Source organism: Aquarana catesbeiana, linkage group LG02, assembly GCF_042186555.1.
Source record: "Aquarana catesbeiana isolate 2022-GZ linkage group LG02, ASM4218655v1, whole genome shotgun sequence".
NCBI classification, from domain to species: domain Eukaryota; kingdom Metazoa; phylum Chordata; class Amphibia; order Anura; family Ranidae; genus Aquarana; species Aquarana catesbeiana.
Genome location: NC_133325.1, coordinates 30,176,266 through 30,311,247, shown reverse-complemented (window position 1 = coordinate 30,311,247; position 134,982 = coordinate 30,176,266). Strand labels below are relative to the sequence as shown.

The 134,982-nt window shown below is 44.3% G+C and overlaps 5 protein-coding genes across 5 annotated transcripts; 2 read left to right on the top strand and 3 right to left on the bottom strand.

The window, feature by feature from the left end:
- The first annotated feature begins 5,737 nt into the window (after positions 1–5,737).
- Positions 5,738–6,148, top strand: LOC141126461 (histone H3). Its single transcript, XM_073612403.1, has one exon. The coding sequence runs from the start codon at positions 5,738–5,740 to the stop codon at positions 6,146–6,148; it is 411 nt and encodes a 136-aa protein (XP_073468504.1).
- A 1,207-nt stretch (positions 6,149–7,355) lies between these two features.
- On the bottom strand, positions 7,356–8,190 carry LOC141129677 (histone H1.5-like). Its single transcript, XM_073617771.1, has one exon. It carries the CDS (start codon positions 8,160–8,162, stop codon positions 7,494–7,496), a length of 669 nt encoding a protein of 222 aa, XP_073473872.1. The 5' UTR covers positions 8,163–8,190; the 3' UTR covers positions 7,356–7,493.
- A 64,250-nt stretch (positions 8,191–72,440) lies between these two features.
- Positions 72,441–72,851, top strand: LOC141126460 (histone H3). Its single transcript, XM_073612402.1, has one exon. It carries the CDS (start codon positions 72,441–72,443, stop codon positions 72,849–72,851), a length of 411 nt encoding a protein of 136 aa, XP_073468503.1.
- A 998-nt stretch (positions 72,852–73,849) lies between these two features.
- On the bottom strand, positions 73,850–74,685 carry LOC141129676 (histone H1.5-like). Its single transcript, XM_073617770.1, has one exon. The coding sequence runs from the start codon at positions 74,651–74,653 to the stop codon at positions 73,988–73,990; it is 666 nt and encodes a 221-aa protein (XP_073473871.1). The 5' UTR covers positions 74,654–74,685; the 3' UTR covers positions 73,850–73,987.
- A 13,598-nt stretch (positions 74,686–88,283) lies between these two features.
- On the bottom strand, positions 88,284–130,600 carry LOC141126754 (ecto-ADP-ribosyltransferase 5-like). Its single transcript, XM_073612729.1, has 5 exons — positions 130,371–130,600; positions 102,528–102,598; positions 100,768–101,458; positions 97,383–97,415; positions 88,284–96,443 (listed from the first exon to the last, which is right to left on the bottom strand). The coding sequence occupies exons 1-5, from the start codon at positions 130,480–130,482 to the stop codon at positions 96,352–96,354; spliced, it is 999 nt and encodes a 332-aa protein (XP_073468830.1). The 5' UTR covers positions 130,483–130,600; the 3' UTR covers positions 88,284–96,351.
- Positions 130,601–134,982: the final 4,382 nt, after the last annotated feature.

Here is a 134,982-nt window from a genome sequence, read left to right as displayed (position 1 = left end):
TTTCACACACAGCAAACATGTATCATTACAGGAGAAATCTATAGACAGCCCTTTGGATGAGAAGGTGGGTGGCCCTGAGAAGGGCCTTTGTGTAGATGAAGTGGGTAGTAGGGGGGTCTATGAGGGTTTAGCCTCCGAATCCGTAGAGAGTGCGGCCCTGGCGTTTGAGAGCATAGACGACATCCATGGCGGTGACGGTCTTCCTCTTGGCGTGCTCGGTGTAGGTGACGGCATCGCGGATGACATTCTCCAGGAAGACTTTGAGCACTCCGCGGGTCTCCTCATAGATGAGTCCGGAGATGCGCTTGACACCCCCTCTGCGGGCCAAACGTCGGATGGCGGGTTTGGTGATGCCCTGGATGTTGTCCCGGAGCACCTTCCTGTGCCGCTTAGCGCCTCCTTTCCCCAGACCCTTCCCTCCTTTACCGCGACCAGACATGACGACTCTTCTCTGTTACTAAGAAGAACTGAAATTGACTGATTGCCCGCCCTCCTTTTATAGAGACTGTGCGGACCTGATGGAAACCATCCTGAGAAAAGGCGGAGTCACACCCATTCATTACACAGAATAGATTTGTTTTTCCATTTGTAAGGCTCCTACACATTCTGCTGTTTTGAAAATGATGGCAAGAGAAATCCATCTAGAGATGTGAAATCTATTCTTGCTTCTTAATGATTTTCTAGGTATTCTTCAGAGATTATACCGAAAATATACATTTTCGGACTCCTGATAACAGAAACCACAATCACCAGATACTATTGTTAATAATAATGTCATATTTATAAAATAGTACTCTGAAAAGGAAAACTATATAAAGATAAGCCCTTGTTTTTCCCCCTGTTTTAAGCCTGAGCGGACCTGATAGGAGACTAATGGAAAAGGGGCGGGGCCACAGAACGTTGGTTTTCTGCAGAGAATTTCACATTCTTAGAACCTTGTAAATATGTGGCAGATTGCATGTTACCGAGGGGGAAACCGATCTGGTTCTTCAGACATGAAATATTTACTTTATTCATTCATTGTACATGTGTATCTGTGTCATGGTTACTAACATGAATTGCACATTTCTTTTTAGACATATCCAGGTTGTGATATGAGGACGATCTTAACTGATAAATGTCCAGAAAGAAATAAAAAAAAATAATATCAGTCAGTGACATGAACATCATATTCTGTGTGTAGCAGTGGTGAGATCCTGGGTTCTGAGAACATCTAGAAGTGTTTTCTCATGGTTCAGTAACAAACAGATTCCTTTCCTAATCATTCCGGACTAATGACATGACAGTGTTAATCATATTTCTCCGATAAATGTCTCATCCGATCATCTCCTCGGTGTCGGATTTGGCGGTAAAAGAGAGATGAATATATATCTGTAACGATCTACATAATTCCGGCGGGCAAAATTTGAAAACAGCTATTTTAAATCTGAACCAATCACAGCTGTGGGCGTTTCCTTCTTCATCCAGTAATACTGCCTTCTTTTGAGGACTCCAAAGAAATGTATTGCGAGATCTCTCTATGTTTTCAGCCCAGAAAATACTTGCACAGTAGACTTTCTATTGATCTCTATAGCAGGGCGGATTCTGTATTCTGAAGTAAAATCAAAGAACAAAACAATCTGAAATGAATATTTCCAACGTATTTCTTGGTTAATTAATTATTATTATTATTATTATTATTATACAGGATTTATATAGCGCCGACAGTTTACGCAGCGCTTTACAACATTAGGGCAGACAGTACAATTACAATACAATTCAATACAGGAGAAATCAGAGAGCCCTGCTCGTTAGAGCCTACAATCTAGGAGGGAGGGTCAACTTATACAAAAGGGTAATAGCTGTGGGGGATGAGCTAATGGAGAAAATAGTGCAGTTGTTAGATGGAGGCAGGATAGATTTCTCTGAAGAGGAAGGTTTTTAGGGATTGCCTAAAAGTGGATACATTTGGAGACAGTCTGACAGATTGGGGTAGGGAATTCCAGAGGATGGGCGAGGCTCATGAATTCATGAATTAATCCATGGATTGAATAAAGAAATGATGACAAAATTGCAGTATTTATTGTTCCCCTTTCAGTCATTCCTCCTGGTTATACATTTTAATAGGGGTGCCGCCACTGCACTTTTCTATTCCAGTTACTATATAACCCTTTCATGACTAAGCCTATTTTTGAAATTTGGTGTTTACAAGTTAAAATCCATATTTTTTGTTAGAAAATTACTTAGAACCCCCAAATATTATATATATATATATATATATATATATATATATATATATATATATATATATATATATATATATATATATTTTTAGCAGAGAATCTAGAGAATAAAATGGATATTGTTGCCATATTTTATATCACACGGTATTTGTGCAGCGGTGTTTTAAACGCAAATTTTTGGAAAAGGGACACTTCCATGAATTTTAAAAAATCCAAACAGTAAAGTTACCCCAATTTTTTTGTATAATGTGAAAGACTATGTTACGCCGAGTAAATAGATACCAAACATGTCACGCTTTATAATTGCGCGCACTCGTGGAATGGCGACAAACTATGGTAGCTATGAATTTCCATAGGCGACGCTTTAAATTTTTTTTTTACTGTTACCAGGTTAGAGTTACAGAGGAGGTCTAGGGCTAGAATTATTGCTCTCGCTCTGACGATCGCGGGGATACCTCACATGTGTGATTTGAACACTGTTTACATATGCGTGCGCAACTTTCATATGCGTTTTCTTCGCTGCACGAGCTCGCGGGGATGGGGGCACTTTAAATTTTCCGCCGGAGGCACCCGATTGGACACCGGGCCTCCCGATCGCACGGGAGGCCCGGTAAGAGCGGCGGGAGGCAGCAGGAGGGGGGATGTCCCCTCCCGCTCCTCCGGTATAACAGCCAAGCGGCTTTTAGCTGCATCGGTTGTTATATACGGATAGCCGATCGCCCGCTCGAAACAACGGTACCGCAGTTGCAGGCATCATCCCGGTATAACCCCGGAAAGCCGAGTACACATATCTGCGTACGGTCGGCGGGAAGGGGATAAAGTCCCCACAATGATGCTCCGGTGTGTGTTCCTTTAGGCCATACACTACACCGATGTATTGCAACATCTCTAATCTCCAATTATCTCTCAGCAGTAAAGTATCTCCGAGAGTCCCGGAACAGATTCCTTGTAATACGTTGTATCATTTCTCCACAATCCTCCCAGTGCAGAATGATGGCTCTCTGATCACCTTGTATCCCTTCTACACTGACCATGAGATAGTAGCAGGCACAGCTGCTGCATGTTATCATAGGGGCAAAAAGGCCATTCAGTCCTTCAGTGTACATCCATCCACACAAGGATTTCATGTCATCACTTGAACTGTATCCATTTCCGAACGCAATTTCTTGGGAAAAAAAAAAAAAAAAAAAACTTTGATTAATTAAAAAATGATAACATATACCCATTTTCTTGTTTTAAATATTTTTGATAAATGATGTTACACCCAGTAAATTAGGAAGTGGAATCAGGAGGGAAAACATTACGATCTTTCCAGATCTCCGTACAGAAGCAATGTGTCAGTGTTACACCTTCATCTGGACTAGTCTGATCACTTGGGGATAGTTTTTATTCCTTTGTATTGAAGATTGTCAACGATAACAGTAAATCTCCAGAGGGTCACTTCCAGGCATTGAGGTCCCTGGTATAAAACAACTTATTACAGGGTTTACAAAACAAATCTAAATGGTTCATGTATAGTGTTTGAATACAGTAAGTATGGAAAATTGAGCAACCACTCCAGTCCTCGAAAGGGCAAAGTTGGATGGGAAGTTCACAGCAACATGAACAGATAAGGAGGAATGGGCCTTGATTTTAGAGTATAGAGTATAGGGATCAACATGGTCGCAAATCAGTTGTATTGTATCCAGATATTTAGTTTGGAGACACATGGACCCTCTAGATCAGTGGTTCTCAACCTGGGGGTCAGGACCCCCTCAGGGGTCGAATGATAATTTGCCAGGGGTCACCGAATCCTGGGCTGTTCCTGAAGCCCACACTGCTCTCCCAGCCTTTTTGCGGCTACCCAGCTGGGCTGTCCCTGGAGCCCGTGGCCGCCCACTTAGCCTATTCGCAGCCGCTCATTCAGTTCACGGCATGGCTGGGGGACAGAGACTAGAGGCTAGAGGTCAGCTGACTGGTGAGGAATGTGAAGTAGGAGGGGCTGGAGGAGACCCTATCTCCTGATTTTGGCATAGGTGCCACTGTTACGAGACACCACAAAGTCAGAGACATAGTGAGTAACCTGTGATTATGGTTGCCATTAAAAGTGCCCCCTACAGTTCTCAGATCAGCAGATGAGCTTGATCAAGAGCACCTAAGTTGGCTGATCAGAACTCCCCACCAGCACTGCCACTCATCCCATTCCCCCCACTCCTCACCAAGGAGTAAGAGAAGGAATAAAAATAGAGAATACATGGAAGGGAGAGGAAAAGAGGGGGAGGAACAAAGAAAAAGGGAGGGAAAGAATAAGAGAAAAGATGGCTAGAGAGAGGAATGGGGAAAAAAAAATAAGAAATTAGGATGGAGAAAGAAAGGGAAACAAAGAGAAAGAGTGGCACATCCTAAAATGTACCATAAGGGGTTTCAATACTGTACGAATGGAAGGAACTCAGGGAGCGCTGAATGTCCATTAGGGGCGCAAATTACTTGTCTTGCCTTGGGTGCTGACCACCCACGCTACAAAAATAATTTTACTGTTGGGGTCCCCACAACTTGGGAAATTTTATCAAGGGGTCACAGCACTAGCAAGGTTGAGGACCACTGCTCTAGATCGACCTAGGTGTCTTCTAAGCAGTACCTATAGATATTTTAGCTGCCCAAAAACATAACATTTAGGATTCTGTGTATGTTTAGGGTTGCTGTCAACCGGTTTGTAAATTAGGAGACCTATTTGAGCTTTTTTTTTAGGGAATGTTAACCATTGTTACCGAGTACATTAAGGTGTGCACTCTCACCCAAAAGTCTTCCAGGTGAGAAACAACGTTCCCTCCCGGCCACAGCCTCGAAAGCACACGAGGGACACTTCAGGGGACTCCTCCATCCGCCTTTATTGTGTCATTTAGTCATCATAACATAGAGAGGATTTCAGTGACAGACATCCTATGGGCTCTATAGTGGAGCTGTCCACAGAAGACAGTGAAGGCGGAGATGTTCCCGGAATGACCTCTAGGTGGCAGAGTGGAACGATAGATGTGATGGAGTCCGGAGAGCCTCAGCCCCCCACAATCCCCCTGATCCCCATTACAGGGGACATGAAAAGTCTTCTTTATAAGTCAGATGTATACCGTGATCGGTGACCTATAAGAAGTGAGCATGGACGGATCCCCCTGATCCCTGTGCTGTGTATTTGGCAGAACAGACAACAGCTGCTCAGTGTGGAATCCCCGCTCACACTTTCTATTCTAATTAATAATCCACATTGAAGGAGTTCAGAGATCTCCGAGTATTGTGTGATGTGCGGAGATTTTACTTTGGATTTGGGAAAACAAAATAGCGATTTATTGCAAAAATAGAACGTGCAGATCTAGGCGGGCAATTTGAAAAAAAAAAAAAAAAAAAGAAAAAAAAAAGGCGCTTTTCAATGAGGAGGAGGGGTGTGCTCTCATTGTCCAATCAGAGGGCTGGAGATGTGTATAAATAGCGCTGCAGAGCGGCATAAGCTCACGTTCCTTGTATCAGCGAAGCACTGAGCAGTCATGGCGAGAACCAAGCAGACAGCCCGTAAGTCCACCGGAGGCAAAGCTCCCCGCAAGCAGCTGGCCACCAAAGCCGCCCGCAAGAGCGCCCCGGCCACCGGCGGAGTCAAGAAGCCTCACCGCTACAGGCCCGGCACCGTGGCTCTCCGAGAGATCCGCCGCTACCAGAAATCCACCGAGCTGCTCATCCGCAAGCTGCCCTTCCAGCGCCTCGTCCGAGAGATCGCCCAGGACTTCAAGACCGACCTGCGCTTCCAGAGCTCCGCCGTCATGGCTCTGCAGGAGGCCTCTGAGGCTTACCTCGTCGGACTCTTCGAGGACACCAACCTCTGCGCCATCCACGCCAAGAGGGTCACCATCATGCCCAAAGACATCCAGCTGGCACGCCGCATCCGCGGGGAGAGGGCGTAGAGAGACACACACTCCGAACTACTACTAATCCCAACACAAAGGCTCTTTTCAGAGCCACCATATCCTCCTATACAAAGAGATCTATATACTCCATCATCACACCGACTATATGACAGGGAAATCCCTACAAGACATCCACACATCTCCCCACCTCCTTCCTCAATAGACATCTACACCCACTACATACCGATTATGTTTTACACTACTCATTTTTTTTTTTTCTCTAATCTTTTCCTCTGGACTGCTCCATGCTGTGATAGAACTTAAGTCACTTGTACAATAATCCTGTCAGTCCAGCCAAGGCCCCCCCGGGACACTCCGCCCCCCTCTTTCCCTATCCATCACTTCTCATCTCTCCAGAGACCCGTCTGGAAATATGAAGGCTGACTAGGAAAAAAAACTGCCAAGTCCCTTTTCTCATTTTATTTCAACACTACCGCCTTATATCGGTGAACATTTCTTCTACTTTATGGTTTATCTGAAGGGATTATGAATGTTTGGCCGGGGGGACCATATTTGTACAATGGGGGCTCATGAGAATAAGAGAATTATCTTTGAGTGCGGTGTTAGATTGTCATTTATTGATACAATTATTTCCAACATCAATCCATCACAAATGGAGAGACTAGAAGGAACAATTCATCCAGTATTGTGTGAAAAAATCCGGGGAACTCCCTTTTTTGTTCCATTATTCTCTACCGCCCATGGATGGGGGGGGGGGGCTAATTGTTGCATAATGGAAAACTGTGAAATTATGGCGGGCAGTTTGAAAATTTCCAACTCCGCCAATCATAACAGCCTGTGCTTCCTCTGTCAACCAATGAGAGCGTTTATAGTATCCTACAATGAAATTTCTGACATGGAACCTGAAATGTATCCGTTTCCCTCCGAATGTGATATCGGGGCCGCTAGACCTGGGGATGGTAAATCTGTAACTGGATATTTATTTAGTAAAGAGTACATTGCCCACATAACACAATGATCTTGTCGCTGATCATTCTTATTCCACCTCCCTGGGGAGATCTCCCAGTGCGAAAATTGTCTCCAATCCGCACCACAGAAGTGTATATATATATTGGGGGGGGGGGGGGGGAGAATACCTGAAGCTATCCTTTGTATCAATGACGGATGTCATGTGAAGAGTCCTGTGATCGGATCTCCCGCTGTATTCTATATTATTCTATAGAGGGGATTTGGTAAGGTGGTCACATTGCTCTGTATGGAGGACTTCTAATGCGGCCCCCCCTGGTCGCTGTGTGTATGTAGAGCTCTGTCAGGAGGAGGTGGGTGGCTCTGAGAAGAGCCTTTGGGGGGTGTAGATGAAAGGAGGTCTCTCCGGTGGGGATTATTTCTTCTTTGGAGCGGCCTTCTTGGGCTTGGCTGCTGTCTTGGGTTTAGCCGCCTTCTTAGCCGGACTCTTGGCGACTTTTTTCGGCTTGGCTGCAGCTTTGGGCTTCTTGGGGCTCTTTGTCACCTTCTTGGCTTTAGCAGCTGCAGGCTTTTTTGCGGGTTTCTTGGCGGCCTTCTTGGGGCTCTTGGCTGCGGTGGGGGCTTTGGTGGTGGTCTTCTTCTTGGGGGACTTGGCTGGCTTCTTGGCGGCCGGCTTCTTGGGGGACTTGGCCGCAGCCGATGGCTTCTTGGTGCTTTTCTTGGCGCCTGCCGCCTTGTCCTCCTGCTTCTTGTTGATCTTGAAGGATCCGGAGGCTCCATGTCCTTTGACCTGGACGAGGGTCCCCTTAGTCACCAGCCCCCTGATGGCGATCTTGAGGCGGCTGTTGTTCTTGTCCACATCGTATCCTCCGGCGGACAGGACCTTCTTGAGGGCGGACAGGGAGACCCCGCTGCGCTCTTTGGAAGCGGCCACTGCTTTGACCAGGAGCTCGGACACGCTGGGACCGGACGGCTTCTTGCTGCCTTTCTTGGCTCCTCCGGCTGCCGCCTTCTTGGCCGGCTTCTTCTTGGCGGCGGGCTCCGCTGGAGGAGCGGCGGCTGGGGCGCTCTCAGTCTCCGTCATGATTCCTCTTCAAGAAGGTTTACAAAACGTTCATAATACGATGATCCGAGCGCTCTGCCTTTATACAGTACGATCGTCATTTCTATTGGTTGGTACACAACACGCTGTCTGCACTCCTATTGGTTACACATTAGACACGCCCACCCACTCTTACTTCAGTAATAGGGAATCTTCTCTCTCTTGTTGTGTTTTCCGGGCAGAGAGAAAAATGATTTTATTCTGGAATAGAACGATGTCCGATCTTCATCGGGGACCCGATCTGCTCACTGGACTGTCACTTATCGGGGGGTCACTTACAGCTGTCAGGAGCTGCTGAGGAGGCTGAACACAGGGGCTGCAAACACAGCCATCCTCCTGAGTGTGTGTCCCATTCTTCCTTCTATCTTGTTTTCTACACAAATTCTACCCAGAAAACAATCTTCTCACATCTCCCACTAGAATGATCTTCACATTAGATGAGTGAAGAGTGACCATCAGGAAACATTTCCCCCTAATACACAACTCTGCTCATCTATAGCTGAGTAGAAGGAGCCTGGAACAAAAACATCAGCCGGTGACATGAGATCCTTGTGTGATGTGATGGCAGATATTGTTATACATACAAATGTCTCAGCTGATTACACAATGTCATGTTTGATGTGCTATGTATCATTATCTGGTCATCATGATACATATATTGTTATCCAGATACTTTGAGTATGTTTATCGATCTCGTTTACTACACAGCTATATATCCTACGCGGGTGCAATGCTTGCTTTGAATCCTTCTATCAGTATCTAGAATATAAGTTTATTGTTTTGGTGATCAAAGAGTCAATCCATCAGCATTGGATCCCCCAAGAGATCATTTCAGTAACAAGAATTTTGCTGAAAATCCTAATATAGTGTAGCTTTAGGTGAATCTTGATAGTAAATATTGGCTATTTGTAGGTTAGTGAGGGGTGGATTTATTTCTAGGCTACTAAAATAAAAACATGCATACTGACCACAAAACGTATTTTATTCTGTTAACATTCTCCAGGACAAGATTTCAGGGTGTTCCCTTCCTCTCAGATCCAAAGAAAACTAAAAGTAAAGGGAATTCACCAAAAGAATTGAACTTAGGGATTTAAATATTAGACCCCCTTTACCCCATTATCATCTCCCCTCTGTATCCCAGTTAGGTCCGCTCCTCCTTTCCCTAGATAGCATCTCTTCTCTGTATCCTCAATATCTCCTCTCCTCTGTATCCCCCAGAGCCCCGATCTACTAGTGTGGATGAATTCCGGCTAATCCTGAAAATATACAGCGCTAAAAACTTTCACTGATCCAATGATCCCAATCACATGGAAAGTACATGTATCTCATAATACAATAAATCTCCAGAGACCAAGATATTAATTCTAAATAACTACTAGATTATTGTAAAGAAAGGAAGAAAGGAAAAAGATAGATAGATAGATAGATAGATAGATAGATAGATAGATAGATAGATAGATAGATAGATAGATCGATCCCCATAAACTTTACACATGATGTCCGCCTCCTCCCCCAACTTTATTCTGATTTATACTCAATATATAACACACCTCTCCTTCCTATCATTAATAGCACCGGACCACCGTATGTATAAAAGCATCGCTCCTCTATATCATGAATAGCACTTCTCCACTGTATCCTAATTAGCACGACTCCACCAATATCTCCATAAAGAGGACCTGTCACCTGACCAATACTATCACATAGGGGGGATGGGAGACACTGGGACTGAAAAGACCACCAATATATCCATAAAGAGGACCTGTCCATCCAACTGGGGCACCCCTTAGTTCAAATCCTGTAAGTTGTTTTATACCAGGGAGGGACCTGGAAGTGACCCTCTGGAGATTTACTCTGATCACTGACAATATTCAATAAAAAGGAATACAAAAAAATGGATCCCACTCTATTACAAATGAAGGTGCAACACTGACACCTGGCGGTGACAAGATACATGGCATCTGTACTGAGATCTGGGAAGAGATACAATGTGATTCGTTGTAATGTTTTCCTTCCTAATTCCCAAATTGTGTTTTACAATGTAGACTTTTGTAGCTAAACCAGAACAATGTCTGGGGATCTAGTGAATTGGAAACACAAGCGGCCATCTAGATACTTGACGTTTTTTGTTATTTGTTTTTTTTTTCCTTGGGGGGGGGGGGGGGGGGGGGGTAGATGTACCTGGCTAGCAAAGCCCATCGAATAATCCAGAATCATTTTGTACATGGTTAGAATGAAGTCACAGCTCTGATGTGTGGTATGTGGGTGGCTCATTTCCACTATACAACACATAAAGACATCCACCTCTCCATACAAAGAGCCCCACATACATTGTTATCGGGAGATCTGATTGTAAATATAGATAACAGAAAGTTTGATCTCTATGGGAGAACAATGTGATAATGACCACACACCTCTCCATTAGGGATGAGCCAAACACCCCCGTTTCGGTTCGCACCAGAACCTTCGGATGGACCGTAAATTTGCACGTTAGAACCCCATTGACGTCTATGGGACTCGAACGTTCAAAATCAAAAGTGCTAATTTGAAAGGCTAATTTGCACGGTATTGTCCTAAAAAGGGTTTGGGGACCCGGGTCCTGCCCCAGGGGACATGTATCAATGCAAAAAAAGTTTTAAAAACGGCCGTTTTTTCGGGAGCAGTGATTTTAATGATACTTAAAGTGGAAAAAAAAAGTGAACTATTCCTTTAAATATTGTACCTGGGGGGTGTCTATAGTATGCCTGTAAAGAGGCACATGTTTTCCGTGCTTAGAACAGTCCCTGCACAAAATGACATTTTTAAAGGAATAAAAGTCATTTAAAACTGCTTACGGCTTTAATGTAATGTCCGGTCCCGGTAATATGGATGAAAATCAGTGAGACAAACGACATGGGTACACCCCCCCCCCCCAGTCCATTACCAGGCCCTTGGGTTCTTGTATGGATATTAAGGGGAACCCCGCACCCAAATTAAAAAAAGGAAAGGCGTGGGGCCCCAGGCCTTCTGAACAGCAGCATGCAGGCGGTGCAAACAAGACAGGGACTGTAGGTTTGTTGTTAAGTAGAATCTGTTTGTAATTTTGAACTGGTACATTTTTAAAGTGTAGCTCCAGCCAAAAAAAATCTATTTTTAAACTTTTTGGTAAACATAGGGAAGGGTTATCACCCCTGTGACATTTGTTTTGCTGTCTGTGCACCTCTTCAGAAGATTTTACCTCACTTTCTGTCCCAATGACAAATGTTTTTTGACAATTTGGGGTTTTTAGTTAAAGAAGGATTGGTGATAAAGCATCAGTGGAGAGGAGACATGTTTTTCCCATATTAACTCTTACAGGAGAGAATTTCCTGTCCTAGGGGTAGATTTCATCTCACTTTCTGTTGTCTCCTTCCGTTTGCAAGTAGGAGTCGTTTGTAAGTTGGAAGTATGAAAGTAGGGGCCTGCCCTATATACTCTGCAGAAATTGCGGCCTTAGGTGTTGGTGTTGCCACAACACTGTAAGCCCTCACAGTTACTCTTGGTGGGCGCAGGAACGGGCTCTTCTGTGAAATATTAGATGAAGAATTGTAATTACATGCCCCTGTTGAACAGGGTCAGAAAAATTGGGCCTTTGGTGGCGGTGGTGCTGGTGTCACAATACTGTAAGTCCTCACAGTTACTCTTGGTGGGCGCAGAAATGGGCAGCTGCAAAATATTAAAAAATTAGCAGAAAAATTGGGCCGTAGGCACTGGTGCCACAACACTGCAACCCCTCACAGATACTCTAGGAATGAGCCCTCCTGTAAAATATTGCATCAACATTTGTAATTACAACCCTCTGTTAAACAGGGGATGAAAATTTGGCCCTTAGCCACTGGTGGCGGCGCCCAGAACCAAAAATATTCTTACAAGCTATCAGCATGATCATTGAGGAGGAAGAGGCACTGATGCTGGTGCCACAATACTGCAACCCCTCACAGATACTTTAGTTGGAGCACAGGAACGAGCCCTGCTGCAAAGTATTGCATCAAAAATTGTAATTACACGCCCCTGTTAAACGGGGGCTGAAAAATTGGGCCTTAGCCACTGGTGGCGGCGCCCAGAACCAAAAATATTCTTACAAGCTATCAGCATGATCATTGAGGAGGAAGAGGATAGTCACTCAGCATAACAGGATAGTCACTCAGCATCAGAATATGCAGTCTTGAAGGGATCTGACTAATAAAAAAAAAAAAATATATATATATATATATCTATATATTGGGTTACATCAGCATCAGGTGCTTGGTAGCTGGTGGTGATCCAAGACTGATTCATTTTTATGATGGTCAGTCGATTGACCTGGTCGGTGGACAGGCACACCCTGTGATCGGTTACAAAACCTCCAGCAGCACTGAATATGCGTACCGAAAGAACGCTGGATGCAGGACAGGCCGGTAGCTCAGTTGCATACTGTGCAAGCTCTGGCCAGTGATCCATCCTCAAGACCCAGTAACCCAGAGGATTTTTGGTGGAAAAAGTGTCCAAGTCAGATCTTGCCCCTAGATATTCCTGCACCATGTAAAACAGACGCTGGTGATGGTTGCTGGAACCGATCATACCTTGGGGCTGAGGACTAAAAAATTGTCTGAACGCATCGGTCAGATGGCCACCTTCTCCACCGCTCCTTCTTTGACTGACCGAAGCCTCAGCAACACGTTGTCCAGGAACAGGAGTTTGTAACCTCCCAGTCTCTGGGAACACGTTGCACAGACCTTTCTGCAAGGCCTCCCAAAGATGCTTCATCCTCTGCTCCCTCTGCAACGGCAAGATAAGGTCCGCAACCTTACCCTTGTAACGTGGATCAAGGAGGGTTGCCAGCCAGTATTGATACCTCTCCTTGATACCACAAATACGAGGATCCTTCCGCAGGCTTTGCAGGATCAGGGAGGCCATGCAGCGTAGGTTTGCTGAGGCATTCGGTCCGGAGTCCTCTGGGTCACTAAGGACGACATGATCCGCAGCCACCTCCTCCCAACCATGTACAATTCCATGGGTTTCTTGGGACTGTAAATGATCCCTTAAAGACTGCTGCTGATGCTAAGTGCCAGGCTCCACCCCCATGCTGACACAATCCATCTCTTCCTCCTCCTCCTCCTCTTCCTGTGTGATCGGCGGGCACGCAGGAACACTGTCTGGACAAAGGGGACCTTGAGAGATAAGAAAGTCCTCCTCTTCCTGCCTCTGTTCTGCCTCAAGTGCCCTGTCCATTATTCCATGCAGTGTGTACTCCAACAGGTGGACAAGGGGGACAGTGTCACTAATGCATGCACTGTCACTGCTCACCATCCTCGTGGCCTCCTCAAATGGTGACAGGACAGTGCATGCATCCCTGATCATGGCCCACTGGCATGGGAAAAAAAACAAAAAAAACAAGCTCCCCTGACCCTGTCCTGGTGCCATAGTCACACAGGTACTCATTGATGGCCCTCTGATGCGTGTGCAGCCGCTGCAACATGGCCAACGTTGAGTTCCACCTGGTGGGCATGTCACAGATTAGGCGGTTCTTGGGCAGGTTAAATTCCTTTTGGAGGTCAGCCAGCCGAGCACTGGCATTATACGACCTGCGGAAATGCACACAGACTTTCCTGGCCTGCCTCAGGACATCCTGTAAGCCCGGGTACCTGCCCAAGAACCGCTGTACCACCAAGTTAAGGACGTGAGCCAAACAGGGCACATGGGTCAGTTGTCCCTGTCGGAGGGCAGAGAGGAGGTTGGTGCCATTGTCGCAAACCACCATTCCTGGCTTAAGCTGGTGTGGCGTCAACCACCTCTGAACCTGCCCCTGCAGAGCTGACAGGATCTCTGCCACAGTGTGGCTCCTGTCCCCCAAGCACACCAGCTCAAGCACCGCATGGCATCTTTTGGCCTGCGTGCTTGCGTAGCCCCTTGAATGCCTACGGAGCACCGCTGGTTCCGAAGTCAAATCACAGGAAGATGCCATGTAGGAAGAAGAAGAGGTGGGAGTGGAGGAGAGAGGTGTGGCAGAATCACTACTAGTAGTATTTTGGAGGCGTGGTGGCAGAACAACCTCCAACACTACTGCACCCTGTCCTGCATCCTTCCCAGCTGCCAGAAGAGTCACCCAGTGCATGGTGAAAGATAGGTAACATCCCTGTCCATGCCTGCTGGACCATGCGTCAGCGGTAATATGCACCATACCGCTGACCGCCCTGTCCAGCGAGGCCAAGACATTGCCTTCCACATGCCGGTAGAGAGCTGGAATCACCTTCCGTGAGAAAAAGTGGTGTTTGGGAACCTGCCACTGAGGAACCGCACATTCCACAAACTCACGGAAGGGGGCAAAGTCTACCAACTGAAAAGGCAGCAGTTGAAGTGCTAGCAATTTAGCCAAGCTAGCATTCAACCGCTGGGCATGTGGATGGCTGGGAGCAAACTTCTTTCTGCGGTGCAGCAGCTGGGGCAGGGAAATTTGCCTGGTACAATCTGACGTTGGTGTACCAATAGCAGATTGCCCCCAAGTACTTGGCTGTGACACACCTAATTCTACACCTTCATTTCTCTCAGTGCAGGACTCAGAGAGGACTGAAGGTATAGTGGGGTTGGAGATCCCAGCTGATGAGGAGCAAGGAGAGGTACTCTTTGTTCTTTGGTGTGGGTCTTTTGGTACGCTTGCCAACAAAGTGCATGGCAGGTCAACATATGTCTGGTCAAGCATGTGGTGCCCAAGCGGGAAATGTTTTGGCCACGACAGATACGCTTGAGACATATGTTGCAAATAGCAGCGGTGGGATCTGATGCACTCGTCTCAAAAAAGGCCCACACCAAAGAACTTTTGGAATAACGCGCAGAGACAGCAGCGCCCTGCACATGTGGAGCTCTGCGGTGTGATGCAGTCAGTGTGCTGCCCTTAAGCTGGCCCCTGGAGGGCATCCTGCCTCGTTGGTGATGTGCTTGTGCTTCCTCCTCCTCCTCCTCCTCCTCCTCCTCTCTCCTATCAGCACCCATGTGGAGTCAGTGACCTCATCATCCCCTCCCTCCTCATTACTGGAGCAAAGCTGGCAGTATGCTGCAGCTGGGGGAACATGACTGGCAGATTGTTGTCCTTCTTGGGCACCCCCTCTCTCTGGGCTCACGTTACTGCCTTCCTCTAGCTGGGTACCATCATTGGAGCCTTCAAAATGCTGGGCATCCTCCTGGAGCATGTACCCAACACTGTGGTCAAACAGTTCGGGGGACTCCTCAGGAGGACATGGTGGGGCTAGAGAAGGAGTGACTGATGCCATTGAGCCAAGGGAAGAGGCCGCATTGGCAGCTGCTTTGCCAGACAAAGTACCCTGAGCCTGGGTGAGAGAGGATGAGGACAGCTTGGTCATCCACTTTACCAAGTCTTCCGCATGTTGCGGCTTAATACGGCCAGCTGCTGAAAAAAAGGACACGCATGTCCCACGGCCACGTGCTGATGAGGATGTACCGTGCATACCCCTAAGTCTGGAGGTACCTGAGCTCATATCCATATGGCAGCCAGATAATTTTCCTCTCAAGATTGAAATATGGACCACCCCTAGGTACTCACAACATCTACTACTGGAGGCTTCTTCGCCTCTCCTCCTCACGGGTACGTACTCTTTCTCTGAAATGTTTTAATATTTCCCTCTGGAGACGACTTTTCGGGGTGAGATATATGTTTGTTCTCAAGGGGGGGGTGTACTTATGTGACCGGAATTTGACGGCTCGGGTCCCCTCCCCGAAGGCTATTGAGATTGAACTGTCCGGCTGACATATTTCTCCTGGCAATCATAGAAGGGACTAAAAAGGGCCTTATTATTCTGTCTTGGAGAACTCAGGTCTTGAACTAACAACGGGAAAGACAGTCCCCCATGTCTGGCTGACGTAATACTTCAGGCCCTCTCTCCCCTTAAAGAGGAATTTGAAGGTTATAAATGAATAACAATGTGCCCGTGGCTGGTTCTGGTCGTGGGGGAGGGATGTAACTAAGAATGTGCCCTTAGCTTGTTCTAAGTGAAGCGGAGAAGGGATTATTATACTTAAGTTAAGTTGAATTGTGAGCAGTAGCTCTTTCTCTCCCTGTGGGTGGTTAGGTATGATTTATACATTTCTCATACTGTACCCTCTGCCAGCTATGGGTGAAATGGAGGGAACATATGGGTACTTAGGTTGGGTTGTGGTCCATGCCTCTTTCTCTCCCTGTAAATAGGGGTGAAGGATGTATTTGTAACTAAGATTGTGCCCTTAGACTGTCTAAAAGAAGCGGAAGATGATTTTGGTATGGGGATGGAGGGGTGGACCATAGCTCTCCATATGACCCTAGGTGACTGTGAACGATGTGTTTATATAGATTATTAAGAATGTGCCCCTAGATAGTTCTAAGTGAAATTGCCGCCGGGGACTCCTGGACGGATAATTCTGTGCGGGCTCCCTTGGTGGTAGTGGTCTTTATGACCGGTTCTGGGCGCGGCTCCCTAGCTCCGGCTGGGGCTCTAGGTCCTTGGTGCGCTTAGTATTACGCACCACCCCCCAAGGGAGATTTCTCCTAACTAATCTCCTGACCCCGCTAGGGACTCAACGCTGTCTAAATGGGCAGATGTGTACGGGCTGGTGGACATATGACGATGGAAGAATCCATCAGAACGCGCTTACACCTGCCACTCCTCTTCATACAACACCCTGTCCCATATTGATCTGATCTATGCTAGTAGCGCAATGCTCCCCAAGGTTATTGCAATCGAGATACTTCCACTGGGTATCTCGGATCATTCCCCCCTACTATGTACAATACAAACTCATACTCCCCAAGTGGATAGACTTTGGCGACTCTCTAGATTCTGGATTGAACATCCAACCATAGAAATAGAGGTGGCCAAAGAGATAAGAGGTTTTTAGCATTGAGTTCTATGCAGACAGGGAAGACTCCAGGGGAAGATGGGATCCCTCCTGAATTCTACAAACAGTACCTAGAGGACCTAACTATCAAAATGCACGACATGTTTACAAAATCCCTACAGACCAAAGACCTTCCACCATCCATGTCCCAGGCCATCATAGTGGTAATACCCAAACCTGGGAAAGACCCCCAGTTGTGCTCTTCATACCGGCCCATCTCCCTGCTCAACTCTGACGCCAAAGTGCTTACCAAAATTCTTGCCAGGCGACTAAATGAAGTTATACTTACCCTGATCCATGAGGATCAGTCAGGATTTATGCCTGGCAAGGGAACCAATATTAATCTGCCAAGGCTGTATGCAATCCTGGCCTCTGGAGGTGAGGGAGGGGCTGATGAAATGGTGGCCTCTCTTGACGCGGAGAAGGCCTTTGACTCCGTAGAGTGGGGCTATCTCTGGGAGGTCCTCCGTAAATTCGGATTTGCTCCATCCTTCATCTCCTGGGTTAGGTTGATATACAAGGCACCGAAGGCCAGGGTGCGTACCGGAACAGTCTTGTCCTCGCCCTTTGTTTTGGGCAGGGGAACATGGCAGGGGTGCCCCCTATCCCCGGGACTTTTTGCACTAGCAATTGAACCTATGGCAGCGCTTCTTTGGGCTTCAACACAAATTAAAGGGATTGTTAGAGGTCCACTGCAAGAAAAAGTGTCCTTATACGCAGATGACACCCTGCTATATCTGAGGGATGATGGGTGCTCACTACGGACGGCTCTGTCACTTATAGATAACTTTGGGCGATTCTCAGGAATCTGAGTGAATTGGGGGAAGTCAGTGATATTTCCCCTACATTCTGGGACGGGAAGCCAGCAGATGGACGGACAGCTGCAGAGGGTTCCCCAGTTTCGGTACCTAGGAGTTGAGATACATCGGGACTTAAGGCAGTTTATCCCTCTGAATCTCAATCCGGTGGTTCAGCGGATATCCCAGAGCTGTGCCAGATGGAGATCTCTCCCCCTGACACCGGTTGGAAGAGTTAACCTAATTAAAATGTTGATCCTTCCTAAGTTCACTTACCTTTTCCCACCAGACTCCTGTACCTATACCAAATAGTTTTTTTTTCAGAGGTTGGATAGCATTCTGGTATCTTTTGTCTGGAACGGGAGTGTTCCCAGGGTGGCCAAAGTAAAGCTGCAGCTGCCCACATCGCTTGATGGCCTGGCACTACCGTGCCTATTGAAATATTACTGGGCAGCAGTCCTGGTGACAGTCAAGTGGTGGCTGTCAGGGGAGCCGGCTAACCCTGCCTCTTCATTAGAGGCGGCGTTGCTGGGTTCATATGCGGAGCTTAGAAACTTGATCCATAGGGGCCCTAGGTCTAACTCTTGGGTCACCTTTCCTATGACTACGACCCTGAAGGTGTGGGAGTCGGTGGCCAGACAGGTGGGTGGATCTGGGATATGGTCCCCTGAGACCCCATTGTGGGGGAATCCTCGCTTACCACATTTCCGCTCCATCCCTGATCCTATTGTGTGGGCCAGGTATGGAGTTACAGCATTGAGGGACATAATGTCTCAGGGGCAGTTGATTACATTTGATGCACTAAAGCGCAACCGTGACCTCCCAAACCACATGTTTTTCAGGTTTATCCAATTACGACATGCCTATTGATCCCGATTCCCCTCCTCAATCTCACTGGAGATGTCACCGGTGGAGAGAATGCTTAGATCCCCTGATCAGACCAAAACGATGTCTACCTTATATAATATGTTTGTTACGCTAGATACCTCTGGGGTCTCCTCAGGACTTACCTCCAAACCGATCCGAATAACTAACGGAACAAGGCAAGGATGTCCCCTATCGCCCATTATTTTTACGCTCCTTATGGAACCATTGGCGGAAAGTTTCCGATCTCATCCCAACATTACAGGCATCACTATTGGCGATACTGAACATAAAATTAGCCTATTTGCGGATGATGTCCTGCTCATGCTCTCTAACCCCAAAACATCACTACATGAGACACAGAAATTGCTGGAAGAATTTAGTGCCATATCCTACTATAAATTAAACGCCACAAAGTCCCAAATTTTAGGTTTTAATGTTCCACTCTCCATGCAAATTTACCTAACTAATAGATTCCCTTTTGAGTGGTCCCCCCACTTTTTGACATTCTTAGGAATTCAATTAACTGCACACACCTCACAGCTATATGAACATAACTTTAAGCCCTTCTTGGAATCACTGCCTCGACAACTATCCCTTCTGAGGACTCAGGAACTTTCAATGGCTGGAAGAATAGCGACCTTAAAAATGCTGCTCTTACCAAAACTCCTTTATCTCTTTCGCACCTTAATATTCCCCTTACCACAAACTTTCCTTTCCGCCACCCAAAAGCTCTTCACTCAATTTATTTGGAACCACAAACCCCCAAGATGCTCCCTCAATATTATGTTAAGGCATAGAAAGAATGGTGGAATGGGAGTACCCAATATTATGGCGTATTATAAAGCATGCGTATTAGATCAACTTAGACACTGGTGGAACCCCCCTAAACATAAAACGTGGGCATTTATGGAATCCAACGCGCTTCCACATAAAAATTACCAATCGATTCTTATCGCTAGTAGAATGGGAGCTCCACTACCCATCTCTAATATCCCAACTGTACAAATCTCCATCAAATTATGGTCAGAAATTCCCCTCTTATCTTCACCCAAGGGATCACTTTTTAAAATCCCTACCCCACTCTCAGTGCTCCAACACTTTATAGCCTGCATTGATCTTAAACTCTGGAAAAATAAAGGCCTTCTTCTTTTGAGAGACCTATACCAGGATGCATCTCTCCACACATATGAAACCTTATCTACCCGCTTTGACCTTCCGCAACCCGCGCAATTTACCTATTTACAAGTACGCTCCTTCCTCCATAAACATCCTCTACCTCTACACTTAGAAATTCCAGTCTCCATGTATACTTTCTTCCTTGAACCAACATCCCCTCTAAGGGGTATTTCCCTCTTTTATAATATCTACAACACTCAAGATCCCTTCTCAAAGACCACTACCATGCTAAAATGGGAAGAGGCTTTGGGAAAAACCTTCACAGATACCTATTGGGTGAAAGCTCTATCTACCACTTATACCTCATCCAAGTGCATTAACCATTGGGAACATTACCAAAAGGTAATACATTCTTGGTACCTTACCCCATACAAACTTTCCAAATTCTACCCATCTCAATCGGTCTTGTGCTGGAGAAAATGTGGAGAATCTGGAACTCTATGCCATATATTATGGTCTTGTATATCACTACGGTCATACTGGAACAAGATTTTTTCCATAATGTCTGATATTTGTAGCCGACCCATTGTACCTCATCCAGAACTAGCCATCTTGCACCTGAACATTCACAAATTTCTTCCCAAGTTCCGAGTAGTAATCATACAATTTTTATTAGCAGCAAAAATAACTATTACAAGGAAGTGGAATACCATTGATCCACCTAATCCTAGTGATGCCATCCTCACCCTGAACCGCCAATGCGAGATGGAGAAATTACTGGCAATCACAAACCTCAGTCTCACAGTATTTAGCGATAAATGGGAACCCTGGTTATCAAACCCTAAATGCACAGTCAAAATTTGAAAGTCCTTATGTTATGGTGACTGGCCCGCCCTATCCCTAACCCCCTCCCCCCCCCCCCCCTTTTTTTTTTTTTTTTTTTTAATTTTATTCCCCTTTCCTTTTTCATCTTGGCAAGCTTATCTTGCCTACTCATATCAACATTTAAGTCATTTACCCTCTGTACAGGAAAACTGGTGCCTCCCATTACAGATTACACCAGTATGTGGATTGTGTACCAACCAATGTATCCAACTACCCTGTTTCCAGTCTTGATCCTGTACCACCTCAAGTTACTTCAATATCGTTGCGACACTGATCATAGTTGACGGTACTTCCACTCTTACCTGGACACAGTTTGTTCCCAGATGGGGTGCCCAGGATAGGTGGCAGTGCTTCAACTGTAAGATCAGTATTGTTGTTACCTCCACAGTTCAAGTTTATGTTACTTTATTTAGCATGGTATACTGTGTGTGATCTTTTCACAAAAGATGTACTGTACAGAGTGTATCACATTTGTATTTGTTTGTACCCTTCTCTATAAAAACTCAATAAAAACTATTGAAATAAAATCACTGCTCCCGAAAAAACGACAGTTTTTAAAACTTTTTTTGCATTGATCCATGTCCCCTTGGGCAGAACCCAGGTCCCCAAACACTTTTTATGACAATAACTTGCATATAAGCCTTTAAAATTAGCACTTTTGATTATTCATGTTCGAGTCCCATAAACTTTAACGGTGTTGGCGTGTTTGAACAAATTTTTTGCCTGCTTGCATGTTCTGGTGCGAACTGAACAGGGGGGTTTTTGACTCATCCCTACCCATCACATTCTGCAGCTGTTATCTCCCGGCCCACTCCCCAAAGCTCAGCTGTCTGGGCTTTTTTCAGCACATCTGCAGCAGATCACACTGTTGCTATCTGCAAACTGTGTCTCAGGCACATCAAACGTGGCAAAAACACCAACCATATGCATATCATTGCAATTTTTGTTGCCTTCATCAAGAGCACCTGTATAGGGTTACGGTGGGAAGATGCCCCCGACACCAAAGAGTATTTTTTCTGCACCTGTTTGACAGGTGCCTATCACTGTAATTTTTTAAAGCAAGGCCAATTCTTGCTTTCATCAAGAATACCTCTATAGGGTTATGGTGGGAAGGCACCACCCACCGACACACAAAAAACAATTTTTATGCACCCGTTACTTCTATACAAAGTCAAAGTGACACCAGAATGTATCCAAAAAAATCTTCAATCGTGTTCCCAGTGCACTATATTCTGGACTCATCATACACACTGGCTCCCCAGCTGTTGCTGAGCAAAATAAAGGCAGCTTGAGGGAAAATGTCATTTTTTGGGGGTTTATAAATGCAGTTATTGCTGCAGCAGATTCTAGACATGGTACATTTCTGCCACTTTACAAGTAGACTAAGTGGACCCCCCAGGCACTATTTTGGAAGGATTTTTTTTTTTTTTTTTCCATTTTTAGACTTTCACTTTAAAAAAAAAAAAAAAAAAAAAAAAAAAAAAAATCAATGCTCATTTACAAAATGATGTTTTTCACAAACTTTTTTTTTTTTTTTTTATTGATAAATATCCCCCAGGGCAGAACCCGGACCCCTATAACCACTGTATGCCCAAGGCAATTACTTGCATATAAGCCTTTAAAATGGGCACTTTTGATTTTTGACGTTAGGGTCCCATTGACTTTTTTAGGATTTGTTATTTGGGTTGAAACTTTCACGGTATTCGGAAGTTCTGTTGCAAACCGAACAGGGGTCTGTTCGGCCCATCCCTAGTTAAAGACCACCCCACAATCAGTAGCATGTGTGCAATATGCAGGAAACTCTTTACAGAGGGAAATATCTCCCCATCCCCCTTTACTTTCATTGGCAACCTGGCCTTTTAGCCAGGGGTAGAAGACCCACAGTTTAATCACTTCCTCCAAAAGGAGGTACCTGTTCATCCTATGATTGAAGTGGTTATACTGGGATGATGCCTGCATCTACAGGTATCATCCCGGTATCTTTTTTTTTTTTTGCAGCTAGCAATGGGCTTGAATATAAAAGAGACCTTAGTGTCTTCATGGGCTCTCCTGTCCTACTGAAATGAAGCTGCCGGTTCCGTTGGCTGACCATAGAGACAATCAATGACCAGAATGTCCCTGGTCATCTCTATGGCCTAAGAGACCAGAAGCACCAAGTATGTTGTAACTTCCAATTTCTAAAAAAACCCCCAGATGTCTCAGTAAAGAGAGATAGAGGGTTGACAGAGAAGATGTCACTGCCCATGCAATCACAAGGGATATTAATAATCCCTTGTGAGAGCAAAAAAAGAGATAGATAAATAAATAACAAAATAAGCCTCTACTGCCTTTACTGGTTGATCAACATCCCATGGCTCGAGAGGATGTTCCTTCCTAGTTGGGGCTTCCCTTCTTCCAAGAAAGTAAAGGCCATCCATTAATATCATGTTTCACAAAAAAGTTTCATATTTGTCTTGAGAGGATGGATTTAGTTCATCCGCCTAACTGATACCTTCTAGGTCAATGGCGGCTGGTGCTCAATATTTTTTTTTGGGGGGCGGCAAACAAACCTGCCCCCCTCACTCGCACATCTGCCATCACACACACACACACCCCCTCCCCCACCGCGGGAGACAGACGGGAAGGTGATGATCGGACAGGAAGGCGGCGATCAGTCCAAACAGGAGTTGCGTCTACTCCCGGCTGAACAGGAAGTGGGTCCTAAGACCTGATTGGTCCTCAGTCTCCCTGGCCAATAGGGTCTCAGTACCGGCTTCCTGATTGGCTGGGAGGAGAAACAGGAAGACATTAGCAAATATTAATTTGCTAATGTCACACAACTGAGTGGGCTCAGGTTGCAATGCTCTGTTCCTCAAGCCCACCTTTTTTTTAAGCCAGTTAGAACCTTAAGCCCGGGTTCACACCTATGCGAATTAGATGCGGCTTACACCGCATCTAATTTGCAGGACATTTTAAAATACATTCATATGAATGCATCTGGTTCACATATGTGCGTTGCATTCGCACTGCGATTTGCACAAAAAATGTGTGCGTTTTCTGGGCATTGCGGTGCAGATTCATTGCTTTCTGAACATGGATTTTCTACTTCTCCTCACTACACTTCCCTCTCCCCCTCTCTCTGTTCACTGATCCTGAGCTAAAACGCAGTGATTCCTTTGAACAGGAGATTTTTTTTTTTTTTCCATAAAGATTTTATTGTGTAGAAAAAATATAACACATACAGAAATCGTACAGAGAATCTTGCACAATTGTCACATAGCTTAAAAAACAAACAACATTGGATTCATACGTTTTCCAACAAAATGCTAGTAGGAGGTTGATCTGGAGAAAGATTTATGATAATGTTGGGAGCAAAAACATGAAACTTCTCAACAGGGTGTTATATTCCAGTGCAGAATTCCCCCCACTCACATCATCTTTCGGCGAGTATTAAGGGGAGAATTGAGCACCGGGCCAGTCCCGGGTAAGGGCCCAGGGGACGTCGAGACCCCTCCGGGCACAAATGTTGAGTGTCCCGAAGTTTCAAGATCGACAAGTGGGTGCCCTCATCTTGGGGCCTAATATATATGAGGCAACTGTACAAGGGTTGCAAACCAAGGAAAGGAAAATAGAGCAGTCTAAGAAGGAAGGAGAAGGGGGAAGGAGAAGAGAAAAGGGAAAAAGGAGGGTAGTGTTTGGAGGTAAGGCAAGTGGGAATAGAAAAGGATGGCTCCGGGGTGTAACCCAACCCGCCCCCCTCATAACCTGAAAGGGAGGCACCAACAGGGATGCCCTCTTGATTAAACGCGGTTATGTTTGTATGGAGGCCCATGGAAGATACTGGCGGTATCCCTTAGTGGACGTGAAGTGTATCCAACAGGACCATGTAGCCGTGAACTTCTGAGTCCTATCCTGAGAAACATGAATAAGCTCTTCCATGTCTTTTGTTTTGGAAATTCTTGCAAACCATTCACCGATTGATGGAACAGATGTCGATTGCCAATGTTTTGGGATGCATAGTCTAGCAGCATTCACCAGATGCATCGCTAGGGATTTGTAGTAATTTTGTTTGGATAATGAGGTATGGTGTAGGAGATATTGGGCTGGGGTAAAGTCAAGAGTAAATGTGGTAATTTGTGTTATTAATTTGTGAACCTCCTTCCAAAAAGGTTGGAGGATTGCGCAGTCCCACCATATATGGAGCATAGTACCCACTTCCACTCCGCATCGCCAGCAAGTGTTGGGGATAGAGGTTTTAAATTTGTGGAGTCTTGAGGGGGTTCTATACCATCTGGTAGCTATCTTATACCCGTTCTCTTGTGTAGTGACATTCAATGAACCCTTGTGTATGTATTCATGGACCCTATTCCATTCCTCACTAGTTAAGGGTGTCGAAAGGTCTCTGTTCCATGAACTCTGAGAAGGTGAGATAGTAAATGTCAAGGGGTCATTAAGCAAAGTGTATAGAAGAGAGATGAGGTGTCTTTGTGGGGTTTTACGGTGACACAGAGTTTCAAACTGAGTGAGTTGTTTAATCCCGTGGGTTTGATTGATGTGAGATTCCAGGAAATGTCTGATTTGCCTGTAAGTCCAGAAGGAAAATGCTGAGGTTTTGGATATTTCTATGAGTTTTTCATGGGGCATGATTTTCCCGTCTTGATAGAAGTGCATGATTAAAACGTCTTCATGTGGCCATTCTTTCTGCAGGAAATTGGTGTGGGAGCCTGGGGGGAAAGCAGGGTTTCCTCTTAACGAAGTTAAGGGGCCCGGGATTGAGGCTAAGTTCCCCTTAAGTGAAGCCTTTCTGAATGCTAATAGGGATGGATAGATTAGTGGATGTGTCATTATTGGTTGTGGCCAGTGCTTAGGGGATAACCATGGGAGTAAGTGTAAAGGAAGATGTGATATGGCATTTTCCAGGGGAATCCAGGATTTCTTGAGGGAGTGGATATTCCAATCCGCTATCCTCGTGAGGTGGCTTGCGCTATAGTATTTGCCCAGATCCGGCAATCCTATTCCGCCCCTGGATTTAGATAAGGTGAGTCTAGAAAATTTAATGCGGGGGGGAGAATCTCTCCATAAGAATGTTGAGCAGATTTTTTGGTATGTTGTAAAAAAGTTAGTTGGCAGGGCTATTGGTATTGTTTGTATGAGATATAGTAGGCGCGGCAAGATAAGCATTTTAATCAAAGCTGCTCGCCCAAACCAGGAGACATTTAACGTCTTCCATTCTTTGAGGAGATTTTGGGTTTTAAGAAGAGCTACCTGGAAATTCAATGCGTATAGGTTTGATAACAGGGGTGGGATTTGTACTCCTAGGTAGGTGAGGGCGTTCTTTTGCCATGGAAACGGAAAGGATTCTTGACAGCTTGTCACTTCTTGGGGGGGAAGCGAGATATTCAGGGCCTGTGATTTTGTGTGATTAATTTTTAAGTTGGATATTTTGCTAAAGAGATCAATTTCATGGAGAAGATTTGGGAGAGAGACACGGGGTGCTTGTAGTGAGAGCAAAATGTCGTCGGCGAATGCCGCTACCTTGTACTCTCTCCCTTTTACCATAATGCCCCGAATATCAGGATTGTTTCTTAATTTGTTGAGGAAGGGCTTGAACAGGAGATTTTTATCTCCCCAGTGAAACCTGAGCTTCAATTTTCACTGCACATGTGTGAAACCGGGCTTAGGCTCTAATCATGTGCTTAAAAAAAAATGAAATCCATGCGTGCGGCACCCTGCATGTGGATTAGGGGCCGGACGCATGGATTGGGGGGGAGGGTCCCTGCACCCTGCATCAGCGGCCACCACTGGTGAGGGGCTCTTCCACTTCAGGGCATGCAAGCTTTTGCTGCAATAAAGAGGTGACAAATGATTGATCTCTTATGTCTTCTCATAGGAATGTAGAAAAGGAAGAGAGACGGATCTTCCTGTGGTACATAGTCTGGCAATTGTTGAGAAATGGTCCTGACTTTTCACTAGAAGGAAAGCATTTTTAGACAGGTTCATAAATACAAGGAACATGGTAACCCTTTTGTGAATGACATCTCCAGAAATCAATCAAGGACATTGGGGTGATATTTGTGATTGTGAAGGGTGATATGGGGGATCCTATACCATCCTGTAAATATTTTGCAATTGTTCCCCTAGTATTTGGAGCAAATCAAGGATTTGGGAAAAGGATGTGAGACTTTTCTTAAATTGATCATAAATTGTTGGAGATCCTCTTCCTAGCAGTAAAGGAGCTCTGTATTCTTGTTGTGGGGATGAAAAAAAAAAAAAAATCAAATAGTAGATATAAGGACTGGAGAATAGGGTCAGGGTCAGAACATTATGTAGTTTCCCATAAAAAGATAATGGCTGTGAAAAGGTTCTTGGGGTTGGGAGAGAAGATGCTAGGGTTTGATTGTAAGATTGGATTTTGCAGATTTCATGCAGGGTTTGAGGAACTCATCACAAATCAAACATGGATATAATAGCTCATCCATGTGTATTATGACATTGATCCAATCCTATAGAACTTCAGTATATGTGCATTGTACATGCGTTTATATACACCTCTGCACTTTAAACCACAAGTTGCAATGCTTTCATAAATGAGATGGTTATAATCCTCATACAAGAGGGATTGTATCTGGTGGTGACCATGGTGCAGGGTAATTTTCAATGTCTTTCTCAGAGGATCTCTGAGAGCTCTTCATCAGGAATTAACAGGAAGGGCAATATTGATAAACACAATATGCTGTTGAGCTCAAATATAATTTCAGAAGTTGTCCTAAAAGAATCTAAGGGGCCACAGGGGAATGAAAGCAAACCAATTGGTTTAAGTGAAGGGATCAAATAATAAAAGAAAAACAAAGAAATGCAGACACATTTTATGATGGAGCAACTGATAGTGGAAAGGAGTTGTGGTTTTCACATGTCTGGTGGAGACTGTTCTAGTCTCAGCTGAAGGAGCTTATCAAGACCAAAGCACTATTTGACTTTCCAGCATATCAGGTCTGTGTGGTAAGCTGCTCTATGTAATTGTTAGTGGAGGAAATCAGATTGTAGAGTGTATGGGGTGCACACATTGTGGTTTGCAAGTTTACCACTGAATCCCCACACCTCTACAGAGAAAATTTGCACCCTAGAAACCCTCCATAAACAGTCCTTGACAACCCAATCCGCAACAAACCTTCTTGAGGCCAGAAAGAAACACAAGTAGATCTTAGAATCAAAAACTAAACTATTCCTTTTCTTTTGGAAAAATAATTTACTATGAACAGGGAGACAAGCCTGGCCACCTGCTGGCTAGGGCCCTAAAAACCACCATGGCCACACAGAACATTACAGGAAACCAGAACAAAGGGGGCAAAATTGACAGGCCAACTGACAAAATAGTGCAACATTTTCACAAGTGTTATACCAATCTCTACAATCTCCCAACTCAACACAGACCATCAGACTTACCAGACAATAGGTTCCAGGTGATACAAGAATTTCTGAGGGATTCAGGCCTCCCTTCCCTCAGGGCAAAGGATATTACTCAACTTGAAAGTCCCATCGATTCCTCTGAACTCATGCTGGCGATTAAAGACCTAAAAATGGGAAAAAGTTATTGGGCCTTGAGGATGGATCACTGGCCAGAGCTTGCAATGTATGCAATTGAGCTACTGGCCTTTCCTGCATCCAGCGTTCTATCTGAACGCACATTCAGTGCTGCTGGAGGCATTGTAACCGATCACAGAGTGTGCCTGTCCACAGACTTGGTTGATCGGCTCACCTTCATAAAAATGAATCAGTCTTGGATCACCAGCTACCAAGCACCTGATGCTCTATGTAATTGCTAGTGGAGGAAATCAGATTGCAGAGTGTATGGGGTGCACACATTGTGGTTTGCAAGTTTACCACTGAAGCCCCACACCTCTATATGGAATGTTTTGAAGTAGTAAAAGCCTGACAGAGGTTGTAACCTTTCCTCTTGGTAATACAAAACTTTAACCACTTACGGGCTGCCCGTCCTTGTTATACAGCGGCTGTTTGCTATTACAAGGGGTCTTTAAGGTAAAATAAATAATAAATAAATAAATAAAACATGCCCAGTCCCGATGAGCTTGCGTGCAAAAGCAAACTCATACATGAGTAGCACCCACATATAAAAACAGTGTTCAAACGACACATGTGAGGTATCTCCTCTTAAAACATGCAACCTGTAGAATTTTTTAAACATCACCTATGAAGATTTTTAAGGGTAAAAGTTTGTCGCCATTCCACGAGCGGGCACAATATTTAAGCATGACATGTTGGGTATCAATTTACTCACCGTAACATTATCTTTCACAATAAAAAAAAAAAAAAAAAATGGGCTAACTTTACTTTATTTTTTTCTTATTTTTTAATTAAAAAAAGTGTATTTTTTATTTTTAAAAAGTGCACTTGTAAGACCGCTGCACAAATACAGTGTGACAGAAAGTATTGCAATGGCCGCCATTTTATTCTCTAGGGAGTTAGAACCCCCAAACATTATACATTTTTTTCTAAGTAATTTTCTAGCAAACAAAAAATAAATTATGTTTTTAACTTGTAAACAACAAATCTCAAAAAGAGGCTTGGTCCTTAAGTGGTTAAAAAAAAACAAAAAACAAAAACAAAAAACAAACAAAAAAAAAAAAACGTTTGGGCTGAACATTCACTTTGATTGCAATATGCACATCTTGTTTTTTTTTTTTTTTTTTTTTACTCAATTGAACCTCTTTTTAACACTAACACTTTACGTTTTTAATCCCCCTAATGATGATAATACAATTATAAAAGCTTTCAGACAATGGGGGAATGATGGGAATAAAATGGTTTCCAGGATTGGCGATCATGTGTAAGTTCACCTATAAATGTGTAGATATTAGTAAAGGTGATAAAAATGTCCAATGCCCTAGGGACAATGTTCTACCTCTACTTGCTATAAAGGACTGTGTGCTGTCCGAGGTGATCTTGTCATCAGATTTGTATGTAGCTGATACTTTGTGTTTATTTGTGTCATTTACCTATCAGGCAGCTTAGGGCTTTATCTTTGTACATTGATCTGCTGTTGATGATTGAAATAGATACAAATAGACAAAGATTTGACTGGGCTGATAGAGTAGATACAATGTTTCGTTTTCTTGCTTCTTTCCTCCATTGTGTTGTGGTTTAAGAACACCACGATTTTTTTAACTTGTCTTTTCAGATAAAGTAACAATGTAAGGCGGGAGATTGTGGATCTTTGATTGTAACAATGTGTGAGTGCGGCATAAGTGTTTATTCAGCTCTGCCACCTTGTGGTGATTTCTGGTAGAACACTGGGGGGTGTGTGTGCAGTGCAAGGCGATGAATAGAAGAATGTATACAGCCAGAAAGTGGAGATGATCTCCGCAATCCATAGAGAATCAGGATGGGAATAGAAGGAAGGTTTCTTCATCCCCCTCCCAATCTGACCGACCTACTCCTCATCTAAAGATCCTTCTTATTAGGATTATTAAACTCCCACTGCTCTGATTGGCTCAGATTTCAAATTCCTGGTTTCAAATTTTCCCGCTTGAATAGTGAAGAACGTTACAGACAAATAATCAGCCCCTATTATACCGCCAAATCCGACACTGAGACCTGAGATCATCAGATGAGACATTTATCCGAGAAATATGATCAATGCTTTATGACTGAAATGAATACAAATGGATTCTGAAGATCACTGAATAATGTAAAACATTTCTATATGTTCTCTTCTATTTCAAGTCCTCCGAATGCAGAACATGATAGTGAGATGACTTCTCTCATAGATCTCTACCTTTCTATATGATGATGGGAAATCAAGTATTCCACGTTTCATCATTAGATCTGTATAGGATCATGGAACTGACCTCTATCAGATATGTACCAGTTACAGATCCCCCCCCCCCCCCCCCCCATATAGTAAAACTAGAATAATAAATAAAAAGGTGAAAGGACTGGCAGAAATCATGACATGGACATTTGTACAATGAATGAATAAAACAAATATTTCATGTCTGAAGAATCAGATCTGTCCCCTCTTAGAAACATGGATAACATTTTGCTGGTTTCTAGTTACAAAGTAAATGAAATTCTCTGCAGAGTATTGGATGGCCGAGGCTCCTTTCTATCAGTTTTCCTTACTACCAAATGATAAAATATTCACCAGAAATATATTATAAAATGAAAAGATCGGAAGTGTAGGTCAAAAATGATGTATACAAGACATTATATATGCGTAATCCTTGTATACAGAAAAGTCCACTTTCAGATTACGGTAAAAAGCTCCCATGTATTCTCTAAGGAGCAACACTGACACCTAGTGGTTATAAAACTGCATGTCTTCTGTACGGGGATGTGGGAAGATCTACAATGTGATTGGATGGTTTGTTCCCACTAGCCGACTAGAATGGATGGGTCTAAATGGAAATACGTGAAGAATTCTCAAATAAAGGGAATGTAATAAACTAGCTGATATTCGGATGGATTTATTCTCACTATAATACATCCTGAAATCAATAACTTGCCATCAGATTGTACAAACCTCATTGTATAGATAATCTGTTAATTCTTCATTGATAACGGGTTAAGAATTGTGAGAAAATGTGATGACAGCTCATTGATGGAAATGGTGGGTGGCTCTTAGAAGAGCCTTTGTGTCTTGTGTTGGGGTAATGATGATGATGATGGGGGGATTACTTGGCGCTGGTGTACTTGGTGACGGCCTTGGTGCCCTCGGAGACGGCGTGCTTGGCCAGCTCTCCGGGCAGGAGGAGGCGGACGGCGGTCTGGATCTCCCGGGAGGTGATGGTGCGGCGCTTGTTGTAATGAGCCAGGCGGGAAGCTTCGCCGGCGATGCGCTCGAAGATGTCATTGACGAAGGAGTTCATGATGCCCATGGCCTTGGACGAGATGCCGGTGTCGGGGTGCACCTGCTTGAGCACCTTGTACACGTAGATGGCATAACTCTCCTTCCTGCTCTTCCTCCGCTTCTTGCCGTCCTTCTTCTGGCTCTTGGTCACGGCTTTCTTGGAGCCCTTCTTGGGCGCCGGGGCTGACTTGGCTGGTTCAGGCATGATAAGGGTTAACGATATCTTCTCTGCTTTGTGAAGGGAAAATGTGCTGGAGCCGCCCTCATGTGCTGCTTATATAGGCGTCCTATGCAAATGAGCCTCATCCCTCTCCTCACTCTTCTATTGGAGGATTCAGTCATGTGATGGGAGGGACGTCATGCTTTCTTTCCTCCTTTACAGATTGGTTTAGAGACAAGTCAGGACACTATTGGCTGGATTCGAAGGTTACCAATCACAGCTTGTGACGTCAGAACACTGAGTGTATAAATGAAGGAGGGTGGCTATAGAGTACCATTCTTAAGTGAATATCCCGATCAACCAGTGACAATGTCAGGACGCGGCAAACAAGGAGGCAAGGTTCGGGCTAAGGCCAAGACCCGATCATCCCGGGCTGGTCTGCAGTTCCCAGTCGGTCGTGTTCACCGCCTGCTCAGGAAGGGCAACTATGCCGAGCGGGTCGGGGCCGGAGCTCCCGTCTATCTGGCCGCCGTGCTCGAGTATCTGACGGCTGAGATCCTGGAGCTGGCCGGCAACGCCGCCCGCGACAACAAGAAGACCCGCATCATCCCCCGACACCTCCAGCTGGCTGTCCGCAACGACGAGGAGCTCAACAAGCTGCTGGGCGGAGTCACCATCGCCCAGGGAGGAGTCCTGCCCAACATCCAGGCCGTGCTGCTGCCCAAGAAGACCGAGAGCCACAAGGCCGCCAAATCCAAGTAATCATCCCGACAATTCCTCCACCTCTATTACCCAACACAACGGCTCTTTTCAGAGCCACCCACCTCTCCATACAAAGAGCCCGACATACATTGTTTTGTTTCCTAGTCTCCAATGTGATTCATTGTTCACTCTAATAGCAAACACTTTGTATTCTTCTTCACACTTTTTACAGGTCAGTAGTAAAGTAGGAAGATTCAGCCGCATTATACCTCTCCATACAAAGACACACATACATTATCGGGGATCTGATTGTATGTTCTATTTGCAGTTATTTCATGGTAGTTTATAGAACAAAGTGATCTGATTACAGGGAAGGATCTTCATTGCTCTCCTTTAGTTCTGATGGATGATTCGATTTCATTCAATACCAAACAAGAATCCTTCCAACTGAAAAGGAACACAGATCTCCTCAACTCCTTCATCAGAGGAAGACAGACTTCTGAAGGAATCTGCAAGAACTGTGATTGGCTCAACTTTCTAATTTCTTCCTACAAATTGATCTCAGGAATTCAATAGACCGTTACAGTCATCTCTGATCCACTTAGCCGACCCTTCCGGGGACATTGATCAACGGCCCCCTTCATTTCAGGGGAATTATTTACCAGGAATAAAAAAATACGTTGGAAATTATACTTTCCAAATTGTGTTTTGGTTTGACATCCGAATACAGAATTCGCCCTGCTATAGAGATGAATGGAAAGTCTACTGAACAAGTGTTTTCTGGGCGGGAAACAGATCTCGGAATTCATTTCTTTGTAGTCCTCGTAAGAAGACTGTATTTTCTGGCTGGTGCAGGAACCGCCCACAGCTGTGATTGGCTCAGATTTCAAATTTGCCCGCCTGAATTGTGTAGATCGTTACAGATAAATATTCTAATCATGAAATCTTCATGTTACTGCCTGATATCTATATATTTTTTTTCTCTTTCAGACGTTTATCAGTGAAAGATGGTTCTCATATCACAACCAGAATATGTATACAAAGAAATGTGAAATAAATAGTAGTAACCATGACACAGCTAAATATGTACAATGAATGCAAAAAAAAGAGCCCTTTCCAACTATATCTAGCGCTTATGGATTGGTAAAATAGGAATCAGATATATCTTGGTCATTTATTGATTACTAATCATCTATTAGGTTAAAAAGCCGCTACTATATACAACTACCAAAGGTAGGTATTCTTAAACATATAATAAAATACACAAAAATACAGCGCTAAAAGTATCAAACAATATCAAATTGTGTGCATTGATGGAACCAATTATTATCCTAATTGTGCTATTGGTTGATGCTTTTTTGTGTGCTTTATTATATTTAATGAATAAAGTAAATATTTCACGTCTGAACTGAAGAGCCGGATCAATTTTCTCTTTGTAATACTCAATCTGCCAAAGGTTTAGAAGGTCCCAAGAATGTGAAATTCTCTGCCGAATACTAATATGTTGTGGCCCCGCCCCTTTCCAGTAGTCTCCTATCAGGTCCGCCAGGCTTAAAACAGGGAAGACGGCGTATTTCTATATATGCTTCTTTATCAGAGTAATATTTTATAAACATGACATTATTATTGACAAATTAGTATCTGGTGGTTGTGGTTTCTGCTAAGGAGGGTCAAAAATATATATATATTTTCGTTGTAATCTCCAAGGAATATCTAGAAAACTGTTGAGAAGCAAGAATATATTTGTCTTCTCTATTTTTCAGAACCGCAGAATGTTTAGGAGCCGACATGGAAAAACAAATCTATTCTGTGTAATGAATGGTTGTGACTCCGCCTTTTCTCGGGATGTTTTCCATCAGGTCCGCAAAGTCTCTATAAAAGGAGGGCGGGCAATCAGTCAATTTCAGTTCTTCTTAGTAACAGAGAAGAGTCGCCATGTCTGGTCGCGGTAAAGGAGGGAAGGGTCTGGGGAAAGGAGGCGCTAAGCGGCACAGGAAGGTGCTCCGGGACAACATCCAGGGCATCACCAAACCCGCCATCCGACGTTTGGCCCGCAGAGGGGGTGTCAAGCGCATCTCCGGACTCATCTATGAGGAGACCCGCGGAGTGCTCAAAGTCTTCCTGGAGAATGTCATCCGCGATGCCGTCACCTACACCGAGCACGCCAAGAGGAAGACCGTCACCGCCATGGATGTCGTCTATGCTCTCAAACGCCAGGGCCGCACTCTCTACGGATTCGGAGGCTAAACCCTCATAGACCCCCCTACTACCCACTTCATCTACACAAAGGCCCTTCTCAGGGCCACCCACCTTCTCATCCAAAGGGCTCTCATCGCGAATGTTTTGCATTTAATTATATCCATTTCTAGCATGTCGGAAAGGAAGTTCTTCAGCTGAGCATACACTATACAATCCGATTTTCATTAGATCTAAACCATATAAATGAAACATGCTCTTCCTTTACAATACCGTTACCGCCTTTTTGGTAATCTATTAAGTGTATGTATGTATATATATATATATACACACACACCGGCCACTTTATTAGGTACAGTTGTTCAATTGCTTATCAGCCAATCACATGACGGCAACTCAACCCACCTACTCCTTCTTTATATGTCATACAAAGGCACTTCTCGGGGACATCCACCTTCTCACATAAAGAGCTGTAAATGGTGCCCTCCAATCGGTGTAATATACTAGTCGGGTACATGTAATAAGTTCTCCAGAATTTCAACCCCTTCCGCACCCTCTACTCCCTGTTTCTTTACATTTCTAGTCATACTATTTCTTGCTCAAGAAACTTCCAGAACTGGGGTAGGCACAATATCAGTTTGAACGTTTACATTTCCCATCACGTTCCATCCAGAGAAGCAGAGCGATCATTGCACCGGATCTGAGCAGGAAATAGATGAATGGACGATTTCTATACAATCAAATGTGCACTGATCATTTCTCTTACTTGGGGAATTACAACGTCTCCTGTTATGTGTACGTCTTTCTCCATAGAATCCAAAACATTTAGTATTCTATAGCTCTATTACATCTGGAACTATAGTGACATTGAGGTCCAACATAATGTATATTAGAGATTTACTCCCGCAGACACTTGATTATATACTCGAAATTTGACATTCGAAGTACTGGCCACACACTGCAATCTCGTCTAAGCCTTTCAGTTCTATTTTTTGGAAAAAAAACAAAACAAATAACATTGTACAACCGGATTGTATACACGACTAAAAATAACTTTCTTTGCCACATTTATGCTAGAATCGTATAACTCCGGGAGAAACGTACAGATGATATAGACAGCCCTTTGGATGAGAAGGTGGGTGGCCCTGAGAAGGGCCTTTGTGTAGATGAAGTGGGTAGTAGGGGGTCTATGAGGGTTTAGCCTCCGAATCCGTAGAGAGTGCGGCCCTGGCGTTTGAGAGCATAGACGACATCCATGGCGGTGACGGTCTTCCTCTTGGCGTGCTCGGTGTAGGTGACGGCATCGCGGATGACATTCTCCAGGAAGACTTTGAGCACTCCGCGGGTCTCCTCATAGATGAGTCCGGAGATGCGCTTGACACCCCCTCTGCGGGCCAAACGTCGGATGGCGGGTTTGGTGATGCCCTGGATGTTGTCCCGGAGCACCTTCCTGTGCCGCTTAGCGCCTCCTTTCCCCAGACCCTTCCCTCCTTTACCGCGACCAGACATCTCTATGCTTCGCCGTCAGATACACGACCAGTAAAGAGCCGCCGCCCGGCCTCCTCCTTATATACAGCAGGGGGCGGGAACGGGAGGGGAGGTGTGTCTGCGAGGTCACAGAAGCCCCGCCCCATCAGTCTGACCTCACAGCCGTTGCTCACTTTGATTTTCCCGCCTAATGATGCTCTTTGTTCTCTAATCAGGAAAAGTCCAACAGGAAGAATAAACTGCCGTGTGTGTAGAGAATGTTCTAGAAGCCGATTTTATAGGAATAGATGTTCTGATCTATAATCCCTCATCTGTATTTGTTGGCGGAGCAGACAGATCCTATTCACTAAACAATGATAAAGGAGAAGGGAGATGGTGTGTGTGTGTGTGTGTGATGTCCATGAACTCCACTGTGATTATTCTATCATCTCCTATACAGAGAAGTGACATTATTTCTGATCACTGCCGGCTATAGAAAGGTCAGAGGATGGAAAGCATTAGAGGAGACTTTCTACTCCCTGTGATGACCATGGATGATCATTACTGGGGGGGATGAGTCCATGTCTCTGACGTCATCCGGTATGATCCAAATAGATATCTTTAGTAAAACTTACTCAGATATCGGGACATTCATAGTTGGGGGAAACGTGAACTCAACAAAATAGGACTTGAGCCAAAACATTTACCCCCCCCCCCCCCCCAAAAAAAAACAAAAAAAACAAAACAGTGATAATACCTTTCAATTCTTAGTTACAGACGAATACCTGGGATATGGGCACTCTGAAATGTCCATACAAACATCTACAGAGTATAGACATATAAAGTACTCTTTATCCTATTATCTTCCCTCCCACCTCATATATATCCTGGAATAAACAATTGTCTCTGTTCTCCCGGGAGAATTATCAGTTATTCAACATTACAGAGATGTAGCCTACCAAGTCTTATCAGAGATGTTTTCCTCCATCATTGACACTTGTTGCAGTATCTGATGTTCCCCTTTCAGTCATTCCTCCTGGGCATACATTATAATAGGGGTGCCGCCACTGTATCCTTTCACTGGTGACTTTTCTATCATGTCTACTATATAAAGTCCCCACAATGATGCTCCAATGTGTGATCCTTCAGGCCATACACTACACCATCTCTAATCTCCTATTATCTCTCCAGCAGTAAAGTATCTCCGAGAGTCCCGGAACAGATTCCTTGTAATACGTTGTATCATTTCTCCACAATCCTCCCAGTGCAGAATGACGGCTCTCTGATCACCTTGTATCCCTTCTACACTGACCATGAGATAGTAGCAGGCACAGCTGCTGCATGTTATCATAGGGGCAAAAAGGCCATTCAGTCCTTCAGTGTACATCCATCCACACAAGGATTTCATGTCATCACTTGAACTGTATCCACATGCTGACAAGGCCTTTTCTGACACGTGTTACTTAGTTGTGTACAAGTAAAAATCAGTATTTTTTGTTAGAAAATTACTTATAAGTGAACCCCCAAACATTATTTAACGATACATACACAATATAGAGAGAGAGAGAGAGAGAGAGAGAGAGAGAGAAAGAGGAGACAATACAGTTATTCTCTACGGTCTCTGCTATGGCAGTTGTAATTTTTTAATGTCACATGGTTTTTGTGCAGCGTTTTTTTAAACACCATTTTTTGGGAAAAATACACTTTGGTTAATTTAAAAGTCATAATAACGTATACCCTTTTTTTTTTTTTTTTCCTTTTAACTATTTATGAAAAAATTATGTTACGCCCAGTAAATTAGGAAGTGGAATCAGGAAGGCAAACTTTACGATCACATTAAATCTCTTCCCAGATCGCAGCAAGCAATGGGGTTTGATCAAAGAAATGGTGTTTGATTTACTAAGACTGGAGAATGCAAAATATGGGGCAGCTGTGCATTGTAGCCAATCAGCTTCTAACTTCAGCTTGTTCAAATAAACTTGGACAGAAAAAAAAAAAAAAAAAAAAAAAAACTAAAGCTGATTGGCTTCTATGCAAAGCTGCACCAGATTTTGCACTCTCCACTTTTAGTAAATCAACCCCAATGTGTCAGGGTTACATCTTCATCTGGAATAATTTGGGGACATTTTTTTAATGAAGATTGAAGCAGAGCCACTCCATACCTCTATGTCTCCAGCGGAGTCCATCCTTACATCTGTGTCCCAAGTGGAACCCCTCCTTACATCTGTGTCCCCAGTGGAGCCCCTCCTTACATCTGTGTCTCCAGCGGAGCCCCTCCTTACATCTGTGTCCCCAGCGGAGCCCCTCCTTACATCTGTGTCTCCAGCGGAGCTCCTCCTTACATCTGTGTCCCAGGCGCCCCATATGGAAGGGCCGCCACTGCTCAAGAATCTGCTTGACACTTTTATCCATCCCAAATTCCCAACTAAAGGACTTTGCATATCCAACTCTATAAACTGGTGGGTTTTGTTCTTTGGCTTAACCAGATGACCCCAAAACTACTTCACTTTCCCATATGCAGACCCTAGCCTTCTGATGTAAACTTTGCTGTTTTATGTGGCTCCAAGATGTCTGGGATAAATGCTGCATGTTAAATCTTTCTAAACCACTAACAAGATAAGAGAAGACTACCAAGATATCAGATAAACAGATCTACAGTATGGAGCTTGCTGGAAGGTGTAGTATAGACACACAGCTTTCTCTGTGTGTTCAGTGGAGGGGGGGGGGGCTCCCGTCTCCACTGAACACAAGGGGCTTAGTCCTCACGGAGGTAACCTTTTTATAGCCCGCCGGAAGTGACTTTGTTCCCACACTGAGAACAAAGCACCCGACTGGGCAGATGCTGCTGGGCACGATTGTTTGCACCAAAAAGCAGCTCCAAACCCCACCAATGAAGCACCGCGTCTGCAATATCGTGATTAAAGGACATTCTTTTCAACTTTTTTTTTTTTTCTTAAAGGGTCCGTTTTTTTTTTTTTTTTTAATTTATGTTTTGTTTTGGTGACTACAGGAGGGGGCATTGCCCGGGCGCCCCCTATGGATGGGCTGCCACTATTTTTTGATTGACCCAGAAAAAATTTCAGCAGTTCTACAGTGGCCCCGACCCATGGCTTTACCTCCTCTGCAGCTTTTTATTTGCTTTGCCAACTATTATCGGAAGTTTATTTGTAACTTCTCGTCTTTGGTCAAGCCCCTGACTGATATTACCAGAAAGGACGGTAACCCACAGAGTTGGTCTCCGGAGTCCATTAGGGCCTTTGAGAGTCTCAAGGCTGCTTTTTTTCTGCTCCTGTGTTGGCACATCCTGATCCTACGTTACCTTGTATCCTTGAAGTTGATGCTTCTGAGACTGGAGTTGACGCCCTTCTGTCTCAACTTCCTACCTCTGAGAGTGCTATGCATCCTTGTGGCTACTTTTCCAAGAAATTGCCACCTGCAGAGTGCAATTACAAGATTAGTGACAGAGCTGTTAGTGATCATTTTAGCCCTGAAAGAATGGAGAAATCTCCATGAAGGTACCACTGTGCCGGTTCTCATTCTTACTGACCATAAGAATCTCACATTCTTGTCTGAGGTTGAACGCCTCTTTCCCAGAAGGGCGCAATGGGCTCTTTTCTTGTCTAGTTTCAATTACATTGTCTCATTCTTACCCGCTACTAAGAATGTAAGGGCTGACGCTTTGTCACAACAATTTTCCTCCACTTCCAAAATGGAGTCGGTTCCAGTTCCTGTGATTTCTTTGTGATTGTATTCTGGCTACGGTTCGCACCAGTCTCACTTCTCCTTTGGGTGACAAAATTCTTGCTGCTCAGGTCCATGCTCCTCCTGAGAAACCTTGTGACCGCTGCTTTGTCCCAGAGAGTCTCTGTACTGCCGTGCTCTAGACTTACCATTCTCCCAAGGCTGCTGGCTACCCTGGGAAGAATCAACTCTTTTGGGCCATTTCATAACAATGCTGGTGGTCTAGTCTACGTGCTGATGCAATCCCCTTCGTAGCTGCCTGTTCCGTGTGTGCTTAGCGTAAGACTCCACGACACCTTCCAGTGGGCCTCCTACAACCCATACCCAATGGAGAGAGGAGTCAGGACCTGGACCCACATGTCTATGGATTTCATTGTGGCATTACCCAACTCCCAGGGAAACACAGTTATTCTTATGGTGGTTGACCGGTTCTCGAAAACGTCCCATTGTATTCCACTTAAGAAGTTGCCCACTTCTAAGGAACTGGCTTCCATTTTTGCTCGTGAGATTTTTCGCTTACATGGGCTACCCAAGGTGATTGTCTCAGACAGGGGTAGTCAGTTTGCTGTGGTAATTCAGCTTGCTTTCTCCTCTGCGTATCACCTGCAGTCTAATGAGGCCGCAGAATGAGCCAACCAGTCCTTGGAGCAATTCCTACGTTGCTATATTTCTGACCATCATAACAACTGGTCAGACCTCTTACCGTGGGCGGAGTTTGCTCACAATAGTGCCTTGAATTCTGCTTCCCGATTGTCAATGTTTATGGCAAACTATGGTTTCCAACCTTCCCTGTTGTCTGACTCACTTGTTCCGCAGAGTATTCCTGTGTTAGAGGAGCATCTCTGTGGTCTTTGTTCCACTTGGGCACAAGTCCAGGAGGCTTTGCAACATGCTAATGACAGGTAAAGACTCCATGCTGACCGCAGACAATTTCCAGTGCCTTCCTACCAGGTTAGGGACAGGGTCTGGCTGTCATCTCGCAACCTCCGACTTTGTGTTACCTCTCTGAAGTTCACATCTCGGTTTATTGGGCCTTTCCGTATTCTTCGCAGGATTAACCCAGTGGCTTATGCATTAGAACTTCCTTCTAATATGTGTATTTCAAATGTATTTCATGTCTCCTTATTCAAACCTTTGGTCTGCAACCACTTTACCACCTCTGTGCCTCGTCCTTGGCGTCCTTGCCCTGTACAGGTTGAGAACCATGAAGAGTATGAAGTACAGTCCATCATTGACTCCTGTAAGTTCTGTGGGCGCATACAGTACTTTGTGCATTGGAAAGGGTATGGTCCAGAGGAACGCTCTTGGGTCTAATCTTCGGACGTACATGCCCCCGTCCTCCTTCGTGATTTCCATAGACATTTTCCCCTCAAGCCTGGTGATCCTCCGAGGGGGAGAGGTCTTTGAGGAGAGGGTACTGTCAGGGCTGGGCTCAGCCCTTCCTTCTCAAAGCTGGCCGCTTGGCTGTCGGCTAATTACCAGCTCCTATCTCTCCACAGTGACTCACATGTTGATGATATCCTGCTCATCAGTCCTGCCTACTTAAGCTGTCCAGTCCAGATGATCTCTGCCTTTGCCTTGGTCACATCTCTAGAGACACTCCCCTGTGTTCCTGTTTAAGACTTGCTTGGCTGACATTCCTTCTGGCTCCAGATCCTGCTTGCTGTTCTACTACACTCATCTCTGACTCCCTGACATTTTGGTTTGTCTGACTATCCATTCCAGTTCCTGAACTCTGGCTATGTATTGACTACGTTTACCTTTTTTTTTTATTATTATTATTAAACAAGTGTGATTTAACTGTACTTCTGTCTCAGTCTTATTCATGGTTTCTTAAAAAATGGGGCGGGGGGGGCGTGGCTTGGCGCACGGTGGAGATGACAGCTTAGCTGAGGAGCTCCGTCAGACCCGTGGCCCGAAACCAGTCTTGCTGCTTAATAGAGACTGATGATGAACAAGCAGAACCGTCATCCACAGCACACTCGTTCCCGTTGCTCCAAAGCTGCCTCAGCAGGGAGAAATATCTCCGAGATCTTCAAGAACCAGGCGGTGGTACAGAAAGTCATGGTGGGAGGAAAGATGGCACGGGGCAACAAGAGGAAGACTTCAGCGAAGACTCCCAGTCTGCTACAGAGGACAACGGTAGGAGAAATGACCTTTCTGATCACCCTATTACCTACGAAGACATGTCAGGATTTGCAGCTGACATTAAAGCCTCTTTCTCTGCTGCTATCACGGACCTTAAAACCAACCTGCTGGTCCTTACAGAAAAGATGGCCACTGCTGAAGCAGCAGGGAAACACAGAGGCAAAGCCATTCACAGACTAGACAAAGTCACCTCCTCCCATGCTCTCCACTTTATTGAGATGAGACAACTAGAAGATCTTTACAATAGAGGGAGAAGGAATAATATTAGGGTGCGAGGTATTCCGGAATCAGTTAATGCAGAACAGATAACACCAGTTCTACAGAGGGTCTTTATTAGCCTCTTTGAAAGGCCTGAAGACTCAGAGATTGAATTTGTCAGAGCACACAGAGCCCTTAGAGCCAGAGGCCCGGATACATTACCCCCCCCCCCAAATCATTTGCTGCTTGCAAAATTTCTCTCTCAAAGAAGAGATCATGTACAAAGTCCATAAAAATGAACAAACAGTGTTTAATGGTGAGCACATAAAACTTTTTCAAGATCTTTCCCAGATTACGCTAAAAAAAAAAGGCAGGGCCTTGCGACCTTTGTTAGACGTGCTACGGGAAAAAGAACTTCGCTACACGTGATGTTTCTCCCTTGCCCTTCTGGTGACTCACAATAGCAGACAGCACATACTCCGCACCCCGAGTGATCTGCCGGAATTCTGCAGTGCCCTCCAACTAGGCCAGATAGACCTCCCGGAGTGGTATCAAGAGTTCACTCTCCCACCAAGGGAACAAAGTCCGCCACAGTATCCTTTGATGACACCAGAGAAACATCACTCCAAGAAACAGAAGCAGAATCGTCAAGATGGTCAAATGGCCGGCATTCCAGATAGCAGGGCACACTCTGCTAGAAATCTATCGGATGCCTGATCATTGAGACTCGGGACACTGCAAGTAAGATCATACACATTGACCAATTGTTAACACAGCTTTCTTACTGGTTTAACGGAGATCCTATCGCATCTAGTGTAGGGCCTCATCCTAAGGCTTGCACCTCCATATTTGCCTTCCACATTGGATACTAACTGCGGATGCTTCACCACGCTCACTCTAGCAGCAGAGTAAAAGCAGACTAGCAATAAGGATTTGGTACACACCCTAGTCATCTTCCAAGTCCCCCCCCCCCGCCAGAGGCGGCTCTAGGCTTTGTGAGGCCTTAGGCAAAACTTAGACATGAGGCCCCACTGATGCCCTTGAATTACGCAGCAGGCCTTCACAGATTGAGATCCTTGTGCGGTGGATGGGAAAAGTGACATGCGCGGACACAATATCACACCTCATTGGCTGACAGGCAGAACATCAGTAGTCTTAGGTTACGCGAGAAGTGAGTGTAACAGGGCTCTTAACATTGCCTGCACACAACGGCATTAAGATGTCTTGTCACCTCTAAAATAAAGTGCTGCAGATCAGATGTTCGGCATGCCTAAATGAGACAGGGCTCTTAACGCTGCGTGAGCACAGCAGTGTTGAGGTCCCCTGTCAATCAAAACTGGGGTAATGTGTGTCGCACTACCCCTGAAGGAGATGCTTGGTAATTTTGGGTTCTCTGTTCTGTGCCTCAACTCCAAGAACACCCTCAGCCCCTCTGACACACCTGGTTGATTGAATCACTACAGACACACATAGCGTATAGTACCTTTCACCTTACTGTAGGATATAGGCAATAAACAATTACACACGTGCTTAGTGGTAGACACTATTTGTCTAGAATGAAGAACTTGCATAAATGACAAAAAGTGCAGTTCACAAAGCAGAGTAGAACTGCCCTCAGGTAATAAAGGTAAACAAATATATCTATAAAAGCAGCTCTATATCAATAGCAAAAAAATCAATACGAGAATAGGTAAATCAATATTTAGCTACACAACAGTAATCCAAAGGTGTCTGAAAGGAATAGCAGTTTCCTAGTGGTTTTCGAGTGCACTCGAAAAAATGAGAGAAGGTGGGGTCCCACTTTAAATGGCAACAACAAACTGCGCAGGGCCGGTGCAAGGATTTTTCTTTACTTATCCCTGGTCCAAGAAGTGACGTCATACAGGGGAGGGCTGGAAGCCTGTCCAGTTAAGTGGCCCATTGAACCACCGAATCAGCTCATCCATGCCCACCTGGTTTTTCAATGCAGCTTCACCAGTGCCGCCTCATCAGTGCCCATCAATGCAGACTCACCAGTGTCCATAAATGCAGGCTCACCAGAGTTGTAGTTTCCTCTGCCCTGCTCGAGAGCTTGAGCGTGGACTACAACTCCCAGAATGCAACAGCGGCCGGCTGGGCCGCCGGCCCAACTTCCTACAGAAGAAAAAAAAAAAGGCAGTGGGCAGCGGCTTCTGGCTGTTTTCAACATAGGTTAGAGCAGCCTAGGGGGCAATTGCCACTATGCCCCCCTGGTCCAGCCTGCCCCTGACGTCATACATGTGTTAGGTTCAACTTTTAAATAAGTTGCTTATAGTTTATATTGCTTTGTCTAATTATTGCTTCATATAGGAATTAAGACACAGAGTCAGGTATGTCTGTATCAAAGTTCTGAGCATAATGGACTGCTGCCTTTTACTTCTTTCAAAGGCCTTTTATAGGCAATTATACAAACAATAGCATCAGCACAACCCCACAAAGGGCAAGGGTAAACAACAACAAGAGTCACCTGGGCTACGAACACAAGTTTCAACACCATGGCAATACAGTTACAAGAAAAAGCAGCTTCAATTGAGTTCAACAGCCAAAAAGTTACATTCATAACAGATTACACGTAGGCATTATATTAAGTGAGAACTCTAAATTAAATCCCTGACCTTATCAATTTCCCCCTTTGACATCATCCTCTCCTTCCCCCTGGGTCATCATGAATAAGTTCTAGTCAGTTTTTCCCCAGAGTCCTTTCCCTGACCGCGAGTTGTCAGAGGGGTAGAACCCATCCCCCTAGGTATTACCAACATCTTAAAATTCAAGAAGAGGAGTTTTATAGGAGTAGGGTGATGTCAATACACATTTATCGGTATGCCCTGTCTATTCTCCTAATTTTCCTATTTATTTTCCTGTATACACATATATTTGTGATTGTAAGTGATATTAATATTAGAATAATAATTACCATTGGACTTAACAACCAGTGAAAGGTATTGGTTGCTGTAGAAGACATTCCACTAAATATATCCCACCAATGTGGTGCAGTATCCTGTTGTATCTGTGAGGAAAGATGCACTAGTCTACCTTTGTCAATAATTGCGGATACAAGGTTATTCTGTAGGGTATGTTCTAGTGTTTCTATGTGTTGTCTTAACAACTCTGATTGTTCCAAAACCTGTTTCAGTGGGTCTAAAGAAATTATAAAGGGTGTAGTGTCAGTGAGATTATGTACCTCATAAACTGAAGAGAATACCTTATCGGCGTCTGGTTCAAAAAGGTAGGTATCGTTACCCCATTGTAATATTTTAATCTTTTTTATACATCCCGCAAACGGCGCCGATCTATTTAACGCTAACATGGTGCGGTTGTCATTAGTAATGATACAAATATGCTGGGGTCCTATTTCTATGAATCTCTTGTTCACATTTATTGGTGTTCTTTGCATTTTGCATATGCTAGTTTGGTATTTTAACAAGCAAGGTTCATATACTGGGGAACTTCTGCCACACACTATTCCCTTATTAGTTCCTTCACATAGAGTTAAATCATGGGTTCTGTTTCCTTTATCTACATATTTCCCATATATTTCTGGATACCAAAACTCGTCTTTAATTACTAGTGGCATGACCACTATTTTACACATTTCCATTACATCTGCTACCCGGTATGCTTCAAACCTTCCTACACACCATTTCTCCTCACATTCTATCTTATCCCCTTTTACTTGGAACCATACACCATCGTCAGTTAAACCCTTAAAATATTTCATCCAGGTATGATAATTTCCCAACTGTAGTTCAGTCCTGGCCCTATTTATTTGTATATGATAGGATAAGAGGTTAAAAGAGCACTGTGTGAAATTTACAAACTGTTGACTTTGATTCCACAGCTGGACTCTGCTCCTATAGTGTGATTTATTAACCCTCCCAAAAATTGTAATAGGGGTATTTCTTGCAGTTGGGTTTCAAAAGCGGTGGGTAACCATTTGCTTGTAATAGTCAAACTGTCAGCTATGTGTCTCCCTGCATGCTTCCATCTGTTGTTCATTTCTTCTATCTCGACCGAGTTTAAAACTCCCATCCCTGTACCTGTTAATCCCAATAGAGTATCATACCATTCCCGCTTATACCTACACTCTGGCATTGGGGGAAAGGTGATATTGAATTTTATTTTTGTTTTCTGTTGTGATGTCGATACATTTATGCAAGTGTTTGGTACGGGTGTTAATATGGAAGATTCAATTATTGGCGTTACTTCTTCCTCCATTTGTATGTGAAATCCATAGGCCTCTGCATTCCAATACCACCCATCATTTCTCTCTTCCCTCCACCAAGATGCACAGAGGAAAGTACTGGATTGATTAACGGTAATATTTGTCAGATTAAACATCCCTTCGGTTATATTCCCTCCTTCTGCCATGACTGTTAATATTTGGTACATTTGTCCCACTACCCGTTCCCGGGCTTGTTTCCATGTCTGTGAAAGGGATATTTTATGACACCTATGGTTCTCTTACTATTGTTAAAGGTGAAACCCATATTATCGTTCCACTGGAAAGTTACAGTTATTTCTGAGAGGGGGTCTGCCTGTATCCATGCTATACCTACATCTACATGAAACGGTCGCCTGTGTCCTTTAACAGTGTAATTACCTACATCATAATACTTATTCATCTCATATCCTGAATCATTTGCTACTTTAGGATCATCTATAACCCATTGAAAGTTTGCTGTTTCCTCTACCTCAATTACATTAATACCAGGAGTCCATGCATATATTTGTAAAACAACAATTTTCAACAGAAAATATGTAAGTAGATATTTCATCATGTTGTTTTCTCGGGTTGTTTCTTGCAGTGTGATGCGTGTATCCAGGTAGGTTTTCCTTCCAGCTTTACTGAAGTGGCTGTGGTCAGAAGCACTTGATAAGGACCTTCAAACCTTGGCTCCAATGTCTTTCTGGTGTGTTTCTTAACATATACATAATCTCCTGGTAGCAGTGTATGTGTACCTGCTATTGAATTAGGGTCTGGAAGAGAATAATACACACTTTTGTGGATCTTAGTTAGACGTTGTTGTAATTGTATCACATATGCAGTCAAACTATCACATTGCAATTGCATACTCTGTGGAAAGTATAAACCTAATCTAGGTGCATTCCCAAAAAGTATCTCATATGGGGATGATCCTGTCTTTCCTGTTGGAGTGTACCTTATAGAGAACAAAGGCAAAGGCAGACATTCAGGCCGTGGTTTGTTTAACTCTTGCATGGCTTTTTGTATTTTTAACTTTATTGTCCCATTTACTCTCTCCACTGATCCCGAACTCTGTGGGTGGTAAGGGGTGTGAAAACTTTGTTGAACCCCTAACATGGTCATCACATTCTGCATGATTTCTCCTGTAAAGTGTGTCCCCCTATCTGATTCTATGGTTTCAGGAAGACCAAACCTAGGTATTAACTCAGTGATCAGTTTCTTGGCTGTGGCTTTTGCTGTAGCCGATTTTATGGGATAACTTTCGGGGCAACCTGAGAATAAATCGATACACACGAGGACAAATTCAAAGGGGCCGCTCTTAGGCATTTGTATGTAATCAATTTGCAGTCTCTGGAAGGGGTATTGGGCCTGGACCTGGTGTTTTCGTGGGGTTTTTACTCTCTGTCCTGGGTTATTCAGGAGACAGATTTGGCAGGCTGCACAGTAGTTTCTTGCAGTGCTACTGAATCCAGGGGCGAGCCATCCTTGGTTCACAATCCTATACATGGAATTGGAACTGACATGTGTGGGTAGGTGAACTGCCGCTGCCATTGCTGGGTACAGAGAGGCAGGTAGGCATATTTTGCCCCCTTCCCTCCATACATTGTCAAGGTCTGGTGCTGCTCCCATTCTGACCCACTTATCTTTCTCGCTCTCCCCTGCTTGCTCCTGTAATTTACTCAGCTGCTGCCATGTTGGTTCTGGGATACTCACCTCTACCGCTGCTAAGGTCTCAGGGCTTCCTTCCCCTAGAGCTGCCTGTTTTGCAGTCAAATCTGCAAATGCATTTCCTTTTGCCTCAATTGTTTTTGCGCTCGTGTGTGCCGCTATCTTCATGATGGCCACTCGTTTAACCTTTTGAAGATTGTTCAGGACTCTCTTAATCCCTTCACCATGTTTTACAGGTGTACCTGCTGCTGTCAGATAACCTCTAGCCTTCCATATATGGCCATAATCATGCGCTACACCATAAGCGTAAATGGAGTCAGTGTAAATATTCCCTTCTCGTCCTTTTAAGTATTCTAGGGCTTGTTCTAGAGCTTTTAATTCTGCTTCTTGTGCCGACATGTGGGCTGGTAAGGGCTGTGCGTCAATCACCTGTGTATCAGTCACTACGGCATAACCTGTGTGATATTTACCCTTGTCATCAGCAAACCTGCTGCCATCTATGTACAAAGTGTGCTCAGCATTTAAAATCGGCGTATCTGTAACATGTGGGAATCCCATTGTCTCCTGTTCCATGAGCTGAAAACAATCGTGCTGATCTACTTCTTTAAACAAAAGAGTGTCAGGTACCTCATTTCCTTTCTCACTAGTACTATTAGTACTATCATTCCCCCTTGCCAAATCTGGTGACTGAAGAGGCAAAAAGGTGGCCAAATTTAAGGTTGTACAGCGCTGAAAAGTGACATTTGGAGGTAAAAGTAAAGTACACTGTAACCTTAATTGCCTGGCCATGGAAATGTGTTTGGGCTGTACCTGAGACAAGATTGCATGTATGTCATGTGTGGTATGCACTACAACTGGATTGTCTAGAACAATCTCTGATGACTTATCTATGATAATTGACACTGCAGCTACCGCCCGTACACAAGACGGTGAACCTCTAGATACTGCTTCTAATGCTGCTGAAAAGTAAGCGACTGGTCTTTGTTTTACATGTGCCTGTGTCAGAACACCTGTGGCGTGTCCAGTGATCTCAGCAATGTACAGATTAAATATCTTGGTGTAATCTGGAATACCAATAGCCGGGGCAGAAATCAACAACTTTTTCAAAGTGATAAACGACTCATATGCTACTTCTGTAAGCACATACGGTACAATTTTTCAAACAATCGTATAATGGCTGCATCAAAGCGCTAGCATGTGGCATCCACTGTCTACAATATGACACGATACCTAAAAACATACGCAATTGTTTGAAATTCCGTGGGGGTAACATTCCCTTTATCACTTGAACCCTCTCCTCAGTGAGATGTCTCGTACCCTGTGATATACAATGTCCCAAAAAGATAACTTTTTCCTGACACACTTGTAACTTTTTCTTATTAACCTTGCAACCTTTTTCTGCCAAAAATCGCAACAAATTAAGGGTGGTGTGCAAGCTTTCAGTCTTTCACTTATCTGTGGAATTAATCCTTCCATAAACTGTCTATTGAAGGCTCGGATCGTGACTGGCAGCTCTAAATCCATTCCCTCATCTGCCATCATACTTTCTATAGATAAGTAAAATTCTGATACAGTCTGTCCTGGCATTTGTTTCATGGGTGATATTGACCCCCCCTCTTGTTGTTTTGCCTGACAGAAAGCTTCTAATCTAGCAATAAAAGGAGCCCTTGAGTCTATATGTCTGACATGTCCTGTCTCCAGTATTGCCATCCCCCTCAGCTCAGTCTGCAGGTCAGTCATAAACTGGTTAAACAGGGTCAGAGTCATTTTATGTCTGCATAAATCCTCCCCATCCTGCCAGGTTGCTTCATGTGTATTCATTAACTGTGTCACAAATCTACAGAAAACAGCTGGCTTTACTATAATGCATGTATCAGTGCGTACGGGAGCTACAGTTTCTGAATGAAATTCTTATACTTCACAAACCTGAAAAAAAAAAAAAAAAAAACATTCTCTACCCTTAAGTACAGGATATATCTTGTGTGGTTTACGTTCTATGTCAGTATATGGGGGTGGGATGGTTGAACTAAGATTATTTAAAATTTCAACATTTTTTGTTCTTCTATCTTTCATATCCCAACCGTCACAGTCTGGATTATACTTCCACCCCTCTTCTTTTGCTCTATTTGAAACCTTAATTAAGCATTGAACCTGACGCATCCATTGCTTCTCTAACACCTCTCCTTGTCTGTCCCTTTTTATTTCACTCCATACATCCGGGTCTAAACCCGCTGCTCCTTTCACCTTAAATTTACGAAGGACATCCTTTAAGTCCTGTGCTTCGGTTTTCCCATAAATGTTCTTAATTATCTGTGGCACCGTATAGTGCGCCACAATTCCCTGACGGGGTTTTGTGTTCCTCTGGCCCATTCTAACAGTCCTGCCTAGGTAGCGTGTGGGACACTTAGTGTACAATATAATGCGGCTACAACATATACAAGAATGAATAATTACTTTATATGCTAGCCCAATAACAAACCAGCTAAGTTACACTAGTTCCTCGTTGCCTTCCTCCTAGGGTGCTAGAATACTAGAAACCTCTTCCGGAATGAGATTTCTGAAATCGAATTACTTTATATGCTAGCCCAACTAACAAATAATTACTTTATATGCTAGCCCAATAACAAACTAGAATGCGGCTACAACATATACAAAAATGCGGCTACAACATATACAAGCATTCCTTTAAGTGGCCAGGTATCCGACTAGATCTCCGGACTTTTGGAGATCTTATTCCCTCCCCGTATCTGGGAATCCCTCTCATACACTCTTATCCCTGCTTTATGGAGCAGACAGGGCTTATACTCTCAACCCGTCTATGGTTTATGAGTTAGATGTGAGGTTAAGCATAAGCGTCAGACCCCCAAGCTCACAAGCCCTCAGGTTCCCAATCATGTGAGGTAAGGCGCATTCGGTTGCTTAGTTCGGCAATCCCCTTCTAACTCATACCATCCTTGACAAGGCTCATTCACTTTCTCAACAAGACAGACAAGACAAACACAGATAACAAACAAACAAATAATTCCAGCAATATAAACTAAAATATGCAGTAATTCTAGACTCACCACTACAGAGGCTGGTGTTTTAAAACCAGGAGAACCGTAACTGACAGAACGGATAGGCACAAATCAGGGGAGCACAGAATATAAGAAAAATAAAGCTTTTTCTTACCTGCGCAGGTTTTTTGATCTGTGGTTCCCGGAATGCCTGTCCTTTCGTTCCGTCAGCGTAGCTCAGCCACCTCTTGTAGTATCATCGGTGAGTCCCTCGTCCGGGCGCCAAAATGTTAGGTTCAACTTTTAAATAAGTTGCTTATAGTTTATATTGCTTTGTCTAATTATTGCTTCATATAGGAATTAAGACACAGAGTCAGGTATGTCTGTATCAAAGTTCTGAGCATAATGGACTGCTGCCTTTTACTTCTTTCAAAGGCCTTTTATAGGCAATTATACAAACAATAGCATCAGCACAACCCCACAAAGGGCAAGGGTAAACAACAACAAGAGTCACCTGGGCTACGAACACAAGCTTCAACACCATGGCAATACAGTTACAAGAAAAAGCAGCTTCAATTGAGTTCAACAGCCAAAAAGTTACATTCATAACAGATTACACGTAGGCATTATATTAAGTGAGAACTCTAAATTAAATCCCTGACCTTATCACATGACACTTCCCGTTCTGTGTACAGGAGGGTGCAGAGTGGACAAAGGTCTGCTGAGCTACCGCTGCCCTTCCCAGTGCCACCCACCATGACAGCACCGGGCCCGCAGGTGGGACAGTGGTGCCTGGTAAACATGGTGAAGGGGGTGTCAGTGGTGAAAGTGATAGGCGGCTTCCCAGCCACTTGTAACACTTCCAGATGAAAGGCGACAGTCAGCTTTACTAAAGTACACACACTCCCAGCTGCTATAGGGGCTGGGAGTGTGTAAAAAAACAAAAACAAAAACATTCAGCACTGTAAAAATCAGAATCCCCAGCAAGTGGGAACCCGCAGTGGATTTGCAGGGATCTCGCATTGCACCAGTGTGAACCGAGCCTAAGTGTTGGTTCACACATGAGCGATGTGATCGCATGTCTCCCAGTGGCAGTTCACACTGCCCTATGCGAACTGCTGGGGGTGTCAATACAAAGTTAATGACACCCCCAAATCAGTTTGCATATCGCAGTGTGAACTGCAAATTCGGACAGGAATTGGATCACATGGGTGTGAACACCCATTCGTCCTGATTCTGCTGCAGATCAGAAAAGAGGTCCTGTGCGAGTTTGGTCCAAATGCAATTTGAATTCAGCCATACAATCTGTATGGCTGAAATTGCATTGCAGAGATTGCATGTGATTTGCACTGCAGTGTGGTACAAATCACATCCGATGTTGAACATCGCTGCAGTGTGAACTAGCACTATGTCCTAAATCTTCCTCTCTAATCGCTGGTGCAGGTTGCAGCTGTGAATAAGGCCTGCGGGCAGTATTAGGGCCAAAGAATAACAGGGTGGGCAGTTCCTATAGATGGCAGTAGATAATGGCCGACCAGCCCTCTTACCAGACCCAGGGATACAGCAACACAATGGTTCCTCTGATCAGGAGTTAGCTCATTCTGGGTTGCCTATGGCGACTCCGCTGGGTAGTGCCCAGATCTGTATTCTGGAAATAACTTCATGCCTTTTTTTTTTTTTTTTTCAGAAGGGATGGTGCTAGGCTGTGTGGATTTCTCTCTGGTGTGCAGAGTCCTGGGTGCACTTCCCCAAAATTCTCCCGGGCTTCTGGATCTCTCTCCCTCCTCTTCAGCTGGGCATGCTGGGGGCTCCAGTTTCTTCCCTTCGTGTTGCAATGTCCAGCCCTTGAGACTACATTTCCCACAATCCTCCTCTCTGCTTCATTTTAGTGTTTTTTTCCCCCCTGTCCAATAAGAAGGAGGGGGAAGAAACACGAGTACAGTGGTGAGAGGAGAAGAGGGGGGGGGGGGGAGCTCGCAGCAGCTTCTCTCTCTCCACACAGATACAGCCGCTCCTGCGATCTTCTTCTGCTCTGCTCAACTCTGGCAGGGGGAAGGAGGGGGAATGGGCAGGAAGCAGAGAGGGAGAGCCCTCCAGTCTTTTAGCGGTGCCTCCAGCAGGAGGGTGATGGAGGTCTCCTCAGACCCGCTCCTGTCATTTGCCGGTGGCCGGCGGGGAGAGCAAGCAGGATGGGGATCCACGGCACCTGCTTACACATATCAGGCAAATGCGGCAATGGCAAGGCCCCTGTGATCGTGAGGCCTAAGGCGATCGCCTAATTTGCCTAATTGGAGAGCCGCCTCTGCCCCCTGCCCTTTATACTATCTTTCTCTGACATAACTACTGCTGCCTGCAATTGCACTAGATTGGTGGAAACATCAGACACTAGACTACAATAGCTGATACAGACTCATTCCCTTCCCAAGCAAAAAAACTTTCTAACACCTGAAGGTTGGCTACCACATTGTAGTTTGATATACTCCTTTGATGGATAGGTCCTACTGGATGATGCCCAAAGTCCCTATACTACTCAATATTCCAGATTAATAATGCCAGTTTAGTTACAACTTACAATGTGTTTGATCTGTTTAGCAGATCTTTTGAACATTTGTTTTTGCCTTTCTAATCCATTTGTCTCCAAGAGACAGGGGAGAATGGGATGGAAGGTAATGTTGCTTTCCTCACCTCGATCCCAACATAATATCTGTTCTTTACATTTGCTATAGTTAATGCTTGTCCAATGTTGTCGGTCAAAGCTATATATCAATCGCCTAAATGGCAGTGAAGACTTTATGGCACTTATCATTATGTTTATTTGGGCCATGATTTGAATGTTCCATGAAATTTGATACGTTTTCCCCTGTCCACTTTTAGATTGGTGGGGGCTGTCATCTCTGTCGGGGGCCTCCCTTGTTCCTACAGTGTGTGACGGTCTGGAGATTTTAGACCCATTCCCGCACACTACAATCTGACCCTCTTGGACGGTATAGTTGTCTAGGAGGGTAGTTAACTCCTCTCTCCGCTCTTACCTCTGTCTACTTTTCATATTCCTGTTCCTCTGCTTTCTACACTCTGTCCATCATAGCTGTTGGTTTAAGTGATAAAAACCCATACTTGTACCTGAAATTTATCAGTGTCTCCTGAAGTTGTGGTTACAGGTAATAGTCTCTATCTCTCTCCGCTCCTGAACAATGGCCTACTCTGCACTTGGGCGACTCCCACAGTGGTTTCACAGAATGTCAAAGGCCTGAATATACCCGAGAAAAGATCCACTCTCCTGTGGGAGTTGAAAAAAAGTAGGCCTAAGTTTGTTTTTTTTTTTTTACAAGAAACACACTTCAAGACAAATCATATCGGGGGGCGTGTCCGGACGTTCAGCTGCAAAGACGTGCAGAGGCTCAGCTCCTCACACACTGCTCTAATCCAGAGCCATCCGCTGCATTAAACTGCAATATCACAGCCAAAAAACTATTTTTTCTGACCCCAGACCCCTGCTGCTCTAATCCCGGAGCTTATTTGGGTCTTACGGATTCCCTGAGACTCCCTCCAGAACGTCGAGGCCCGCCACCATCTTGGGGCCTACAGACGGACGGGTGATCCCGCAGCCTGAACTCATGACCCGGAAGGTGGACGGCCCATCTGTACCTACCGGACGGCCGATCCACCTCTGAAGAACACCCGGGATAGCCCAGCAGCACGGAGAAGACGTGGGAGTTCTTCTGACAGCCGCCCCCGGCATCCTGCGGCCTTCTACACAGTCGCGGCCTGCGGGCTTGATTACAGGCGTTCCCCAGGGACACAGTGAGTAACTTATAACATCCATCCGCCTGTGGTCGGGTCCCTGGAGGGTGTTAGATCACCCGGTTCCCCACTACAGCTTGTCCTGGAGAAATCCCAGGGCTCAAAGGCGGCCGAATCCCACTGCCTGGCGGCCGTCCACTAGGATACACCGCGGCTTCGGCCTACTCCTGGAAGCCGGCGGCCATCTTGGGACTCCATAATACACCTTACAGCTACCCCCCTTCTCCTCCAGCTACACGACCCCCCATAAGACATCTGGACTTGCAGAGACTGTTTTCCTCCTGCCCTGCTGATAGTGAGGGAAGGTTGAGTTGCAAACTGCTGTTTCTGTCAATCCAAATAAGACATTACCTTACCTATAAGATGAATAATGCCTAAATAAACCCAAAATCTCGAGGGGGGGCAGTAAGCAAGATGGCAAACGCGTAAAAGGATAGCTCCGATCCCCGTCTCTTTATTAGCGGCTCCTGCAAAAGCTAATTGACCTTCTTTAACCCCAGGAACGACACGACAACCTACCAGATACTCCCTGGCATTGCATGGGTAAAATTGGCTTCCAGAAAACGATCTATAGTGGCTTTATCCCACCTCCACCGTCACGGCCCTCTCACAATATGGAGCGCTTCCTACTCAAGCCGCAATCCCCGGCCTCGAATGAACAGCCCAGTCAGCCGGATACAGATGTCCCCCGCACCGCATTGGGAAACACATCCATGGAGGACAACAGATCCCAGCAAACCCAGCACCCCCACCCTCCCGAATACCCCACAGATGTCGTGACGGTGGCCGTCCTCGATGTGAAACTGAATTCTTTACTACATGACCTGACTCACAGCATTGCCAGAGAGGTCGGTAAAATAGCACACGAGTTACGAGGGGAAATTGACCAGTTAGGAGAACGTACCAATACTTTGGAGAATAAGTTTGACGAACTGACTCAATATGTACATGTTCTCGAAGAGGACAATGCCTCCATGAAACATACAGTCTCCCAACTCCAGTTACAACAGGAAGATTTGGAGAATCGTGAAAGACGCCAAAATCTGAGAATTAGAGGAATCCCTGAGGCAGTAAATGACAAGGAGCTACGTCCATACCTTTTGGGCCTGTTTGTTACTCTAGCGCCCCATATACCGGACATAGACTGGCGCCTGGACAGGGCACATAGATCCCTTGCCCCAAAACCCCCTCCTAATGCTAACCCCAGAGACGTTATCGTTCGTTTCCACTATTACGAAAGTAAAGAAGCTCTCACAGCCGCAACACGCAACAAGTCACGTATTGACTTTAAGCAAAATAAGATCCAGATATTCAACGATCTATCCCCGATAACTCTGGCCAAAAGGCGCAGCCTTCGATCTGTCACTACACACCTTCAGAACTATCAGGTCCCTTACCGCTGGGGGTTCCCCTTCCGCTTATCCGCCTCTAAAGATGGTGTCCAATATTCATTGAGAGATCTTTTCGAAAGTGAAACTTTCATCCGCAACTTGGGCCTCCCACCATTACCTGAAGAAGATCTCCCACCTCAAGCTCCGAATCCCAAGCCACTCACCGCTCCAGTCCAGATCTGGACCCCAGTACGACGAAAATCCCAGAAGGCCTTTTCCACACCGCAAAGATCCAACCCTAACAGATTTCCGACCTGAAGGTCTCCTTCTCATCACCATTCTTCTTGATTGTTACTCCATGACTGGATGACTTGTGTCATGGCCATACCGGTGATCTCCCTGAAGATAGGTTGCTTTCTCTCAGGACTTAATGAGATTTGCCCCTCATTGTTGTTTTTTTTTTCTTCTCTGGTTAAGCTCTTGGAAGACGTTTCTTCCCCCTTATCATATTACGTTCCTACATTTTATCTTCAGCTTCTCGTGAGCCAATTTCTGTTTTCCTTTTTTTTGAGCAGAGACGGAGAACCCCCCCCCTCCCCCCTCGTCAACACCTGTAGGCTATCATGCCCCCCACCATTACCCATGGCTTCTGCCTGGGTAGCCTGAAATTTTTTTTTTATTTTCAGGCCTTGCAAAAAAAAAAAGTATTTTCTTTTTTTGATCTGTTACATTTTTTTTTCTATTCATTTTTTTTTTTTTTTTTTATGTTTTTTCTTGATTTTTCAATTTACAGGTCTCCATTTCTTTCTGTGTATGACCTTTATATGGTACTCAATGATATATTCACAATTACGTGTCAACCCCGATTTATGTACAACTTTGTATGTTATAACCTAAAGATGTTCATTTACCTGCATGCATTTTATATAACGGTGGCTTTCCGTCTTCTGATTAGGCATGGCTCTTAAGATTTACTCATGCAATGTTAAAGGTCTAAACTCCATCGGGAAACGATGGCAAGCATTAAAGGAATTTAGGTCCTCTGGAGCGGAGGTGATTATGATTCAGGAGACTCATTTTAAGGCTGGAGGCTCCTTTAAATTTGCCTCCAGATACTTCCCTAGAGCCTATATGGCATCCGATCCTTCTGGAAAAGCAGGGGTAGCTATTCTTATTGGACGATCTTGCCCGGTTCGGATACTCTCCTCCTACCTAGACCCTCATGGCAGGTTTATACTCCTGAATTGTAGTCACCTCAACACTCAATTTTCTTTAGCTAACATCTATGCACCAAATGTGGGACAAATAGGTTTTCTCACAACCGTTTTTGAAAAGTTACAATCTCTCTCTCAGCCTTTTATGATACTAGGAGGCGACTTCGATGTGTGCATGTCCCCGACCAGAGATAGGAGATCCCTATTCCGAACTGCTCCACAACCAGCTTCCCAGAAATTATCTGCCTCTTTTCGTAAACTGACCAGATCTCACAATCTATTCGACACTTGGAGAGTAAAACATCCTACCCAAAAGAGTTACACATTCTACTCCCACTCTCACAAGTCGTACTCCAGACTAGATCATTTTCTGGTTACAGGCCCTCTACTTCCCTATGTAGTCTCTTCTGAGATCAATCCTATTACCTGGTCGGATCATGCACCCATTGAACTCAATATCTTGCTGACATCAACATATACTAAAACTTGCCACTGGCGTCTTAATGAATTATTGCTCAAAGACCCAATATCCCAAAACCAACTACAACAGAAACTAACTGAATTCTTTCAAATTAACGATGGATCGGTCTCGGAAATTTCCACCTTGTGGGAGGCCCACAAGGCTTTCTTTAGAGGTGAATGTATATCTGCGAGCTCCCGCTTAAAGAGAGACTCTGCAAAACTTAAAATTGACTTACTTACTCAGTTGCGGAATGCAGAAAAACGCCTGTTGGCGTCCCCCACGGTGGAAAAACTAAGAATTGTTACTGCTACCCGGGACCGAATCAAGTCGTTTGATCTGCACAAAATCTCTAAATCTATGCTATGGGCCAAACAGAAATTCTATGATTTTGCAAACAAGCCACATAAAATGCTAGTTAACAAATTGAAACCACGGCCCTTTCTAGCAATCCCCGATCATTTGACGCAGCCTGATGGTACTCCCACATATTGTCCCAAAACTATGTCGAAAGTCTTTGGGGATTTTTATACTAGATTGTATAACTGCTTAGGCCCTGACTCACATCCTCAATTCTCACAATCTCATTTTGACGATTTCATGTCTTCTCTAAAATTACCCAAACTCTCCGCTGAACATATCACATCTCTCAACTCCCCGATTACTGTAGAAGAGATAGGAGAAGTGATTAAAAATTTGCCTACACACAAATCCCCGGGACCTGACGGCCTTCCGTACACTTACTTTAAGACATTTTCACAGACCTTGATACCTTATCTCCAATCTTTATACTCCTCTCTGCTTAAGGGTACCATCCCACATTCACAGTTCCTACATGCTAACATAACGGTCATTCCCAAACCGGGTAAAGACCCTGCATTACCAGATAACTATCGCCCCATTGCTTTATTAAATTCGGACTATAAAATTTTTACTAAAATATTAGCTAACAGACTATCCCCTCTATTGCCGGCCCTGATTCATAAGGACCAGGTGGGATTTGTACCCACAAGACACGCTGGAGATAATACGAGAAGAACCATTGATTTGATTGATTTAATAACTAAAACTAAACGTCCCACTATAGTACTAAGCTTAGATGCACAAAAAGCATTTGATCGTCTGAGCTGGCCATTTATGTTTGCAGTCTTGACCAAATTTGGAATTTCAGGCCCCTTTATACAAGCCTTACGAACCCTCTATTCTCACCCCACATCTCAAGTCCAATTGTCCTCCCACACATCACAGAGATTTGCCCTTAGCAATGGCACTAGACAAGGGTGCCCTTTATCACCCTTACTGTTTATATTAAGTCTTGAACCACTAGCAGCAGCCATCAGATCCAACCCTGAAGTCCGGGGAATTTCTTTACGCCAACAAGACTACAAATTATCCCTTTTTGCAGACGACATTTTACTGACCATCACCCGTCCCGACACCTCCCTACCCATTTTACATGATATACTATCCTCCTTTGGAGCCTTGTCCGGTTTTAAGATTAACCAGACTAAAACAGAAGCCCTTCCCATCAATATTCCTCCAGACATGCTTAGCTTCCTGCAACATAGGTTTAAATACAGGTGGTGTCAGACTTCATTGAAATACTTAGGAATTCACCTTACCCCCTCATATAATTCACTCTACCAGGCCAACTTCCCTCCTATGTTTGCAGAAATCGCAAGACTTCTAAATCTCTGGACCCCCATCCCACTCTCTCTCCTGGGCAGAGTCAACGTCCTTAAAATGTCGATACTGCCCAAACTGCTGTACCTATTTGAAACATTACCAATCCCAGTCCCAATCTCGCAGCTGAAAAATCTCCAGAGAAAATGCCTTAATTTCATTTGGAATAATGCCTCTCATAGAATTGCCCAATCAGTAGTCTTTTCCCCCAAAATTAAAGGGGGGTTGGCCGCCCCTGACCTTATCAAGTACTACTACGCTTCCCACCTTAGGGTACTGACTACCTGGACCTCAAGGAAAGCTCCAAGTAGGTGGGCTGAGATTGAAATGGGGATTACGGCTCCAGTACATCCCTGTTATCTGTTATGGCCTTTCTCAAATAAATTCATGACCCAATTGAGATCTCTTTGTTTATCCCCGATGCTTTTTACTTTATCTATCTGGAAGAGATGTGCAGATAAGTTCTCTCTTTCCTCACCGTGTTCCCCGCTCCAGAACGTACTTTTTAACCCAGACATCCCAGATGGACTGTCTTTTATACGAACATCCCCATGGACTCAAGCGGGTATATTTCAATTGCGACATTTGGTACATCCGGTTACACGCATACTACTATCATTCCCAGACCTCCAAAAAAAACACGATCTCCCCGCCTCTATGGAATACTTTTATATACAAATTAAACATTTTTTCCATACTGTTTCACCTTCATTGTCCCTAGAAAAACCTACAGATTTCGAATTACTATGTGCAAACGGCCCATATGAAACTAAACTAATTTCAGCTATATATAAAATGCTCCACACAGTACCTCCTCTAACTGACATCTCACATAACTACATGGTTAAATGGTCTAAGATGTTAAATCGTCCAATTTCACTGTTAGACTGGGGGAAGATTTGGGAATCATCTTCAAAAGTCTCACGATGTGTAGCACATAAGGAAACCACTATCAAGTTAATATTTTTTTGGTACAGAACCCCTGATTTGCTACATGCCCAGAATTCCACCCTTTCTAATCTGTGCTGGAGATGCGGTCAGTCTGTTGGAACCCTCCTCCACATCTTTTGGGAATGTCACATTCTAGGCCCATACTGGAGCGAGATCCAAAGATTATTACAAACACTCCTTTCTGCAATCATTCCATTGAATCCCATACACTTTCTTCTGGGTCTTCCTTTCCCGGATATCCCCAAATCATCACAGAAACTTGCATCATTCATATTATTAGCAGCAAAAAGAGCCATTCCCAGGCTCTGGCTCTCTACCTCCACCCCCACTTTGCATCATACTCTCTCCATAGTAGCAGATATACGCAGGATGGAGCAAATGACGGCTAAGATTGAAGGTAACACCCTCCTATTCGACAGAATATGGAAGGCTTGGGATAATTCAATATTCTCTTCTGAACCTGTAGTTGTCACACCTTTTTGAAGTCTGCTAGAAACACCCTCTGACCATCCCTTACACCCGAATGTGCGGTTGACACAATTTATTTTATTTTATTCTTGACCTAAATCTAGATACGGTATAGACACTTTTTGTTGAGATGATCCATTGATGGAAGCCGCTGTCACTTGACTATACTGGTATCCCCACCATGATGTATTATATTATATTATTTTTATTTTGTCTATTGTTTTGATATATATATAACTTCTTCTTTGATGCTAATTTGACTTGATCTTTGTACCTTATGATACGATGTTTCATAATTGTTAAATCCTTTGAAAAATAAACAATTTAAAAAAAAAAAAAGACAAATCATATCCCTAGGCTTACCGATTCCTACTTCAGTGAGGCCCACCACGCTACTAACAACGTATCAAAGTCTAAGGGGTCTCAATTCTACTGAGTAAAGATGCCTTGTTTGAAATAACAGACAAATTAGTAGACCCAGGGGGAAGATTCCTTTTCATCAAAGGGTTGTGTGGCGGAGTTCCCACCGCCCTAGCCAATGTTTATTTGCCCAACACCTCCCACCTTTAATTCTGCCAAAAACTAGTGAAGGAGTTGGAAGGTTTCAGCTCGGGCCGTTTAATTCTGGGAGGGGATCTCAATATCCCTTTAAACCCGCTAATAGACACCTCGACAGGGAAGACTCTCGTCACCTTTAAGATACTAAAGAGAATTAAATTCCTTCCTCACTCGGTAGAACTGGTAGACACCTGGCGCTTTTTACATCCGGATGGCAGAGACTTCTCCTTTTATTCAATTCCACACAAGCGCCACTCAAGTATTGATTATATTTTCATTACACAAAGGGACCTTCACTTAGTCTTCAGAAGCCCATATATGGATCCAGACAATCTCTGACCATGCCCCAGTTTCCATTACTCTAAGCCCGGGTTCACACCTATGCGAATTAGATGCGGCTTACACCGCATCTAATTCGCAGGACATTTTAAAATACATTCATATGAATGCATCTGGTTCACATATGTGCGTTGCATTCACACTGCGCATTGCACAAAAAACGTGTGCGTTTTTTGGGCATTGCGGTGCGAACTACAAGCCTATTATCTCCTATGGGAACGCATCTGATTCGCAGATGCATTGCGTTCTGAACAAGGATTTTCTCTTTCTCCTCACTACACCTCCCCCTCCCTCCCCCTCTCCCTGCTCTCTAATCCTGAGCAAAAACGCAATGAATCCGTTGAACAGGAGATTGTTATCTCCCCAGTGAAACCTGAGCTTCAATTCCCACCGCACAAGTGTGAAACCAGGCTAAATCTTGCAGACCCCCCCCCCCCCAAAAAAAAAAAAAAAAAAAAAAAAAAAAACAGAAATGTGGAAACTAAATTCCTCTCTCTTAACAGATCCTGTCTTGCTCTCCAAACTGAACACAGCCTTAAATGACTTCTTTAGAATCAATGTGACCCCAGGTATGGACCGGCAGACAGTTTGGGAGGCTCACAAGTGCTCCGTCAGAGGTGAATTGATCAATTGGGGATCACAAAGAAAGAAAGTTCAGGACAGGGAAATTTCACACCTAACGGGGGAAAATTTGCACCCTAGAAACCCTCCATAAACAGTCCTTGACAACCCAATCCACAACAAACCTTCTTGAGGCCAGAAAGAAACTCAAGCAGATCTTAGAATCAAAAACTAAATGATTCCTTTTCTTTTGGAAAAGAATTTACTATGAACAGGGAGACAAGATTGGCCACTTGCTGGCTAGGGCCCTAAGAACCACCATGGCCACACAGAACATTACAGGAATCCAGAACAAAGGGGGGGGGGGGATTGACAGGACAACTGACAAAATAGCACATTTTCACAAGTTTTATACCAATCTCTACAATCTCCCAACTCAACACAGACCATCAGACTTATCAGACAATAGGCTCCAGGTGATGCAAACATTTCTGAGGGATTCAGGCCTCCCTTCCCTCAGAGCAAAGGATATTACTCAACTTGAAAGTCCCATAGATTCCTCTGAACTCATGCTGGCGATTAAAGACCTAAAAACGGGCAAACGTTACTGGGTCTTGAGAATGGATCACTGGCCAGAGCTTGCACAGTATGCAATTGAGCTACTGGCCTGTCCTGCATCCAGCGTTCTATCTGAACGCACATTTAGTGCTGCTAGAGGCTTTGTAACCGATCACAGAGTGTGCCTGTCCACAGACTCGGTTGATCGGCTCACCTTTATAAAAACAAATCAGTCTTGGATCACCAGCTACCAAGCACCTGATGCTCTATGTAATTGTTAGTGGAGGAAATCAGATTGCAGAATGTATGGGGTGCACACATTTTGGTTTGCAGGTTTACCACTGAAGCCCCGCAGCTCTATATGGAATGTTTTAAAGTAGTAAAAACCTGACAGAGGTTGTAACCTTTCCTCATGGTAATCCAAAACTTTAACCACTTACGGACCGCCCGCCCTCGTTATACGGCGGCTGTTTGAAGGAGGATATCTTTGTTATGGCAACAGCTAGCTGCCATAACCCCAGTATCCCCGTCTTCAGCGGGCCCTCCACTACAAGATAAAAGTGGTCTCTGCAGCAAATTCGCCACAAGATCACTTTTATCGGTGGTGGGAGAGGGGCCAAAACGTCACTTCTGCCCACAGCTCTTAAAGAGCCATTTTTTTTTAATATATATATTTTTTTAAATTAGATTTTGTTTTTTGTTTTTTTTTTTAATTGCATTTTAGTCTAAATAAAAGATCTGGGGTCTTTTTGACCCCAGATCTCATATTTAAGATGTCATGTCATGCTTTTTCTATTACTTTCAGTTAAAAAAAAAAAAAATAAAATAATGAATATTAATAATAAAAAAAAATATATAAAATGCCCCGTCCCGACGAGCTTGCGTGCAAAAGCAAACTCATACATGAGTAGCGCCTGTATATTAAAACAGTGTTCAAACCACAGATGTGAGGTATCTCCTCTGTAACTTAAAACATGCAACCTGTAAAATGTTTTAAACATCGCCTATGAAGATTTTTAAGGGTAAAAGTTTTTCGCCATTCCACGAGCGGGCGTAATGTTTAAGCATGACATGTTGGGTATCAATTTACTCAGCGTAACATTATCTTTCACATTAACTTTACTTTATTTCTTTCTTATTTTTTAATTCAAAAAAGTGTATTTTTATTTTTTAAAAGTGCACTTGTAAGACCGCTGTGCAAATACGGTGTGGCAGAAAGTATTGCAACAACGCCATATTATTATCTAGGGTGTTAGAAAAAATGTATAATGTTTGGGGGTTCTAAGTAATTTTCTAGAAAAAAAAAAAAAAAATGTTTTTAACTTGTAAATAAAAAATCTCAGAAAGCGGTTTGGTCCTTAAAATGGAGTTCCACCCAAAAATGGAACTTCCACTTTTTGGATTCCTTCCCCCCTCCGGTGTCACATTTGGCACCTTTCAGGAGGGAGGAGGGAGCAGATACCTGTCTAAAACAGGTATTTGCTCCCACTTCCTGGCATAGATCACTGTGGCGCTTGCGGTGACCTATGCCACTTCCGGTGCCTACCCCGTGGCGTCTCCAGCTTTCATATTTAGGGGGCGCACATGGGGGGAAAAGGACAAAAGTAGGGGGGCAACTATAGAATGCAAATATATTTAAAGGGCTTTTTTTCTCAAACAATAGGTGCTGGAACTTTAACCACGGCCCCACAAAAGCCCTCCCCCTACACACACCCTCCAAATCACATCAAATAGTGGGTATGTTCAGTCAAATTTCTCGAAAACAGTAGGAGGGTCTTAAAGGGGCATTAAATACCGGGATTGCATCACATACAGAGTGCAGAGCTGTCACTTGTAAACACAGAAACCAGACTTCTGTGTTTACAAGTGATTGTGGTGAGCAGGCAACAAAGGGTCTGAGCCAGAGGTGGTGGAACTGAGTTCCACCAAGTTCCCCCTGAAAAAAAGCCCTGTATATATATATCCTGGGGCCTTTTACTACAATCCCACAACGGCCCTTTCACATGTTCTGCAGTGAGCTCCCCTCCTACTTTATGCTGCCACCCCCAGAAAAGAAGAGGTATATGGCACCAGCATACAAAGAAAATATAAGGGTCCAAAGCAGTGGGAGAACTATCAGGGTTGCAAAGGTTGTCTTGCCACCGGGCCCTGGTGTTCTGCCACTGTAGGGTTCCCCAGCCTCCTCTTGCTGTCCTGCTATTGACAGCGCTGGTCTGGAATCTCTTCGAATTTAAAGGCTGGTTCTCCTGTCCTAAGGACGGGAGAAATCAGTCTGTTTTTTCAGTAACTGAGAGTCCTGGTGGAGTCCTTCCTGCCACTCGCTCTTCTCCCTGCCAATGAGGATGCAGGAGAAGGAGCAGATCGGGTGGCCGTAGTTGTGTGAGCGCTCGCATTATGCAGTGTCAGCGAGCGGAGGGAGGGGGTTGGAATCAGCCGCAGAGGCTGCCTGGGGATGCTCTCCCTCTTAGACATTGCCTTTTTGTAAAGAAAAAAAAAACAAAAAAAAAAAACAACATTAATGGGGGGGGGGCACATGGTGGGGCACAGCACAATGCCCCCCCTAGGGACGCCATTGCACCTACCCCATCCTCCCCGCTGTATTCTGTGAAATACAGAACACAGCAGGGACCTGAGAGGATGCGCAGTGTGACTTGCGCATGCGCAGTGTGGAACCAGGAAGTGAAGCCGCACGGCTTCACTTCCTTATTCCCTTATCGAGGATGGCAGTGGCAGCAGTCGAGAGCCGAAGGACAGATCGGCTTCGGCTGCCGACATTGCGGGCTCCCTGCACAGGTAAGTGTCCATATATTAAAAGTCAGCAGCTGCAGTATTTGTAGCTGCTGGCTTTTATTTTTTATTTTTTTTTTTTTTTTTTTTTTTTTCAGCGGACCTCTGCTTTAAGTGGTTAAAAAAAAAAAAAAAAATGTTTGGGCTGAACATTCACTTTGATTACAATATGCACATATTTTTTTTTTTTTTTTTTTTACTCAATTGAACCTCTTTTTAACACTTTACATTTTTAATCCCCTAATGATGATAATACAATTATAAAAGCTTTCAGACAATGGGGGAATGATGGGAATAAAATGGTTTCCAGGATTGGAGATCATGTGTAAGTTCACCTATAAATGTGTAGATATTAGTAAAGGTGATAAACATGTCCAATGCCCTAGGGACAATGTTCTACCTTTACCTTCTATAAAGGACTGTGTGCTGTCCGAGGTGATCTTGTCATCAGATTTGTATGTAGCTGATACTTTGTGTTTATTTGTGTCATTTACCTATCAGGCAGCTTAGGGCTTTATCTTTGTACATTGATCTGCTGTTGATGATTGAAATAGATACAAATAGACGAAGATTTGGCTGGGCTGATAGAGTAGATACAATGTTTCGTTTTCTTGCTCCATTGTGTTGTGGGTTAAGAACACCACGATCTTCTTAGCTTGTCTTTTCAGATAAAGTAACAATGTAAGGCGGGAGATTGTGGGAGATCTTTGATTGTAACAATGTGTGAGTGCGGCATAAGTGTTTATTCAGCTCTGCCACCTTGTGGTGATTTCTGGTAGATCACTGGGGTGTGTGTGTGCAGTACAAGGCGATGAATAGAGGAATGTATACAGCCAGAAAGTGGAGATGATCTCCGCAATCCATAGAGAATCAGGATGGGAATAGAAGGAAGGTTTATTCATCCCCCTCCCAATCTGACCGACCTACTCCTCATCTAAAGATCCTTCTTATTAGGATTATTAAACGCCCACTGCTCTGATTGGCTCAGAGTTCAAGTTCCTGGTTTCAAATTTTCCCCGCCTAAATAGTGAAGAACGTTACAGACAAATAATCAGCCCCTATTATACCGCCAAATCCGACACTAAGATCATCCAAAGAGACATTTATCCGAGAAATATTATCAATGCTTTATGTCTGAAATTATTAAAAATGGATTCTGAAGATCGCTGAATAATGTAAAACATTTCTATATGTTCTCTTCTATTTCAAGTCCTCAGAATGCAGAACATGATAGTGAGATGACTTCTCTCATAGATCTCTACCTTTCTATATGATGATGGGAAATCAAGTATTCCACGTTTCATCATTAGATCTGTATAGGATCATGGAACTGACCTCTATCAGATATGTACCAGTTACAGATCTCCCCCCATAGTAAAACTAGAATAAATTAATTTGGATGGATTTATTCTCACTATAATACATCCTCAAATCAATAACTTGCCATCAGATTGTACAAACCTCATTGTATAGATAATCTGTTATTTCTTCATTGATAACGGGTTAAGAATTGTGATAAAATGTGATGACAGCTCATTGATGGAAATGGTGGGTGGCTCTTAGAAGAGCCTTTGTGTCTTGTGTTGGGGTAATGATGATGATGGGGGGATTACTTGGCGCTGGTGTACTTGGTGACGGCCTTGGTGCCCTCGGAGACGGCGTGCTTGGCCAGCTCTCCGGGCAGGAGGAGGCGGACGGCGGTCTGGATCTCCCGGGAGGTGATGGTGCGGCGCTTGTTGTAATGAGCCAGGCGGGAAGCTTCGCCGGCGATGCGCTCGAAGATGTCATTGACGAAGGAGTTCATGATGCCCATGGCCTTGGACGAGATGCCGGTGTCGGGGTGCACCTGCTTGAGCACCTTGTACACGTAGATGGCATAACTCTCCTTCCTGCTCTTCCTCCGCTTCTTGCCGTCCTTCTTCTGGCTCTTGGTCACGGCTTTCTTGGAGCCCTTCTTGGGCGCCGGAGCTGACTTGGCTGGTTCAGGCATGATAAGGGTTAACGATATCTTCTCCGCTCTGTGAAGGGAAAATGTGCTGGAGCCGCCCTCATGTGCTGCTTATATAGGCGTCCTATGCAAATGAGCCTCATCCCTCCTCACTCTTCTATTGGAGGATTCAATCATGTGATGGGGAGTGACGTCGTGCTTTTTTTTCTCCTTTACAGATTGGTTTAGAGACAAGTCAGGACAGTATTGGCTGGATTGAAACAGGACCAATCACAGCGTGTGACGTCAGAGCACTGAGTGTATAAATGAAGAGGAGTGGCTGTGGGGTGACATTCTCTAGTCTCGATCATTCGGTGATAATGTCAGGACGCGGCAAACAAGGAGGCAAGGTTCGGGCTAAGGCCAAGACCCGATCATCCCGGGCTGGTCTGCAGTTCCCAGTCGGTCGTGTTCACCGCCTGCTCAGGAAGGGCAACTATGCCGAGCGGGTCGGGGCCGGAGCTCCCGTCTATCTGGCCGCCGTGCTCGAGTATCTGACGGCTGAGATCCTCGAGCTGGCCGGCAACGCCGCCCGCGACAACAAGAAGACCCGCATCATCCCCCGACACCTCCAGCTGGCCGTCCGCAACGACGAGGAGCTCAACAAGCTGCTGGGCGGAGTCACCATCGCCCAGGGAGGAGTCCTGCCCAACATCCAGGCCGTGCTGCTGCCCAAGAAGACCGAGAGCCACAAGGCCGCCAAATCCAAGTAATCATCCCGACAATTCCTCCACCTCTATTACCCAACACAACGGCTCTTTTCAGAGCCATCCACCTCTCCATACAAAGAGCCCGACATACATTGTTTTGTTTCCTAGTCTCCGATGTTATTAATGTGATTCATAGTTCACCCTAAAAGCAAACCCTTTGTATTCTTCTTACAGGTCAGTAGTAAAGTAGGAAGATTCGGCCCCATTATACTTCTCCATACAAAGACACATACATTGTTTTCATTTCTATTCTCCAAGTTTTTATATTCGTTATTTGATGTATATTGCACTCTAAAAGCGAACACTTTGTATTTATTCACACTTCTTACAGCTGAGTAGAGACTCAAAGTAGGAAGATTCAGTCGCATTATACCGCTAAACCCGACATTGTAGAAGTTCTATTCATAGATCTCATCTTCCAAATGACGTCACTTGTGTCGGTTTTCAAGTTCCAAATATTCCTTCCAAACCGGTAAAATCCCGGAAGATTGCTGCTACAATCCCGCCAAGTAAACCCAACCGATCTTATTTGGGGGATCTGATTGTCCTCCCACCCGGATCACATCTGTCCGTCCTAAACCGCAATTAATTGACCGATATTTCTTCTTCTCTTACATGTAGCGGTGACAGATTGTCCTCATATCACACCCCGAATCTGTCTATAGAGAAATGTCAGGTGACTGGCAGTAATCGGGACACCGCCAGATAAATATGTACAATCATTTCACAAAACTCGGTTTCCTGTTTAGGTTCCAAATATGTGAAATCCTCCCGGCCCCGCCCCTTCAAGGTGGCGGCTCTCTGACGACCTCCAAGGACTCCCCAAGTGACAAATGTAGAAAAGAGGAGAGCCACAGACCAAGAAAAGTGATGTTTATCGGTGGCTCAACAACCTACCTGAAAAACAAAAGTGAGATAACGATATTGTAAGCCAAAACTATATACGATCTATACACACTGGGTCGTTTAGATTTTTTTTAGAACATCTAAAGAAAATTTAGATGTCGGATTATATAGTGTATGTTCAGCTAATAAAAAAAAAAAAAAACACACTTGGCAAAAGTTTTTCATTACAGGAGAAATCTATAGACAGCCCTTTGGATGAGAAGGTGGGTGGCCTTGAGAAGGGCCTTTGTGTAGATGAAGTGGGTAGTAGGTGTCTATGAGGGTTTAGCCTCCGAATCCGTAGATCCATGGCGGTGACGGTCTTCCTCTTGGCGTGCTCGGTGTAGGTGACAGCATCGCGGATGACATTCTCCAGGAAGACTTTGAGCACTCCGCGGGTCTCCTCATAGATGAGTCCGGAGATGCGCTTGACACCCCCTCTGCGGGCCAAACGTCGGATGGCGGGTTTGGTGATGCCCTGGATGTTGTCCCGGAGAACCTTCCTGTGCCGCTTAGCGCCTCCTTTCCCCAGACCCTTCCCTCCTTTACCGCGACCAGACATAGCGCCTCTTCTGTGGTACTAAGAAGAACTGAAATTAGCTGATGGTCCGCCCACCCTCCTTTTATAGAGACTGTGCGGACCTGATGGGAAACCATCCTGTGAACAGGCGGAGTCATGTCCTCTCATTACACAGAAAATAATTTCATTAATTTGTAAGCTTTATAAACATTCTACTGGTTTCAGATTCATTGAAGCAACAACAATTCATCTTCCTTATCAATGGTTTTCTATTTATTTCTTCGAGAAAAAAAAATCATCTTTCATCTCTAGTAACAGCAATTGCTGATAATGATTTTATATTCATAAAAATGTTGCTTTGAAAAGGAAACAACAATAAAAATATTACCAACTTCTCGATCTCCCGTTCATAAGTCTATGCGGACCTGATGGGAGACTGACGGAAGGGGCGGGGTCACAACCATTCTGTCCTGTGCAGAGATTGACATCTATTCAGAGTCTTGTAAACATTTTTCTTAATTTTTAGTTACAAAGAAGAAATCGATTTGGTTCTTCAGGCATGAAATGTTTGCTTTAATCATTCATTGTATAGATTTATCTGGCAGTGTCACGATTACTACCTATTGTATTTCCCCATGTCTTTACATATTTCTTTTTAGGAATGTTCTGATTGTGAGAAGGACAAAATCTTTAACTGCTACATCTGTGAAAAGAGTGGCAAATACAGATCGCTCAGTGACATGATGGAGATCCGGTGATTAAATGCTCACTACTTTATTCCCATAGAAAGGTAGAGATCTAGAATAACAATCATTTCTCTATCATGTTCTGTACGCAGCAGAGGGATTATCCTGGATTCTGAGGACATGAAATAAAGGAGAAGATATGGAAGTATTTTATATGTTTTAGTAATAATCAAAATTCATTTGTGGTCATTCCTGACTAATCCAAAATCTGCTTGAAAATAAAGCTTTGCTTATATTTCTCCGTTAATCTCCCATCTGATCTCCTCGGATCTCGGGGTCGGATTTGGCGGTATAATAGGGATTATTATTTGTCTGTAGCGCTCTATATAATTCCGGCGAGAAAATTTGAAATATCTCGCTCCGTACTTGATCAGTAGATTAATCTCTATAGTGAACAATTTTATAGCAGGGCGGGTTCTGAAGTGTGAAATATAATCCAAGACCAAATTAATTTGATATTAAGAACGATTCTTAACTACTTGAAGTGTCGGAAATGACACTTCAAGCGGCGGTTGGAGGGCGGATTGTCTGGAACGTTTCTTGGAATTCCGGCGGGAAACTTGGAATGAAACCGTTTAAAAGTTGAACCAATCACAGCTACGGGGGTTTCTCCCAGATAGTAACTTTTCAATTTTGCGGAGGAGGATGAGGAAGGAGATGAGATGATTGTTTGGAATCTAAATGATCTCTGGAAGAAATGAATCAAAACTAAAAGGATGAAGGAAAATGAAGAGGAGTCCCTGTAATGAGATCACATTGTTCTATAAAACAGAATCTTTATTCAATACAATCAATGCCGGTAATATTTGTTGGTATGGAGGTGTGTGGTCATCACATTGTTCTCCCATAGAGATCACACCTCGTTTTCTAGATTTACAATCAGATCTCCCGATAACAATGTATGCAGAGGTATAATGCGGGTGAACTTTGCTACTCACTTATGAATAAATACAAAGTGTTTGCTTTTGGAGTGCATTATACGGTTAATAAATAGATATATCAACTGGAGAATAGGAAACAAAACAATGAATGTCAGGCTCTTTGTATGGAGAGGTGGGTGGCTCTGAAAAGAGCCGTTGTGTTGGGTAATAGAGGTGGAGGAATTGTCGGGATGATTACTTGGATTTGGCGGCCTTGTGGCTCTCGGTCTTCTTGGGCAGCAGCACGGCCTGGATGTTGGGCAGGACTCCTCCCTGGGCGATGGTGACTCCGCCCAGCAGCTTGTTGAGCTCCTCGTCGTTGCGGACAGCCAGCTGGAGGTGTCGGGGGATAATGCGGGTCTTCTTGTTGTCGCGGGCGGCGTTGCCGGCCAGCTCCAGGATCTCAGCCGTCAGATACTCGAGCACGGCGGCCAGATAGACGGGAGCTCCGGCCCCGACCCGCTCGGCATAGTTGCCCTTCCTGAGCAGGCGGTGAACACGACCGACTGGGAACTGCAGACCAGCCCGGGATGATCGGGTCTTGGCCTTAGCCCGAACCTTGCCTCCTTGTTTGCCGCGTCCTGACATTATCACCGAATGATCGAGACTAGAGAATGTCACCCCACAGCCACTCCCCTTCATTTATACACTCAGTGTTCTGACGTCACACGCTGTGATTGGTCCTGTTTCAATCCAGCCAATACTGTCCTGACTTGTCTCTAAACCAATCTGTAAAGGAGAAAAGAAAGCACGACGTCACTCCCTATCACATGATTGAATCCTCCAATAGAAGAGTAAGGAGGGATGAGACTCATTTACATAGGACACCTATATAAGCAGCACATGAGGGCGGCTCCAGCATTACCAGCGAAGCATTGATTGAGCAGTCATGGCGAGAACCAAGCAGACAGCCCGTAAGTCCACCGGAGGCAAAGCTCCCCGCAAGCAGCTGGCCACCAAAGCCGCCCGCAAGAGCGCCCCGGCCACCGGCGGAGTCAAGAAGCCTCACCGCTACAGGCCCGGCACCGTGGCTCTCCGAGAGATCCGCCGCTACCAGAAATCCACCGAGCTGCTCATCCGCAAGCTGCCCTTCCAGCGCCTCGTCCGAGAGATCGCCCAGGACTTCAAGACCGACCTGCGCTTCCAGAGCTCCGCCGTCATGGCTCTGCAGGAGGCCTCTGAGGCTTACCTCGTCGGACTCTTCGAGGACACCAACCTCTGCGCCATCCACGCCAAGAGGGTCACCATCATGCCCAAAGACATCCAGCTGGCACGCCGCATCCGCGGGGAGAGGGCATAGAGAGACACACTCCGAACTACTACTAATCCCAACACAAAGGCTCTTTTCAGAGCCACCACATCCTCCTATACAAAGATCTATATACTCCATCATCATCATCACACCGACTATATGACAGGGAAACTCGTACAAGGAGAACCCACAAATCTCAACTTGCTCAATACTTAGAGACGTCTACAATTATATACTGATGTTTTATTTAACTTGCACTTTTTTTTAGTAACATATGGGGGGAGGGGAAGGTCTCACTTTATCTCCTCTACTAGCATTTGTGTAATCAGGAGATCAGAACTCTGTACAAGGAAGAATGAATCCGGGGAACTCCCCTGAACCCCCATTGTTCCATTATTCACTACCGCCCATTGGGGGGGGTAATTGTTGCATAATGGAAAATTGTGAACTATTGGCGGGCATTTTGAAAATGTCCAACTCCGCCAATCATAGCAGTCTGTGCTTCCTCTGTCAACCAATGAGAACGTTTTTAGGATCCTACACTTAAAAATGTGATATCGGGGGCCGCTAAACCGATCTTAAGTCTTTAATGGGGGAGGGGGATGGTAAATCTGTAACTGAAATGGATATTTAGTAAAGAGTACATTGTCCACATAACACAAGGATCTTGTCGCTGATCATTGTAACACGTCCAGGGGATGATGTGTCTCCCCTCTAATGATCACAGAAGGATCTGCAGTCGCTGCGTTCCATATTGAAGTGTCAGAATTCCTTGTACAATGATCGTCTAGAAGAGGAAATGTTCATCCCCTCCTCCCCGGGGAGATCCCGCAGACAGTGTGCGGGAATTGTCTCCGATTTGCAGGTCTCCAAACAGCACCACAGATGTGTTATATATATATATATATATACATATATCTATATTGGGGGGGGGGATACCTGAAGCTATCCTTTGTATCAATGACGGATGTCATGTGAAGAGTCCTGTGATCGGATCTCCCGCTGTATTCTATATTATTCTATAGAGGGGATTGTGTAAGGTGGTCACATTGCTCTGTATGGAGGACTTCTAATGCGGCCCCCCCTGGTCGCTGTGTGTATGTAGAGCTCTGTCAGGAGGAGGTGGGTGGCTCTGAGAAGAGCCTTTGGGGGGTGTAGATGAAAGGAGGTCTCTCCGGTGGGGATTATTTCTTCTTTGGAGCGGCCTTCTTGGGCTTGGCTGCTGTCTTGGGTTTAGCCGCCTTCTTAGCCGGACTCTTGGCGACTTTTTTCGGCTTGGCTGCAGCTTTGGGCTTCTTGGGGCTCTTTGTCACCTTCTTGGCTTTGGCAGCTGCAGGCTTTTTTGCGGGTTTCTTGGCGGCCTTCTTGGGGCTCTTGGCTGCGGTGGGGGCTTTGGTGGTGGTCTTCTTCTTGGGGGACTTGGCTGGCTTCTTGGCGGCCGGCTTCTTGGGGGACTTGGCCGCAGCCGATGGCTTCTTGGTGCTTTTCTTGGCGCCTGCCGCCTTGTCCTCCTGCTTCTTGTTGATCTTGAAGGATCCGGAGGCTCCATGTCCTTTGACCTGGACGAGGGTCCCCTTAGTCACCAGCCCCCTGATGGCGATCTTGAGGCGGCTGTTGTTCTTGTCCACATCGTATCCTCCGGCGGACAGGACCTTCTTGAGGGCGGACAGGGAGACCCCGCTGCGCTCTTTGGAAGCGGCCACGGCTTTGACGAGGAGCTCGGACACGCTGGGACCAGACGGCTTCTTGTTGCCTTTCTTGGCTCCTCCGGCTGCTACCTTCTTGGCCGGCTTCTTCTTGGCGGCCTCCGCTGGAGGAGCGGCGGCTGGGGCGCTCTCAGTCTCCGTCATGATTCTAGAACTATTGTCACTGCAATAGATACATACATTGGTTTGCGCCGCTCTGGCTTATATAGAGACGTTCTGCACTGCTATTGGTCAGTACAAAGCTTTAGTCTGCACTGCTATTGGTTACACATTCGACACGCCCACTGACTGTCACTGCTGAGTTGGGGAATCTTCTCTCTCTTGTTGTGTTTTCCGGACAGAGAGAAAAATGATTTTATTGGGAATAGAACGATGTCCGATCTTCATCGGGGACCCGATCTGCTCACTGGACTGTCACTTATCGGGGGTCACTTACAGCTGTCAGGAGCTGCTGAGGAGGCTGAACACAGGGGCTGCAAACACAGCCATCCTCCTGAGTGTGTGTCCCATTCTTCCTTCTATCTTGTTTTCTACACAAATTCTACCCAGAAAACAATCTTCTCACATCTCCCACTAGAATGATCTTCACAATAGATGAGTGAAGAGTGACCATCGGGAAACATTTCCCCCTAATACAGAACTCTGCTCATCTATAGCTGAGTAGAAGGAGCCTGGAACAAAAACATCAGCCGGTGACATGAGATCCTTGTGTGATGTGATGGCAGATATTGTTATACATACAAATGTCTCAGCTGATTACACAATGTCATGTTTGATGTGCTATGTATCATTATCTGGTCACCATGATACATTTATTGTTATCCAGATACTTTGAGTATGTTTATCGATCTCGTTTACTACACAGCTATATATCCTACGCAGGTTTTTGAATCCTTCTTTCTAAAATATGTGTATTGTTTTTGGTAATTAAAGAAGCAATCCATCAACATTCGATTCCCTAAGAGACCATTTCAGTTATAAGAAATTTGCCGATAATCCTAACATAGTGTAACTTGGGGTGGATCTTGATAGTAAATAATGGCTATTTGTAGATTAGTGAGTGGTGGATTCATTTCTAGAACCACGAATGAAAAAAAAAAAAAAAAAAAAAAAAAAAAACCTGCATACTGACCACTATACTTATATGTATTTGCATTAACACAATATTTCAGGACAATCTTTCCGGGTGTTTCCTTCTTCTCACTCCAAAAAGAACTAAAAGAAGGGAATACACCAAACGTTTGAACCTGGGGATTTAATTTGTATTGCAAATAAAAAAAATATCCCTCACTTTATTCAGTTGTTTTTGTTACACATATTCTAATGGGGCTACAATCACCTCTCCGAGCCACATAAGCGATGGCCTAGTGCACTATAACTGAAAGGAAGACGTATAAAGAGGAGAAATATTAGACCCCCTTTTATCAGCTCATCTCTGTATACTCAATATTATCTCCTCTCCTCTAATAGTAGTAGATCGATGCTCTAATGAATTCCGGCTAATCCTGAAAATATACAGCGCTAAAAACTTTCCTTGATCCTAATCACATGGAAAGTACATGTATCTAATAATTTAAAATAATAAATCTCCAGAGACCCAAATATGCATTCCAAATAACTACTATATTATTGTGAAGAACAAAAAAAGGATAGATAGATAGATATCATACATGATGTCCGCCTCCTCCGCCAATTGTATTCTGATTTATACTCAATATATAACACACCTCTCCTTCCTATCATTAATAGCACCGGACCATTGGTATGTAAAAAAGCATCGCTCCTCTATATCCTGAATAGCACTTCTCCACTGTATCCTAATTAGCACGACTCCACCAATATCTCCATAAAGAGGACCTGTCACCTGACCAATACTATCACATAGGGGGGATGGGAGACACTGGGACTGAAAAGACCACCAATATATCCATAAAGAGGACCTGTCCATCCAACTGGGGCACCCCTTAGTTCAAATCCTGTAAGTTGTTTTATACCAGGGAGGGACCTGGAAGTGACCCTCTGGAGATTTACTCTGATCACTGACAATATTCAATAAAAAGGAATAAAAAAATGGATCCCACTCTATTCCAAATAAAGGTGCAACACTGACACCTGGCGGTGACAAGATACATGGCATCTGTACTGAGATCTGGGAAGAGATACAATGTGATTCGTTGTAATGTTTTCCTTCCTAATTCCCAAATTGTGTTTTACAATGTAGACTTTTGTAGCTGAACCAGAACAATGTCTGGGGATCTAGTGAATTGGAAACACTGGAAAGCGGCCATCTAGATACTTGACATTTTTTTTTTTTTTTTTTTTGGGGGGGGGGGTACCTGTTTTGTTTTTTGTTTTTTGTTTTTTTTGTTTTTTTTTGGGGGGGTAGATGTGCCTGGCTAGCAAAGCCCATCGAATAATCCAGAATTATTTTGTACATGGTTAGAATGAGATGCCAGCTCTGATGTGTGGTATGTGGGGGGCTCTTAATTCATTTCTTCTATATAACACAACAGACAAGAGCCACCCACCTCTCCATACAAAGAGCCAGATGTACATTTCTGTAAAAATATCTGATTGTAAATATAGATGTTAGGTGCAACTTTTAAACAAGTTGCTTATAGTTTATATTGCTTTGTCTAATTATTGCTTCATATAGGAATTAAGACACAGAGTCAGGTATGTCTGTATCAAAGTTCTGAGCATCCCCCAAAAGGACTGCTCCCTTTACTTCTTTTATAGGCAGTTCCAAAAGCAGTAATCTTATCGGCATTACCAAATGAGGTTAAGGTACAAAGAGTTTCTCATCAGCGAACATGTAATGATTATTCAGCAGTTCCAAATTCCATCTAGATACAGATTGATAGAACAATTGATACGTACATAGGTAAGAAAGGAGCACAAACAATTTAAATAGAACAATTGATACGTACACAGGTAAGAAAGGAGCACAAACAATTTAAATAGAACAATTGATACGTACACAGGTAAGAAAAAACAGAAACAATTAAAGTGGAACTCTAAGTCATTATTTCAACCCTATCATAGATAATGGAAAGTTTGATCTCTATGGGAGAACAATGTGATAATGACAACACACCTCTCCATACCAACACACCTTACCAGAATAGATTGCATTGAATAAAGCTTTCAGTTTATAGAACAATGTGATCTCATTACAGGGACTCCTCTTCATTCTCATCCATCTTTTATTTGTGATTAATTTCTTCCAGAGATCATTCAATAGATTCCAATCATCCTCCCGACTGGAAAAGAACACAGATCTCCTCTCCTCCCTCACCCTCCTCAGGGGAATAAACAAATAATATCTGAGAGAAGCCCCCATAACTTTGATTGGTTCAACTTTCAAACGGTTTCCTTCCAAATTTCCTGTCGGAATTCCATGGAACGTTCCAGACAATCCGCCCTCCAACCGCCACATTCGATAGGAATCTCCCCATACTTTCCGGAGAACATTGCTCAGCGGATCCTTTCATTTCCGACACTTCAAGAATCGTTATTTATATCAAATTCATTTCGACTTTAATGTTATTTCACAATTCAGAATCTGTCCTGCTTTTTGCAATAGAGATTAATGAAAAGTTTACTTAACAAGTATGGAGAGAGATCTTTTTCTGGAAACCTCAAAAGAAAGATATGACTGGTTGATGAATGAAAGCCCATAACTGTGATTGGTTCAGACTTCAAATTGAATTTCACATTCTCCCGCCGGAATTATATAGAGGATTACAGATAAATATTCATCCCTATTATACCGCCAAATCCGACCCTGAGATCCGAGGAGATCATCAGATGAGAGATTTATCCGAGAAATATCATCAACACTTTAATTTCAAGCAGATATTTTGATTAGTCAGGAATGACCACAAATGGATTTTGATTATTACTAAAACATGCAAAATACTTCCATATCTTCTTTATTTCATGTCCTCAAAATCCAGGATAATCCCTCTGCTGCGTACAGAACATGATAGAGAAATGATTGTTATTCTAGATCTCTACCTTTCTATGGGAATAAAGTAGTGAGCATTTAATCACCGGATCTCCATCATGTCACTGAGCGATCTGTATTTGCCACTCTTTTCACAGATGTAGCAGTTACAGATTTTGTCCTTCTTACAACCAGAACATTCCTAAAAAAGAAATGTGTAAAGACATGGAGAAGTACAGTAGGTAGTAATCATCACACTGCCAGATAAATCTATACAATGAATGAATAACACGAATATTTCATGTCCGATAAACCAAATCGATGTCTTTTTTGTAACTAAAATCCAGCAAAATGTTTACAAGGCTCTGAATAGATGTCATTTTCTGCACAATCTAAAAGATAAAATTGGAGTTATTGTAGCTAAGAGAATATATACTGTGTGTGTGTGTGTGTGTGTGTGTGTGTGTGTGTATATATATATATATATATATATATACACATACACACACACAGTATACATTCTCTTAGCTACAATAACTCCTATTTTATCTTTTAGGTAGGTTGTTGAGCCACCGATAAACACGGTCGTTGTGGTGCTCTCCTCTTTTCTATATCCTCAGATAACTCCGGGGACCCCCAATGACCCACCCCCAGTTGACAGAAGGCTGCCTTCTTATTACAAACCTTCATACTTATCTCTAGAGGCCTGTGATTTACTAATACATTTTCTGTCAAACTGTATAGAAAATTGGGCTTTTATTCCAGGGGTGATTTTAGGCTTCATTTATTTTGTGAATTGTTTTGTTTTTACTTTCTCCTAATTTCGATTTTTTTTTTTTTTTCAAGCTTGGGATGTTTAATAGTTCAATGGGCGATGTTATACCCGTATTTGACCACAGGATGGCGAAAAAGAGTGGAATGATTTTACTTTCTGGCTCTATCCTGTGTTCAAATATTGGTATAACATCGCCCTTTTTGAAATTCATAAAATGGTGGTTGTTGTAATACTTTTTGTCACACCGTATTTGCGCAGCAGTCTTACAAACACACTTTTTTTGGAAAAAAAAATCACTTTTTTAAAATAAAAAAATAAGTCAACAGTAAAGTTAGCCCAATTTTTTTTTATATTGTGAAAAATAATGTTAGTAAATTGATACCCAACATGTCACGCTTCAAAGTTGCGCCCGCTCGTGGAATGGCGACAAACTTTTCCCCTTGAAAATCTCCATAGGCAACGTTTAAAAAATTCTACAGGTTGCATGTTTTGAGTTACAGAAAAGGTCTAGGGCTAGAATTATTGCTCTTGCTCTACCGGTCGTGGCGATACCTCACATGTGTGATATGAACACTGTTTTCATATGCAGGCGCTTTTACATTTTTATTTTATTTTTCTTATTTATTTTACCTTTTATTTTTATTTTTTTCACAGTTCTTTAAAAAAAAAAAAAATTGGGTCACTTTTATTCCTATTACAAGGAATGTAAGCATCCCTTTTAATAGAAAAAAGCATGACAGGACCTCTTAAATATAAGATCTGGGGTCAAAAAGACCTCAGATCTCATATTTACACTAAAATGCAATAAAAATGAAGAATAAAATGTCCCTTTAAGAGTATTGGGCAGGAAGTGATGTTTTGACGTCACTTCCGCCCTGCAATGATATGGAGACGGGTGGGGAACATCTTCACTCGCCTCCATGTCAGGCTAGGGAAAGGATCCCATTGCCTCCGCTGCTGCTGCCGGCTCCTGAAAGCGGCGGAGGGCACCGGAGATCGGCGCGGGGAGGGGGGGGCCTCTCCCGCCATCGATAAAAGTGATCTTGCGGCGAATCTGCCGCAAAGACCACTTTTATCTTGAAGCGGACCGTCCGCTCTTGAACAGGATTCTGGGGTTATGGTAGCTAGCTGCCACCATAACAACGGTATTCCTCTTCAAAGTAGCAACCTAAAACGATGGCGGGTGCTCCGTAAGTGGTTAACCACTGCTGGGTTTTTTTTTAGGTTTTACTAAAAAAAAAAGAAAAAAGGCTGAAAATTTTGAAAAAAAAAAAGTTTTTCTTAGTTTGTCAGTAAATGTTGCAATTACGGTAAGTATTTTTTCTACTTTACTGATGGCCACGGATGAGGTGGCACTGATGAGGAGGCAGTAATATGCCGTACTGTTGGGCACTGACTGGTATCACTGATGTGCACTGATTGGGGTCACTGATGTGCACTGATTGGGGTCACTGATGTGCACTGATTGGGGTCACTGATGTGCACCACTGCTGGGGCCTTACTGTAACCAGGGCACTGATTACTTGTGCTGGTTCCCCTGCGAGGCAATGCTACTGATCAACTCTCCTGTTCTGTTAGTGTGAGGTGAGGAGGTGAGGTGAGGAGAGCCGATAAACGACACTTCCATGTTTACATGTGACTGGCTATGATTTGACACCACCAATCACATGAGTAAAGAGCCGTGTCATCGGCTCTTTACCGAGATCAGGGTCGTGCCATGTCCTAGAAACATGATGCGACCACGATCACCACGCTGTGCTCCCTCCCGCGGGGCGTCATATGACGTCGTCCCAGAACGAGAGCCGCACCGCTCCTCCATCATTTGACGGTGAGCGGGCGGGAATTGATTAAATGTTAACCATTTGCTACTTAAACTTTTGTTCATTACATCAGTGTTCTTCAATCGACAGCCCCTCTCTCTGAAGTCGTATCAAATTGTTACAAATCTCACAGTAGTGCTGAAGTCGGGCTTTAAATCGCACCAATTTACTACCTGGTGTGTCCGCAGGCTTAACATTAACAAAATAAATAAACGGACTCCTTGTATCTTTAGAATTTTAATAAAGTCTTTATTTTTCAAATGATCAATACAGCTACAGCAAGGACACAGTCAGCTGTGTGTGTTGTATGAGCTTCAGTCGGGGGCATTGCTCGGGTTCCCAGTGACCCTGGGCACAAACAAAAGATATAACATTGCACACAGCAAGGACAAAATACATGATTAACCACTTGCTGACCCAGCCTTCTTCTGACATTTGTTGCTTACAAATTAAAATTCATATTTTTTGCAAGAAATTTACTTAGAACCCCCAACATTATATATTTATTTTTAGCAGAGACCCTAGAGAAAAAAAATAGTGTTTGCTGAAATATTCTATGTCACATTGTATTTGTGCAGGGGTCTTTTAAACGCAATTTATTTGGAAAAAATACATTTTAAAGTGGACCTTCAGTGATTTTTTTTTCAACTTTCAATCTAATAAATCTTCTGCCCTTGTTGTTTTAACTTTGGATAGTAAAACATTTTTTCTGTCAGTAAATCACTTATACAGCCCATTTCCTGTTTCTTGTCTGGTGATTAGCCTAGGCTTATGACATTATGCACAGCTCTCTCTCACTCTTGTAAGAGTTTGCCAGGAGAGGAAGGGGGATGAGTCATAAGAGGGCCAATGAGAGCTGCAGGGCTGGAGGTGTGCCTCTGTGTAATCCCAGGAAGTGGACAGGAGCAGCTTCAGCTGCCCACAGTTAAAATGGATGCAGCCAGACTCAGTGGAGGGAGATTTCTGCAGCATATTTGGCAAGTACAGAATCACGGTATATATAAAATAATATGCAAAGTGGTTGGAGGGAAGCATCAGAATGGCAAAGATGTTTTTATTACAAATTATGTGAGGAGACTGCGGTTCCTCTTTAATGAGTTAAAAAAAAAAAACACACGATAGTTACCCCAATTTTTTTATATAACGTGAAAGATGATGTTACACCGAATAAATAGATAACTAACATATCATGCTTTAAAAATAGGTTGATGCTGTAAACATTTCACAGGTTACCTGTTTAGAGTTACAGAGGAGGTCTAGCACTAGAATTAATTATCTCACTCTAACAAGCATGGCGATTCCTCACGTGTGCTTTGAACGCTGTTTATATATGCGGGCATGACTTCCGTATGCGTTCGCTCCCGCGCGTGAGCATAGAGGGATTCATTTTTTTTTTCTTACTAATTTTACTTACTGTTTTTTCCCCCTAAAGGGCCTTGTATGGATTGAGGGGGACACCGTACGCTGTTTCTTTTAAAAACATTTTTCTATTACTGGCAATAGTATTGTATTGCCAACAATTTAAATGTCTTTTTTTTTTTTTTTTCTTTAGAAACGTCAGTTTTGCTGCAGCAGGTTCTATACATGGTACAGATGTGCCACTTTACAGACAGACTAAGGGGAACCTCCAGGCACTATATTTAACCACTTCCCTACCCACCCATTGTCATATGACATTTGCAGATGGGATCTCCCATCCTGGGGTCCCCGAGGAGCCGATATGCTTTCCCGGCGGCCGCTATGTCCGCCGGGCACTCGTGATCGATCGTTACAGAGCAGGAATGTGGATCTGTGTGTGTAAACACACAGATCCATGTCCTGTCAGGGGAGAGGAGATCGTGTGTTTCTAGTATATAGGAACAACGATCAGTCTCCTCCCCTAGTGAGTCCCCTCCCCGTACAGTTAGAATCACTCCCTAGGTAACACATTTAAGCCCTTGATCGCCCCCTAGTGTTAACTCCTTCCCTGCCAGTGACTTTTATACAGTAATCATTGCATATTTATAGCATTGATCACTATAATACCCGAAGGGCCTGGTATGGACACGGGGGGGGGGGGGCACACTGTTTTTTAAAATTATTTTTTTAAGTATATTGCCGGGATCTGGCAATACATTACAGCCGTGAACAGTTTTGAATGACATTTTTTCCTTTAGAAATGTCATTTTGCTGCAGTACTTTTCTAAACATGGGAACAAATTTGCTACTTTACAGGCAGACTAAGGGGACCCCCCAGGCACTATATTTAAAGAAATATTTCATTTTTATTGTTTCACTTTAAGCATTATTAAAATCACTGCTCCTGAAAAAACATTGGTTTTTAAAACTTTTTTTTGCATTGATACATGTCCCCTGGAGCAGGACCCAGGTCCCCAAACCATGGCCCTCACTTGGCTCCATGGCATTCACTGGCGGAAGCAACGTCAAACGTCACTTCCGCCCAATGCTCTTAAAGGAGATTTTTTTTTTTCTTTTGTATTGCATTGAAGTGTAAATATGAGATCTGAGGTCTTTTTGACCCCAAGTCTCATATTTAAGAGGTCCTGTCATGCTTTATTTCTATTACAAGGGATGTTTACATCCCTTGTAATAGGAATAAAAGTGACCCACGTATATTTTTTTAAAAGGACAGTGTCAAATAATAAAAAGTAAAATAAAAAATTAAAGGGCCCTGTCCCGCCGAGCTCACGTGCAGAAGTGAACGCATACGTGAGTAGCGCCCGCATATGAAAACGGTGTTCAAGCCACACATGTGAGGTATCGCTGCAATCGTTAGAGCGAGAGCAATAACTCTAGCCCTAGACCTCCTCTGTAACTCAAAACTGGTAACCTGTAGACATTTTTAAGCGTCGCCTATGGAGATTTCTTAAGGGTAAAAGTTTGTCGCCATTCCACAAGCGGGCGCAATTTTGAAGCGTGACATTTTGGGTATCAATTTTCTCATCGTAACATTATCTTTCACAATATAAAAAAAATGGGCTAACTTTACTGTTACTCTTATTTTTTAATTCAAAAAAGTGTATTTTTTCCAAAAAAAGTGCGTTGTAAGACCGCTCCGCAAATACGGTGTGACAGAAAGTATTGCAATGACCGCCATTTTATTCTCTAGGGTGTTAGAAAAAATATACACCGTATTTATCGGCGTATAAAATGCGCCGGCGTATAAAACGCACCCCAAGTTTAGGAGGGAAGATTAACCCTTTCATGACTAAGCCTATTTTTGAAATTTGGTGTTTACAAGTTAAAATCCATATTTTTTGCTAGAAAATTACTTAGAACCCCCAAACATTATATATATTTTTTTAGCAAAGAATCTAGAGAATAAAATGACGATTGTTGCAATATTTTTTATCACACGGTATTTGTGCAGCGGTGTTTTAAACGCAAATTTTTGGAAAAGTGACACTTTCATGAATTTTAAAAAATCCAAACAGTAAAGTTACCCCAATTTTTTTGTATAATGTGAAAGATGATGTTACGCCGAGTAAATAGATACCAAACATGTCACCCTTTATAATTGCACGCACTCGTGGAATGGCGACGAACTACGGTACCTTTGAATTTCCATAGGCGACGCTTTAAAAAAATTTTACGGTTACCAGGTTTGAGCTACAGAGGAGGTCTAGAGCTAGAATTATTGCTCTCGCTCTGACGATCGCGGCGATACCTCACATGTGTGGTTTGAACACCGTTTACATATGCGGGCGCGACTTCCGTATGCGTTTTCTTCGCTGCGCGAGCTCGCGGGGACAGGGGCACTTTAAAAATTTTTTTTTTTTTTTTTTTTATTTAATTTATTTATTTTTGTACTTTATAAATTGTGTTTAAATTTTTTTTTTTTTTTTTTTACTTTTATTGCTGTCACAAGCAATGTAAACATCCCTTGTGACAGTAATAGGTGGTGACAGGTACTCTTTATGGAGGGATCGGGGGTCTAAAAGACCCCCCATCCCTCCTTTACACTTCAAAGTATTCAGATCGCCGAAAACGGCGATTCTGAATACTGTGTACTTTTTTAAATTCGGCGCCATTGGCAGCCGAGTAAACGGGAAGTGACGTCATGACGTCGCTTCCGCATTTACAAGAAGAAGGCTGGAACGAAGCCGCTCGCAGCTTCGTTCCAGTCCGCCCCCAGCCGCCGAAGGCAGCGGACCGGACACCGGGCCTCCCGATCGCACGGGAGGCCCGGTAACAGCGGCGGGAGGCGGCGGGAGGGGGGGGATGTCCCCTCCCGCTCCTCCGGTATAACAACCGAGCGGCTTTTAGCCGCATCGGTTGTTATATTCGGGTAGCCGATCGCCCGCTGAAAACAACGGTACCGGGATGATGCCTGCAGCTGCGGGCATCATCCCGGTATAACCCCGGAAAGCCGAGGACGCATATATGCGTTCGGTCGGCGGGAAGGGGTTAAGGAAAAAACTTACATTTAAATGCCCATCAATGCAGCCTTATCAGTGTCCATCTGCAGCCTTGTTCATCATTGCAGACTGATCAGTATCATTGCAGCCTTGCCTGGTGTCATTGCAGCATGATCGTTTAAAATTACCCCCGCTGAGACAGAGCTGGATGTCCTGTGTACTCGGCTCCTCTCGGCTCCTCTTGCAGTCCCGCCCAGTCCCGCCCCTTGGCCCGGCTACTATGATGGACATAACACAGGTCCAATGGCAGGACTAGGCGTGACTGCGAGCGGAGCCGAGTACACAGTACACTCAGCTATGTGTATATCGGCGGTGCTTGCTCCTCTTCCCCTCACAGACAGCAGGGATCGGCGTATAACACGCACCCACGATTTTCCCTGATTTTAAGGGGAAAAAAGTGTGTGTTATACGCCGATAAATACGGTATATAATGTTTGGGGGTTCTAAGTAATTGTCTAGCAAAAAAAAAAATGATTTTAACTTGTAAACACAGAGTCTGAAAAATAGGCCCGGTCCTTAAAGCGGAGTTCTACACGTTTTTTTTTTTTCAGTTTATTAAAAGTCACAAGCTACAAAAAGTGTATCTGCTGACTTTTAATAAACAGACACTCACCTGTTCTGCGGTCCAGCAATGCGGGCGCTCCTCTCTGCCTCGCTCCTCTCCCCCTCCCCTCTACCGACGCCGCCACTTTGGGCACCCACCTGTGACAGCTTTCGGCTTCATGGCCGGGCGCGCACTGTGCATGCACGAGTCGCTCGGCGCTCTGCTAGTGGCCAGGCAATCTTCTAGGACCTGTGACGTGTCCCAGAAGATTGCAGAGAGGGAGGGGCCACCTAGGGGGAGAGGAGGAGTCGCCAAGGCGGCCAAGAGCAGGAAGGAGGAATTGGGACAGGAAGTCCCACTCTAAATTAAGTACCCACTCCCCCCCCCCAAAAAAAAAAAAATGACATGCCAAATGTGGCATGTCAGTGGGCGAGGAGTGCTTAAAGCGGAAGATCCACTTTTGGGTGGAACTCCGCTTTAAGTGGTTCCACAGGGGCGCACTGGACACCCAACACAGCACAATTACATTTTCTGCTTCCAGTGGCACCACTGACACAAGGGCTTCTTTTACTTCAGTGACACCACATAGGCAAGGACAATTTTCCTTTCAGTGACACCACTAACTCAGGGGCATTATTTCATTCTAGTGACAGAGCTGACGCAGGATTTTTTTTTCTTTCCTTTCAGTGATACCACCAACTGAGGGACATTTTTTTTCTCTTTCTTTGCCATTGTTAGTCCCATATTTGTGGTCTGATTTTAGACTCTTCAGTGGTACTATTTTATTGCATGCCACAAATATTTTAGAACTCACCACTATTAGCCCAGTCCGCTCCCAAGGAGGACAGGAGGGTGTCTGATAGGAGGGGGAGGGGAACTTTCTTATCTTTTCCCTGGCCACTGTTTGACCTTTTCCCCAACACTGCAGGTAATCATGTTTTAATTAGACATGTGCACTGACAAAAAAAATGTGCTCATTTTCGTTTAATTCGTTTTTTTGCTTTTTTCAGGAAATTCGAAAATTCGGAAATCCGAAAATTTGGATTTTTGAACTTCCGTATTTTTTAATTTTCAAATTTCCGAATTTTCTAATTTCAAAATTTTCGAATTTCAAAATTTTCGAATTTCGGAATTTTCGACTTTTCAAATTCCAAATTGGCTATTTGTGAATGTAACGAATACGAATTTATCTGAAGTTACAAATTATCCGAAAAAACGAATGCCACATCTAAACAAATGGAATTTGGAAAAAGTTTTATTATCATTATTGTTATTTATTATTATTAGATTGTTATGTTCCATTCGTTTAGATGCAGTATTCGTTATTTCAGATAATTCTTAACTTCGGATAAATTCGTACTCGTTACGTTCACTAACAGCCAAATTTGAAAGGAAATTCCAATACCTATTATTTAATAGTTAGTTATTATTTCAAATTTTACTGATTTTCTTTCTTTTTTTCGGATTTTTGAATTTTTGAATTTTGGAATTTCAGAATTTTCTGAATTTGAAAATTCGGAAATTCAGAAGTTTGAAATTCGAAAATTCGGAAATTCATATTTCAGAAATTCGGAAATTCGTATTTTGGAAATTGAAAAATTCGGAAATTCAGATATTTTGGAATTAACAAATTTGTCAAAATGTTTTAAACAAATTTGGAACTAAACAAATTGCCCATGTCTAGTATTAATGGATACAGACCCGCATTAATGTTTGTCTTGTTTGTCTGGGGTTCACCTCTTTAATGCTATACTTTTTTTGAACAACGTAAGGGAAAGTGGTCACTCATAAGGTGCAAAGATTCATGGTCACGTGGACAATTTTGGAAAATGATGCCAGTCGCTATCCCTGCCCCTTTGGCCTGGATTTGTAAGCTAGCAAATGAATGGAACCGGATGATGTCAGCAGCGTTCGCAGCTTCCTCTTCAACTATTGACAAGGAAAGAAGAAAGCTGTCATATACAGAACTTCTGGCTATAAGCGCACACATAGCACTCCCCATGTCTTCTCAAAATGTAGTGATTAGTGCCTGACTAGCCAATTACAAGGCTGGAGAGCCATCACATAGGATTATCTTGCTTAATTCTGTATATGTGTAGAGCCGCTGGTTCAAATCCCCCATCCTGCACAGCCAGGCATACCTAATTTCCACAGGCGTCCAGAGTCAGGAAACAGTCCACAAATGTTGTTTTTGTATTTTATTAGGGGTTAATAAACTTGGGTGGGGGTGGGATGATTATGGGATGCCTACTTGGCTGGAACAAACTTCTTCAGGATCACTTCATCCATATACACTCCTCTTCCTCCAGCACATCACTTGCTTGCAGAAACAACACAGATCCAGCTGGAACATTGTTTGATGGATCTGGCAAGGCATTCAACCAGATCAAGCAAAAACCTTTTGCAGGCAGGGACCACAGGCCCCTTTGGTGTGTAGAGAAAAAGTCCCAGTGTCCAGCTACATTCCTGTGACTAATGATCCCAGCACCACCTCTTCAGGCACTGCCAGCACACCTGGCCACAGCTGCCCCTTTCATTAGCCCTCCTGGCTACTTCCCACAGTCCTCCCAGACTGTCACACTCACCAGCCTACCTGGCTAACTTCTCCTTGGAGACCTCCTGAACATGCTCGCTGGCTCCTGCTGTCCTCGCTCTTGCTCTTATGCCTCTGGACAGGACTCCTCTGTGTGTTTTGAGAGGATCCCTCCAGCATTTGAGCCCCAGACTAGGGGGTTACTCTCAAGGCCCACCAACAGCCTCCTCAGAACTCTGTCTCCAGCTTCCACCCGCACTCTCCTGTCCCTGCTGGCCTGACACAGAGTATTTAAGAGGCGCCCTCCCCCTGCCAGCTCATTTGGCTGGGGCCCAAGTCAAAACTCCAGGCAGCTCCTCCTAACCTCCCTCCCATTCTTCTGGAAGCTTCTCCAAAGTTCCAGCAAGTAGGGGGAGGTACCAGAGGCGCTGCCTGATGCGTAATCCAGCCTCACCAAGTCACTCACCCTGACCCAGATTCAACCCAGCCTGGCTCTCAGCCAAGCTAACAATTTACCTACACTAACAAACCTATTTACACTATTTTAGCACTAGAGGGTGCTATTGTACATATGTTTCTACATGGACTGTCAATAGATGGGGTTAGTGGAGCACCGCAGGAAAGGAAAAAAAAAAACTGTAGCTCCTGACTTTTAATATAAGGACACCCACCTGTCCATGGACCCCTTGCGATGTCAGCTACCCTAGCCTATTCATCAATCGGCTTTGGGTACAGGCGCCGGCATCTGTAGTAAGGGAAACAGGAAGTGAATCCCAAAAAATTAATACTAAAAATGTCGGGAACCAAAGTGTATTAGGTACATAAAAATACCACTTGATACTCATCCACTAACTCCTGATGAGAGTGGGACTCTGTGGCAATGGCCAGCCTATAAGGAAACAGAACCGTACCAAGGAGAGGGGTACGGTCCAAAGTACCACAAAAATGAGCCACAGAGATGTAGAAGCCAAACAAATAGAAAAACAGATGAAACTAAAAATTACAAAAGTTTATTATAGAGAGTATAACAAAATGATGAGGATTCACAGCCTGTTTTCTACTGTGCATGCGCAGGTCCCGCTGCTCTTTCTAAATGGTCCCACATGTCTTTTGGGACCTCTGTGTGTCCCAGAAGGCGGGGGGGGAGGAGGAGGGGCCAGAAATGTTGCAGAATGGTGTGTTGTGATCTTACCCGAAAGTGAAAGCGGGTACCTGTCGCTACCCTCTCCTCCTAAAAAAAAGTGCCAAATGTAGCAGTGGAGGGGGGGGTGCGAATAAGTGGGGCTTCCCCTTTTGGGCGGAGCGCCGCTGTAAGTAGATTTCAACCTGTTTATGCCAGCATCTCACAAGTATGCAATTTCACAGAAGTGGGACTTCTTCCAAATTGCTGCATAAATATGTGCTGGTGTTTGCGCTGGAAATGCACTCCATAGCCTGCTCCCACCATTGAGATTGAGAGCCCAGAGTCTCAGCTTCCAATCACATTATCAATCACAGGCTATCACAGTGATCACTCCATAAAAGACAACCTTGTACTCCCACTCTCCCTCTGAATGTAAGATTGTTTATGAACATTGATCAGACAGGAGATAGAGAGATGCAAAGTAACATTGTTTATAAACACTGATCAGACAGGAGATCGAGAGATACAAAGTAACATTGTTTATAAATGTAGCACCCTGGAGTTTAGGCAGGGTTGCTCCCCACAAATTTACTTGCCAGGAATAATTATCCTGGTTGATTGTTAGAGATCTGTTGATTTCTCCCTAAGTTTGACCTTGTTGAACTTTTCTCTTCTACCACTAGGTGGCCGGGTACTTGGTGGTACTGGATATTAGAAAGGGCAGCGCAAGGTCAGATTATGGGTATGTGGGGTATCTCAGCCAATGGGCAGGGGTTTTCTTGGATCACTTGGCCTTCTGGGAGAGCCTATATATTTTGGTGAAGTCAGGTGATCTATGTTCTGTGCCACCTGGATGGCTGTCTGGGTGGACGCGTGTCTTCTGCTAGGCCGGAGATTGGGCCTATCCCGGGCACATCTGGCTGCTAGGCTGTCTGAGGGCCTATCCAGAAGCAAGAGAGCAGTGTAGGGTTAGGATTGCGGCTTGCAATCCAACCAAAAGTGACGGTTCTGTCGGCCGGAGAACCTGTCGTGGTACGGAGGTAGAGGGGAAGCCATCGCCAGTAAAGGACCAACCACCTTTTTACCAGGGAAACTTTATTACCGGGGACCATGTTAACTGAAGCAAGTACCGGAGCAGCATTCTCACCAACGGTGAAGAATTGGGAAATTCAGTGGGTATCAAGCGAGGGACCCAGCCAGTGGAGGTGATGCTTGCAGAGCAGTCTTGCGTGTCAAGTCAGGGACCGAGCAGGCCAGTGGGGTGAAGCTTGAGAGGTATCTTGAGTGCCAAGCTAGGGGCCCAGCAGGGTGACGCTTGAGGAAGATACCACCAAGAAGATTGGAGGAACTCAAGGGATTCAGTGGCAGTAAATCAGATGGTCTAAGGAGAGAACGGGAGCTCAGTGGGCTGAAGGACTACAAGGAGCAATTGTAGTAGAAGTGAAAGAACTGTTATACTTTGTGTTAGGAACTGTTAACGACTGTTGCCATAGGAGACAGCATTCCTGCATGTGCAGATGTGGCGTCTTGCTGGATGCCTTTCCCTGCATGGCTATCCTCCTATTGAAGTCTCAGAGTCTTCCAATTAATCTTGCAACTACCTAAGGGCATGGGCGTCTGCAGAACTTTTTTTAGGGGGGATCACCCATGCTCCGCCCCTTTTTGTCAATGTCATGGAGGGGAGGGGATTGAGTGGGTGGTGACGGTGCCGTGATGGCAGGATATACATCTCTCTATCCTGCCATCTATCCCAGTAGGTCATCATTTTAGAATTACAATTATTACCCTCATATTGATGTGCTCAGTGATATATGTGTAGGGCAAACACCATTTTCCTACCTGGGTGACCTAGCACATGTGTATGTGTGTGTGGGTGGGATCGGGGGAGGCCTCTAAGAAAATTTATTATTGTTTATATGTCCATTTAAACAGTTTTTTAAAATATATTTATTCTTTTTTTTTCATGACTTTATTGTTATCACATAGGGGACCAATAGCCCCTATGTGATGGCATATAGGTGACAAGGTGGCGGGAGGTGGCACATCATAGTGGTTGTGGAAGTCATCAGCCAACATTTGGATTTACAAAAGTACACATACTTCTGGCTGCCAGGAGTGTGTTAAAAGAATATATCTCTGCGGTAGATTAAAAATCTGAAGCTCCAGAAAGTGGTTGGGGATTCAGATTTTGACCCCCCCCCCCCCCCTCCATATTGGCACCGATTGGTCTGATTGGGTCTTCCTGTCAGTTTTTCATTTTTTTCACCCGATCAGACGCTCTATTGTCCTCTATGGAGTGGTAGATGTAAACAGACTTGTGCCCGTTTACACCAGCCGACATCCAATCCAATCTGCCAAAAACAAACGAAGGGGATCTGTTCCCCTCTGTCTGGGCAGATGGGATTGGAGGGCAGTTGGGTGTAAACACACAAGTCTGTTTACACCTCACCACCCACAGAGCAGAGTGGGCTGTATGGGATCTGCTCAGCAGGGGATCAGCACACAGATCCCAAGCTGAGCAAGTAGATAGTAAAGCAGATTCTGTCCCTCTGTCCCCATGTAATCTTCTGTCTTGCCCCCATGTCCATTTCTGTCCCCATTTCTCTTTTTCCCTTGCACTCTGTCCCTTTGTTCCCTTCTATTCCTCATTTATAGAGGGTCCCCGTGGTGTATATGTCAGTGAGCTGTCTTATGCCGCGTACACACGGGCGGACTTTTCGACGGACTAGGTCTGGCGGACTTTTCGACGGACTTTCCGATGGACTTTTCGAATGAATGGACTTGTCTACACACGATCAACCAAAGTTCGACGGATTCGTACGTGATGACGTACGACCGGACTAAAACAAGGAAGTTGATAGCCAGTAGCCAATAGCTGCCCTAGCATTGATTTTTGTCCGTCGGACTAGCATACAGACAAGCGGACTTTTCGACCGGACTCTAGTCCATCGGAAAGATTTGAAACATGTTTCATTTCTAGGTCCGTCGAACTTTTGGGGAAAAAAAGTCCGCTGGAGCCCACACACGATCGAATTATCCGACGGACTCCGCTCCTCCGGACCAAGTCTGCCGCGGCATTATGCAAAGCAGCAAGATTTACATTTCATCCCTCCACTCTGTGCTGATCCCGCTCCTGTGCTTGCTGACTCCTCCCCCTAGTATCACTGGACTCCTCCCCCTTATCTCCCATCTCCAGTTCAGCAGCAATTGTTGACTCTGTGCTGGACTGGAGGCATTTCTGCTGGAATTGTTCAGTGCGGGGCTGGAGCCTGGAGAGAGAAAACCGGTTGTTCTGCCCTTCACCCGGAACTCAGAGAGAGAAGGGGCAGTAGCAGCCTGGAGTGGGGAGTAAATGGAAGCTTGTAAACTGGAGGCAGCGGCTGATGTTCACAGAATCACAGTGCGGTGCTGCATGTCACGGTGCGCGTTGTGTGACCTGGGCTGAGCTGGGTAAAGCGGGACTGGCGTCAGCATCAGCTTTTCTTGAGGGATCCCGTGGCTTTAGTGCCCTCCCTCTCCTGGTACCTTAAGGCGACTGCCTTTCCTCCCCTATGCTAGTGCCAGCTCTGCACCCACCCAGGATCAGCCTGGCCCCTGAGTGTGGGGACACCTTGCTCCAGGTGGGGCCCTAGCCCCCCCTTGCCCTTACCTGTGGATGCCCATGCCTAAGGGTGTCCCGGCCCTTACCCTTTCTTCCCCAAAAAAGTTTGTTACAAGAAATAAACTTTCTTTTGTATTCAAGAAGTGTCTGGCGCCCAATAACTTTAACTACTCTGCACCCACCATGCCTCACAACCCACTACATACAGAAGGATGTCAGCTATTCCTAGCCCTGGAGGTTTTCAATAGATCAAAGGAGGCCCGGTACCTTGCTACATAAACATTGATCAGATGGGAGATACAAAGTAACATTGTTACATTAGTATCACTTTCATTCATCTACAGATCAATGGGATAAGCTTCTTTCTGCATAGGCTGTCAGTTGAAGTTATCTGACAAGTAAGTACCATATAATATATATAATATGATCTTAATAATATTAACCCTTAGTTTATCATAAACAACCATAATTAACTCCTTCTTTCTCTTCTCCTCTTAACTATTAATTTCCTGTTTTTTTTTTTTTTTTTTTTTTTTTATTTATTTTTAGTAGTTTTTTCTAAAAGACAGAAAATTGAGAAAAAAGCCTTTATTATCATTTGTAAATAACTTTGTATTGCTTTGTACCAGAATCAAAATTTTTGTGTCATTTTTTTGGGGAGCTGCACCTCGCTGTCCCTTTATACATAAAAACAACTTTAGTGTTCCAGCACTGTTAAGGACACTCCACCCAGCTCTACTCGCTGTCGCTGACGTGTTTCAACACCTACTGGGGCAGAATCATAGAGCTCTGTGAAGCATATTAGATGGATGTCGTATCCTCAACATTGCTGGATTAATAGAGTTATTTTTATGACTAAACAGAACAGAACTAACAGAACAGCGGTGTGCAGCTTCCTTTTATGGTAAGTAGACAGGTTTAAAGGGATTGTAAAGCTTTGTGTTTTTTTTTCACCTTAATGCATCCTATGCATTAAGGTGAAAAAACACCTCGCACTCTCCGCCCCCCCCCCAGCCCCCGTTTTACTTACCTGAGCCCCAAATCTCCATGGGCGCGATACCGCGTTGCTTTCCCCCAGCTCCTGTGGGCTCTTCATTGGATGATTGATAGCAGCGCAGTCATTGGCTCCTGCTGCTGTCAATCAAATCAATGACGCTGCGTGCTGGGGGGCGGGGCCGAGTGATACACTCGGCGGCTATGGCCGCCGAGTGTATCACACGGGAGCGTGCCCGCAAGCTAACCCCCTTGGGAGAGCGCTTCCCAGAGGGGGGATAGCTCTTGCGGGGAGGAGCCGAGACAGCCGTCGAGGGACCTCAGAAGATAAGGATCGGCGCCACTCTGTGCAAAAAGAACTGCACAGTGGAGGTAAGTATGACATGTTTGTTATTTAACCCCCCTAGCGGTATTCCTGAGTCTGGCTCGGGGTGGATTTTCAATACCAAAAGCGGTATCCCCAAGCCAGACTCGGGATCGCATCGCAGGATCCATGTAGAGGTTACTTACCTTGTCCCCAGGATCCTGCGATGTCTCCCCGCTGTGATCGGCGAGCCGCCATGTCTCACCCGATTCACAGTGCCGAGCTCCGTTCCCTGCGAGCGTTGCGACGCACAGGGACGGAGTTCGGCGCCAAAATCAAAAGGTAAAAAACACAGTATAGATACAGTATACTGTAATCTTACAGATTACATTACTGTATCAAATAATTACACATCCCCTTTGTCCCTAGTGGTTTGTCCAGTGTTCTGCATGCAGTTTTATATTATAAATACTATTCTTTCTGTCTGGAAACTGGAGATTGTCCATAGCAACTAAAACTGACCCTTTACATCAAAAGTGGTTTTAGACCAGCTAGAAAACAGCGATAATAAATTAGAATCACGTGCAGAGTTGAGCGATAGAGATTTGTGGGGAAATCTGTCATCAAACACTAAAAGTAACGTAAGCGACAATTCTGCAACTGAGCAAATTTCAGTGTTTTTGATTTGATTACAATATTGAATAATTTTTATTATTATTATATTATTATTTGTTATAATTATTTATAGTTATTTATTATATTATAATTTTTTATTTCGTTTTTCAAACTTTATCATACCCAGGATGTCTACTAGACTCTTGTTTGGACAGATTTAAGTGAATTATTTCTAAGAATTACAGACCTATAATATAAAACGCCAAATTTCTGTGCAAAATAATTGTACAGCTTTCAGCATCAAAAATCTGAAACAATCATACCACCAGAGAGGTTAAAAAAAAAATGAACCTATACAACCCCTTTAAGGGAGTTTAAAACAATATGAATTTCCCCAAATAAAATATGGCCCTGATCAGTGGTGGCTGTTTTTTTTTGTAGGGGGGGGCAGCAAACAACCACCCACCCCCAATCAGCCGGCGGCACCTCCCTCCCCCCACACGGTGGCGGACAGCGGGTGGATTGCGGGCTCTTATGAGCGGCGGGTTGCAAGCTCCTACGGGCAGTGGGCAGGTTGTAGGCTTTTACGGGCAGCAGGCGGGTTGCGGGCTCCTACGGGCGACAGGCAGCAGCTCCTGTGTCCTCTCCTTTATCACGCCGGCTTCCGCCGTGCGTCTCCTCTCTCCTCCTCCTAAGCATCCGATAGGATTGCCTGTCCTTTCAGCCAATTGAGTGATGGGTCTCAAGACCAGCTTCCTGATTGGCCGGGAGGAGGATCAGTGTGGCAAACGTGTGGCTGTGTGGCATATTCATTTGCTATTGTCACACAACTAGGTGGGCTCGGAGTGCAGTGCTCTGCGCCCCAAGCCCACTCTTTTTTGAAGCCTATTAGAGCCTCAAAAAAGCCTTCAAAAAACAACACCCACTCCATTGGAATCCATGCGTCCGGCACCCTGCATGTAGATCAGGGGGGCCGGACGCATGGATGGGGGGGGGGGGCGACCGTGCACCCCTAATGGTTGGGCAGCTCCTGGTCCTGATGTAAATAAGCCCCAAAATATGTACAAAAAATGCTAAATTTTTTTGTCTTATATAAAAATACAATCCAGTAAGTAACATGGTGGACATAGTTGGTCCCATGATGGGATTCCATATTGTCTCATGACCTCAGGAGGAACTGACCAATAGGATGCTCAGGGTGAGGGTCAGTGCTGGAAGGATTAGCAGAATTCTGTGGTCAGTGTACAAGAGTCCCGCAGCTGGAAAAATAAATGTAATTAATATTAGATATGATACACAGGTGTTGAGCCAATCATCACACACATTATTCATGTTATCATGTTAGGTACAAGCGTGCTAAGAAATGTCTCTTCCAGGTATTTATCCAAAGACATCTCAGTACTTCCCCTGACAATGTCTGCATTGGCTTTTCACTCCAAAAGGACTGTGCCATCTTTGTTCAGGTATCATACAGGATCACCATCTACTTGCTGAACTGAGATGCCGGCTCAAAGATGACTCAATCATGTAAATCCTGGAGCCTGTGCAGTTCATGGTTGTGATCACAGACTAATCCCTGCTGCAGCCTCTCACCTTAATGGCATATATAATTGTATTATTTATCATTAAAAAAAAATCCTTTTTCTTCAAAAAAATAAATTTTCCCCATTTTTTTTTTTTTTTTTCATCTTTATCTGAATGCTGTTGATCTCCTACAGCTCTTCTACTTTTGTTTATAGTAACACTACTCTTTTTTTTTTTTTTAACTAATCAAAATAGAAATTTTGTTTCTAATTTTGTTAGATTTTTTTTTTTTTTTTTTGTCTATGAATTGCATAAAAAAATTATATATATATATATATATATATATATATATATATATATATATATATATATATATATATATATATATATATATATATATATATATATTTTTTTTTTTTTTGCAAGACAATAAAAGAAAGCCTTTTTGGCCCTAAAAAAAAATGACATATGTGTTAAGTAGTTTTGGATTAAACTGCCCATAGCAGAAATGTAAAAATTGCTCCGGTGATTGTGTGCAGGAGCTAAACTACTAAACAAATGTCATAGGTAACATTGTCAGGTGTCAGAGAGTAAGTTTGTCAGGGGGCCATGACAATTTTGTAGTTGCACCCCATGATTTGTAGTTACACCCCTCGCCCCTCCCTCTCTCTTACCTGAGCTACAAATCGGCTTTTTTCTTTTTTCACCTGAGGAAAGAAAAAAAAAAGTGATTCAAAGAGGTTCAACAGGGTAGTCATGTCTTTGTTGACTGAATAAAATGTAAATCTGAATTCCAGGCAAACAGCTAAATAAGGACCAGGCCTTTTTCTGACATTTGTTGTTTACAACCAAAAATCTGTATTTTTTCCTACAAAATTACTGGATACCCCCAAAACATAGATAGATAGATAGATAGATAGATAGATAGATAGATAGATAGATAGATAGATAGATAGATAGATAGATAGCACCCTAGAGAATAAAATGGCGGTTGTTGCAACTTTTTATATCACACGCTTTCTGCGCAGTGTTTTTTCAAACACAATGTTGCACTGAGTAAATAGATACCTAATAAGCCATGCTTTAAAATTTTGCGCACTCGTGGAATGGCGACAAACTACCGTACTGAAAAATCTCCATACGTGACCCTTTCAAAATTCCTACAGGTTACCAGTTTAGAGTTACAGAGGAGGTCTGGTGCTCACGGCGATACCTCAAATGTGTGGTAAAAACACCATTTAAATATGTGGGCTTGACCTATGTATGCGTTCACTACTGCACGTAGGGACGGGAGGGTGCTTTAAATTTTACACACACACACTAAAATAGTAAATACATAAAGATATATAAAACCTTTATAACAAAACCGTTTCTCTGATCTTCACCTCAGGAACACATCTTCCATTGATGCAGAATGTTATTAAAGTGATTGTAAAGGTAAACTAAAAAAACAAAAAAAAAACAAACAAACATATCATACTTACCAAATGGTATTGCCCCATGCATAGATCAATGTGGAGCTGGACAGCTCTGGACCCCATAAGGATTGCATGATCTGCTATGGCTCTAGCTACACCATTAACTTGTTAGTGCCATCTGTTGACCCTTTAAGTGCCCAGGAGGATTCTGTATCATGTGACCACTGTGGGAGGTCTCCCGCAGTGGTGGTCACATGATGCACAGTGAGCGTGCTCCCAGCACAAAACTTCCTGCCACTGTGAAGGCATACGTGTGGCGGCTGGGCATTAAAGTCCACCTTTCTTGCTGCCACATGCATGTTACGTGGTTGGAAACAAGTTAATGAAGGTTTTATAGGGGCAACCGAAGAGTTGTTGCCATAGGGGCATAGGGGCTAATACTATGCTAATACACTGTGCACAAGGGCATGAGGATAGATACCTCTAAAACAGAAAAACAGAGGTTAGTATCACTTTAACAGATGGTACAGGGTCTAGTTTCAGTATTGTAGGGGGAAAATAGGGCTTGTATCCCTAAAGTGGGGAGCAATAGGACTGGGACCAGACCACCATAGTAACAGAATGTAGTGGCATATAGGGACATGCTAGCACCACTAAAGTGGAGAGCAATGGGACTGGAACCACCATAGTAATGAGAAATAGTGGCGTAAAGGGCTAGTACTACTAAAGTATAGAGCAATGAAAATGGGACCACCATAAGAATGGGAAGCAGTAGTGGCATATAGAGCTTGTACCACTAAAGTAGGGAGCAATGGGACTGGGACCACCATAACAATTGGAAGTAGTGGCATAGAGGGCTAGTACTAATAAAATAGGGAGCAGTAAGACTGTGTCTGTCCACCATAGTAATGGGAAGTAGTGGTATATAGAGCTAGTACCACTAAAATAAGGAGCAATGGGACTGGAACCACCATAGTAATGGGAAGTAGTGGCATCTAGGGCTGTTACCAGTAAAGTAGGGAACAATAAGTCTGTGTCCACCATAGTAATGGGACATAGTGATATATAGGGTTAGTACCGCTAAAGTAAGGAGCAATGGAACTGAAACCACCATAGTAATGGGAAGTATTGGCATATAGAGCTAGTACCACTAAAGTAAGGAAAAATGAGACTGGAACCACCATAGTAATGGGAAGAATTGGCATATAGGGCTATTACTAGTAAAGTAGGGAGCAATAAGACTGAGACCACCATAGTAATGGGAATTGGTGGTGAATAGGCCTAGTACCAGTAAAGTAGGGAGCAATAAGACTGTGTCCACCATAGTAAAGGGAATTAGTGGTATATAGGGTTAATATCACTAAAATAAGGAGCAATAGGACTGGAACACCCCTAATAATAGTAAGTAGTGGCATATAGGGCTTTTACCAGTAAAGTGGGGAGCAATAAGACTGGGACAACCATAGTAATGGGAAGTAGTGGCTTATAGGGCTATTACCAGTAAAGTGGGGAGCAATAAGACTGAGACAACCATAGTAATGGGAAGTAGTGGCATATAGAGCTAGTACCACTAAAGTAGGGAGCAATAAGACCGGGTCCACCATAGTAATGGGAAATAGTGGCATACAGACATAGTACCAGTAAAGTAGGAAGCAATAGGACTGGGTCCACCATAGTAATGGGAAGCAGTGGTATATAAGGCTAGTACCAGTAAAGTAGGGAACAATAAAACCGGGTCCACCATAGTAATGGGAAGTAGTGGCATACAGGCCTAGTGCCAGTAAAGTAGGGAGCAATAAGACTGTGTCCACCATAGTAATGGGACATAGTGATATATAGGGTTAGTACCGCTAAAGTAAGGAGCAATGGGACTGAAACCACCATAGTAATGGGAAGTATTGGCATATAGAGCTAGTACCACTAAAGTAAGGAAAAATGAGACTGGAACCACCATAGTAATGGGAAGAATTGGCATATAGGGCTATTACTAATAAAGTAGGGAGCAATAAGACTGAGACCACCATAGTAATGGGAATTGGTGGTGAATAGGCCTAGTACCAGTAAAGTAGGGAGCAATAAGACTGTGTCCACCATAGTACAGGGAATTAGTGGTATATAGGGTTAGTATCACTAAAATAAGGAGCAATAGGACTGGAACACCCCTAATAATAGTAAGTAGTGGCATATAGGGCTTTTACCAGTAAAGTGGGGAGCAATAAGACTGGGACAACCATAGTAATGGGAAGTAGTGGCTTATAGGGCTATTACCGGTAAAGTGGGGAGCAATAAGACTGAGACAACCATAGTGATGGGAAGTAGTGGCATATAGAGCTAGTACCACTAAAGTAGGGAGCAATAAAACCGGGTCCACCATAGTAATGGGAAATAGTGGCATACAGACATAGTACCAGTAAAGTAGGGAGCAATAGGACTGGGTCCACCATAGTAATGGGAAGTAGTGGTATATAAGGCTAGTACCAGTAAAGTAGGGAACAATAAGACAGGGTCCACCACAGTAATGGGGAGTAGTGGCATACAGGCCTAGTGCCAGTAAAGTAGGGAGCAATAGGACTGGGTCCACCATAGATATAGGAAGGGTGGACACATCTGGACAGGAAAGTGACACCCCGGCTCTGCTCACCTCCTAGGTACGCACAGTTGTAGTAGCTGCACTGCTGCCCGCTGCTTCTCAGGACATACAACGTTTCTGACTTTTTTATAGTATGGAACGTCTCCGCCACCGGAATCAGAACCTCCTCTTCCATAAAGTCAGAGAAAGCCTCCACGTTTACCCCAAAACAGGTGAATATGGTGAACATGGTGTTGACACCAAACCTCTGGGCGGTCTTTCGGTTCAGAGATGACGATGCAAATTGCCCGAAACGCAGTTCTAATGACACGTTCTTGTACTTCATCCAAGATCCCCGATAGGCCTGTGAGCCATCATCACAGCCGCCCCCAAGCACTTGCAGCGCCCTGGTGAGGTAGAAATGAATAGCCTTGAAATGGAATCGGTCCATGTAGTGCTGCCGCGATCGGCCTGCGATGGACACGTTGCGGTTCAGCTGTTGGTAGATGGGGAAGGGGCTCTCCCTGGTGTACACAATGAGTGAGATCCCATACTCGTCCTTGAAGTCGGGTGGGAAAATGTTGGATTGTTTTACGATCGCCCACCTCTGCTCTGCCAAGTACCACATTATAGCCAATGGCTTGTATTTCTTCTCCTGCTCCAGAACCTTCGCCATTTCCTGCTCCATCTGCCGCGCACAGCCGAGGTACTGATCATCGAAGGCATTGCTCATCATGGTGAGATCCACGGCCTGGCAAACAATCTGCAAAAGACAAAATCAGAGACAGACAGACTAATGCAAAGGGGTGGATTTACTAAAGGCAAATAGACTTTGCATTTTGCAGGTGCAGTTGCTCCAGAGCTTAGTAAATGAGGTGAAGCTTCAGTTTGCAAAGAATACCCAATCACATGCAAGGGAAAAAAAACACATTTTTTGCACATGATTGGATGAAGGACGTCATCAGAGTTTCCCTCATTTACTAAGCTCTGGAGTAACTGCACTTGCAAAGTGCTCAGTCTATTTGCCTTTAGTAAATCAACCCCAGTGTATAAGCATTAACATAGACCTAGCATCAAATATAATTGCTTATGATAAACGCAGCATGCTGAGGGGAATATCAGTGCAACCATCTTGTAGAGATCACAGTACTTCCCCTAACAATGCCTTCATCAATTTTTCTCTCTGGAAGGATGGCGACATCTTTGTTCAGGCATCAATTAGAGTCACCATCTACTTCCTGAACTAATATGGCGGCTCCGAGATGACACAATCATATAAATCCTTGTGTCTGTGTTCACAAAATCTTGGACACACATCAGCCTCTTACCTGCAAAGTTACAATGTTGCAGTCTGATCACTGGGGGAGAGGCGACTGAGGAAATGCTTCCTCCTGCCTGCAGCTCACCGATGATGTCATCTTAGGCTAGGCAAAGGCACTGATTGGAGCTCAAGGATGGCTTTTTAATGATAGAAGGCGGAGCCTTTCTGAGAAATTATACTGTTTCTGTATTTATGTAGGCTTGTATTGGGTTACTTTACCATATTTTGAAATCTAACACAGCCTTTCAAATTAAAAACAATATTTAAATAGATATAAATAATATATAAAATAATAAATCTCCAGAGACTCAAATATGCATTCCAAATAACTACTATATTATTGTGAAGAACAAAAAAAAAGGATAGATAGATAGACAGATAGATAGATAGATAGATAGATAGATAGATAGATAAATAGATAGATAGATAGATAGATAGATAGATAGATAGATAGATAGATAGATAGATAGATAGATAGATAGATAGATAGATAGATGTAATAGACTGTTACCTGCACCGATAAAAGTAATTGTAGGGTGCGTAGTACTTCCAGATATTTCAATATCATGATGGCGAGGTCGGCTATGAGAAGGAAATAATTAGAATGATCTTTTTATTTCTCTACAATTGGAGTCAGTAGACACAGATTAGAGACAATGGTGGGTCATACAATGATCCACTAATAGGGGAATAACAAGATACATACCCTATATTACCAAAAGTATTGGGACGTCTGGCTTTACACGCTCATTAACTTCAATGGCATTGCAGTCTAATGCCCTGTACACACGGTCGGATTTTCCGATGGAAAATGTGTGATAGGACGTTGTTGTCGGAAATTCCGACCGTGTGTAGGCTCCATCACACATTTTCCAACGGCTTTTCCGACCCACAAAGTTTGAGAGCAGGATATAAAATTTTCCGACAACAAAATCCATTGTCGGAAATTCCGATCGTGTGTACACAAATCCGACGGACAAAGTGCCACGCATGCTCAGAATAAATAAAGGGATGAAAGCTATTGGCAACTGCCCCGTTTATAGTCCCGACGTACGTGTTTTACGTCACCGCGTTTCGAACGATCGGATTTTCCGACAACTTTGTGTGACCGTGTGTATGCAAGACAAGTTTGAGCCAACATCCGTCGGAAAAAATCCTGGGATTTTGTTGTCGGAATGTCCGAACAAAGTCCGACCGTGTGTACGGGGCATAAGTCTGTTGGGTTCAACATTGAGTTGGCCCACCATTTGCAGCTTCAACTCTTCTGGGAAGGCTGTCTACAAGGTTTAGGAGTGTGTCTATGGGAATGTTTGACCATTCTTCCAGAAGCGCATTTGTGAGGTCAGTCACTGATGTTGGACGAGAAGGCCTGGCTCGCAGTGTCCGCTCTAATTCATCCCAAAGGTGCTCTATGGGGTTGAGGTTAGGACTCTGTACAGGCCAGTCAAGTTCCTCCACCCCAAACTCTCTCATCCATGTCTCTATGGACCTTGCTTTGTGCATTTGTGCACAGTCATGTTGGAACAGGAAGGGGCCATCCCCAAACTGTTCTCACAAAGTTGGGAGCATGAACTTCCCAGAGAAGTTGAAGCTGTTATAGCTGCAAAGGGTGGGCCAACTCAATATTGACCCCTACGGACTAATGCAGCGTACACACGAGCAGACTTTTCGACCGGACTGGTCCGACGGACCGAGTCCGGCGGACAATCCGATCGTGTGTGGGCTTCATCGGACCTTCAGCGGACTTTTCCAGTCGAAAATCTGACGGACTTTAGATTTAGAACATGCTTCAAATCTTTACGTCGTAACTCCGCCGGACCCAGAAATCCGCTCGTCTGTATGCTAGTCCGATGGACAAAAAACGTCATCATGTACGAATCCATCAGACTTTGGTGTGATCGTGTGTAGGCAAGTCCGTTCATTAAAAAGTCTGTCAGAAGGGGGGCGGAGCCGGCGGCCGGAGCTGATGGTGTAGTGTGAGGAGAGCTCCGTCACATCAGGAGACTTTCAGCAACTAATAGCGGCGTGTGTCACCCGAAAACTGGCCCCTCAGGCAGCGGAACACAAGGGGATACCGATACTAATGATGGCCAAACGCAAGGAGAGAGAGGGACCCAGGAAACTAACAGACTTCTACACCACAGTCCCGGGCAGAGTCTCTCAAAATGGCGCCGGCGCGGGAGACGTCTCTCCTCAGCACAGCCGTCCTCACAGTGAAACAGCCTGTACTGACACTGGTGAGTTGCCTGTGTCAGGCACTACTCCTCTATCACCCCCATCTGCCTCAAATAGTCCCCTTAAACAAAAAAGGAGACTCAGTTCTCCCGCTGATGACACAAATCAATTAGACACAGAGGTACAGGACATGGAGCAAACTGACATGTATTCACAAAAGCTGGACGCCCTGCCTGCCTCTGGTCTGTCTCTGACTGATACCATGATGAAAGAGATGATCCTTACCCTGAGAGGAGCAATCCAGCAGGATATTACTAAGCTTACACGATCCACAAATAGAGAACTGACAGCTCTGGGGGACAGGGTTAATTATGTAGAGAATAAAATGAGTGATTTCTATGAAGCTCACAATGAACTTGTGGATGCTCACATGGAACTAGCAGACAAATTCACAGCTCTCCACCTAAAAGTCAAAGACCTCGAGGACCGCTCACGCAGAAATAACGTGAAATTTAGGGGGATCCCCGAGTCGGTAAAACCATCTGAATTGCGCACTTTTCTCCAACAATTAATGATAAAAGCTATGCCGTCCCTTACACTTGCAGATGTCATTATTGACAGAGCCCACAGGCTGCATAAACCACCTCATCTCCCTGAGAAGATCCCTAGAGACGTCATTGCCAGAATACATTTCTTCTACATCAAAGACCAACTCATGAGATTCTCCAGACAAAATAATACACTTCCAGACCCCTATGCAGGGATCACAATATATGCAGACCTCTCCCAAGCCACTATGAAGGCCAGGAACAACCTGATTCCTATCACAAAACTGCTGAGGAATCATAAAATACTTTACAGATGGGGCTTCCCCACTAAGCTCATGCTGGAAAAAGATAACGCATGGTATACCATTTCGTCCCTGGAAAAGGGCTTGGAACTGATGCGCAATTGGGGACTCCTTCCCCGTGAAGCCTACCCAGAATCCTCGGATTCTGCAACTTCCAGATCAGGCTCTAATTCCTACCGCAACAATAAAGGGTACCGTGACGGCTGACCACCACCGTGCTCAACATATGAGGCCAACTACCTGGAAAAATTTCGAAAGAATCTCCCCTTGGTTCACCAATTGAAAACACGCATATATATCCTACCACACAAGTCGCCTGATGTTCGGCTGCACTGGAAATTATTTTCATGATTTTACCCCACTATTGTTTTTGGGATATTCCCGAATCCATCCAATTGAAGTTTATTGTTTTATATTCCTTTTTTCTGTTTCTCGTTTTTATTTTTTTGTTAGTCAATCCCACATTCTTGTGGAACATTCACATAAACGTACTAGCCCACTCCACTGCACTGGAATCCATTCCTAAATCACATCAAGTACCTCCATGCACCACTAGATGTCGCCAGAGCACCATTGAAGTTAACAATGTCCATTAAAGTGATGTCCATCAACGCAAGAGGTCTCAACAGCCCATTTAAACGTCGTATGCTATGGAAGACGGCCTTAGAAATGAACTGTGACATTCTTTGTGTGCAAGAAACACATTTCTTGGATCAGAACCCCCCTCAATGCTCCCACAACAAGTTTTCACATGTCTTCACAGCAAATGACTCTAGTAAACATAATGGTGTCCTTATAGCCATTAAGGATTCTATTACATTTAAATTAATAGATAAACAGCTAGATAGCCATGGTAGGTATATTATCTTAATTGCTGAAATCAATAGCAATATTTATACATTAGTAAATCTGTATGCCCCTAACAAGAAAACAATGAAGTTTCTCCGTCAAACTCTACAAAAAGCTAAAAGGTTGAAAAAGGGTAACCTGTTGATATGTGGAGATTTTAATTTAATTTTAAATGATGTACTTGACTCCTCCTCTGTGGGGCGAAGACGTAGACCATCCCTGGGTAACTATTGCCTAGAAGAAGAATTATACGATCCTTGGCGATGTCTCCGCACCACAGAGCGGGATTACACTTATTTCTCACCAGTCCATAGAAATTATTCCAGGATAGATTTCTTTCTTACAGACAAATACACATTACAAAAGGTGACAAAGGCAGATATCTACAATATTACCTGGTCCGACCACGCCCCCATAACGATCGAATTACTAGACACAGCCAAGACTACTTTTACACCTCTGTGGCGCAATAATACTTACCTCCTCTCCCAACCCCGAATTCAAAAAGAATTCAATAAACAACTTGAAGAGTATTTTACATTTAATGAGCAACCGGGAATCCACCTGACTACAGTTTGGTGCGCTCACAAAGCCTTCTCTAGAGGCTTACTGATTCAAATAGCAGCCAGGGAAAAAAAGAAAAAAACGCAACTTATATCGAGACTTCAAGAACGAATCGCTGACCTAGAGAATAAACACAAAAAACACAATGACCACTCTCTATTACAGCAACTAAATTCCTGTCGGGAAGAACTAAAACAAACATTGAAATCTGACTATGACCTTTACTTTAAAAGGCTCAAGCTTTCATATTATTCCTAGAACAATAGGGCAGGGAAACTATTAGCCTCTCAACTAAAGAAGAGGCACAACCGCACAAACATCTCGGTGATTAAACACCACAATAATAATCATTCATATCACAATCCTAAAGATATTGCCAATACCTTCAAAGATTATTATGAATCTTTATATAACCTCAAACTAGACAAGAACATTCACCAACCCACTGAGACTGAAATTAATGAGTTCCTCAGAAAGATTGACCTCCCCTCCATAGACACAAATTCACTACAACTATTAAACAAACCCTTTACTGCGGCTGAAGTTCATGAAGTGATTAAACATTTACCTAAACATAAAGCCCCTGGAGCAGACGGCTTTTCAGCCGAATACTATCAAGCGTTCTCATCAACGCTCGCCCCCAAACTAGTAGACATCTTCAACATAGCTGCAAATACTGGCACATTTCCCAGTGAAATGCTTCAAGCTATTATAGTGACTATACCAAAACCAGGAAAAGACCCCTCCTTACCACATAATTACAGGCCCATCTCATTACTAAATTCCGATCTAAAAATCTTCGCCAAAGTACTAGCAAACAGATTATTATATATAACCCCCACCCTTATAGGACTGGAGCAGGTGGGATTTGTCAAAGGTAGGCAGGCCCCGGATAGTACTAGAAGAATGATTAACTTACTTAGATACGCAGAAATCAAACATACACCCAGTATATTCGTAACCCTAGACGCAGAAAAAGCGTTTGATAGAGTCCATTGTACATACCTATCTCACACGCTCTCCAAATTTGGCCTAAATGGATTTTTACACTCAGCCATCATGTCACTTTACTCGAAGCCCTCAGCCAGAGTATATGCATCTGGTATACTTTCTGACTCTTTCAACCTTACCAATGGTACCCGTCAAGGTTGCCCCCTATCCCCTATAGTATTCTCCCTAGCCATAGAACCCTTAGCAGAACTTATCAGAAATACTGTTGAAATTAAAGGACTCCAGGTAGGTCTTAAAGAACACAAAATAGGGCTCTTTGCAGACGACATAATCCTTACCCTGACCAACCCTGAGTACTCCCTACCCAAAGCCACAGAACTCTTACATCACTTTGGGGATATAACATACTACAAACTCAACACTTCCAAATGCTATGCCCTACCTCTAAATATAACTGAGAACAGTAAAGACAACCTTAAAGAAATATTCCCCTGCAATTGGGACTCACCCTCTATCAACTATCTAGGTATCCAATTGACTCACCCTATATCTAAATTATACACTGCCAACTTCCCTCCCCTTCTAGCACACATACAGGCAGAATTCTCCCAAATCTCTAAATTTTACCTAACCTGGGTTGGACGTATAGCTGCATATAAAATGCAAATACTTCCCAAACTACTCTATCTCTTCAGAACCATCCCGATCCCAATTCCACAAAAATTTTTCTCGGATTTGGCGTCACTCTTGAACAAATTTATCTGGCAACACAAAAAACCCAGAATTGCACTGACGACTCTATATAAACCAAGAACACTCGGAGGAGGGGGTCTACCAAATGCTTATGCCTACCATCAAGCTTCCTTATTGGACCAACTGAAGTTTTGGTTCTCCTGTCGAGAGGACAACCTATGGTCCCACATAGAACAACATGTCACACCAGGTCATGACCTTATAGCGCTTCTTACGGCATCCACCATTCATCATAAACCCGTAATACCGGCCTACCCAACAGTACAAGCATCACTTGAGGCTTGGTCCCTCCTGACTAAAAATAATTTTACAGATGAACCATCCCACACATTGCACTTACCTCTCACAGCCTATGCATACCTCATACCAAATTTTTCAACTCACCACTGGAAACAAAAAGGCATCCACTACGACACTGCAGATCTAGTGAACCCTACAGCAGTGGACACCTTTATGATTCAACAAATTAAACAATATAATAAAAAATACCCAACCACTACCACAAAAATTCCATTAATTATATGGAATTTTCTAATGAACAAGCACAAATCTACTGCTAAAGGTATATCGCTGTGCTATAGATATTGCAACTTCCACACTACACGAACCAAGATCCCAACCATGCATAAGTGGGAAATAGAACTGCAAAAGTCCTTTACACTGCCACAATGGCTCACAGCTATTAAATACAATAGTACATCTTCAGCGTGTGTAGACCACTGGGACAACTCCCATAAAATTCTTCATAGATGGTACATAACTCCCATGCGCCTACACACTATGAACTCCTCTTTATCCCCACTATGCTGGAGGAATTGTCATAATAATGGAAACCTATTACACGTCATGTGGCACTGTAGAGTTCTGAAAAACTACTGGACAGACGTATTCTCTCTACTCTCAGACACAACCAACTCCCAATGTACTCCCTCTCCAGAACTAGCACTACTATGCCTGGGGATAGACTCCTTCCCATATACACACAGAAAAGTGGTGGTACATATACTATTTGCAGCTCGTATATCTATAGCAGCGAAATGGAAATCCACTACCCCACCAGATATAAAGGAAGTTATCGCCAGGGTAAATTCACAAATTCTGGGATATCTGGCTATCAAAGCACAATCCCGTCTTGCGTTGATGAAACTAAAATTAATTGGTAATTGGAAAAAGACCACATCTATTGGTGTTACATTACATCCAGTGCAGGAAATTACGTTTTATCAATATTGAATAGTTATGTTTAGTTATATTTTTTAATTTGGTTTGATTAAACATTTAATGTTTATACGAAGCTGTTACAACCACTATATTCTAATTGATGTTGGTATTGTTATCAATGGCTTTAGGTTCAAGTACTTTTGTTGCTATTGATATGTAACCAATATGAGGCGACCATATCCTGGGTCGCATTCACCAGTCCTGGAAGGGCATACATATAGCCTGCTCACAGTATGTTCCCGGTAGGGGTGACAGGCTCTTTATGTTATTTTATCTCCCTGACCGAACTCTCCAGGCACTACAACTCAGATTAAAGACTCCACAGTTATTATTTTTTGTTTTACCTCAAGAACCTAATCTACTCAGATGTGCTTACATTATTTCTTTATTGAAAATATGAACATCTTTGTATACCTACTATATCTGTATTTGTACAAAAAACTTTTAATAAAAATCTTAAAGTTGAAAAAAAAAAAAAGTCTGTCAGAAGTCCGCCAAAAGTCAGTTGAAAGTCTGTCGGACAGGCCGTCGGACTTTTGTTGTTGAATAGTCCGCCCGTGTGTACACGGCATAAGACTGGGATGCCATTAGAGTTCATGTGTGTGTAAAGGCAGGCGTCCCAATACTCCTGGCAGGAAAACAAGCAGTCTTAAAAAATATGCCTAACGCCATGTTGTGCACATATGTTTAGACGCGGCCAGTATTTGGGCAATGTTTAGGTAAGTTCTGCCCGAAAACTCCTTTCCCGAATGCACTGGTGGTGCGTTTTTTTTTTTTTTTTTCCAGCCTCTAAATGCTCCTCTTCTATTCTGCTTACTTGTGCACGGCCACATAAGCTAACATAGAGGTGCGTTTACAGGCAAGAAAGAACAACAAATGTCTGTCACAGCAGCGTTTTTTAGGCCCTGTGTGCATGAGGACTAAAGCAGATTTCCAGATAGGGATATTTTATACATAGTTACATTGTTCCAGCTGGGACCAATGTAACTATGTGTAAACCATGCCTGTAGGATCCCTCTAGAACAGGGATCGGCAACCAATGGCCCGTGGACCGCACCCGGCCCGCCACCGCTAAATGTTCAGCACGTCAGTGCCTATGTTTAATTCACAGACACCCAGACATTTACACCGCTCTCCTCTTCATTGGACAGAGGCGAGCGGCCAGTATTACAGGGCTGGATGGCGGTGAGAACCGCTGGAGTTAACTTTTTACATTAAACAGTAGGTAATTGGTTGCTGGGCGATCCTAGCAACCAATCGCTAGCTAGTTAATGTGAAGAGTTAACTTCAGCAGTTCCAGCCCCCATCCAGCCCTGTGATGCCGAACTCTGCACTGCTGTACACCTGTGTAAGGTATGAGAGTTCTACCTACACAGTGTGTGTGGGGTGGGGTGCAGGGGGGCAGAGGACACTATGGGGGTACAGAGGACACTATAGAGAGGGCTGGGGTGCAGGAGACAGAGGACACTGCTTTGGGGGGCACAGGAAACTTGCTATGCGGGGAGGGAGGCAGAGGACACTATGGGAGTGATGTGAAGGGGAAAAGAGGACACTGCTATGGGGGTACAGAGGACACTGCAATTGGGGAGCACCCTATTAGGAACCCCATGACTCATGGGGACAGGAACCCCATGACTCCTGGGGACAGGGACCCCATAACTCCTGGGGACAAGGACCATATGCACTCTTTAACCCCATCCTTCCCAAGCATAGGATGGTTCCTTAGACCCACCAGGGTGTTATGGACATGGACACCCCCCCAAGGGTAGTCACTGGACCATACCATTACATGAGTACAGTACACCCTGGGAGACTCCCAGCCTGGCCTAACCAGCAAACCCCAAGTAGTCCATCCCATACCTACTTCAGGTCTTACGCCCATGGACCCCTCACCATGCTCCTTCCATTTCCAAAGGACATCCCAATCTCGAGCTTAGGAGAAGGAAGTGTCCACACAACAAAAGCCCACCAACCATTTCCTGAGCACAGTTAATTACATACATACATCCTATAGTCACCCCAGCAGTGATAGCATATTTTTTAATGTTACAAAAAGTAGAGAGAACATAGATTGAAAAGGACAGCTGAGTTGAAGAGCCCACACCTTTTGCCAGAGTACAGCATCCCATGCAAAGGGCATATAAGTAGTCCCAAAAGAATTTCACCTTCCTCCATTGCTTCCCCCCTAAAGGGAAGCTAAGACATATTGTAAAGAGCAGCCTTTCTCAACCTTTCAACACAGAGGAACCCTTGAAATAACTTTCTGGTCTCAGGAAACCCCAGCTAAAAATGACTACACAGTATCTACAACTCATGATATATTAGCGTGAAGGTCAGTGGCATGAACGTTCCTTACATTTCTAGCCATTTGGAAGAATTCCAAGGATCAACAGCTCCCAGCAGGACCACAGTGTTAATGGCTATTTTGAGGTTACTGGGTGGGCACTGGCCTGGGGCAGGGTAAATAGGGTGTATGGGGGGGGTGGGATGTGGGGTTCAGCTGCGGGTGTCAGGGTCTCTCACCACAGTGATGGCAGCTGCCTGTGCTAGTTCAGCAGGGGATGTGATGCTCCTGTCCTGGGGTCAACTAAACATGCAGCCCGAGCCAGTCATGTGGGTGCTGACTCCCTGGCGCACCCTGCTGCCTCCCTCCAAGATCTGGGAGTTGTAGTTTCCTGGCTGCGTTTCCCTGCTCTCAGTTCTCCACCAACCGGGAGCGTGCGTGGACAACAACTCCCAAAATCAGGGCTGGTGTAAGGATTTTTGACACCCTAGGCCAGGGGTCTCCAAACTACAGTAAAATTTAAAAAATGCAGCGCTAGAACAGTAGCATAAAATAAAAGAATATCAAGCAATGATAGAACTAATAAGAGTCCAATATCCCAAGTCCATATATTAAAGAATGGATATACTGCAGTAGCCAACATCCGTGCTCCGTGCAGATAAAAGGGCTATAGGTGAAGACAGGGTAATATACCTCCTCTGGCAGCAGAGGAGTATCGAGTGATTGGTGAGAATTGAAGAGAGCCTATGAGGTTTCTGGGGAGAACCATTTCCCTACGCTTGGTGAGACCACTTTTATCTGTGGTCACGGATAACTGGTAAGCAGGCTTACGAGAACGAGATTCTCTCTGGTGTGGAGGAATATCATCCTATCTTTACTTATAGCCCTTTTATCTGCACAGAGCACAGATGTTGGCTACTACAGTATATCCATTCTTCAATATATGGACTTGTGATATTGGACTTTTATTAGTTCTATCACTGCTTGATTTTCTGTTACTTTATGCTACTGTTCTAGCGCTGCATTTTTTATTTTACTATTATCTGTGGAGTCTGTATTCTGACTTAGGTGCTGGCAGCTGAACTTTCATACGTCTTTGTTTTAGCGCAGTGCGCAGCGTTAGCCTTGGCTTGTCTCCAAACTGCAACCCGAGGGCCAGATGTGGCCCTTTGCTAGCCTTTATGTGGCCCTTGGGGCACAATTCCTTCCACTGACACCAACAATGGGAGACTATATCCTCCACCGATACCAATGATGGAATACTATTCCTCCTACTAATAGGGGGAATACTCCTCCTATGGTCCACCAACCCTGAGGCCATATTTATTCTCACTGATGCTGGGCCCATGACATTTTCTGCCCCTGCTGGCTACAATCCGGCCCTCCTAAAGTCTAAAGGACAATAAAGTGTTCCTTTGAAAAGTTTGGAGACCTCTGCCCTAGGCGAAACCTCATTTTGCTGCCCCTGACTCCACCCCCTTTGCCCTGTCCACGTATTTCTTCAGCCGTGGTCTCCACCTGCGTCTCTGGACCTGGCCTGAAGAAAAATAGTGGCAATACAGCACCCCTTTACAATACAGTGCCATCTTTACATCACATACCTCTATCCATTCAAGTCCCCCAATTTACATCACAGCTCCCCTCCTTAAATCACAGACCTTCCCCCTTTTACATCAGTGTCCTCAGCCCCCCTTCCTTGCATCCCCCTTTCTTTGCACCTCAGTCCCCTGCACAGCCCCCCCCCCCTCCTTGTATCCCAGTCTCCTCCACACAGCCCCCCTCCTTGTATCCCAGTCTCCTCCACACAGCCCCCCTCCTTGTATCCCAGTCTCCTCCACACAGCCCCCCCTCCTTGTATCCCAGTCTCCTCCACAGCCACCTTCTTTCCTTGCAACACAGTCCAACATGTCACTGCCCCCTCTCTTACCTGCAGGTAGAAGACAGAGGATGCAGCATGCTGGATCAGAGGACAGGAGTTTTCCAACTTTCAATTTAACAGACAGATAATTGGTTGCTAGGACCGCCCCTAGCAACCAATCACAGGCGATTTAACTTGAAAAGTTGGACAACTCTCTGCTTGGATGTTTTGTCTTCTACCTTCTGGATAAAAGCAGCGGCGAGGGGGAAGGAGGAGTCACACGGGAGATGAGAAGACACCTAGGCAGGCTGTTTTCACCTGCACTCCCCCCGCCCACTCACTCACTCCCTTCCTCCCTCCAGCAGCGGTACTCTGCAGACAGCACTGGAACTAGTAGTGCAGGGAGTTCAGTCTGCACTCAATGCCACAGCGTGCGGCCGTGCCCCTGGCCCAACTTCCTCAGAGAAAAAAACAAATTAGCTGGCGGCCGCCGGCCGTTTTGCATGTAAATTGTGGCAGCCTGGGGGGAAATTTCCACCCTGCCCCCCGGCCCAGCCCGCCTCTGAGCAGAAGCATGGTCAAGATCAAGCCAGGGTCATGCAAAGTAAAGCAGGCAGTAGCAAATTCATGGAAACAAGCCGAAGTCAGAGCCAGGAGAGAAGCCAAGACAGGTCCAGAACCGAACACCCCCAGTTCGGTTCGGACCAGAACATGCGAACAGACAAAAAATTTGTGCGAACATGTGAACACTGTTAAAGTCTATGGGACACAAATGTGAAAAATCAAAAGTGTTAATTTAAAAGGCTTAAATGCAAGTTATTGCCATAAAAAAAGTGTTTGGGGACCCGGATCCTGCCCCAGGGGACATGTATCAATGCAAAAAAAAAGTTTTTAAAATTGCTGTTTTTTTCAGCAGCAGTGATTTTAATAATGCTTAAAGTAAAACAATAGAAATTAAATATTCCTTTAAACATCATGCTTGGGGGGTCCCCTTAGTCTGCCTGTAAAGTAGTGCCTCTTGTTTATAACAATACCGCAACAAAATGACATTTCTAAAGGAAAAAATGTCATTTAAAATTGCTTGCGGCTGTAATGTATTCTAAAAGAAGAGGTGCATAGAAAGAGGCCCAGAGAAAGCACCCACTTAGCGCCAGATCAATCCCACAAATCTGTTAACAGAAATAGATGTAATCCTTGAAATAAAACTGTCCCAATATTTACAAGGTACTAAGCAGCTGTTTAAAAGATCAGGAAAAAATACCAAACAGTAGTATACAAATAAGCAGTACAAACACTAAATTATTAGGATACTAAAACAGCGCTAAAATTAAAACGTGATAAAAAAGCGTTATCACAGCATGTGGTTTTTCCCACAAATAAAGTCTATAAGCAGTAGATGGCAAGGTAAACAGTTCCAAAAAAGGTTTTGATTGTAGTCACAAAATAAATCAGCGTTAAGGTAGAGTAAACAGCCACCACTCAGTACAGACCCTATACTGTCGGATCTTGATGGTGATGTGGATATAGAATCATCTATACCCTACCCTAAAGGGTAACATGGAACATCATCATTTGCTTTTTAAAATAGGACACAACCTTGGAGACTCTGTACTGTCGGATCTTGATGGTGATGTGGATATAGAATCTGAGTGGTTGCTGTTTAATCTACCTTAACGCTGATTTATTTTGTGACTCTGGTGAGTTTGACCCTCTGGGGGAGTGTGCTGCACATGGTGGAATTGGCTCTCTATTTCTGGTGAAAGGTGCATGTTTTGACCACTTTAATTCTACAATCAAAACCTTTTTTGGAACTGTTTACCTTGCCATCTACTGCTTATAGGCTGTAATGTATTGTCGGCAATATACATAAAAAATCATTGAAAAAAAAACACGTGGGTTTCTTCCCAGTCCATTATCAATCCCTTTGGGTGTGGTATGGATATTAGAGAGAACTCCACGCCAATTTTCTTTTAAAAAATGGCGATGAGGCCCTTGTCCCTATCAACATGGGCATGTAGCCTGGTACGGTTCGGGGGGGGGGGGGGGGGGGGGGCGCTCTCTCACTCCCCCTTTTCCTGTGGCCTGCCAGGTTGTATCCTCAGATAAGGGTCTGGTATGGATTTTGGGGGGACCCCCATGCCATTTTTTTTTATTTTGGCACGGGGTTCCCCGTAAACCACTTCAATACACTGTGTTATTTTTTTTTTTTGTCCACTTCAGCTACATTTTAGAGAGATTTAACTGAGTCATTAGTATGTGTTGTTTTCGCATCATTCATGTCTCTCGTTTTCGTATCATTGTGGCATATAAAATTTTATTATTGCTTTTCCAGTTTTCTTTATTAATATAACTTTCAACAAAATTTTTAACTTTTTCTTTTCTTTTCCTTTTCTCCCCTTTTCCTTCCTCCCTTTTCCTTTTTTTTTTAAACCAAAGGAGTGAGAATATATTTATTTTCTCCCCCTAATCCCCCCCCCAAAAGGGGAAAAAAAAAAAAACCCACAAAAGGAACCCAACCCCTCCCACCCTCCTCCCATCCCCCTCCCACCCTCCTCCCATCCCCTCCCATCCCCCTCCCATCCCCCTCTCTCTCCCTTTCTCTCCCTCAGCCCTCAGGAATCCATGATTATCATGTATCTCTCCGTGTTCCTTAAGCCACTTAAGCCATTTCGCCCAGGTCCTGAGGTATTTTTCCCGTAGGCCCTCCGTCAGGTGGATTGATTCTTCCATTCCCCTTACCCATTCCACCCTTGTTATCCACTCCCTTAACCTTGGGGCTTTTGACCCCTTCCAGCAACACGGAATTAATGCTTTCACCGCGTTTAGGAGGTGTGGGACCACCGACTTGCCATATTGGGGTGTCTTTTTCTCCGAGTCGTGGAACAAAAACGTCCATGGGTTCTTATTAACCTGCTCCCCCCCTTTATTTGCCGGATTTCTCCCAAAATTTCCTCCTAATACACCTGTATTTTGGAGCATTCCCACCAAATATGCGCAAAAGATCCGGTCGCCCCACACCCCCTCCAGCAGGTTGGGGGGGTCTCAGCGTCATACTCGTGCACCCGCTTGGGCGTCCTGTGCCACCTTGTTATCACCTTATAGGCCATTTCATACGTCCGGGAGTCTCTTGCCATTAGATATACCATTTTTAAGATCTTACTTCTATGTTCCTCGTCTTTTAGGTATCCTATTTCTCTTTCCCACTTCTCCAGAAAGGCAGGGTATCCTTTACTCGCTTCCCTCCTTAGTACTCTATACACTTTGGATATACTACCTTTCACACTAGTGGGGGTGCTTAATAATTTTTCTATAGCTCTTAATTGGTCTCTTCCTCTCAATGGTTGTGGTAATGATTGTGCAAAGTGCTGTATCTGGGCATACTTCCATTTGTCCAGTGGTTTATTCCCCCATACCCGTGTAATTTCTGTGTAAGTGCACAATCTGTTTCCCCTCATCACATCCTGTTATTGTATTGCGTCTTTTTTCGCCCACCTCGTGAAATATAAATACTCCTCCTTCCCCGGTAAAAAATAATTAGTATTCAATATTGATATCAGTGGCGAGTTATATTCCCAGTAAAATCTCTTACTTACCCCATCCCATATTTTAAATGTGTTCCTAGTCAAAAAATTGGCTCTATTTCCCAGCTCCCAAAATTGTGGAGGAATCCATATCAATTTTTCTATATCGGCCCCACTCTGTGCAACTTCTATATTCACCCAACTTTTCTCCTTTTTACTATATAACCAATCAGTGATCCTAGAAATAACAATAGCTTGATAATATTTTTTAAAGTCCGGTGCTCCCACCCCTCCCTGTTTTTTTTTCCTTCACCAAAGTGGCGTATGCTATCCTAGGATGCCTTTGTGCCCACATAAACCTTAGAGTTATAGTCTGTAATTTATCAAAAAACGTGGAACGGAGAGCTATTGGGATTATTTAGAAGGTATAGATTAGTATGGGCAGGACAAACATTTTTACCGCGTTTATCCTGCCAGTCCACGACAGAGCTCTTTACCTCATCCTGCCTAATAAATCCTTAATTTTATTAAGTAAGGGAATGTAGTTGGCAGCAAACAGATCCCCCGGTGTTGATGTTAATTTTATACCCAAGTACCCTAATTCCCTCTCACACCATGCAAAGGAAAGTCCCGATTGAATTGCTTTCTGCTCCCTCCTAGAGATTGATATGTTTAAGAGCTCTGATTTACTCATATTTATTTTAAAGTTTGTAAATCTTCCATAGCGCTCTAACTCCTTGAGCACCATGGGGATTGTTATTCTAGGGGAGGTAATGTAACACAATAAATCATCGGCGAATGCCGCTACTTTATACTACCCTCCACCTACCTTTATTCCCTTAATGTCTACATTTTTGCGGAACGCCACCAAGAGTGGCTCCAAGGTTAAAACAAACAGAATCGGGGAGAGGGGACAACCCTGTCTTGTCCCGTTAAATAACTCGAGGGGAGAAGACAGGGTTCCATTTACTCTAGTTCTGGCCTTCGGGTGTCTATATAACGACAGAATCCATTTCATCATCCTCTCCCCGATCCCTAAATGCCTCAGAGTTTCAACCATGAATCCCCAATCCACTCTATCGAAAGCCTTTTCGGCATCGATTGACAAAAGGGCCGCTGGTATGTTGTTCCTAGATACTTCCTGCATTAAGAAGATTGTTTTCAGGGAATTATCCCTCCCCTCCCTACCAGGTACAAATCCCGTCTGATCATTGTGTATCTACTGCTTCAACCCATCTTTCAACCTATCCGCGAGTATTTTGGCGAAGATTTTTGTATCTACATTTAATAACGATATTGGCTTATAGCTTTCCAGGGATGTTGGATCCTTACATTCTTTCAAGATTAGGGTGATATAAGCTAAAAGGGACTCTTCCCGAGTCTCTTCACTCTCGCCTAGGGCATTTAGATAGTTGCACAGATTGGGTACCAAACTTTTAGAAATTTTTTTGTAGTATGCTATGGAGTTTCCTTCTTAATTTCACTCGTCTCCTCTTTCCTTTCTACTTTATATAGGGCACTATAATAAGAATGAAATATTTTGGCAATCTTAGGGGAGGAGAATTCTTAGTTCCCCTCCTCATTTCTTATTTTAGATATAAAAGTCCTACCCTTTTTTTCTTTAACCCTTCTTGCCATCCACTTTCCTGATTTATTACCCTCCTGGTACATATCTCTGTTGATCGTGTAGAAAGCACTCCTCCTTTTCTTATCCAATAGCTCTTCCAATTCTCTTCTTTTCCCTATTAACTCTTGCTTTTCTGGGATCCCCCTGGGTCATGTACTCTGCTCTAATTCCTGGATCTCCCTATATAAGCGTGTCATCTTTTCCCCCCTTTCTTTTTTTTTCCCCTCTCCAATGGCAATCAAGATTCCTCTTATATAACTCTTATGCGCTTCCCAAAGTGTGGCCCTAGATATATCCTCTGTGTCATTTATCTCAAAGTAGCTCTTCAATTCCTGTTTTATTTTCTCTGCTGAGTCCGGGTCTTGGATAAGAGAGTCGTTCATTTTCCAATTCATCCTAGTCTGTGCCGCGTCAGCAATCTCTACCTGGATTTTCACAGGCACGTGATCTGACAGGGTGATTGCTTTAATTTCTGCTGCCTTCAAGTGGGGGACCAATTCATGTTCTATTAATATATAATCTATTCTCAAGAATGATCTATGTGCAAAAGAGTAAAAGGTATAATCGCATTCCTTTGGGTGACATATTCTCCACGCATCCATTAACTGTAGACGCGTTAACATTTTTTTTAGTGTCTCACCTTTTGTACTGGGCTTTGTTACGCCCCTTGAGGTGTCTATCCCGGGGTATATGCTCCAATTCAAATCCCCTACCAATATTAGTTTACCTTTTTTAAAGGTCTCCAGCTTCATCAAAACTTTTCTTAGGAATCTCTCAGGGTTCCTATTAGGAGAGTAAATATTTGCGACTGTGAACCACATATCGAAGAATTTCCCCTTTATGAAAAGGAATCTCCCCCTGGGTCAGCCAAGCGCTCATCCTCTACAAACATCACTGTCTTATCAAACCCAATAGCCACTCCCCTTGAATGTGTTAGGAATCTCTCAGGGTTCCTATTAGGAGAGTAAATATTTGTGACTGTGAACCACGTATCGAAGAATTTCCCCTTTATGAAAAGGAATCTCCCCCTGGGTCAGCCAAGCGCTCATCCTCTACAAACATCACTGTCTTATCAAACCCAATAGCCACTCCCCTTGAATGTGTTGATCCTGCATCCCCATAATACCACTTTGGAAATTGGTGCGATGCCAATCCCCCTCCTGAGTGCGTAATATAGGTTTCCTGGATTGTATTCAATCCCTTTACATTATACGTAACAAAATTTACTACTCTCATGTTTCACCTCGAGAAAGAGCGTCCGGCTGATCCCGTGGGGCAAACCCCGGAGAGGGAGAGAGAAGGGGAGAAAAAAAAAAGAGAAAAATACCCCCCCACACCCCAACCCCCCCACAGCCACCCCCTCCCACTCCCCCCCCTCCCACTCCCCCCCTTCCCTCCCCCCCCGGTCTGGAACAGGTCGCCTAAAGCGGCTGGACAGACCCCTCGGTTCAATATATGGGTTGGGTGGAGTTCATTGACTTGATGCCACCCTACCCCCATATTTCCAAATGGGCTCACGACACCTGTGCCCCCAGGCCCACCCCACCCCCCCACCTCTCCGTCACACTCAGTTCGCGCTGGAGGCTTCCCATTTTCCCATATCCCCTGGTCTCAATACTACATAGATTCTGCGTTGTTTATTAAGAGTCAACCCTTCTCCAACCCCGTACTCTTCTTGCGGGTGCACCTCCCTCCCCCTCCCCCCAACCTGGGAGAGGTGGGGGGGCAACACCCAGCCTACTGCAGAAATCTTACAGATCTTCTGGGAATCTCAATACCGCTGTTCGCCCGTTTTTCTTCCCAATTAAGCAAGCTGGAAACCCCCATTGAGAGGATATCTCTGATGTTTTCATTAGCCCAGTCAATGGTTTCAACAGTCTCCTTCTCAAGAGAGTCTCCGCCGACAGGTCTGAGTAGACTTGTAGTTCCACTCCTTCAAAACTTAACCCTGGCTGCTGCTGCAATTTTCCCATTATTTTAGCTTTCTCTTCTACGTAATGGAACCTTATTATTACGTCTCTTGGACTCTCTGCTCTATTTTGGGGATAGCGTGCAATCCTGTGGGCTCTGTCTATTTTCAAAGGGTCTGTTATTTCCTTTTCCAATAGGGGGTTAAACAGTTGCTGCAATACTGGCATCAAAACTTAATTTCCATATTTTTCCGGCAGACCCTTGATTCACAGATTTTTACGTCGGTTGCGATTCTCCTGATCTTCGATTTTATAAAGGAGATTTCTGTTTGTATTTTGTAAGTCGCTTAACTGCTTACTAATGCTTTCTAATCTTTGCTCGTGCTCTTCTAATCTGTCCTCTGACTCCTCCACCCTCTTGAGCACATGTCCAATATCTGTTCTTACTGCCGCAATATCTGCTTTTAATGAAGTTTCCATTTTTAACAGCATCTCAGCAAGCATTTCCTTAATTTGTGGGACTTCTTCCTGTGTTGGCTGCTGAGCTGGTCTTCTCCCCCCTGACTCCTCTTCACTCCCATTCTTTCTCTGTAATCCCTCTTGGGCCTCAGAACAGCTCTGTAGAAGGTTCCCACTATTCCTTGACTTTGCAATTTTACCTTCCTGGGTTTTCCCTCCTTTGTTCTCCTCCTTCTGTCTGCTGGTTCCTGGTCGCATTGGGGCCCCTAATCTAGGGCTTCCCTGCGTTTCTTCTAGTATGCTAGATTCTGTGGCCATGTAGCGCTGTATCCCACCAGGGCTTACTGCTGTCATGGCACCTTTCCCAGTTTTGGATGATTTCCCCCTCATATCTCTGTTTTATTCCCTACCTAGCCAGGCGTAGGATAATTAGTCTACTGGAGGTTTGGTCCTTGTAAAATAATCCAGTTAAGGTGTGGTTTTTATTTAGGTCAATCCTTCAAGCATTTCCCCAATACCGCCATCCTTAGACGGGGTAGCTGAACACCTGCAGGGCCTTCTCGTTTAGATTATATATGCTTAGTTAAGCAATTCCGTTTAGCTTACCCATGGGCCTGCACACCCCTCACACCTCTTCAAACCCTCCACAGTCCAGGGGTACTCCGGCGCAAATAAGACACTCCCGCGGGTACACTCCAGTCAAACCCTGTGCGTTTTTAAATAGGTTTCAATATGCAGAGCTAGGAGCACCCACTGGGGTGATCCAGTTTCAGGGGACCTTACCAGAGTATACCGGCACTCTCACCGTCTGCTGAGCTGGTCTTCTCCCCCCTGACTCCTCTTCACTCCCATTCTTTCTCTGTAATCCCTCTTGGGCCTCAGAACAGCTCTGTAGAAGGTTCCCACTATTCCTTGACTTTGCAATTTTACCTTCCTGGGTTTTCCCTGCTTTGTTCTCCTCCTTCTGTCTGCTGGTTCCTGGTCGCATTGGGGCCCCTAATCTAGGGCTTCCCTGCGTTTCTTCTAGTATGCTAGATTCCGTGGCCATGTAGCGCTGTATCCCACCAGGGCTTACTGCTGTCATGGCACCTTTCCCAGTTTTGGATGATTTCCCAATCATATCTCTGTTTTATTCCCTACCTAGCCAGGCGTAGGATAATTAGTCTACTGGAGGTTTGGTCCATGTAAAATAATCCAGTTAAGGTGTGGTTTTTATTTAGGTCAATCCTTCAAGCATTTCCCCAATACCGCCATCCTTAGAGGGGGTAGCTGAACACCTGCAGGGCCTTCTCGTTTGGATTATATATGCTTAGTTGAGCAATTCCGTTTAGCTTACCCATGGGCCTGCACACCCCTTCAAACCCTCCACAGTCCAGGGGTACTCCGGCGCAAATAAGACACTCCCGCGGGTACACTTCAGTCAAACCCTGTGCATTTTTAAATAGGTTTCAATATGCAGAGCTAGGAGCACCCACTGGGGTGATCCAGTTTCAGGGGACCTTACCAGAGTATACCGGCACTCTCACCGTCTCCTCCTATACCTCCGCCCCCAAGGACATCTTGTTGTGCTCCTCCTTGCCGCTGCAGCTGCAGACAAACTTTAACTGACCTGTTCGTCAGAGGTCTGTATCACCTCATACGTTCTGTTTACCAGAGCGATCCAGCGCTGCCTCCAGGGGGGCGGAGGGGTGGGCGATTCCGCCCAGAGCGAGCCATAGGAGGGCAAAGGTCCGTCAGGAGGGGTAGCTCTGTGTCGTTCCACTACGGGCAAGACGTCCCTCCGATCCATCCACGAGCCATACAAGTGTGCGGGGAGGCAGAGGCTCCGGCGCGAACCTGACACGCCTATGTGGTGACGCTCCGCCCCATCAGCCGGGTGTGTGATCAACACACTGTGTTATATAAACTACACTTCCTACATTGACTGAATATAGAGTATGCACTGAATATATAATCTACACTGAATGCAGAGTATATATATATATATATATATATATATATATATATATATATATATATATATATATATATATATATATACATATATATATATATATATATATATATATATATATATATATATATATATATATATATATATATATATATATATATATACATATATATATATATATATATATATATTACAGTATCTCACAAAAGTGAGTACACCCCTCACATTTTTGTAAATATTTTATTCTATCTTTTCATGTGACAACACTGAAGAAATTATTTCCAAACTGGACCCAAAGTATCAATATTTTGTGTGGCCACCATTATTTTTCAGCACTGCCTTAACCCTCTTGGGCACGGAGTTCACCAGAGCTTCAAAGGTTGCCACTGGAGTCCTCTTCCACTCCTCCATGATGACATCACAGAGCTGGTGGATGTTAGAGACCTTGCGATCCTCCACCTTCCGTTTGAGGATACCTCACAGATGCTCAATAGGGTTTAGGTCTAGAGACGTGTTTGGCCAGTCCATCACCTTTACCCTCAGCTTCTTTAGCAAGGCAGTGGTGGTCTTGGAGGTGTGTTTGGGGTGGCTATCATGTTGGAATACTGCCCTGCGGCCTAGCTGCCAAAAGGAGGGGATCATGCTCTGCTTCAGTATGTCACAGCACATGTTGGCATTCATGGTTCTCTCAATGAACTGTAGCTCCCCAGGGCTGGCAGCACTCATGCAGCCACAGACCATGACACTCCCACCACCACATTTGACTGTAGGCAAGACACGCTTGTCTTTGTACTCCTCACCTGGTTGCCGCCACACACGTTGACACCATCTGAAACAAATAAGTTTATCTTGGTCTCATCAGACCACAGGACATGGTTCCAGTAATCCATGTCCTTAGTCTGCTTGTCTTCAGCAAATTGTTTGTGGGCTTTCTTGTGCATCATCTTTAGAAGAGGCTTCCTTCTGGGACAACAGCCATGCAGACCAATTTGATGCAGTGTGTGGCGTATGGTGTAAACACTCACAGGCTGAAACCCCCACCCCTTCAATCTCTGCAGCAATGCTGGCAGCACTCATACGTCTATTACCCAAAGACAACCTCTGGATATGACGCTGAGCAGGTGTACTCAACTTTTTTGGTCGACCGTGGAGAGACCTGTTCTGAGTGGAACCTGTCCTGTTAAACCGCTGTATGGTCTCAGGGTTTCAGGGTCTTGGCAATCTTCTTATAGCCTAGACCATCTTTATGTAGAGCAACAATTATTTTCTGTGATGTCATCATGGAGGAGTGGAAGAGGACTCCAGTGGCAACCTTTGAAGCTCCGGTGAACTCCATGCCCAAGAGGCTTAAGGCAGTGCTGAAAAATAACGGTGTCCACACAAAATATTGATACTTTGGGCCCAGTTTTGACATTTTCACTTAGGGGTGTACTCACTTTTGTTGCCAGCAGTTTAGACATTAACCACTTGCCGCCCGCCCTATTACCAAATGACGGCGGTAAAGTGGTTTGATATTCCTGACTGGACGTCATATGACGTGATCAGGAATATCGAGCCGCTGCGCGCCCCCAGGGGCGCGCATCGCGGCGATCATTGTTGCAGGGTGTCAGTCTGACACTCTGCAACACCGATCTAGGTAAAGAGTCTCCGACGGAGTTTCTTTACCACATGATCAGCCGTGTCCAATCACGGCTGATCACGATGTAAATAGAAAGAGCCGGTGAACGGCTTTTCCTCACTCGCGTCTGACAGATGCGAGTAGAGGAGAGCCGATCAGCTGCTCTCCTGACAGGGGGGGTCTGTGCTGATTGTTTATCAGCACAGCTCCCCCTCGGATCCTACCCAGGACCACCAGGGAAGCCGCCCAGGACCACCAGGGGAGCGATCCACACTGGACCACCAGATATGCCCCTAGACCCCCAGGGAAATGCCACTGTGTGTCCAGGGAGCTGCCAATCTGTGCCCAGGCAGCTGCCAATCAGTGCCCACTTCAATGCCTACCACTGCCAGTGCCACCAGGGATGCCCATCAGTGCCTCATATCAGTGCCCATCAGTGCCCAGCAGTGCCGCCTATCAGTGCCGCCTATCAGCGCCACCCTATCAGTGCCCAGCAGTGCCGCCTTTCATTGCCCATCAGTGTCGCCTATCAGTGCCCATCAGTGCCAACCAGTGCCACCCAGTGCCACCCATCAGTGCCCATCAGTGCCGGCTATCAATGCCCATCAGTGCTGCATATGAGTGCCACCCATCAGTACCGCCTACCAGTGCCCATCAGTGCCGCATATCAGTGCCCATCATCAGTGCCCGTCAGTGCCTGCTCATTGGTGCCACCTCATCGTTGCCGCCGTATCAGTGCCTGTCAGTGCTGCTTATCAGTGACCATCAGTGAAAGAGAAAACTTACTTATTTACATTTTTTTTTAACAGAAACAAAAGCAAAACTTTAATTTTTTTTCAAAATTTTCGGTCTTTTTTTATTTTTTTAGCAAAAAATAAAAACCGCAGAGGTGATCAAATACCACCAAAAGAAAGCTCTATTTGTGGGAACAAAATGATAAAAATTTAGTTTGGGCACAGTGTTGTATGACTGCGCAATTGTCATTCAAACTGCGACAGCGCTGAAAGCTGAAAATTGGTCTGGGCAGGAGGGTGCCTAAGTGCCCAGTATTGAAGTGGTTAATGGCTGTGTGTTGAGTTATTTTGAGGGGACAGCAAATTTACACTGTTATACATGCTGTACATTCACTACTTTACATTGTAGCAAAGTTTCTTTAGTGTTGTCACATGAAAAGATATAATAAAATATTTACAAAAATGTGAGAGGTGTACTCACTTTTGTGAGATACTGTGTATATATATATATATATATATATATATATATATATATATATATATATATATATTACAGTATCTCACAAAAGTGAGTACACCCCTCACATTTTTGTAAATATTTTATTCTATCTTTTCATGTGACAACACTGAAGAAATTATTTCCAAACTGGACCCAAAGTATCAATATTTTGTGTGGCCACCATTATTTTTCAGCACTGCCTTAACCCTCTTGGGCACGGAGTTCACCAGAGCTTCAAAGGTTGCCACTGGAGTCCTCTTCCACTCCTCCATGATGACATCACAGAGCTGGTGGATGTTAGAGACCTTGCGATCCTCCACCTTCCGTTTGAGGATGCCTCACAGATGCTCAATAGGGTTTAGGTCTAGAGACGTGTTTGGCCAGTCCATCACCTTTACCCTCAGCTTCTTTAGCAAGGCAGTGGTGGTCTTGGAGGTGTGTTTGGGGTGGCTATCATGTTGGAATACTGCCCTGCGGCATAGCTGCCAAAAGGAGGCATATATATGTATATATATGTATATATACAGTGGGGACGGAAAGTATTCAGACCCCCTTAAATTTTTCACTCTTTGTTATATTGCAGCCATTTGCTAAAATCATTTAAGTTCATTTTTTTCCTCATTAATGTACACACAGCACCCCATATTGACAGAAAAACACAGAATTGTTGACATTTTTGCAGATTTATTAAAAAAGAAAAACTGAAATATCACATGGTCCTAAGTATTCAGACCCTTTGCTGTGACACTCATATATTTAAGTCAGGTGCTGTCCATTTCTTCTGATCATCCTTGAGATGGTTCTACACCTTCATTTGAGTCCAGCTGTGTTTGATTATACTGATTGGAATTGATTAGGAAAGCCACATACCTGTCTATATAAGACCCTACAGCTCACAGTGCATGTCAGAGCAATTGAGAATCATGAGGTCAAAGGAACTACCTGAAGAGCTCAGAGACAGAATTGTGGCAAGGCACAGATCTGGCCAAGGTTACAAAAGAATTACTGCTCCACGTAAGGTTCCTAAGAGCACAGTGGCCTCCATAATTCTTAAATGGAAGATGTTTGGGACAACAAGAACCCTTCCTAGAGCTGGCCGTCTGGCCAAACTGAGCTATTGGGGGAGAAGAGCCTTGGTGAGAGAGGTAAAGAAGAACCCAAAGATCACTGTGGCTGAGCTCCAGAGATGCAGTCGGGAGATGGGAGAAAGTTGTATAAAGTCAACCATCACTGCAGCCCTCCACCGGTCAGGGCTTTATGGCCGAGTGGCCCGATGGAAGCCTCTCCTCAGTGCAATACACATGAAAACCCGCATGGAGTTTGCTAAAAAACACCTGAATACAGTCCCAACAGTGAAGCATGGTGGTGGCAGCATCATGCTGTGGGGGTGTTTTTCAACTGCAGGGACAGGACGACTGGTTGCTATCGAGGGAAAGATGAATGCGGCCAAGCACAGGGATATCCTGGATGAAAACCTTCTCCAGAGTGCTCAGGACCTCAGACTGGGCCGAAGGTTTACCTTCCCACAAGACAATGACCCTAAGCACACAGCTAAAATAAGGAAGGAGTGGCTTCACAACAACTCCGTGACTGTCCTTGAATGGCCCAGCCAGAGCCCTGAGTTAAACCCAATTGAGCATCTCTGGAGAGACCTAAAAATGGCTGTCCACCAACGTTTACCATCCAACCTGACAGAACTGGAGAGGATCTGCAAGGAGGAATGGCAGAGGATCCCCAAATCCAGGTGTGAAGAACTTGTTGCATCTTTCCCAAAAAGACTCATGGCTGTATTAGATCAAAAGAGTGCTTCTACTAAATACTGAGCAAAGGGTCTGAATACTTAGGACCATGTGATATTTCAGTTTTTCTTTTTTAATAAATCTGTAAAAATGTCAACAATTCTGTGTTTTTCTGTCAATATGGGGTGCTGTGTGTACATTAATGAGGAAAAAAATGAACTTAAATGATTTTAGCAAATGGCTGCAATATAACAAAGAGTGAAAAATTTAAGGGGGTCCGAATACTTTCCGTCCCCACTGTGTATATATATATATATATATATATATATATATATATATATATATATATATATATATATATATATATATATTATATATATATAAAATACACTGCCTGCACTGACTTGAATATAGAGTCTGCACTGAATATCTAGTCTACGCTAAACGCAGAGTATATATATAAAAGTATGTGAACCCTTTTGGAATGATATGGATTTCTGCACAAATTGGTCATAAAATGTGATCTGATCTTCATTTAAGTCACAACAATAGACAATCATAGTCTGCTTAAACTAATAAGACACAAAGAAATAAATGTTACCATGTTTTTATTGAACACACCATGTAAACATTCACAGCGCAGGTGGAAAAAATTTGTGAACCCTTGGATTTAATATATGGTTGAACCTCCTTTGGCAGCAATAACTTCAACCAAACGTTTCCTATAGTTGCAGATCAGATGTACACAACGGTCAGGAGTAATTCTTGACCATTCCTCTTTACAGAACTCTTTCAGTTCAGCAATATTCTTGGGATGTCTGGTGTGAATCGCTTTCTTGAGGTCATGCCATAGCATCTCAATCGAGTTGAAGTCAGGACTCTGACTGGGCCACTCCAGAAGGCGTATTTTCTTCTCTGTTGTTGATTTACTTCTATGCTTTGGGTTGTTGTCCTGTTGCAACACCCATCTTCTGTTGAGCTTCAGCTGGTGGACAGATGGCCTTAAGTTCTCCTGCAAAATGTCTTGATAAACTTGGGAATTCATTTTTCCTTCGATGATAGCAATCCGTCCAGGCCCTGACACAGCAAAGCAGCCCCAAACCATGATGCCCCCACCACCATACTTCACAGTTGGGATGAGGCTTTGATGTTGGTGTGCTGTGCCCCTTTTTTTCCCACACATAGTGTTGTGTGTTTCTTCCAAACAACTCATCTTTGGTTTCTGTCCACAGAATATTTTGCCAGTACTGCTGTGGAACATCCAGGTGCTCTTGTGCAAACTGTAAATGTGCAGCAATGTTTTTTTGGACAGCAGTGGCATCCTCTGTGGTATTCTCCCATGAAATCCATTCTTGTTTAGTATTTTATGTATCGTAGACTTGCTAACAGGGATGTTAGCATATGCCAGAGACTTTTGTAAGTCTTTAGTTGACACTCTAGGATTCTTGTTCACCTCATTGAGTAGTCTGCGCTGTGCTCTTGCAGTGATCTTTACAGGATGCCCACTCCTAGGGAGAGTAGCAGCAGTGCTGAACTTTCTCCATTTATAGACAATTTGTCTTACCATGGACTGATGAACAGCAAGGCTTTTGGAGATACTTTTATAACCCTTTCCAGCTTTATGCAAGTCAACAATTCTTAATTGTAGGTCTTCTGAGAGCTCTTTTGTGTGAGGCATCATTCACATCAGGCAATGCTTCTCGTGAAAAGCAAACCCAGAACTGGTGTGTGTTTTTTATAGGGCGGGGCAGCTGTAACCAACACCTCCAATCTCATCTCATTGATTGGACTCCAGTTGGCTGACACCTCACTCCAATTAGCTCTTGGAGATCTCATTAGTCTAGGGGTTCACATACTTTTTCCACCTGCACTGTGAATGTTTACATGGTGTGTTCAATAAAAACATGGTAACATTTAATTCTTTGCGTGTTATTAGTTTAAGCAAGAACATATTTGGGGGGGCACACCATACAATGCGTTTAAATTCAAGATGGTGCTGCTATAAGACCTACAAACAGTACAAAATATTTTTTGAAATATTGCAGGGCTAGTTAAAAACACCTGAATATATTAAAAAAATATGGGGGTTTGGTCACACTATATGGTCATATTGTAATAGGCCCTGACCAGGTTTTTTGGGCTGGAGCACCCCTCCCCCTCCTCATTACCTCTTATTAGTGGCCACCAGTGTTTAGGATGTATCCCCTTCAGTTCTCCCACATAGAGGAGTTCAGCTCCCATGGTTGAGACAAAGGATCTTCCATTCTATAACTAGTGTAGGACCCACTAATTTGGGGTACTTTGTCGCAGTAAGTGGGCTTAGCACTATATGACCATATAGTGTGACCAAACCCCCATATTTTTTGAATATGTTCAGGTGTTTTTAACTAGTCCTGCAGGAAATGTGATTCTTGTATGTGTGCGCTGTAAAATATTTTGTATTATTAGTTTAGGCAGACTGTTATTGTCTATTGTTGTGACTTAGATGAAGATCAGATCACATTTTATTACAAATTTGTGCAGAAATCCATATCATTCCAAAAGGGATATATATATATATATATAAGTAAGGATGGCATTGGATCTAAAAACAAGGTATGTAATGAAAAGAGAAAAGTTTTATTTAAAAATGTCATGAGAATTTTGGTGAGAGAAGGGAGGGAGGAACCAGCAAAGGCAAAATTTAGAAATGTTAGCTTTAATGTGCCCCTCCTTTATAATTACACTAAAGCACTTCCAATGATTCCAAATAAAAACAGCAATATTATAATACAAATAAATATCTCACCCGGGTCCTGTGCTCCGATCTCTATCTGTAGATACAAATGTATCCTTCCTGCTAGGGAAATGTTATTCTGGATACAATGTATGCATAGCAGTGTTACCATCAAACGTTCCATTGTTTTATGAAGGTTAAATAAAATGGGAGATTGTCAGACACAGATTGTCTCTGTCCGCTCACAGCTATGTGAAAAATGTGATACAATACACTCATTCTCCGACACCAAAATTGTCCGTTTATTTGATGCAATCTTTCAGCTGCTGCCATAAGGGGGCGCAATTTACAAGCCATTAAAAATCTACCTAAAGACAAATATTCATTTTGTTTTGGATGCAGGGCCAGACTGGGAATAACATCCAGCCCTGAAAAAAATTTCATACCAGCCCCACAGCATTATTATACCACCGCAACAGCATAACGTCATTGATTTCTTGTTCATGAAAGGGAAAACTATAAAATGCACATTTGAAGAGTGTATTATATATAGATAAGACAGATATGAAATCACATAGGGCTTTATATATATATATATATATATATATATATATATATATATATATATATATATATATATATATATATATATATTAAAGCAAATTCCAGTTAAAAGTGGTAAGTGATCAATCATCAAGGGGGACCCCAGGAACTCAGAATGTGGGGGGGGGGTGCTTTATATCGGTGCCCCCTTACATTATCGTATTCACTCCCCCCTTACATCAGTGACCCCCCCTTCAGACTGGCCTAGCAGTGCTGTCACTGACCTCCTCTCAGGTGCACCGTGTAGGGCTCAGTCAGTCGGCTCCAGCTCGGTGGCTCTGGTTTTATCCTATAGTCTCCTCTCCACAGTCCACACTTGTCTGACTTCTCCCATGACCCCCATCCCGGCGGTGCTCCCACTCTTGACTCCTCTGCAGACTCCCTCAGAGACTGCAGACATGATACAGGAGATGGTCAGAGATTGCAGACATGATACAGGAGCTCAATGCAGCCTCACCAGTGCCCATCAAATGCAGCCTCACCGGTGCCCATCAAATCAGCCTCATCAGTACCAATCAAATGCAGCCTCACTGTGCCCATCAATGCAGCCTCACTGTGCCCATAAATGCAGCCTCACTGTGCTCATCAAATTAAGCCTCACTGCTCATCAAATGCAGCTTTACTCTGCCCGTGAATGCAGTCTCACTGTGCCCATCAATGCAGCCTCACTGTGCCCATCAATGCAGCCTCACTGTGCTCATCAAATGCAGCTTTACTCTGCCTGTGAATGCAGTCTCACTGTGCCCATGAATGCGGCCTCACTGTGCCCATCATTGCAGCCTCACTGTGCCCATCAATGCAGCCTCACTGTGCCCATCAATGCAGCCTCACTGTGCCCATCAAATGCAGCTTTACTGTGCCGTGAATGCAGTCTCACTGTGCCCGTGAATGCAGTCTCACTGTGCCCAGGAATGCAGCTTTACTGTGCCCATCATTGCAGCCCCTCCTGTGCCCCATGGCCCAGTCAGCAGTCCCTGTCTGTGGGAAGGTGTGTTGTTGATGCTTGGTACGGTACCTTGCATGCCAGCAGGATATCCATGATGGCCAGCAGCAGGCAGGGTCTGTTCTTGTTTTGGATGGGGACAGTGCTCCTTCCAGAGGATCTGTTTCCTGTGAGATGGAGTGGGCCCTGGCCACCTGCACCTTCAGCCATCCTCATTTTCCGGCCCCAGTCAGCCTGTCCTCTGGTCCTGGGGAAGTGGAGAGCACTGGGTGGGAGCTGGAAAGAAGGGGGAGCAGAGAGTACTGGTGGGGTTGGAGAGCACATGGGTGGGGGCAAAGAGCAGGGGGGAGTGGAGATCACAGGGATGGGGAGCGGAGAGCGCTGGGGGGGACTTGAGAGCACTGGGGGTCCAAAAAGAACAGAGGTGGAGAGCACTGTGGGGGCTAAGAGTGTGGGGTGGCGAAGAGCACTGGGGGAGGGGCAGAAAAACAGGGGTGGAGAGCACTGGGGGGTACAAAGAGCAGCGGGGAGTGGAGTGCAATGGGGGGAGCTTGAAAGCACCAGTGGGGGCCAGAAAGAACAGGGGTGGAAAGCACGGGGGACTGGAGAGCACTGGCAGGGGTTGGAGAGCACATGGGTGGGGGCAAAATGCAGGGGGAGTGGAGAGTACAGGGGTGGGGAGCGGAGAGTGCTGGGGGGGAAGCTTGAGAGCACTGGAGGGGGAGCCAAAAAAAACAGGGGTGGAGAGCACAGGGGGCAAAGAGCATGAGGGGGCTGGAGAGCGATGGTTGGAGCTTGAGAGCACCGGGGGGGGACCGAAAGAACAGGGGTGCGGGGAGCACTGTGGGGGGCGGAGAGCACTGGGGTGGGGGCTGGAGAGTGATGGGGAGAGCTGGAGAGCACTGGGGGGGAGAAAGAACATGGGTGGAGAGCACTGGGGGAGTGAAGAGCACTGGGATGGTGGCTAGAGTAGGATGGGGAGAGCTGGAGAGCAGGGGGGGCAGAAAAAACAGGGGTGGAGAGAACTGTGAGGGGAGGAGAGCATGGGGGGGGAGCCAGGGAGCACAAGGAGAACTGGGGGGCCAGTAAAAGAAGTTGGATAGGAGGATCGGCGGGGGGCCGCATATAGAGGAAATTAGCTTTCTATATTCCTCTATGCAGCCGCTGAATGCTTGATTCTCCTCCTCTCCCTCCTGCAAGTATTCAGCGGCTGCATGGAGGAATATAGAAAGCTAATTTCCTCTATATGCGGCCCCCCGCTGATCCTCCTATCCAGGCACACAGGGCGGGCTGTACAGGCGGGCATCTACTCATGTGGATCATGGAGCTGGCTGGGTCTGTGTTCGGCGGCGGCGCTGTAACATGGTCCCGCCCCCTAGACCGGCTCGTGTGATAGGCGGAACACTGATTCTATCTACTATCACACAAGCCGGTCTAGGGGGGCGGGACCGTGTTACAGTGCCGCCGCCGAACACAGACCCAGCCAGCTCCGTGACACACAGGAGCAGGAGAGAGGGGAGCACTGCAGCCGCAACTCAAAGCGGCCTCACGGCAGGCGGCCTACTGGGAAATCTCCCGGTATCCCGGTAGGCCAGTCCGGCCCTGTTTGGATGGGTAGAGATGGGTTAGCATGGGTCAGCTTTTTTATCATTAAAACCCTTTCTATTTGTCCTGGTGGTTACTGTCACTGGGACAGGAAGTAATGGAAAATTCTAAATGTCACAGTTGTCACCAGAACAGGAGGTAAGGTGGAATCATCCAATGTGGGCACCTGTTCTGTTCTCACTTTGGAGAGATTTCCTCTAACTTCATGTTGTATTTGCTAGGCAGGAGGTGAAGGGAAACCTTCTCAAGGGGACAAATATAAAACTGAGAGGTTTTACAATTCCCTACTCTACCCAAAAAAACTACATTTTGGAGTTTGGGCTTTATATATACATTAACGTGGTTGTAAACCCTGTATAACAACTTTTACCTACAGATAAGCCTATAATAAGGCTTACCTGTAGGTACCAGGAATTTCTCCTAAACTTGCACAGTTTATGAGAGATTCACTGTATTCGCATGTGCCAACGTCATTGGCACATGCGCACTGAAGAAACGGCTCGCTCGTGACGTTTCTTCAGCTGTGCCGTTACCGGCAGCTTCCACGGAGTGATGTCATTGCGGCTCCAGTCAATCACAGCCCCGGAGCCCACACACCTGGAAATAACTCTGGCCAATCACAGCGCTGGAGCCCGCAAACCCGGAACTAACTCCAGGTCAACATGTCCCCGGTCACAGCGGTGTGCCTACACACCGGCATACACCTAACACAGGAGTCTGTACACAGGAGATGTATGCTTACCATGTGGCCAGGACCCCCTAATTAAAAGGCAGGTCTGACTCTGACAGGCTTCTGGGAAAATCCCCATATAGAACCACATTCAGTCAAGCAGCCTTGGGATAGACCTCCAATACTCCGGCAGAGACCATGTACAAATGAAAGAGTGTAAATAGTGTAAAACCTTTTAAAACTGTTATTTATTGTACTAAAATAACACAATTAGGGGGTCCTGACCACATGGTAAGCAAACACCTGACTCTTTTGGTGGTGGTCGGCCTTTGAGGTGAAGGGTGTTTGGTTTGGCTCACGCTCCAACCTGGGGCAAGAAGAACCCTCATCTTTATCTTTAACTTGGGACTCTTTATTAATTATTCCCTTTTGAATTTTTGCTTTATTAATTTTACACTTAAGATTGGGTAGTACTTGAAGACTCCTTTGCGAATCTACTACTTGTCCACTCCCCTTGGATTCACAGTAGACATACTCCGAAAACCTTTTCTTCCCACCCTTTTATAGGTACCACCCTAACAATCTTTAAACGGGTATGCAAGACGCTCCACGTAACCCCAGCTCCGGGCCCCATGACACCTATAGACAACAACCCTGAATTCCCCCCGGGTCTACTGTACAAATACCCCGCTCTGGCTACGGATAACACTCCAACAAGGGCCCACTGTTGTTTTCGAAACGGGTCGCTACTTTCCCACACAGACCTCACCAAGACACTCTCTGACTGTCACTTCCCTTTCTTCAAGTACCTTCAGCTGCGACATTTCCTCCAACCCCATACAAGAGACAACCCCTATGGCAGA

What these genes read in the sequence shown, in the direction of transcription:
- LOC141126461 (XM_073612403.1), top strand. Translation starts at nt 5,738, where the DNA reads ATGGCGAGAACCAAGCAGACAGCCCGTAAGTCCACCGGAGGCAAAGCT.
- LOC141129677 (XM_073617771.1), bottom strand. Translation starts at nt 8,162, where the DNA reads ATGACGGAGACTGAGAGCGCCCCAGCCGCCGCTCCTCCAGCGGAGCCC.
- LOC141126460 (XM_073612402.1), top strand. Translation starts at nt 72,441, where the DNA reads ATGGCGAGAACCAAGCAGACAGCCCGTAAGTCCACCGGAGGCAAAGCT.
- LOC141129676 (XM_073617770.1), bottom strand. Translation starts at nt 74,653, where the DNA reads ATGACGGAGACTGAGAGCGCCCCAGCCGCCGCTCCTCCAGCGGAGGCC.
- LOC141126754 (XM_073612729.1), bottom strand. Translation starts at nt 130,482, where the DNA reads ATGGAACGTTTGATGGTAACACTGCTATGCATACATTGTATCCAGAAT. An exon ending in AATTACTTTTATCGGTGCAG is followed by an intron (nt 101,459 to 102,527) that starts GTAACAGTCTAT and finishes TGTCTTTTGCAG; the next exon opens with ATTGTTTGCCAGGCCGTGGA. An exon ending in CAACTGTGCGTACCTAGGAG is followed by an intron (nt 97,416 to 100,767) that starts GTGAGCAGAGCC and finishes TTCTTTCCTCAG; the next exon opens with GTGAAAAAAGAAAAAAGCCG.